The sequence below is a fragment of the Loxodonta africana genome, chromosome 3 (assembly GCF_030014295.1).
Source record: "Loxodonta africana isolate mLoxAfr1 chromosome 3, mLoxAfr1.hap2, whole genome shotgun sequence".
NCBI lineage: Eukaryota > Metazoa > Chordata > Mammalia > Proboscidea > Elephantidae > Loxodonta > Loxodonta africana.
Genome location: NC_087344.1, coordinates 42386527 through 42530705, shown reverse-complemented (window position 1 = coordinate 42530705; position 144179 = coordinate 42386527). Strand labels below are relative to the sequence as shown.

General features: G+C 41.4%; 3 protein-coding genes and 1 pseudogene across 10 annotated transcripts in view; 3 read left to right on the top strand and 1 right to left on the bottom strand.

Annotated features, from left to right (window-relative positions):
• The window catches only part of ERRFI1 (ERBB receptor feedback inhibitor 1), a 14613-nt gene extending 10869 nt beyond the window's left edge, over positions 1 to 3744 (top strand). Inside the window, exons 2-4 of the mRNA XM_064281193.1 lie at positions 123 to 316; positions 426 to 502; positions 1595 to 3744. Coding sequence (XP_064137263.1) covers positions 195 to 316; positions 426 to 502; positions 1595 to 2772 — 1377 coding nt within the window. The 5' untranslated portion in view covers positions 123 to 194 and the 3' untranslated portion in view covers positions 2773 to 3744. The remainder of the gene's footprint in view (positions 1 to 122; positions 317 to 425; positions 503 to 1594) is intronic.
• Positions 3745 to 41761: 38017 nt separating this feature from the next.
• On the top strand, positions 41762 to 42886 carry LOC111751515 (ras-related protein Rap-1b-like; annotated as a pseudogene).
• A 15204-nt stretch (positions 42887 to 58090) lies between these two features.
• PARK7 (Parkinsonism associated deglycase) lies at positions 58091 to 82710 on the bottom strand. Of its 4 annotated transcripts, none has more exons than XM_023552095.1 (7): positions 82583 to 82709; positions 81248 to 81404; positions 79478 to 79579; positions 76119 to 76178; positions 74456 to 74525; positions 65696 to 65782; positions 58091 to 58475 (listed from the first exon to the last, which is right to left on the bottom strand). In XM_023552095.1, the coding sequence occupies exons 2-7, from the start codon at positions 81335 to 81337 to the stop codon at positions 58315 to 58317; spliced, it is 570 nt and encodes a 189-aa protein (XP_023407863.1). In that variant the 5' UTR covers positions 81338 to 81404; positions 82583 to 82709; the 3' UTR covers positions 58091 to 58314. The 4 variants fall into 4 exon arrangements, with proteins under 4 accessions (XP_023407863.1, XP_003413532.1, XP_023407864.1 ...); XM_003413484.3 differs by having other exon boundaries at positions 82578 to 82677; XM_023552096.2 differs by lacking the exon at positions 82583 to 82709 and adding an exon at positions 82275 to 82540.
• A 26188-nt stretch (positions 82711 to 108898) lies between these two features.
• TNFRSF9 (TNF receptor superfamily member 9) lies at positions 108899 to 140448 on the top strand. Of its 5 annotated transcripts, none has more exons than XM_023552100.2 (8): positions 108899 to 109021; positions 110090 to 110276; positions 110945 to 111103; positions 111715 to 111852; positions 112411 to 112477; positions 114993 to 115123; positions 116011 to 116145; positions 131634 to 140353. In XM_023552100.2, exons 2-8 carry the CDS (start codon positions 110162 to 110164, stop codon positions 131720 to 131722), a joined length of 834 nt encoding a protein of 277 aa, XP_023407868.1. In that variant the 5' UTR covers positions 108899 to 109021; positions 110090 to 110161; the 3' UTR covers positions 131723 to 140353. The 5 variants fall into 5 exon arrangements, with proteins under 5 accessions (XP_023407868.1, XP_003413533.2, XP_023407866.1 ...); XM_003413485.4 differs by having other exon boundaries at positions 110996 to 111103; positions 131634 to 140347; XM_023552098.2 differs by lacking the exon at positions 131634 to 140353 and adding an exon at positions 117114 to 118375.
• The last annotated feature ends 3731 nt before the right edge of the window (positions 140449 to 144179 follow it).

Here is a 144179-nt window from a genome sequence, read left to right as displayed (position 1 = left end):
TTTACGAAATTTTTCTATCCAACCCCTTCTAATTCTCTAGAGTTAGGTATTTATGCTGTGATTTAAGAGGTATTTATAAATTGTTTCCTTGATTCATCTCTTCTTCTCCCTACCCCTTCTAGGGAATGAAAGCTACTGGTTGACTAAAAATCCTTGGGCTTCACAACTTTGGAGTCATCCCAGAATAAGGCACAATGTCAACAGCAGGAGTTGCTGCTCAGGAGATTAGAGCCCCATTAAAAACTGGATTTCTACCGAATGGCCAAGCCTTGGGGACTATGAAGACCTGCTGGGGCAGTCGCAGTGCTTTGGAAAAGTAAGTCAAGAATATAATGGCACTCTAATCTGTATAAATTTTTGCTGTTCAAATGAGATGGATAATATGATTGCTACTTGTTTATGACCAAGATGTTTTTTCCTTTTAGTAATTTTTTAAGTATTGATCCAATAACCATGGCCTACAGTCTGAACTCGACTGCCCAGGAGCACCTAACATCTATTGGTATGTATTCTGAACATCTGAGCAAACCTAAGCATTTGAAAAGGAAGTTGGCAGTCTGGATTAGTATTAGTGTGTCCTCCAGCATTATTTTTTAAAGGAGGAAACAACCTGACCTATTTCCAACAATAGTCTGACCCCTAGTGGCAAAAGATTCAGAAGATACCACGTTTTTCACAAATTATTGTACCCCACTACCTTTTTTTTTTACCTTTAGCCAGAGTCATTGATTCCTAACTAGAATTATTTGTGGAAGTATGATCTTTTAAAATCAAGAATTCAGTTCTAATCCCAGACTTCACTTTTAGAAATCTCGGACAAAAATCTCAAATCTTTCTTATTAGTATCAAATGCATGTTTGAAAGCGGTAGATGAAAGTAGTATAAATGGTTATAAAAACTTAAAGTGTGTATAGGAGCCCTGGTGGTGCGGTGGTTAAAAGTGTAGCTGCTAACCAAGAGGCTGACAGTTTGAAGCCACCAGCTGCTCCTTGGAAGCCCTCTGGGGCAGTTCTACTCTGTGCCGTAGGGTCGTTATGAGTCAGAATCGACTCGATGGCAATGGATTTGGTTTTAAAGTATGTGTGTAACACTTTTAATGTGAACATTATGTTAAGAGCTACTTACCGGTTGTACACATTGCAAATGAGTCTGTTCACTTGCAGCATTGTGATGGTGCTGGCAGTTAAGGACCTTGTCTTATCTCATTCCTGTCCTGCATGCCTGGTATTGTCACATCTCTTAAACGGCACAGCAGGCGTAGTATGGCATTCATGTAAATTATATGCTGTTCACCTTCTGTGAATTTTTCACACGTCACAAAACTTGCCCAAGATGTGTGGGTGTGCACCGTGCACATGTCCAAGGGAGACAGAAGAGATCATTTGTCCTTTGAACCAGATCATGTGCATTAGCAGCCTTCTGGGCCCTAATTACACCTATGGTTGTTACCTGAGTGTTCTCAGGGACACGTCAGTCAAGTATTTCACTAGTAGTTTAGGCAGAAAGCAAAAGAAGCACAGGTAACTGAGGCTGTACCTCACACAAGTGAGGAGCAGAATATTGATCTTTTATGAAAATCTTCTGTTCATTCCAGGGCATACTTCAAAATCTGCTCCGATGAATGGGCACTGCTTTGCAGAAAATGGTCCATCTCAGAAATCCAGCTTGCCTCCTCTTATTATTCCAAGTGAAAACTTGGGACAACTCGAAGAGGATCCAGTTACGTGTAGTTTCAAGAAACTTTCAGTAAATGGGGTTTGCGCTTCTACTCCTCCACTTACCCCCATAAAAAACTCACCTTCCCTTTTCCCCTGTGGAGCTCTTTGTGAACGGGGTTCTAGGCCCCTTCCGCCACTGCCAATCTCTGAAGACCTCTCTCTGGATGAGACAGACTGTGAGGTAGAATTCCTAACTAGCTCTGACACAGACTTCCTTTTAGAAGACTGTACACTTTCTGACTTCAAATATGGTGTTCCAGGCAGGCGAAGCTTCCGTGGATGTGGACAGATCAATTATGCGTACTTTGATACCCCTGCCGTTTCAACAACTGAAGATCTCAACCATGCATCTGACCAAAATGGATGCATCCAAAATTCAAATCCTCCTCCATCTCAAAGCCACCGAAGACTGAGAAGATCTCATTCAGGACCAGCAGGATCTTTTAACAAGCCGGCCATAAGGATATCCAGTTATTTACACAGAGCTTCTCCTAACTCTGATGAAGACAAACCTGAGGTTCCCCCCAGGGTTCCCATACCTCCAAGGCCAGTAAAGCCAGATTATAGAAGATGGTCAGCAGAAGTTACTTCTAGTACCTACAGTGATGAAGACAGGCCTCCCAAAGTACCGCCAAGAGAACCTTTGTCACGGAGTAACTCCCGCACACCAAGTCCTAAAAGCCTTCCATCTTACCTCAATGGGGTCATGCCCCCTACCCAGAGCTTTGCCCCTGATCCCAAGTACGTCAGTAGCAAAGCTCTACAAAGACAGAACAGTGAAGGATCTGCCAATAAGGTTCCTTGCATTCTGCCCATTATCGAAAATGGAAAGAAGATTAGTTCGACACATTATTACCTACTACCTGAGAGACCACCATACCTGGACAAATATGAAAAATTTTTTAGAGAAGCAGAAGAAGCAAACACTCAAATCCAGCCCTTATCTGCTGACTGCAGTATCATTTCGGCCACAGAAAAGCTGGACTCCAAAACAAAAATGGATATAGGGGGCCACGTGAAGCGCAAACATTTATCCTATGTGGTTTCTCCTTAGACTTTGGGGTCCTGACTCAGCAGAGGTTACACAGGAACAGATGGTTCTCGAGCAATATTCCAAGCTGATTGAGGTTCACGGGAAAATCTTTTATATTGCAGAATAGTTGAACTCTCTGTCTTAAAGAGAAAGGTTTAGAGCAGGTGTGAGGTGCTGTTATGTTGAGAATCCCTGATTTTGTTAGTGTTGGAGAAAACTCTATTCAAGTCTATAATTTAAAGATGTGATGGCGGGGAGGGAGGGATGGGAAAACTTTTATATATGCATACATTATATACCTTTATATAAACTTGTGGTATAACCATAGACGATAGTTGCAGGTTAACCAGTTAGTTACTATCTTAGAGTAATATATATTCAGAATAATAAAAACTCAAGCTGGAGAAATGACTCTTGATAGACTGAAAATTGAGCAAAATGGAAGAAAATACAGTATTGTTTAGAATCAGATTCATAAAAAAATTATTTTTGTTTAGTAAGTTTGAAGATTTCTGGCTTTTAGGCCTGTTATATTTTTCGTTTCACTTATTTTTGCAAACACTCTTTTCCATGGATGGCAGGGTGTCCGTTCTTGACCAGGACTGTACCTACCAAATTTAAAAATCACCCCAAGGTCTAAAACTTCAGGTTTTGTGTTTTGTTGATGGGTGGGGGTAACAGTTTATTTGGCAAACCATGTTATCACCTGTACATCTCACATTTTGAAAAATGAAAATAGAATTAGTAAATCATTTTTCCTTACAGTTCCTGCTTTATCGCACGCAGTAAAATGGCACGTTGCAGTTGTGCCTGACAGAGACAGTGGGGTACGCTAGACTCAAGTGGAAAGGCAGACTAGTTGCCAGTGTGGAGGGGATCAGTTTTAAGCAATAGTGAAGCAATTAGCTCTGTGACTGAGAGTTTTTGTGTGGGGGTGTGTGTTGTGGAGTTTTTTTGTTTTTGTTTTTTTTTAGACTGTATTAATAAACAAATACAACACAAGCTGGCCTTGTGTTGCTGGTTCCTATTCAGTATTCCCTGGGGATTGTTTGCTTTTTTAAGTAAAACACTTCTTCTGACCAATAGCACAGTATGTCTTAATATCAGAGGTCACATCAGCATCTTCCTGCTTTTAAAACTCTCCCAGGCAGCTGCTTCACTGCTTCCCTTAGATTCAGTGAGACACCTTGCTGGTGTTCATATTTTCATATGCTTTAATGTATTTATCTTGTATAGATAAGCACAAAAGAGAGGTGCTCACTAATGGAGGTACATTACTACAATGTTCTCTTTAACAGTTCAACAAGCTGTTTACAGTTTAAACTGCTGAATGATAATTTGAGCTATTTAAAGCTTATTATTTTATATTTTAGTATGAACTAAATGAAGGTTAAAACATGCTTTAGAAAATGCACTGATTTCTGCATTGTGTGTACAGTATTGGACAAAGGATTTTATTCGTTTTGTTGCATTATTTTGAATATTGTCTTTTCATTTTAATAAAGTTACAATACTTATTTATGACACCGTTAATAATGTTTCTTGACTAAACTCTTATAAAATGTCTCAAGTCATTTGACATATTGCCATTTCAGAATCCAAGGGTAGAGTCTTCATAGTTTAATATACACTTGAAATTCATGGTCATTCCCTAAAATGACAAATAATTTGAGTACTTTATATTTAGTTTAAAGCAGTGTACAGTGGAAATGGGCTTGTTTTTACCTTTAACGATTAAGAAAGAGAGCTTGAATTGTTTCTGGTAGGTTACTATCAAAACAATTATAATCTGGGAAGGAGGGTCTGCTACAAGGAGAATATAATGGAAGAAACTTACTTGATGTGTAGATTTGACTTAATCTGAGTTTTAGGGCAAAGTCTGGGTTATTATGGGCCCTTTGGGAGACTGTTTCTTTTGATGGAAGACCACCAAGGAATGCCTTAACCTCTTCCAGAGGCCACGGCAAACCAGATATGCTTCCAGCAGCCCTCAGATGGAAGAGGAAGCTGGGGTGCTGATCATGAGGGCACTTTATCCTGTTCTCTTCACTTCCCTCTGTCCTGTTGCTGAAGCCCTGCTGCCTACCCTAGTGCTCTGGACTGACCTCTCTGGGTTCCAGTGCTTCACAGTGATGATACTAGTAGCTCTACGCAACCTTAACTGGGGACCTGCCCTGCCCTGCACTGTGCCCGACACACTAGAATTAAGAGGGAAGGCCTCCAAAATCAGACTGACCTGGGTTGAAATGCCAAATCTACCTCTTTAATTATGTGTTGAGCAGATTACTTAAGATCTCTACCTCAGTTTTCACTTTGGTAAAGGGGGCCTTAGTTACCTAGTGCTGCTATAACAGAAATACCACAAGTGGATGGTTTTAACAAACAAATTTATTTTCTCACAGCTCAGGAGGCTAGAAGTCTGAATTCAGAGCACTGGTTTTAGGGGAAGGCTTTCTGTCTGTCAGTTCTGTAGGAAGGTCCTTGTCCAGTTTCTGCTTCCTGGTTCCTTGGAGATCACCATGTGGCTTGGCATCAATCTTCCCCTACCTGTACGTGCTTAATGTGCTCATTTTATATCTTGTAAGAGATTGACTCTGCAAACCCTGCACTACTAATCCCGCTTCGTTAACAGACAACCTCTTCCCAAATGGAATTAAAACCACAGGCATAGAGGTTAGGATTTACAACACGTATTTTGGGGGTACACAATTCAATCCATAATATTCCACCCTTTGCCCCCCCATTCATGTCCTTCCACCATGCAAAACACATTCAACCCATCATATCATCCCCAAAGCTTTAAATCAACTCCAAGTCTAAAATCTCATCTTCTCAATCCTCTTAAGACTTATATGGTAAGACTTTAGGTATATTCCACCCTGGGGCAAAATTCCTCTTCATCTGTGAACCTGTGAAATCTAGAACATAGTTGATCTGTTTCCAAAGTACGGTGGTAGAACTGGCCCAAGGTAGAAATTTCCATTACAAATGGGAGAAATTAGAGGGAAAGAAGGTAACAGGCACCAAGGAAGTCCAAAACCCAACATAATGAATTACATTAGTTCTCAAAAACTGAAAATAATCCCCTCTTTGAGACCATCAGACTCTGGGTTTTGGCCATGCTTTCTGGATTCTGGGTGGAGGCCCCTTAGCCCTCACTTCAGTTCTGCCCTTCAAGCCCTCTGGAATAGCAACTCTGCTCCCTCAGCTTTAGGTGGTTCCATTTTCCTAGTCCGTCTGAGTGGCGATCCTACCCCTTCAGCCCTGGTAGTCCCGTTCTTCTACCCCTCGGGCGTGGCAGCCGCATCCCCCTGGCACACCTTAAAGACAACCCTGCATTCTGGAACTGAGTTGGTGAAGATCCAACTCTTTGATACTTAGGAGGCTGTGGCCCCACTCTTTGAAACCAAGAAGGCCCTTCTTCCGGCACTCCTTTAAACAGTTCTGTTGATCTCCAAGGCACTCCAGGGATGGTCCTTTTCTTTTCTTGAAGAACAGGTATAGCCCCTTTGGCCTGTTTCTTGACTGTTTCCTGCCTGTAGAATTCCAAGAGGCAGTGTTCTTTCCTTCCATATTTCTCTGTCCCCTTCAGACGAAGCTGATGGGTTTTCGGACATGGTAGTTGGTTAGGTCCATCAGTCACAGGCTCAGTCTCTTTAACAAAAGATCATATTGCAATGTTCTTGGTGAACATTCTAGGACATGTGTTCTTAGTTTATACAGTGGAATTTTCCAAATCTTTTAAGTTCTGTTACCATTTTGCCCAGTACATTTTTTAGTCCATCTCTTTCCTCTTGTATTTTACTATAAGCAGAAAGGAAAAACCAGGCAGCCCCTTTAAGACCTTGCTTAGAAATCTCATGAGCCAAATATCCAGGTTCATCACTTACAAGTTCTACCTTCCACCAAACATTTGAACATAATTCAAGTTCTTTGCCACTGCATAAAAAGCATCACCCTTCCTTCATTATCCAGTCACATGTTCATCATTTCCTTTTAAAGCCTCACGAGAAGCACATCTAATGTCCACGTTTCTAGCAATGTTCTATTGCGGACACCATATGTATTCTCTAAGACAATATTTTTAGCTCTCTTCACTCTGTGCCGTCACCAGAATTCCTTTGATGTCAACAACAATCTCTTCCAGGAAATCTAAGCTTTTACGACTAAGAAGCCCTTAAAACTCTTCCAGCCTCTACCCATCACCCAATTCCAAAATTACTTCCACATTTTAAGTGTCTGTTACAGCAGCACCCCCACTTCTCGGTACTTAACGTTAGAGTGGCTGAATTACAAAGCCAGTTGAATTCTCAACCTCAATTGGTGTCTGAAGTTAAAGTGACAGTACTGATTGGGAAGAAACAGGATTCTGAAACTTGGGATGGGGACATATGGGCACATAATCAGTGTGACCCAGGACAAGGTGCACTACACTACACTGCAAAAGAGATGGTTGATTTTTCTAATATATACAGACACCTGGGGAATATGTGTAGAAATGGTTATTAATGATGCAAAGAACACAAAATTGGATCAGTCTGAGTTTATTGATATGGGCCCACTAAGCACAGATCCTCTATTCAATGTTTCAGCCCAAGAGGTTAGAAAAGGATCTGATTATTTGGCTGGTTTACTGAAGCGTGGATTAAGCTACACTAAATCAAGTTAAATGCCAGACCTGCCTCAGTATACTGTAGAAGAAGGTATCCAAAGGCTTAGGGAAACTGGCATGCTAGAGTGAATTTATCAGGTAAGACACACAGACTTCCTTATGGAGTGCCCAGAGGACACACCTTTTACCACAACAGTGAGGGACAAATTTGTGGAGGGAGCCCAAGTACCCTTGAAGACTGCTGTGATTGCTATCTCATGTAAGTCAGATTTGACAGAGGGAACTGCCCTAACTGAATTAAGACAGCTTTAATGGGGCTGATGATTGACCCCGTGGCGGTAAGGGGCCAAGTTGGCAGCACTTAATCAACAAAGACAAGGTTGGCATGGTTCCTGAAATGGACAGCATAGTCAAAGGAGTAATCAGAATAGTCTGGCTCATATGGACTTGTGACATTGCCTACTTAGTTGTGGTGTCCCTAGGAGTGAAATAGACAGGAAATCTACTAAATATTTACTTGATCTCTATAAGTGGGAGAATTCTAGGTCAAGTGAATGGCAGTCTAACTTGAATCTCCAGAATAGAGAGCCATGGCCCCTCAGTCAATTCCCAGACTTGAGCCACTTTACAGACCCACAACCCCTTGAATGAAGGGCAGAGTGGGGTCGCCTTGAGGAAGTACCCCATTGCACTGCCAAAAATTTATCCTGTTAATCTTTGTCCCAGCTTTCCCCAAAGGGATCTATGGCCTTTTACAAGAGTGACTATTCACTGGGGAAAAGGAAATAATCAGCCTTTTGGGGGATTACTGGGCACTGGCTCTAAATTGACACTAATTCCAGGAGACCCAAAACATCACTGTGGCCCACCAGTCACAGTAGGTGTATGCAGAGGTCAGGTTATTAAGGAGTCTTAGCACAGGTCTGGAGCCCTGGTGGTGCAGTGATTAAGAACTCAGCTTCTAACCAAAAGGTCAGTAGGTCAAATCCACCAGCTGTTCACTATGGGGAAGCTCTACTCTTTCCTGCAGGGTTGCTATGAGTTGGAAGCGACTCAATGGCAATGCGTTAACAGTTAAGCTCAGTGGGTGCAGTGGGTCCCCAAACCTATCCTGTAATGGTTTCCCCAGTTCCAGAATGCATAATTGAAATAGACATACCCAGCAACTGGCAGAACCCCCACACTAGATTTCTGACATGTGGAGTAAGGGCTACTATGGTAGGAGAAGCCAAGTGGAAGCCATTAAAACTGTCCCTACCTAGGAAATAGTAAACTAAAAGTAATACTATATTCCTGGAGGGATTGCAGAGATTAGTGCCACCATCAAGGACTTGAAGGATGCAAGGGTGGTGATTCTCACCACGTCCCTTGTCTTAGTCATCCAGTGCTGCTAAATAGAAATACCAGAAGTGAATGGCTTTAACAAAGAGAAATTTATTTTCTCACAGTCTAGTAGGTTACAAGTCCAAATTCAGGGTGTTGGCTCCAGGGGAAGTCTTTGTCTCTCCGTCAGCTCTGGAGGAAGGACCTTGTCCGCAATCTTCCCATGATTGAGGAGCTTCTCAGGCACAGGAACCCCAGGTCCAAAGGATGTGCTCCACTCCTGGTGCTGCTTTCTTGGTGGTATTGAGGTCCCCAACTTTCTGCTTGCTTCCCTTTCATCTCTTTAGAGATAAAAGGTGGTGCAGGCAGGGAAAATCCTTTATATATATATAATTTTTTATTGTGCTTTAAGTGAAAGTTTACAAATCAAGTCAGTCTGTCAGGGAAAATCCTTTTACATTGGATCAGGAATGTGGCCTGAACAAGGGTGTTACATCCCACACTAATCCTCTTTAACCACAGGCAGAGATCATGATTTATAATACCTAGGAAAATCATGAAATGGAGGACAAGCACACGTGGCCTAACTAAATTGACACATATTTTTTAGGGGGACACAATTCCATCCATGCCATCCCCATTCAACTCGCCTATTTGGCCTATGCAAAAACCAGATGAAACTTGGAGAATGATAGTGGATTATTGAAAATTTAACCAGGTTGTGACTCTCCTTGCAGCTGCTGTTCCAGATATGGTTTCACTTCTTGAGCAAATTAATACATCTCTTGGTACTTGGTTTGCAGCTATTGATCTGGCCAGTGCCTTTTTCTCAATTCCAGTATTGAAGCAAAACTAGAAGTAGTTTGCCTTCAGCTGGCAAGGCCAGCAATACACCTTCAGTGTCCTACCTCAGAGGTATATCAGCTCTTCAGCCCTATGTCATAATTTAGACCACAGGGACCTTGATCGACTCTCCCTTCCACAAGATGTCACACTGGTCCATTACATTGATGCCATTATGATGACTGGACCTAGTAAGGAAGAAGTATCAATGTTTCTAGACTTATTGTTAAGACATTTGTGTGTTAGAGGATGGAAAATTAACACAACAAAAATTCAGGTGCCTTCTACCTCAGTGAAATTTCCACGGGTCCAGTGGCGTGGGACATGTTGAGCTATTCCTTCTAAAGTAAAGGGTAAGTTGTTGTACCTGGCCCCTCCTACAACTCAAAAGGAGGCACAATGCCTGGTGGGCCTCTTTGGATTTTGAAGGCAACATATCCCTCATTTGGGTGTGCTACTCCAGCCTATTTATCAAGTGACTCGAAAAGCTGCTAGTTTTCAGTGGGGTCCAGAACAAGAGAAGGCTCTGCCACAGGCTCAGACTGCCATGCAAGCCACTCTGCCACTTGAGCCATATGATCTGGCTGATATGATAGTGCTTGAAGTGTCATAGGCAGATAGAGATGCTGTTTGCAGTCTTTAGCAGGCCCCTATTGGTGACTCATCATGAAGACCCTTAGGATGTTGGAGCAAAGCCCTGCCATCCTCTGCAGATAACTACTCTCCTTTTCAGAAACAGCTCTTGGCTTGTTACGGGGCCTTAATAGAGACTGAACAGTAAACCACAGGCCACCAAGTCACCATGCAGCCTGAGCTGCCCATCATGAACTGTATTCTCTGACCCACAGAGTCACAAAGTCAAATGTGCACAGCAGCACTCCATGATTAAATGGAAGGGGTATATACAAGATTGATCTCGAGCAAGACCTGAAGGCAAAAGTGAGTTGCATGAGGAAGTGGCCCAAATACTCATGGGCTCCACTCCAGTCACATTACATTCCCTCTCCCAGTCTGCACTTACGGCCTCATGGGGAGTTCCTTGTGATCACCTGACAGACGAAGAAAAAACTTGTGCCTGGTTTACAAATGTTTCTGCGTATGTCCACCACTCAAAAGCGGACAGTGGCAGCACTGAAGCCCCTTTCTGGTACCTCCCTGAAGGCCAGTGATGAAGGGAAATCCTTCCAGTAGGCAGAACTTCGAGCAGTGCACCTGGTTGTTCATTTTGCTCGGAAAAAGAGATGGCCAGATGTGCAATTGTATACTGATTCATGGGCTGTGGCCAGTGGTTTGGCTGGATGGTCAGAGACTTGGAAAGAACATGATTTGAAAACTGGTGACAAGGTGGTATAGGGAAGAGGCATATGGATAGACCTCACTGAATGGGCCAAAGAAATGAAGATATTTGCATCTCATGTGAATGCTCATCAGAGGGTGACTTCAGCAGCAGAGGAGTTTAACAATCAAGTGGATAGGATGACACGTTCTGTGGAAATCAGTCATCCTCTTTCCCCAGCCACTCCTATCATTGCCCAAGGAGCTCGTGAACAAAGTGGCCATGGTGGCAGTGTTGGAGATTATGCATGGGCTCAGCAACATGGACTTCCACTCACCAAGGCCACCTTGGTTACAGCCACTGCCGAGTACCCAATCTGCCAGCAGCAGAGGCCAACACTAAGTCCCCAATATGGCACTATTCCTAGGGATGATCAGCCAACAACCTGGTGGCAGGTTGATTACATTGGACTACTTTCTTCATGGAAAGGGCAGTGTTTTGTTCTTACTGGGATAGACATTTACTCTGGATATGGACTTGCCTTCCTAGCACACAATGCTTCTGCCAAAAATATCACCCATGGACTTACAAAACGCCTTATCCACTATCATAGTATCCTACACAGCATTGCCTTGGATCACATAACTCATTTCACAGCAAATGAAGTGCAGAAATGGGCCCATCCTCACGGAATTCACTGGTCTTACCATGTTCCCCATTATCCTGAAGCAGCTGTGCCAGCTAGGTGCTAACACTTTGCAGCATTGGGGCAATGTTCTCCAGGAGGATATATATGCTCTAAACTAGCATCCAGTATATATTGCTGTTTCTCTCATAGTCAGGATTTGTGGGTGCAGGAGTCAAGGAGTTGAAATGAGATTGGTACCAGTCACTATTACCCCTAGTGACCCACTCACAAAATTTTTGCTTCCTGTCCCTGCAACCCTTTGCTCTGTGGGTCTAGTGGTCTTAGTTCCAAAGGGAGGAATACTCTCACCAGGAGACAAACAATGATTCCATTGAACTGGAAGTTAAGGATGCCACCCAGCCACTTTGGGCTCCTCATGCCTCTGGATCAACAGGCAAAGAAGTGAGTTACTGTACTGGCTGATGTGATTGATCCTGACTACCAAGGGGAAATCAGACTGATGTCATATAATGGAGGTAAAGAAGTGTATACCTGGAATACAGGAGACCTTTTAGGCCGTTTCTTAGTACTACCATGCCCTGTGATTAAAGTCAATGGAAAACTACAGCAACTCAATTCCAACATGACAACTAATGGCCGAGATCCTTCAGGAATGAAGGTTTGGATCACCCTGCCAAGGCATAGAACCATGAGCAGCTGAGGTGCTTGCTGAGGGCAAATGGAACATGGAATGTGTAGTGGAAGAAGGTAGTTCTATATGCCAGCTATGACATGACCAATTGCAGAAATGAGGACTGTAATTGTTTTCAGTATTTTTTCCTTGTTCTGTTATACATGTATATGTTCACACATATATATATGTATACTTACATATATATGTAAGTATGTATACAGCAAATATCTTTGTTTTCTTCCCTCCTTTATTCCGTTACTTATTATAAAACATAAGATGTAAACAGGGCTAGTGCATTTTCGGTTGTACGTATGTTAGTTGTATCATGTTAGGTACAAGTATGACTTTATCATATCTTTATTTAGAGATTCTGTATGGTTTAAGGAGCTATGTACAGGTTCCAGGTTGACAAGGGGTGGACTATGAGGGTTAACGTTACGTGTCAACTTGGCTAGGCCATGATTCTCAGTGATTTGGCAGACATTATGTAATCACCCTCCATTTTGTTATTTGATGTGAGCAGCCAAGCATTGAAAGGGGAGTTCCCTTGGGCGTGTTGCCTGCATACAATATATATGGATGTTCTTGCAAAGCTTGCCTTCTCTCGATCCTCCATCCAAATCATCATCCTCTAACCTCCAGTTCTCGGAGTGTGAGCCAGCAGCCTGCCATCTAACCTGCAAATTGTGGGGTTCACCAGCTCCCGCAGCCCCATGAGCCATCTGCCTGCCATCTGACCTGCTGATTTTGGATTTGTCAGCCGTTGCAATCACGTGAGTCAGGAGAAGCCTCTAGCCTGATACTTGACTCATGGATTTGGGAGTTGCCAGCCTCCACATCTGCATGAGCCATTTCCTTGAAATAAATCTCTCTCTCTCTTTACACATTTCACTGGTTTTGTTCGTCTAGAGAACCCATCCTAAGACAGGGGGTGATACCTTTTGCTATCGAGTCTGTTCTGACTCATAACAGCCCTATAGGACAGAGTAGAACTGCCCTATAGAGTTTTCAGGGCTGTAATCTTTACAGAAGCAGACTGCCACATCTTTCTCTCACAGACTAGCTGGTGCGTTTGAACTGCCAACATTTTGGTTAGCAGCTGAGCACTTAACCACTGCACCACTGGCACTCCTTGCAGGGTGAGGCGGTGATAATACATACCTATGATGTGGAATTATTTTGTGACATCTGCATATAAATCACAGAACTGGCTAATAGTAAGGGTCAAATATATATTAATTGTTTTGTGATCACGTTATTCACAATCACCCTGAAAACTGGTTATTATTTCTGGCATTTTACAGATTAAGAAATAGTCTTGGGGAATTTATTGAACAGACATTTGGATATCAACCACATACTAGATCTCGGACAAACAGACCCAGCCCTTGCCCTTATGGAATTTGGCAGTACATAATTACAATTCATGATGACTGCTACAAAGGCCATGAACAGCGGCAGTGACAGAATAACAAAGGGTCCTCACCTCTCTGACGTAGTATTAATAAGATCTGAAGGGTTAGAAAATAACCGAAGGGGGGCAGGGGAATGGAAAGGGAGGAGCATTACCAGGTACAGAAAAGAGTATGTGTGAAGAGACCCTAATGCAGGAAAATGTTGGGCATTGTCTAGAGGCTGAAAGCCACTGTGGAGCAGGACTGGCAATGGATGAGGGTGGTGGAAGCTATCAGAGGTGTTCAGCAGGCGTGTGATATGATCAGATGGTTTGGAAAATATGACTGGCTCTTGTGTGGAGAATAGATCGGAGAGAAGAAAAGGAATTGGGGAGACTGAAGGATGGAGGCTATTGTAGTCCAGAGCAGAGATCCGAGTGCTTGGCAGTGGAGATGGAGAGAGGTGGATGGTTTTTTGAGGATACTCAGGATGTAGAAACAGCAGTGGAATTCAGACCAATAGTACTCTAAAGCCAGTGTACACTCTCCAACCTTTTGAAAGAGCAAAGCCCAAGGAGCCCAGGAACAGGCTCCCATCCCCTGATCCTTAGTGCCTGGCATTGCCTGGCACAGGGGTGCTCTAAAAACCATGTCAATTGAAGGTCTGAATGCGGGACTTTCTCCTCTTCCTTTACCTACAGCTCATATTTTTTGCCTCTTTTTTCCCTTCACTGCCTTTTCTTTGTATTGTGGTCAAGAATATCTTTCACTTGGTGCCTATTTCCTTCCCTCTTGCCTTCATAAAATTGATTCAGTAAAAATATACTTTTTAAAACATTTTTCCTGGCCAAGCAAATATGCCCAGCTGTCACACTAATGCCACACTGCTAGAACACGCCTGTAACACTATTTCCCAACTCTCCTCTGAACCAACACAGCAAATGGCGTTCTAAACAGTTCTCCTGGTGGAGGTCAGCCCAGGTCTTTGTGACACTCTTAGCTGTTGCTCAGACAGGTGCCAATGGGAAAACAGCTGTCTGTTAGCTGCCACTTCATAGCTAATGAGTTCCCTGTATCCTAAAGACTGAGGTAGCACCGAGTAGCAAATTCAGGCCTAGAAGTCAGGAAATTGAGGCTCCAGTCTCAGCCTCCCACTCACATTCTACAAGAAGGACTCAACCTCCCTGAGCCTCACTTACCTCGTCAAAATAAATGAGGCCATACCAGAACACTTCACAATAGTAAACATATCCAACATTTGCTATCACTGTTTCACTGCAGGAAGCAGAAGCTGGAGTCAAAAGAGCTCATTTGTACATCAGTTCAAAATTGGGATAATATTTTACATGTAAGTCAAGTCTTATGATGTGGCAATGATCAAGTAGGTGTTGCCTACCCTCCTATTTTAATAAATTCCAAAAATGTGAAGTCTACTAATGCAGTGTAATAATGCTTATATGTTGCTTACTTCTCTAGATCTCAAGGGGTAGTTTATATTAACTCTGTTATGAACTAAGAACTATCTTTAGCTAAGAGGACATTTCTTTACTGCTAGGGGCTCTATCAAGCAAAGAGGCCCATAAAGTCTTCTAGGGCAATTCATAATTGACTAGAAAACTATATTCATATGTCTACTGGTTCAAGAATACAAAATATATATAAAGCTATTCTCCATTTTAGTTCTTAATTTCATCACATAATTTATAGTTTTGGGGGTATAGAGTTTTTCTTAATAATGAGTAAGCTCCTAGCACAGTATTTCATACATAGCTTTAAAAAAATTTTTTTTTATTTTTAAATAATTACGGACTCACAATAAGTTTCAAAAATAGTGCAGAGAGGTCCCCTGTACCCATCACCCAGTTCCCCCCAATGACAGCATCTTGCATAGCTATACCCGTACGTGTTGCCTTTGAGTCGATTCCAACTCGTAGCGACCCTAGGGGACAGAGCAGAACTGCCCCACAGGGTTTCCAAAGAGCGCCTGGCAGATTCGAACTGCCAACTTTTTGGTTAGCAGCTGTAGCACTTAACCACTATGCCACCAGGGTTTCCTGCATAACTATAGTATGTTATTAAAACCAGGAAATTGACCTTGGCAATTGACCTGAAATACTCTTATATAGTATTTCACTTAGAAATCGCTACTATCAAAATGGGCTTAGTTAGCTCTTATTTTTTTAATTAATTAAAAAATTAATTTTGGCATTCTGTTAGGCATTTTGTAAAAAAATTGATAAGAATTTAAAAATGTTGCCATGTAAGTATTTGTACGTTACGGTAATGGTAGTTAAGACTGATGCATGTTCACTTTGATCTGCAAGATTAATTTGTACTAGCTCTAGTAAAGACACTAAACTTTAAGGATTCATGAATGAGGGTTCCTTAAAGGCCTTCAGACAAGCCAGGAGTAAAAGTGCAAACTCCTAACCCAGTACTAAAGGTTGGCAGTATTCTTGTTGTTGAGAAAATAAGTCTGGTTTAAGCTAAAATACACTGGAACTTGTTTTCTTTGCAGACTAGGTCATTTCACAAATTCTGGCCCTTTTTCTCTCCACATGTGAGCCATACACTTTTAAGACAGAAGATTTTGGATTTTATTTGGGGTAAATGGAGAGAGAAGAGGAGAGGAGAGATAGAAAAGGGTAGAAGGCTCAAATATGTAAAAGGGTAGAAGGCTCAAATATGTCCAAACTTGGTCAGCCTCACCTTTTGCTGCTTGTAACTAAATGAAAATATGATTTAGGCATGTCTAATGCAATTTGATTGTTGTGAGGTTGTAAGTTTTCATGATTTCTTTTCACTTGAATGTATTGAACTTCAAGATACTTCTGTCTGAGCCACTGAGAATCTATTACTGGAGCGTGTTTAAACAAGCTCATCTCTGTTTTCATGTTATCTGCCCAGAATTCAGAGTGGCAAAGGGTTTACTTAGTGTGTATGTTTCTCTATACCTGAGGAAATCACATCAGAGCAGCCATGTGACTATCATGTGCTCCTCAACGCCTATCCACACAGAGCAGTGGGTGGGTTTGGGTGTGGAGAAGGGCGTGTGGAAGGGATGGAAAGGGTTGTTCCAAATACTAGCTTTCACCTGCCTGGTAGGGGAGCTGCTATAACACTATTGGGCTTAGCATGCCTCTCTCATGCCGTCATCTCTCGCCCTGTGATTCCAGAAGCCTCCCAGGAACCCCAAGCAAGTAAACCTGTAGTTGGGAGCACAAGTTCACTACCACAGCATCTGTGAAGAAACACAAATCTGTTTCCCCCTCCCTCCCCTGGCCAAGTACAAAAGCAGGAGACCTAGTAGTGCCATGGTTAAGCACTCGGCAGCTAACCGAAAGGTCGGGAGTTCGAACCCACCAGCCACTCCTCAGGAGAAAGATGTGGCAGTCTGCTTCTGTGAAGATTTATAGCCTTGGAAACCCTATGGGGCAGTTCTTCTCTGTCCTTTAGGGTCACTATGAGTCAGAAGCAACTCACAGCAATCCGTTTGGTTTTTTGAGTAAGTAAAAAAGGAATTTACTGCTGTAATCAAGGGATCTGTCCTTAGGAATGTAATTTTATCAGTTAACTTGACATTTATGCTCTTGTGTAGAAAGGAAGCACCTCCGTTCATTGGAAACAACTTTGGAGCCACGTCAAATAAACTTAATCACATGCTTCACACGTATTTCTTCATTTTACAGTGATGAGGGTTTAGTCCGGTGCCTTCCCCTGAGACAGCATGACTGTGGACCACTCCCATCTTGTGCAAGGCGGCATGAGTCGTGTCTTCCTGGCCTGTGCCCGGAGCCTTCCTCCTAGGTGCCTCTGAGCAGCCTTAGGCACAGCACACAGGAAGCTGCATTTTGTCTGTTTTGAATTCCTGGCTGGCCTCCTGTTCTTGAATGAACCAGTGTTCCTGTACACGGTGTTTCTGTTTAGTCATTGATGGATGTTCTAGGCTGAGCAGAAGCCAGGTGACCGTTCCTTCAGTTGAGTGAGTAACCAGAGCCTCTGCTCAGCTCTGAGGGCAGCTTCTCCGGCTCCAGGCTGCAGAGGCAGCGCCATGCACCCACAGCAGCCCAGGCACATGATAAGACTTGTCTGTGCACCACATCATCCCAGCCCAGAGCCTCTAATTACATGTCTGAGTGTTTAGAAGAACGCAGGTGGCCTGTGCTCACATGGTCCAAGAACTGTGAAGATAGCGCCGATGCAATTCTCACTGCCAATGATGAGGTCGGGGGTGGGGAAGGCACCTCAAAGCTCCAGTGCGTCATTTCAGTACAAATTATAATAATCACATTCCAAAGAAAACAAGAGACCATTTAATAAGCTAGTGCTTTTTTCTTAAAGCATTGCCACTATTTTATTTTCCCATAAAAGTTCCAAGCCCAACCTTTTTTGTTTTTACATCACAGCTTCCCATTGGCCCCTCTAACTTAGTCCAGGCAGAAACCTACTTGGTGCTACCGGAGATTCGGAGATTCGGCGTGCAAAAAAGCAAAATAACAACGTATCTAAATGGTGGTGTATTATCCTTTCCACAATGTAGCTTTATCTTGCTACTTGTCTCATGGCATGGAATTCTGGTTAATTTAGCTTGTTAGCAGGTATCTTTGGTTTAATAGAATTGAAACCCATGGCCATCAAATCAATTATCAACCCTATAGGGCAGGGTAGAACTGCCCCATGGAGTTTCCAAGGCTGTAAATCTTTACAGAAGCAGGCTGCCACATCTTTCTCCTCGGAGTGGCTGGTGAGTTCAAACCACCAGCCTTTTCCACCAGCCTTTTGGTTAGCAGCTGAGCGCTTAAGCACTGTACCACCAGGGCTCCTTTAACAGTATTAACAGCTACCAATTATCAGAAACTCGCTACTTGTCAGGCACTCTGCTGGGACACACTGAAATATTTTTGTGTGATATCATTAGAACCAAGAGATCTAGTTTAAAAGAAAGGTCATTTGCACAGAGCGAAGGGGGAAAGCCACTGTCACTGGAATTGGAATTGGGACCGGCATTGACTGATCAGTGGCTTATTGATGAAAGCTGCAGTGTGGGAGCCTGTAAGCCAACAGTTGTTGATCTTGTCAGTAACATCAGCTGTGTAGGAGGGTTGTGAGGCCAGCAGCCAGAAATCTGTTTTTGTTTTTGTTTTGGAAGCTAAATTTTTTTTTTTTTTCTTCCAACCCTAGTGATGATGCTGAATCAGTTCGATTGTTCCTTTCACAAGAATCTACAGACTTTAACAATAATATATTGTCATTTGGCATCTGGTCGTTTATAAGAATCTGATAAAGAAATTGATTTACTCAATTGAAATGCTTATTTGAATTTTTTGTTCTCCCACTGAAACCTGGAATATTAGTCTATGAACAACTTCTAGCAATGTAATTTTTCTTAAGTTATATGATTTAATGATTCCATGAATTCAGTAATCACAAAAAGGCAGTTTTCTGGAAACGGAGTTTTCTCTGAACAGCCTTGGTATAGGCAAAAAAGAGGTGTTATCATTCACCCAGCATGCATTGTAAATCTGTCCTTGCTTAATCCCCGCCCAAATGCCCATTTCCATCTATACGAACTCATATTATTCTTTGTGAATCATACATAAATGCCACACCCTGAGCTGCACAGAAAGCTTTGCTGTATTATTTAGACATCAGTGTGTACTGAGACAAGTTGTGGCTGATTTAGAAGTCCATATGTGTTTTCTGGAATTGTTTATCACTTTACCTTTCCACAACTGGTTCTATGTGGGAATTTAACTGAAAGATTTTCTTCTCAAATTTGATAACCTGATTTTGAGGATATATTTTTAACTCCTTTTCTGGTAACTCCTGCTCTGATGTTGGTAGGTCTCTTTTCCTGTCAGCTTGAACTTCAACCAGAACGAAATAACACCATATTATTCCCAGGATGCAAGACTACTCTTTGATAGGCCACAGCCAGGAATGTAATGTGATAGGGCTATGGAGAGTTATGGAAATTTCCTCCACAGGCAGCCTAGCATGTGTGCCTCCTGCCACTCCTGCTAAAAAAAAGTCTCCAGAAATCACACGCACACAGACACATGATATATATATATAAGTGTGTGTGTGCCTGTGTATAGATATATGTGAAATAGGGCATTATGTGACTTGGACATTGTATGAACACCATATTATATACAGGCAGTCCCCAGATTACAAACAAGTTCCATTTCTAATTCTGTCTTCTTTAAGTCGAATTTGTACGTAAGTCAGGACAGGTACGGTTCATATCTAACGTCAGTTATCCAAATGTCTGTCTTAGTGTACAGTATATAGTGTACCTTTCTATGCATGAAAAACATTAAATACTTTCAGATACACTGAAACATCTTTAACATAATCATACAGTAATAATAATATTTTGATGTGTGTCACAAAGTGGCACCCATTTGTTATAATAAACCATTTATATATCTTGAATTTTTAATATAATAGGCTTTACGGGGGTTGGGACCACAGATATATACGCGGTCAGGCATCGTCCAAATGGGCATTGCGGGTATGTGGCAGATGACTGTAAATTTTTTTTTTTTTTAATAAAACCTACTGACATATCGAAGCACTGGAGGTGCAGTGGTTAAGAACTACAGCTACTAACCAAAAGGTCAAAAGATTGGCAGCTCAAATCAACCAGCCACTCATTGGAAACCCTATAGGGCATTTCTGCTCTATCCTATACAGTCATTATGGCTTGATGGTAACAGGTTTATTGGCATATCAGGCTGTTTCAGGAATTCATGAAAGGTAGAAAGCAGATAGGTGGATTTGATAGATAAATAGGACCAAAGTGAAAGAGAAACTAAACACCCATAGCAAATGACTTCTGTGAAGGTAGTTCTGAGAGTTATGAGAAAGCTGTACATTTACGGAAATAGAACAGGAAGGAGTCCTCGGGTAATCATCAGAGTGATTATTGGGGGAATTATTTACAGAGCATCAGCCAGCCAGCTTCTGCCCCTGCCCCACCTCTCTTGTAGTAACCTGCCCAGTGTGTGCCCACAGGCTACAGCGTTGGTGCCAGAGAGGCACATCAAGGTCCCAGAACAGCAAGAAATCTCTAGGCGGCGTAGAGACCCCTCCCAATGGACAGCACCCAACCCTACCTCAAGCCCTGTCCAGAATCACGTGCCCTTCCTTTTCCACAGTCACCAGAGGCAAGCTCAGGTCATCAGAACCTGGATCCACAGTCAGGAGGACAGGGATTTTCAAACACAAATAGGAACATAAAATAAAAAAATCACCAAGCATTTGAGGAAAATTAAGAACAGCACAAAACTCAATAAACAAAGACTAACATCCACACAAACATTCATAAAACAAGCAGCTGTTAAAATAATCCTTAGAGATTAGACAGAATATTACCTCCAGGAAATAAGAACATGCTAGTGTGGGGGAAAACAAACAAACAAAAAAGGCTGAAGAAAAGCTAACACACAGGGTACATCCAGAACAAGAGGCCCTGGGTAGCACAAACGGTTAAGCGGTTCACTATTAGCCATAAAGACTGGTGATTTGAACCACCCAGAGGAGATTCAGAGACAGGCCTGGCGATCTGCTTCCAAAAGGTCACGGCCTTGAAAACCCTACAGAACACAATTCTACTCTGACACACATGGGGTCACCATGCGTTGGAATCGACTCCATAGCAACCAACAACAGCAACAGATCCAGAACATCCATATCCATCTAACAGGAATCGGAGAAGGAAGAAATGGGGAATGGCACGGAAGAAATAATTAAAACATAACGGAAGGAAATTTCCCACATCTGAAGAAAGATAACAGCTCTGCACGTGGATACGGAACTCTGAATGCCAGATGATTTCCTTGAAAATAAGACCACACTAAGACACATTTCCCAAAACTTTAGAACACCAAGGATAAAGAGGATAAACCTTCTAAAAACAAACAATAAACCTTCTCGAGAAAAACAAACAAGAAATGAGGTACTAGAAAATAAGAATCATATGAGCCCAGCAACATTGGATGCTAGAAGGAAATGGAGAAAAATCATTAAGGTTCTAAGAAAGAATTATTTTGAACCCAGGCCAGAGTCCTGTATTCAGCCAAATTAGCATTCAAGTGAAAGGTCAAAATAAAATATTTTAGGCCATACAAAACTTCAGAAGTCACTCTCAGATGTACTCTCTGAAAGAATTCTGAAGGACTGTAAACCAGCAAAATAAAAAGAATGCAAGAAAGAAGAAGTGATACCCAAAGGGCAATGGCAAACAAAGCAGTCATTATAGCTTATGGTTAAGTTTAAATAATTGTCCACCCATAACTAAGAAATTAATAACAATAAACCCACCAAACCAAGTCCACTGCCACTGAGTTGATTCCAACTGAGAAAGACCGTATAGGACAGTGTAGAAGTGTCCCATGTTTCCAAGGCTGTAAATCTTTACAGAAGCATACTGCTTTATCATCCTCCTGTGGAGTGGCTGGTAGATTTGAACCACCGACCTCCTGGTTAGCAGTTGAGTGCTTTAACCACTGCACCACCAGGGTTCCTAATAACAGTGTAGAACTAAAATCCCAGCTTAATTCAAGAGAAAGAAGAATGAGGAAGGAAGTAAAAGCAGGATAAGTTTTTGTCTTTTTGGAAGAGAGGATAGACTGATTAGTTTTGGATATTGCTGAATACTACCAAGTGTACATTAAAAATTTAGAGAATGAGTTCTATTTCAGGTAATAGCAGAGAAATTTGTACCAGATTAGTCATCCTGCCTGTAACAATTATAAACTCAGGACAACATATGTATATAATAAATATATAATAAAATATGTGAATAATAAAATATATAAACTATAAAAAACAACTATTTGAAGGTACTAGAGGCAACGAGTGCCCTCAAAAGAAGGGAAACGACCTAGGGGAGATCCACATTTAAATAGCTTTCCTCTCAAGAATGTTCCCTAATCTACTCAGTACAGAAGAAATAGATTTCAAACAAAAAGCATCAGACAGAAATCAGAATTCAGTACTGGAAGAGATCCATATTTAAGCCTATTCCAAAGAAAGGTGACCCAACCAAATGCAGAAATTATTGAACAATATCATTAATATCACATGCAATAAAATTTTGCTGAAGAGCAGTCAAAAGCAGATACAGCAGTACATTGACAGGTCACTGCTAGAAATTCAAGCCAGATTCAGAAGAGGACATAGAACCAGCGATATCACTGCTGATGTCAGACGGATCCTGGTAAAAGCAAAGAATACCAGAAAGAAGTTTACTTGTATTTTACTGACTATGCAAACACATTCGATTATGTGGACCATAACAAATTATGGATAACATTGGGAAGAATGCGAATTCCAGAACACTTAATTGTGCTCATGAGGAATCTGAACATAGATCAAGAGGCAGTCGTTCGAACTGAACAAGGGGATACTGCATGGTTTAAAATCATGAAAGGTGTGCATCAAGGTTGTATCCTCTCACCATACTTACTCAATCTGTATGCTGAGCAAATAATCCAAGAAGCTGGACAATATGAAGAAGATCGGGGCATCAGGATTGGAGGAAGACTCATTAACAATCTGCATTATGCAGAGGACACAGCCTTGCTTGCTGAAAGTAAAGAGGACATGAAGCACTTACTGATGAAGATCAAAGACTATAGCCTTCAGTATGGATTACACCTCAATATAAAGAAAATTAAAATCCTCACAACTGGACCAATAAGCAACATCACAAAAAACGGAGAAAAGACTGAAGTTGTCAAGGCTTTCATTTTACTTGGATCCATAATCAATACCTATGGAAGCAGAAGTCAAGAAATCAAACGATGCATTGCATTGGGCAAATCTGCTGCAAAAGACCTCTTTAAAGTGTTAAAAAGCAAAGATGTCACTCTGGGGACTAAGGTACCTGACCCAAGCCATGGTGTTGTCAATTGCCTCATATGCATGCGAAAGCTGCACAATGAATAAGGAGGACAGAAAAAGAACTGATGCCTTTGAATTATGGTGCTGGTGAAGGATATTGAATATACCATGGACTGCCAAAAGAATGAACAAATCTGCCTTGGAAGAAGTACAGCCAGAATGCTCCTTAGAAGCAAGGATGGTGAGACCACATCTCACATGTTATCGGGAGGAATCAGTCCCTGAAGAAGGATGTCATGCTTGGTAAAGTAGAGAGGGTCAGCAAAAAAATGGAGGACCCTCGCTGAGATGGATTGGCACAGTGGCTGCAACAATGGGCTCAAGCAATAACAATGATCGTGAGGATGGCGCAGGACTGGGCAGTGTTTCATTCTGTTGTACATAGGGTTGCTATGAGATGGAACACACTTGAAGGCACCTAACACCACCACCACCAGAATATCCAGGAATTGTGAGAAGGTAAATCTTGGGAAGGAGAGAGCCCCATAATCTGCATATAAATACCCCTGAAATCCTTAGCTGAATCCTGAGCTATGATTCAGGCTCCAAGTAGCCCAGTGAAAAGCAACAACCAGGGGGCTCAATGAAATAAGAAAGATTTCAGCAGCTGCCCAGCTGTGGAAACAGAATTTGTAATTAAATTCCAGCCAAGTTAGAGGGCCTTGGTGAACATCTTGGGCTTTCTGTTAAAACCTCAGAAGGGCTATGTTCTAGAAGTGAAAGCCATATCCCAGGACTAAGGGCAAACCTGACATAAGCTTTCCCTAACAAAGCCTAGAAAGAAGCTTCCACAGTATCAAGGTTATCTGCTAGTAACTTAACCACCTGCCAGAACAAAATTCATCATTCTTCAGAGGAAGATACCGAAACCACTGTATAACAATGTATCATCCATAATGTCCACTATATGATCAATACTTACAAGATATACAAAGAAGAAGTAAATTGTAACCCATAATCAGGAGAAAAACAATAAATAAATGCAAAACTACAGATGAGCCAGATCCTGGAATTAGCAAAGACTTTAAAATACTTATAAATATGTTAAAGAATTTATAAAAAAAGATGGATGCAATGGGTGAAGAAACAGGGAATTTCAGGCGTGACATGGAAACTCTAAAAAAGAACCAAATGGAAATCCTAAAACTGAAAGATACAACAACTGAAAAAAGATTTTTGTTTTACGGGATTCACAAGGATTGAACACTGCAAAGGAAAGGATCAGTGAATATAAAGACCAAAAAAACCCGCAGCTGCCAAGTCAATTCCAATTCACAGTGAACATAAAGACAGAAGAAGAGAAATTATCCAAACTACAGCACAAGGAGAAAAAAGACTGGAAAATTATTCCAGTTGGAACAATAGATACTGGGTGTACAACTTCTAAACCATTCGAGAAAAAAAAAATTACTTTTTAAAATGATCAATCCAACAAATTATAAGAAGGAAATTTAATATAACAACAAAACATGGTGTCATGGATTAAATTGTGTCCCCCCCAAAAATGTGTATCAACTTGGCTGGGCCATGATTTCCAGTATTGTGTGATTGTCCACCGTTTTGTCATCTGATGTGATTTTCCCGTGTTTTTTTTTTTTTTTTGTATATCCTACTCTATGATGTTAACGAGGTAGGATTAATGTCAGTTATGTTAATGAGGCAGGAATCAATCTACAAGATTAGGTTGTGTCTTAAGCCAGTCTCTTCTGAGATATATATAAAAGAGAGAAGAGAGCAGAAAGACAGTGAGACCTCACACCACCAAGAAACAAGAGTCAGAAGAATAGCATGTCCTTTGGACCTAGGGTCCCTGTGCTGAGAAACTCCTTGACCAGGGAAGATTGAGGACAAGGGCCTTCCCCCAGAGCCTACAGAGAAAGAAAGCCTTTCCCTGGAACTGGCACCCTGAATTCAGACTTCTAGCCTCCTAGATTGTGAGAGAATAAATTTCTCTTTTTTAAAGCCATCCACTTGCAGTATTTCTGTTATAGCAGCACTAGATAACCAGGACATGTGGTAATAAGCAAACATGAAATAAGATCACAGGAAGGTGAATAAAGTCAAGTCAGCAACAACAAAATTTATGTGTTATTCACAAAAGACACACCTAAAAACAAAGCTATATATTGGTTGAGACGACTTTTGAAAGCAAATAACAAACACCAACTAACAGTGGCTTAACAAAGGATGGTTATTTTTCTTGTATGTTGTTGTTGTTAGGTACCATCCAGTCGGTTCCAACTCATATTGACCGTACATACAACAGAACAAAACACTGTCCGGTCCTGTGCCATCCTCAAAATGATTGTTATGCTTGAACCCCTTGTTGCAGCCACTGTGTCAATCCATCTCATTGAGGGTCTTCCCCTTTTTCACTGACCCTCTACTTTACCAAGCATGATGTCCTTCTCCAGGCACTGATCCCTCCTGATAACATGTCCAAAGTATGTGAGACATAGTCTCGCCATCCTTGCTTCTAATGAACGCTCTGGCTGTATTTCTTCCAAGGCAGATTTGTTGGTTCTTTTGGTAGTCTATGGTATATTCAATTTTCTTTGCCAACACCATAATTCAAAAGCATCAAGCAGCAAGAGGGGGACAAAAAAAAAAAAAAAAGCAAAAGCTAAAATAGACTATTAAATTCTCAACTGCAACAATGAAGAGTCACAAGACGAATACTAGGTAAAAGAAAACACAGACCAGATTTTAAAATAGTTCAGTTACATAATGTTCACCAGAGGTGTTTCCAAAGCATAAATATAAACCAATTGTGTTTTTTAATCCGTTCTGCCACTCTCAGTCTCTTTATTTGTGCATTTAGTCCACTTACATTCAGCATAATTATGGATAGGTATGAGTTTTAGTGCTGTCATTTTGGTGTCTTTTTTTGTGTGTTGTTGACAGATTTTTTCCATTTAATTTTTTGTGCCAAGTAGTTTTTCTTTATATATCGTCTTTTCCTCTTTTTCATTGTTGTTGATTTTGTTTTTGCTGAGGCTTTATGTTTTTCTTGTATTTTATTTTGATATGTAGGATTGTTAGTCTCCTTTGTGGTTACTGTAATATTTACCCTCCATTTTCCTAAGTTTAACCCAAACTTTTATCTCTTTATGTCGCCTTGACTTCCTCCCCATATGAAAGATTTATGATTACATCGATTTAAATGTTGTCATCTTTTATATAATGACACCTCTGTTTCCCTGTTTTGAGCATTTTTTTATCTTGATTTATTTTTGTGATTTCCCTATCTGGGTTAATATCTGGTTGCTATCCTGTGTTCTAGTCTTGGGTCAATACCTGATGTTACTGATTTTCTAACCAGAGGACTTCCTTTAGTATTTCTTGTAGTTTTGGTCTGGTTATTGCAAATTCTCTAAACTTCTGTTCATCTGGAAATGTCCTAATTTTTCCTTCATACTTGAGAGACAGTTTTGCTGGATATATGATTCTTGGCTGGCAATTCTTTTTTTTCAAGGCTTTATATATCTCATGCCATTGCCTTCCTGACTGCATGGTTTCTGCCGAGTAGTCTGAGCTTATTCTTATTGACTCTCCTCTGTAGGTGATCATTCATTTATCCCTAAAAAAACCAAAAAAAACATTTATCCCTAGCTGCTCTTAAAATTCTCTCTTTATCTTTGGTTTTGCCAAGTTTGATTATAATATGTCTTGGTGACTTTCTTTTGGGATCTACCTTGTGTGGGGTTTGATGAGCATCTTGGATAGACGTCTTCTCATCTTTCACAATATCAGGGAAGTTTTCTGCAACAATTCTTTCTGTATTTTCTGTTCTCCCTCCCTGTTCTGGTACTGCAATCACTCATAGGTTATTTCTCTTGATAGAGTCCCACATGATTCTTAGGGTTTCTTCATTTTTTTTAATTCTTTTATCTGACTCTTCTTTGAATATAGTGGTGCCAAGTATTTTATCTTTAATCTCACTAATTCTGACTTCCATATCCTCAATTCTACTCCTATTTCTATTGAGTTGTCTAATTCTGAAATTTTATTGTTAATCTTCTGAATTTCTGTTTGCTGTCTCTCTGTGGATTCTTGCAACCCATTAAATTTGTTATTATGCTTTTGAATAACTTCCTTAATTTGCTCTACTGCTTTATCTGTGTGTTCCTTGACTTGTTCTGCATTTTGCTTAATCTCCTTCCTGATCTCTTGAAGAGTTCTATATATTAATCTTTTGTATTCTACCTCTGGTAATTCCAGGAATATATCTTCATCTGGAAGATTCCTTGATTCTTTGTTTTGGGAGCTTGTTGAAGCAATCATGGCCTGCTTCTTTATGTAATTTGATATTGACTGTTGTCTCCAAGCTAACTATAAGTTATTGTATTAATTTATTTTATGTTTGCTTACTGAGTCCTAGCTTCTTGCTTTGTTTTGTTTTGATATGCCCAAGTAGGCTGCTCGAGTGAGCTAACTTGATTATTGGTGCCTTTGAAGCTCTAACATCCTGTCACCAGATGGCTAGAGCTGTTAACAGGTATATGAGCTCAGGAGTCCATTCACTTTTCTCATATTGATTCAGCTCAGGTGTCCAGGTAGTTGGTCAAGTGTGTGGTGCAGGCTCTCACCTACAGTCTTAAGAAGAGCAGGAGTGATTGGTGTAGGAACAGGTATCTAACTGCAGCAGGGGGTCACACTCTGAGCAAAGCAGGGGGCTGACAACCATTTCCCAACTGTCTGTGAGGAAAGCACATCCCTGTTCCCTAGAGCACACAGGTGGGTGGGCTCTGCAGCCAGGCCATGGGCACCCAATTCTTTTGGCTGTAAGGACTGGGAGGCACTACTTATTCTTGGGCCCCTGTCGTGGGTGGCTAGGTGGCATGGGTGGAGCCACCAGTCCTCAGGCCCCTGATGTGGGTAGGTAAGGACCCTGCTTAATAGGCAGAGTGGCGTCAAACATCAAAAACCTCTCCACCACACAGCTGAACAGTTGAAGTCAGACCTCAGGCACATACACCACTGCACTGTGACAGTGAGGGCCTAAGCTGCTGAAATGGGCCCACACAGGTCCATGCAGGGGTGAAAGGCATTCAAAGTCCGTGGATGGTCCAAAGCATAAATAAGCTAAAAAACTGAAAGCCAGGGGACAGAAGAATATAAACTAGAAAATAGTAGCCAAACAAGGGTGGGAATAGCTTATGAGAATCAGATAAAATAGACATCAAAGCAAAAATCTTTGCTAGAGATAGAAGATTATGTAATGATAAAAAATTTACCGGGAAGGCATAATTATTCTAAACTGTATTCATCTAATAACATACACTCAAGATATAAAAAGCAAATAATTGCAGAGCTATAAGAAACTGATAAATTCACTGTTAGAAAATTTAACACACTTCTCTTGTTGTTGCTAGGTGCCATTGAATCAATTATGACTCACAGAGACCCCATGTGACAGAGAAGAATGCCCCATAGTGTTTTCTTGGCTGTAATCTTTACAGGAGTAGATTGCCATGTTTTTTCCCCACGGAGCTGCTGAGTGCATTCAAACTGTCAATGGTTAGCAGTCAAGGGCTTAACCGTTGCACCACCTGGACTCCTTACACTTCTCTTAGTGATTGATAAATTAAGTATATAAGAAATCAGTACGGATAGAGATTTGATCAGTACAATTAAGAAGCTTGATTTAATGAATGTATCAACACTGCACCAGCAATTAAGAATACACATTCTTTCCTTTTTTTTTTTCTTCTTTCTCCTTTTTTTTTTTTTTACTTTGCTTTAGATGAAGGTTTACAGAGCAAATTATTTTCTCATTAAACAATTAATACACATATTGTTTTGTGACATTGTTTGCCAACCCCACGACATGTCAACACTCTCCCCTTCTTGACCTTGGGTTCCCCATTACCAGCTTTCCTGTCCCCTTCTGCCTTCTCATCCTTGCCCCTGGGCTGGTGTGCTCATTTAGTCTCATTGTGTTTTATGGGCCTGTCTAATCTTTGGCTGAAGGGTGAACTTCAGGAATGACTTCAGTACTGAGTTAAAAGGGTTCTTCTTTCTTTTTTTTAGGTAAACTTTTTATTGAACTATAACATACATAGAGAACAGTACACAAATCAAAAGTATATGGCTTAACGAATTTTCACAAAGTGAACACACTATGTAACCAGGACTTGGGTCAGGAAATAAAGCATTACAGCACCCCAGAAGTCCCCCTTACCCCCCACCCCAGTCATAATCCATGGTAAAGGGAATCAACACCGTGCCTTTTAATACCATGGATTAATTTTGTCTGTTTTTAAACTTTATATAAATGGAATCATACAGTAGTACTCTTTTGTGTCTGGTTTCTTATGCTCAAATTATGTTTGCGAGATTTATGCATGCAGAAATGTGTTTTCATTCTCATTCTATTACATGAAGAAACCACAAGATATTTATCCATTCTTCTGCTGATGGACATCTACATTGTTTCCTCTTTGTAGCTAATACAAATGTTACTAACAAATGGCACTGTGATGAATATTCTCAGGCATGCCTTTGGTGGATCATATGTACTTTGTGGATCATATGGTGGTTATACTTAGTTTATGTTTAGTTTTTGCAGATATTGTCAGTTTTTCTTCTGTGGTTTTCATCTTAGCCATTCTGACAGTTGTGAAAACACTCATTCTTTTCAATCTTACATGGAGCGTGAGGCTTCAACAACTCTCAAAAGAATTAGCACCATACAGACCAAGTGCTCTAACCACATCGCAATTAAGTTAGAAATCAATAATGAAAAGCAGGTAAATAGAAAAAACACAACCATATACCTGGGAATAATCAAAACTGAATGCTAACAAAAGCTGACATAAATATATACCAAAAAGAGTAGAGATTTGAATGTTTACATTAGAAAATAAGAAAACCCCCAAATTAATGAGCCAAGTATTTAACTTCAGAAGTTAGAAATAGTTGAGGAAAAAAATAAGAGTGTAGAAGTTTCTAAAATGTGTGGCAGGGGAGGGGGAGAACCATACACTAGAAATGATTAACAAAGCCAAATGCTGATTCTTTGGAAAGACTGGTAAAATAGACAAATCTCTTGCATGATTAATCAAAGGAAAGGTAGAGGAGAAAGCACAAATCAACAATAAGAATGAAACCAAACCTGTTGCCACTGAGTGGATTCCAACTCATAGCAACCCTACAGGATAGAGTAGAACTGTCTCATAGGGTTTCCAACTAGCAGCTGGTGGATTCAAGCTCCCGACCTTTTGGTTACCAGCTGAGTTCTTAACCGCTGTGCCGCTAGGGCTCCGTAAGAATGAAAAGCGGAGGGTGGGGAATTACAGATATTGCCAAGATTAAAAACATCAAAGAGGATAGTATAAATAAGTTTATACCAATAAGCTGAAAACTTAAAGTATATAAGTTCCTGGAAAAAATACAGGAAATGCAAATTAAAACCTCAGTGAGATACCATTCACACCTACCAAATTGGCAATAATTAAAAAGTTGGACAGCTGCAAGTGCTGTCGAGGTCATGGAACAAAAACCCAATGTACCCATTGCCCACAAGTCGATTCCAACTCATAGCAGTCCTATAAGACAGAGTAGAACTCCTCCATAGGGTTTCCAAGAAGCAGCTGCTGGATCTGAACTGCCGCCTTTTTGGTTAGCAGCCGAGCTCTTAACCACCGCACCAGCAGGGCACCTATGGAACAACAGTAATTCTTACTCACTGCTGGTGAGAGAGCAAGTAGTCATAGCCACTGGGAAATGGTCTAACGTTTCCTAGTGCAGGGGTTCTTAACCTGGGGTCCACAGACAAATGCCAGGAGATGAGTGTACTTGAATAGGGAAAAAACGATGTCTATGTTTTCACTAATCTCTAACTGAAACTTGGTATTTCCTTCTATTAGGAACCAAACCAAAATAATATTAGCAGGTCCTGTGACTCTCACTGGAGCCCTGGTGGCGCAGTGGTTAGGGGCCCAGCTGCTAACCAAAAGGTTGGCAGTTCGAATCCAACAGCTGTTTCTTGGAAACCCTACAGGGCAGTTCTACTCAATCCTATAGGGTCGCTATGAATCGGAATCAACTCGATAGCAATGGGTTTGATTTCGAGTTTGGTGACTTTCACCAACAGAAAACAGATTTTTGCATATCACATTAAACTTATTGAAGATATCTCAAAATATTATTTATACTCATCACAACTTCAAAATTATGGTAGTTATTCGACGGACTGCTAAATATTACCAAGTAAGGTGGCTGGTTGGTGCAAGCCTTTAAGCACTTGACTGCTAGCAGAAACACTGGCGATTGGAACCCACCAAGAGGTGCCTCAGAAGGCAGGCCTGGAGATCTGCTTCCAAAAGGTCATAGCCTTAAAAACCCTATGGAGCAATTCTACTCTGCACATATGGAGTCACCATGAGTCACAATCAACTCAACAGCAACTAACAACAAGAATGGATGAATAAAGAAGGGCATATAGGACTTGATCACAAATTCGTATTTTTAAAACTATATTTCAATATACTTGGTTTCTCTCATAATCCTATGTACTTAATGTTACATATTTTTAAATGTTATTCTGAGAAGGGGCCCAAAGGCTTTACTAGTATGTCAAAGGGGTCCATGAAATAAATGCAATTAAAAACCCATCAGTGTAAAACTGAATGCAAAGCACATACCCTGGAGAAGGTCATGCACATACATATCAGGAGATAAGTGCAAAAAATCAGGAACAATCCAAAAGCTCATCAACAGCAGAATAGATAAACTGGGTTATTCACATGCAATGGAATACTATACAGCAGTGAAAATGAGTGAACCACAACTACACCTGTTAACATAGATAAATCTTTAAAATGTAATAGTGAGTGAAATAATACAGAGTATCCCATTTATGTAAAGCTCACATTAACAAAAGGAAACAGCTTATTGATAGAAACACAAGAGAATGATTAATACAGCTTTCATGAAAGTGGTTAGCTTTGTGTACTGGGTGGGGTTTATGACTGGGGAGAGCCATCTGAGACTTACCTGATAAAGTTCCTTTTCTTAACTCGGGTGCTGGGTAAATGGGTGCTCATTCTATTATTGTTCTTTAAAGTGTATACCTTCATTTTCTTTATATGTAAGCTATTTCACATTGTTGTTGTTAGGTGCCATTGAATTGGTTCTAATTCATAGTGGCCCTATATACAACAGAACGAAACACTGCCCGGTCCTGCATCACCCTCATAATCATTGCTATGCTTGAGCCCATTGCTGAAGCCACTGTGTCAATCCAACTCATTGAGGGTCTTTCCTCTTTTTTTAATTTCACAATAAATACTTTAAAATAAAAAGAATTGATAATAAGAATAAGAATGGTATGGTTGAAGGTAGAGAGAAACAGGAAAATCAGAGGACAATTTCTCCATTATTTATCAAAAAGATGTCACTTTGACTGACCCAAGCCATGGTATTTTCAATCACCTCATACATGCACAGGCTGGATAATGCAAAAGGAAGACCAAAGAAGAACTGATGCATTTGAATTATGGTGTTGGTGAAGAATACTGAATATACTATGGACTTCCAGAAAAATGAACAAATCTGTCTTGGAAGAAGTACAGCCAGAACTGCTCTTTAGAAGCGAGAATGGCAAGACTTTGTCTTGCTTATCTTGGACATGTTATTAGGAGGGACCAATCCCTGGAGAAGGACATCACGCTTGGTAAAGTAGGTCAGTGAAAAAGAGGAATACCCTCAATGAGATGGATTGACACAGTGGCTGCAACAATGGGCTCAAAGAAACATCCCTATTATTGTAAGGATGGCATAGGGCTAGGAAACATTTTGTTCTGTTATACACGGACTTGCTATGAGTCGATGGCACCTAACAAAAACAGCAACATTCTTACTATATGACATTCTGGAAAACGCAAAGCTACAGAGACGATGAAAAGATCAGTGGTTGCCAGATACTTGCTGTGGGGAAGTGGGAAGGATGAATAGGTGGAGCACAGGTATTTTTAGACCAGTGGAACTATTCTGTACGATACTGTAATAGCAGGTACATGACATTATGCATTTGTCAAAACCTATAGGACTGTACAACACAAAGACTGAACCCTAATGTAAACGTTAATGTGTCAAAATTGGCTCATTAATTGTAAAAAATGAACCACAGGAATGCAAGGTGTTAATAATAGGAGAAGCGGTATGCAAATGGGAACTGTCTGTATTTTTGCACAATTTTTCTGTAAACCTAAAATAACTCTAAAAAATATAGTCTATTAAAAAAAATATTGAATTACTGTTAAAAAAACTAAAAATCCATTAATAGAGGAATATTTAATAAGTTACAATACAGCTATCCTGTAGAATACTCAACTGTTAGATAAATGAGATTGACAGACATGACCAGATCTCCAAGACATGAAATTTAAAAAATCCAACTTGCAAACTAATGCACACAATAGGATTTATTTATTTAATGTATGTATCTATATAAAAATAATTAATATATATACATTATATCACACAGAGAGAGAGAGAAAGCCCTAGTGGTGCAACGGTTAAGCACTTGGCTTCTATCTGAAAGGTTGGAGATTCAAGTCCACCCAGAGGTATATCGGAAGAAAAGCCTGGTGATCTTCTTCTGAAAAATCAGTCTTTGAAAACCCTGTGGAGCACAGTTCCACTCTGACACAGACGGGGTCATCAAGTCAGAGCTGGCCTGACAGCAGCTGGTATACTGGCATCTATACATATGGCGTGTGGGCGTGGGCGTGTAGGATTACACCTACGTAGTTCATAGGGTCGCTATGAGTCGGAATCGACTCCACGGCAACGGGTTTGGTTTTTTTTGGTTTAAGTTCAGAGACTGGAAAAGAAATTCCAAAGTGGGGCTTTTGGGAAAAGAAAGGGGACTAGGGAGAGAGCATGAAAGAAAACTTTCAAGTCTTACTTTATGTATTCACGTATCATTTGAATCTTTTCTGTAGGAGTGTGATACTATATATATATATATATATTTTTTTTTTAAATAGATAAATTAAAAAAATAAGGAAGCAGGTACTGATATATTCATTGTACAATTAAATATTTTTTAAAATGCTTTAAGACTCATGTGGCACTCAGCTGGATGTCTCATGGCCTGATGACATTGAAATTACCACAATCTGGAGATATTTACTCTGTCGTAAACACGCTGAGTGGGTGTCATTCTTGGATAAGGGATGTAGGGACATTAACAAGTATTAGAAAAGAGGGCAATTTCATTCTTGCCTGTGAAGTCTGTACATTTGTACATTTTATTCTTGCATTAGGCGTCCTTGGGTGGCACAAATGTTTATGTGCAGCTGGCAGTTCGAACCCACCCAGAGGCGCTTTGAAAGAAAGCCCTGGTGATCTGCTTCCAAAATGTTACAGCCTCACAAACCTATAGAGCAGTTCTACTTTGAAACACATGGTGTCGCTGTCTTAGTTATCCAGTGCTGCTATAGCAGAAATACCACAAGTGGATGGCTTTATCAAAGGAAATTTATTCTCTCACAGTCTAGGAGGCTAGAAGTCCAAATTCAGGGTGTCAGCACCAGGGCAAGATTTTGTTTCTCTGTCGGCTCTGGGGGAAGGTCCCTGTCATTGATCTTTCCCTGGTCTAGGAGCTTCTCGTTGCAGGGACCCAGGGTCCAAAGGACAAGCTCCCCTACTGTTCTTCATTCTTGGTGGCATGAGGTCCCTACCCTCTCTGCTCACTTCTCAGTTTTATATCTGTAGATTGCTTCTTGCCTCATTAACATAACTGCCTTTAATCCTGCCTCATTAATATCATAGAGGTTAGGATTTAAAACATGTAGGATAAATACATCAGATCACAAAATGGAGGAAAACGACACAATACTGGGAATCATGGCCTAGCCAACTTGGCACATATTTTGGGGGGACACAATTCAATCCATGACAATAGTCCTGAGTCAAAGTCAACTCAAAGGCAACTGGTTTACTGGTTATTATTCTCATATGGATTTACTGCTGGAGGTTGAACTCAAGAGGCCTACATAAGATATGACAAACTACCTTGAAGCCTATTTATCACCATCTTTTTACCTGCCTTTCACAGTGACGAGTTTAACAGAAGAAGGTCTCCTAGGTGTCACCATACATCCACACAGCTAGTCATTCAGTTTCTGGGTGGCGCGAAAGGTTGAGCGTTCAACTCCTAGCCAAAAGGCTGTGAGTTCAAACCTATCAGGAGGTGCCTCAGGAGACAGGCCTGAAGGTCTCCTTTTGAAGGGTCACATCCTTGAAAACCCTATGGAGCAGTTCTACTCTGCACAAGTCAGAATCCACTTGACCGCAAGTAACAACACCAAGAAGTCATTCAGCCATGTCAACGGAAAGAATTCTACATTTCATAAGCACTGACCACATAGGGGAGATTTGGGCCTCCTGGAAGTGAAAAAACCCTAAGGACTCCGTGAAGACAGAACTGGAATCGACCACATTCCATCTGGGCTTACAAAACAAAACACAGCCTTCTCTTTAGTAAGCTTTGTGCAATATTACTCTCCCTTTGAAAGAAAAAACCTGAGTGGAGCCCAATTTTCATGGCATGCATACTTTCGCTTGGCTTTAAAAACATTGCTCAAGCAAAGATACAGAATCTAAGGAAGCACAAAATCTTGATTCTTGTTGCTCTCTTGGAACCCAGCCCTGAGATTTTATCATCCTCCGTCCAAGGTTTGTTTTGTGTCTGAGACCTCCCTCCATGAGCCACAACCATCGTTTCTTCTTAAGACAATGAACTTCCCACTGAGCCAAGTAAAAATCTCCAGGAACAAACTGGTTTTAAAAACAGAATAATTTTTAAAAGAAAAGCCTGACAATGTAATCGCATGCAGAATTTCAAAAGAAAAATAGCGCAGTTCCGGGAAGCAGCTGAGTTGTGGAGGCACAGCAGGCCTGCGGCTAGCCCCTCAGGAAGATCCCATCAGATCTGAGGATCTATCAGAACTGGCTCAGGACTTGTCAGGGAGCCTGCAACAGCCTTGGGAGCTGCAGGAAGCAAAGATGACAGTGAACCAACTGATCGCTTCCATTGTTCCCTTAAGCGAGTGCTGAAGACATCCCTCAATACTCCCGGTGTCAGGGTGACTGGTGACCCTACACAAGACCTCTAGCTAGTGTGGGTATGGGGAGAAGGGCCAGCTCCAGAAGGACCCTACAGCAGGAGCAAAATGTGAGTCCAGCCCAGATGTGGACATGATTTCTGGGGGGCCCTTCCTGTTCACTTCACTGACTGATCTCACGTGAGTTTGAGGGAAGATTGTGGTTCATAAATGGGCAGGTGTCTGAGAGTAGCCCTGGCCCTCTGCTGCTTCTCCGTGCTGAGGGGCCCACTGTGGCCTCCCCTTCTACTAAGGGCAAAAACCAGTAAACCAGTCACTGTGGAGTTGATTCCAACTCATGGCGGCTCCATGTGTTTCAGGGCACAACTGTGCTCCATAGGGTTTTCAATGGCTGATTTTTCAGAAGCAGATCACCAGGACTTTCTTCCGAGGTGCCTCTGGGTGGGCTCAAACCACCAACCTTTTGGTTAGCAGCCAAGTGTGTTAACTGTTTGCACCACCTAGGGACTCCACTAAGGGCAAAGGCAGGGCATTTCCCAAAAAAAAAAATCTATGAGATGATTCTGCAGAATTAGCTGCAGGAGAATTTTTTTTGGCATTTTCCTCACACCTAGGGGAACCAACATCCTGAAATACATAACCAGGCTCTAGATGGCATAGCTGGCTATGCTAAAACCATACTTTGCCTTTAATGTCTCACAGTTTAAGGAACGTTCTTCTCTATTCTAGTCTTCGACCCAACCCTATGGCACAGGACAGACAGGTTCTTGACCTCTAAAAAGATGATGTTTTTCTCCTTTTTGCAATGGATGACAACAAGGATAACTTTATAATGCTGTTGGAAGGATTAAGTTGAATAATGTACACAAAGCACCTGGCAGATACATCTCCATGTGTTGGCAGAGAACAAGCACTGTCTAAGATGTATCAGAGGGCAGCAGTAGTCCAGCAGTGGAACTCTCGCCCTCTACGCGGGAGACCTAGGTCTCATTCCCAGCCAATACACCTCATGCGCAGCCACCACCCATCTGCCAGTGGAGGTGTGTGTGTTGTTATGATGCTGACCAGGTTTCAGTGGAGCTTCCAGACTAAGACAGACTACGATGAAAGGTCTGGTGATCTACTTCTGAAAATCAGCCAATGAAGACCCTAAGGATCACAATGGTCCAATTCCATTGTGCATGAGTTGGGAGCCAACTGGAAAGTGCTAAGAACAATAATACATATTAAGTGAAGAAGCCAAGGGCAGAATAGTGTGGTATAATATGATCCCTTTTGTGTAAAGCCTGAAAGAAAATATATTAAGACACTAACCACCTAGCATAATGAGGGGCACACAGCAGGGCTCCATGAGCCCTGTCCCCAACCCCATTACACAACTTAGGGGAAACAAATAGGTCTAAGGCATGAAGCTTTCAAAATAACATCTATCGGAAAGGTACAATTGTTAAATCTCCCTTCAGAAGAATGGCTCAACCATCACTTGGCTAGATCAACGCTTTTGATTCCGTCTCAGGAATTCAGTTCATGGAAGCTTGGCTGCTTTCTGCCCTCATACTAGGAAGCCTGGGCACAGAGTCAGCTGGTTAACAGATCTGAGTCCCTGTTGCTCCAAGACCATTTTCTGGTTTGAGGCCAGGGGGGTGGGGGATGGGGCACATCTGTCATGGGCTTGATTTCTAGACCTTGTTCCTCACTCACTCTCCAAGCAGCCTTGGGCAAGCCAGGTGAGCTCTCAAAGTTGCAGTTCTTGGTCTCTGAGATGAGAGAGGTGAGTACAATGATCTCAAAGTCCCAGGTTCCCGGGCTTAGGAGGAGGCACAGTCAAAAGGGAAAACTGAAGGTCTCTTTTCAAGTGTAGACAAACCCCTCCCACCTGAGTTCCCAATTTTTCTTTGCCTCCCCCTGACACACACACACATTACTTCCTAAAAGGAGGAGAACGGGTTTGCTTAGCAGAGGAAAGAAGCAGGCAGATAGAGAGGATGGGAGTTTTTAAAATGTTAAGACTGCTGATCTAAGATCAAATGGAACAAAAATTACATAGGACTGAGTGGACTGAGATTATCATGGATTTTATGTGGGGGATATTGTTCATGGTTTAATATTCTATTTTCTGAATATAAGAAATCCTTTTCTCCTTTCTCCTACCCTATCTAACTAATGGTTTATTTTCTACCTACAGATTGGACAGGTTCTGGTTTTGCTACTCCTGTGTGTCTATACATAATCAATTAACCAAAAGGGAAAATAAAAAATATGAAACGTAAAAAAAAAAAAAAATGTTAGAGACATGGTTTCACCTGTCCAGAAAAGGCCCAGGGTTTAGAAGAAGTGGGTTGCAGAGCCCAGACTCCAAATGCTTATTGTCAGGGGAAAAAACTTCACTAGCCTGGGTTCCTAGGAACTCAGACTCTCTTAGAAATCCTCTTTTACTGTTGTATCCACCTAGAATCCCCTTATCGGCAGCACTGAAGGCACACAAATTCAAAGGGCCAATCTCCTTCATTATTTTCCTTCCTGTAGATATCTTCTAAAAATTCCAGGGATGCATTCAGAGGTAGGGTGATTAATGCTATGTGTCAACTTGGCTAGGCGATGATTCTCAGTGATTTGGCAGACACTGGAATGACTGAGGAAACCCTGGTGGCGTGGTGGTTAAGAGCTACATCTGCTAACCAGAAGGTCGGCAGTACAAATCCACCAGATGCTCCCTGGAAACCCTATGGGGCAGTTCTACTCTGTCCTACAGGGTTGCTATGAGTCAGAATCCACTCAACTGCAATGGGTTTGGTTTTGACTGATTGTTCTTCCATAATGTAATATAACATAATCATCTCCATAATGAGATCTGATAGGAGCAGTCAATAGTTGAAAGTGAAGTTTCCTTGGGGATATGGCACCTGCCTCCAGTATATAAATGGATTTTCCAGCAAGGCTCACTCTCTCTCTCTGGATACTGCATCCAACTCATCATTATCTGACCTCCAGTTTATGGGCCATGAGCCAGCAGCCTGCTGCCTGAACTATAGATTTTGGGTTCATCAGCCCCTGCAACCACATAAGTCAGGAGAAGCTTCCACCCCAATACCTGACTCATGGATTTGGGACTTCTCAGGCTCCACAATCGCATGAGCCATTTCCTTGAAATAAATCTCTCTCTCTCTATATTTACATATAGACACTTCACTGGTTTTGCTCCTCTAAAGAACCCAGCCTAAGATAATTGGTACAGAGAGTGGTTCTAGAGGAACAAAATCATAAAATGAGCTCTCTGAATTAGTTCTCAAATCTAGCAAGTTTTAAAGGCACTGATGACTGCCTCCAGCAGTAAAGAGGGCACTGCTAATCCATGGCACGAGGTGGCAACAGAAACAGGCAAAACATCACCACCAACTGATCAAATATTTGTGAGAAACAAGGCTCTGGGTGATTGCATATTTTATACTTTTCTACAATTTTGTCAGAATGAGAAGTATAAGGAAGCTGGTTGGTTCGTCCTACCTTTGCTAGACAAAGTGGTAAAAGAGATAAGATTTTAGAATTCCAGCCACCATGCCCTGTCCTGTTTCCAGTCTCTGTAATTATATTCATGGCCCCAGTATGCAGAAATTTCCTCATCTCCAGGCCTCTTGGTTGGTTTCCTCTCCCTACAAAACAGTAAGATACATAGTGACAGTGTTCCCATGAAGAAAGACAGGATTCCTCACAAGGAGACTCAGGCCTATAAAATCAAACCAGAAACCAAACACAAGAAAGATATAGGGAGGCAGAGCCAAGATTGAGCCCTAGACAGACACTACATGTCATCCCTCTGTAGCAAAGACCCAAAAAACTATGGAAAATAGATACAAATGTTGATCCTGGAACCCTAAGATTAAAATGAAGGTATAAAGAAGTAGATCAATGGATCTACTGAATGGAAAAAGAAACTGAGAGAAAACAGAGAACAAGGAGAGATATGGAGTGGAGGTTCCCTGCCAACTAACACAACTGTCTTAGTTATCTAGTGCTGCTATAACAGAAACAGCACAAGCGGATGATTTACAAACAGAATTTTATTCTCTCACAGTTTAGGAGACTAGAAGTCCAAATTCAGGGTGCCAGCTCCAGGGGAAGGTTTTCTCTTTCTCTTGGCTCTGGGGAAGGTCCTTGTCATCAATCTTCCCCTTATCTAGGAGCTTTTCAGTGCACGGACCCCTCAGCCACCTCACCAAACCAGTGTACAGTGAAGTAGGCTTGCTCTGTCTGCTGTTGCCCTACTCATTTGGACAAAGTGGTGAGAGCTGTCATGCCTACAGACATGCTCTGCTTTCTTGGTGATAGGAGGTCCCCCGTCTCTGTTTGCTTCTCCATTTTTTATATCTCAAAAGAGATTGATTCAAGATTCAACCTGATCTTGTAGATTGAGTCCTGACTCATTAACATAACTACCTCTACTCCTGCCTCGTTAACATCACAGAGATAGAATTTACAACACAGGAAAATCACATCAGGTGACAAAATGGTGGGCAACCACACAATACTAGAAATCATGGCCTAGCAAAACTGATACACATTTTGGGCAGACACAATTCAATCCATAACAATGACACAGCCTTTGAGCACAACCAGCGAGGATGCTGGACATGAAGTATGGGAAGGAAACTTCACAGAGATTCCAACAGGAGACAGAGCACCCACCCTGTAGCTTCCCCTTCCCACCAGCCTTTGCCATGCCACTGCAGCTAGAGCATCCTTGGCTCAGGCCCACCACCAGGCCTGCACTGTTCCTCCCCTTCTGCCATTCATCCAGCTGCTGAATGGTGGGAAACAAGCCTGTAACACTTCTCATCTGACACCCCTGCCTATCTGGCGAGGGGCTGGGAACGCCCCCAAACTACTGGACCAACATCAGGAGGCAGACAGTGCATGTCCAGTCCGCCCTTAGCCACCCTGCCAGACCAGTGTACAATGAGGCAGACTTGCCCTGCCTGCTGTTGCCCTACCCACTCGGACAAGGTGGTGACTGCTATCACGCCTACAGATGGCAAGCAGCAAAGCATGCCTGGCATGCCCTGTCTGGCATATCAAAACAAAACAAAGAAGCAGGATGAAACAAATGAACATATAATCAATAAATAAAGAGCCAAGCAGTGGCGGCGGCAGCAGCAGGACCACTGCGGCGCCGGGAACAGAGACCAGGAGGGAGCGCAAGGCATTGGAAGACGTTGGCTTCGCGGACCCAGTGACAGCGCGAAAGGTTTTAACAACAAGTGTGCACCATGTGTGAATATAAGTTAGTCGTTATTGTTTCAGGAGGTGTTGGAAAGTCTGCTCTGAGTCAGATGGGAATGGATTTTGGTCTTTCTCCCTACCGTAGTTTGTTCAAGGAATTTTTGTTGAAAAATATGATCCTACGATAGAAGATTCTTACAGAAAGCAAGTTGAAGTAGATGCACAATGGTGTATGCTTGAAATCTTGGATACTGCAGGAATGGAACAATTCACAGCAATGAGGGATTTGTACATGAAAAATGGACAAGGCTTTGCATTAGTTTATTCCATCACAGCACAGCCCACTTTTAATGATTTGCAAGATCTGAGAGAACAAATTCTTCGAGTTAAAGACACTGACGATGTTCCAATGATTCTGGTTGGAAATAAGTGTGACTTACAAGATGAAAGAGTTGTAGGAAAGGAACAAGGCCAAAATCTAGCACGACAGTGGAACAACTGTGCATTCTTAGAATCTTCTGCAAAGTCAAAAATAAATGTTAATGAGATCTTTTATGACCTAGTGCTGTAAACTAACAGAAAAACTCCTGTACCTGGGAAGGCCCTCAAAAAGTCATCATGTCAGCTGCTTTAATATACTAAATGCATTGTAGCTTTGAGCCAGGTCTGAAAAACTGTTGCCCTATTCAACAGTGCCAGCATTCCAACTTTGTTAAACCTGCGTCTTAAATGGACTTTCCTGTGGTGGTACCCTTTAAGAGGCGGATGAAAGCTACTACATCAGTTTGTAGATTCTAATCACTTTCCAGTATCACAAGAGAGATTTTTACTTATATAATAGCCCTAGAGTATGCAAGTGGTAAATCCAGAGGCTACATCCACTATTAGTGCTAAGAGACATTCTTCATCCACCGATGTTGTACATGTATGAAAATGGTGTACTGTATACTTTAACACAACTCATACTTTGTATTGGAGAGTACAATAATGTAAATCCTAAAAGCACTACTATCTTAGCATAATAAAAGAAAGTCCAAAGAGCTCCTATATAGACTACTCCAGATAACTTTGCTCTTTTGATACTTGTAGCTTATTGTAATTTTTTTAAAGAAATTCAAGATCATTATCATTGTATTGTACAAAATAAATGCTTTGATCAACACAGCTATATAGTTTTTTTTTTTAATTTTTGAAAAACCTGTGGAGACTGTGATCTTGTCTTTAAGATATGATAGTCCTTTCAGTATAATGTCTTAAAGACATTGCTTTTAATATCTGTTGGGAAGGAAATGTCCTGACTTTTCAAATCTCTTATTATATGTTTCCTTTTTTGTTTACATAGGGAACAGTGTTTATAGTTGTGTGTACAGTGGGGGTCTACAACAAGAAGTGTGTATTTTCAAACAATTTTTTAATGATTTAACAATTTTTGTAAATCACTTTCAGGCTTCTGCAGCTGTAGATTCTCACTGCGAATCCCTTGCTTGCTCATGTGTAAGTGTATTTGCAGTACCAAATATACAGGTTTAGTATTTTTGCCTGTTAGTGATTGTTTCAACGTGTAACGTTTTGGTTGAGATGTTAAATGGTTGACCAGTACTGTGGATGTGAATGTGGGAAGTAATTTTAATCATGTGTAATTGGTCACGAGGCCTAAGCTGCAGTAACTATTGCTATTTTATTTAACCATGCCTTGTTGCTTTGTATGCATTAACATTTGGGTGTAAAGATTGTGTGTCTATCCAACAGGGAGCCACAGTATTTAAATACCAGGTATGCAAGGATGGTTTAACATTAGAAAAATCAATCAATGTAATCCACGACATAAATAGAACAAAAGAAAGGAATTACATGATCATCTCTGTCGATGCAGAAAAGGCATTCAATAATGTCTAACACCAGTTCCTGATAAAAACTCTCAATAAAATAGGAATAGAAGGGAAGTTCCTTCACATAATAAAGGGCATCTATACAAAACGGGATACAAAACCAACAACCAACATCATTGTGAAAGGAGAGAGGCTGAAAGCATTCCCCCTGAAAACAGGAAAAAGCCAAGGATGCCCTTTAACAGCACTCCTATTTAACATTGTGCTGGAAGTCCTAGCTAGGGCAGTAAGGCAAAAAAAGAAAGAGCAACCAAATTGAAAAGGAAGAGGTAAAACTATTCCTATTTGCAGATGATATGATCCTGTACATAGAGCACCCCAAAGATTCCACAAGAAAACTACTGGAACTAACAGAAGAAGGTTAAGGAGAGTAGCAAGATACAAGATGAATATACAAAAATCAGATTCATGTACAATAAAGGGAATTTTGAAAAGGAAATCAGGAAAACAATACCACTTATAATAGCCCCTAAAAAGATAAAATACTTAGGAATAAATTTAACCAGGGATGTAAAAGATCTAAACACAGAAATCTACAAAAATACTCTTGCAAGGAACGAAAAGAGAGCTACATAAATGGAAAAATATGCTATGCTCATGAATAGGAAGACAACATCGTGAAAACATCAATCCTACTGTTATGGATTGAATTACGTCCCCCCAAAAATGTGTGCATCAATTTGGCTGGGCCATGATTCTCAGCATTGTGTGATTTTCCTATATGTTGTAAATCCTGCCTCTATGATGTTAACGAGGGGGGAATGGGCGGTAGTTGTTTTAATGAGGCAGGACTCAATCTACAAGGTTGGATTGTGTCTTGAGGCAATCTCTTCTGAGATGTAAAAGACAGAAGTGAGCAGAAAGACAGGAGGACTTCATACCACCAAGAAAGCAGTGCCGGGAGCAGAGCACATCCTTTGGATCCAGGCGTCCCTGTGCAGAGAAGCTCCTAGTCTGGGGGAAGATTGATGAGAAGGCCAACAGAGAGAGAAAGCTTTCCCCTGGAGCTGACACCATGAATTTGGCCTTTTAACCTACTTTAAAAAAAAAAAAAAAAAAAGCCATCCACTTGTGGTATTTCTGTTATAGCAGCACTAGATAACTAAGACACTCACTCAAAGTGATCTACAGATATATTGCAATCCCGATCCAAATACCAACAGCATTTTTTAGCCAGATGGAAAAATTAATCACCAACTTTACATGGAAAGAAAAGAGACCCCAGATAAGCAAAGCATTATTGAAGAAAAAGAACAAAGTAGGAGGCTTCACACCACCTGATCTCAGAACCTACTATACAGCCACAGTACTCAAAACAGCCTGGTACAACGACAGACAATGGACCAGTGGAACAGAATCAAGAACACAGATGTAAATCCATCCACCTATGGCCAACTGATCTTTGACAAAGGACCAAACTGCATCAAATGGGGAAAAGACAGTCTTTTTAACAAATGGTGCTGGCAAAACTGGATGCCCATCTGTAAAAAAATGAAACAGGGCCCACACCTCATACCATACACAAAAACTAATTCAAAATGTACCTAAGACCTAAATATATAAACCTAAAATGATAAAGATCACGGAAGAAAAAACAGTGACAATGCTAGAGGCCCTAATACATGGCACAAATTCAATACAAACCATAACTAACAATTCACAAATGCCAAAAGATACACTAGATAACTGGGAGCACCTAAAAATGAAACAGTTATGCTCATCAAAAGACTTCACTGAAAGAGTAAAAAGACAATGTACAGGCTGGGAAAAAATTTTGGCTATGATGTATCTGACAAGGGCCTAATCTCTAATCTCTAAAATCTATAGAATACTTCAACACTTCAATAACAAAAAGAAAATAATCCAAAAAAAAAAAATGGGCAAAGGATGTGAACAGACACTTCACTAAAGAAGACATTCAGGCAGCTAATAGACACGGGAGGAAATGCTCACGACCACTAGCCATTAAAAAACTAGCCATTAGAAAAGTGCAAATCAAAACTACAGTGAGATACCATCTTACCCCGACATTACTGGCACAAGTCAAAAAAACAGAAAATAACAAGCATTTAAGAGGTTTCGGGGAGACTGGAACTCTTGTGCTGCTGGTGGGATGTAAAATGGTCAAACCACTATGGAAAATAATACAGCATCTCCTTAAAAAACTAGAAATAGAAATATTATATGATCCAGCAATCCCACTCCTAGGAATATATCAGAGAAATAAGAGCTGTCACACAAATAGATATATGCATATCCATGTTCGCTGCAGTATTATTCACAATAGCAAAAAGACTGAAACAAGTTAAGTGCCCATCAACAGACAAAAGGATAAACAAATTTTCATACATACACATAATGGAATACTATAAAACGATAAAGAACAATGATGAATCCACAAAACTTCTCACAACATGGATGAATCTGGAGGGCATTATGCTGAGTGAAATAAGTCAATCACAAAAAGAACAAATATTGTATGAAACCACTATTATAAAAACCCAAGAAGAGGTTTACACACAGAAAAAAATAATCTTTGATGGTTATGAGGGAGGGCAGGGCTAGGTAATGGAAATCACTAACCAGATAATAGACAAGTGTTAATTTTGGTGAAAGGAAAGACAACACACAATATCAGGGAAGTCAGCAGAGCTTGACCAAGGCAAAGTCATAGAAGCTTCCTAGACACATCCAAACACCTTGAGGGACCGACTTATTGGGGCTGAGGGCTGGGGACCATGGTCTCAGGGAACATCTAAATCAATTAGCATAACATAGTTCATAAAGAAAACGTTCTCTATCCTACTTTGGGGAGTAGCAGCTGGGGTCCTAAAAGCTTGCGAGCAGACATCTAAAGCACATCTATTGGTCCCAACACACTCGGAGCAAAGAAGAATGAAGAAAATCAAAGACACAAGGAAAATATTAGTCCAAAGGACTAATGGACCACATGAACCACAGCCTCCACCACCCTGAGCCCAGAAGAACTAGATGGTGCCCGGCTACCACCTCTGACCGCTCTGACAGGGATCACAATAGAGGGATGTGGACAGAGCAGGAGAAAAACATAGAACAAAATTCAAATTAAAAAAAGAAAAAAAGACCAGACTTACTTGTCTGACAGAGACTGGAGGAACCCCTGAGACTATAGTCCCCGGACACCCTGCTAACACTGAACTGAAGCCACTCCCAAAGTCCACCTTTCAGCCAAAGATAAGACAGGCCTATAAAACAAATAACAGACATGAGGAACATGCTTCTTAGTTCAATCAAGCATGTGAGACCAAATGGACAACACCTGCCCAAAAGCAAAGATGAGAAGGCAGGAAGGGACATGAAACCTGGACGAATGGACACAGGGAACCAGGATGGAAAGGGAAGGGGGGAGGGTGCTGACACATTGTGGGGACTGCAACCAATGTCACAGAACAATTTGATATATATTTTTGTATGAGAAACTAATTTGTGCTATAAACATTCACCTAAAACACAATCAAATTTTAAAAAAATAAAAGAGATGAGCTCAGGGCTTTAGAGTCACAGCTAGAGTGCCACATAAAAGACCTGAAATTTGCCACTTGTGCCCTGAAAGAAAGCCTTATTTCTTGTAGTATTAGAACTGATATTGCCGAAAACCAAACTCAGAGTCTTATAGAAAGAATGGCTGAATTATAAGCCAATTAAATTCCAAACTTCAGATTGTGTCTAAAGTGAGTGCATGGATTGGGAAGAAATGGGATCCTGAGCCTTGAGATGGGAACATATGGGCAGATAATCAGGAACCTGGGGACACTGAGCCCCTAAACTCTGTTGCATCACTCCTGCCAACAGAAAGAACCCTTACTCCCACCTGATGGTTTTACCCCAGCTGTGCCTGAAGAGTCTTTGTAGTTTCAGACATTGCCAGGGGCATTTTCTGGGGCACTGCCTGGGGCAGACGCCTTACAAGACATTGCTGAATGTCCTCAGGACCCAAGCACACCACCCATATTTGCTTCTAGACCTATAACAAAAGTCTCACCAAGATCCAAGAGGTGAAGTACAAAGTGTGATCCAGGAGGAAGTATGCTACACTCCAAAAGAACTGCCTGGTTTTTCTAATAGGTACAAAACAAATCTGGCAAATATGTGTAGGAATGGCTATTAAAAAAGTGTGTGAAAATGGTGCAAGGAACATAAAGTGGATCACTTTGAGTTTATTGTTATTAGCCCACTAAGCACACATTCTTCATTCAGTGTTTCAGCTCAAGAGGTTAGAAAAGGATCTAATAGTTTACTTGGTTAGTTTACTGAAGCATGGATTAAGTGGTGGCCTACTCTAAATTAAGTTGAAATGACAGACCTACCTTGGTATACCGTAGAAGAAGATACCCAAAGTCTTAAGAAAACCAGCACACTAGAATGGATTTATCAGGTCGGACCCACAGGCCTGCCCCATGGAGTGCCCAGAGGACACAGCTTTTACCACAATGCTGAGAAACAAATTTGCGAAGGGAGGCCTAGCATTCTTGATGACTGCTATGATTGCTATTTTATGCAAGTCAGGTTTGACAGTGGGAACTGCCCTAACTGAATTAAGACACATAACTACAATGGGGCTGACTGGACCTGGTGGTGGCAGGGGCCAAGCTGTGACACTTAACAAAGGCTAGGTGGGTGTGGCTACAGTAATGGACAGCAGAGTCAAAACAGTAATCAGAATAGTCTGACTCATATGGACTTATGGCATTGGCTACTTACTCACGGAGTCCCTAGAAGTGAAAGAGATGGGAAATTTACTAAATATTTACTTGATCTGTACAAGCGAAAGAATTCTAGGTCAAGTGAATGGCAGTCTAACTTGAATCTCCAAAATAGAGAGTTACCACCCCTCAATCAATTCCCAGACGAGCCAGTTTACAGGCCCACTTCACCTTTTCATGAGAGTGACTGTTCATTGGGAAAAAGGAAATAAACAGACTTTTCAGGGATTCTCTGGACACTGGCTCTGAACTGACACTAATTCCAGGAGATTCAAAATGTCAATGTGGTCCACTAGTCAGCGTAGGGGTGTATGGAGGCCAGGTTATTAATGGAGTCTTAGCTCAGGTCCGTCTTACAGTGGGCCCAGTGGGTCCCCAAACCCATCCTTTAGTGATTTCCCCAGTTCCAAAATGCATAATTGGAATAGACATAGTCATCAATTGGCAGAACCTCCACACTGGATCCCTGACATGTGAAGCAAAGGCTATTATGGTACAGAAAGTCAAGCAGAAGCCATTAAAACTGCCTCTACCTTTTTTTTTTTTTCTACCTGGGAAAATAGTAAACCAAAAGCAATACCACATTCCTGGAGGGATTGCAGAGATTACCGCCACCATCAAGGACTTGAAGGACGCAAGGGTGGTGATCCCCACCACATCCCCATTCAACGCACCTATTTGGCCTATGCAAAGAAACGGATCTTGGAGAATGACAGTGGATTAACGAAAACTTAAGCAGGCGGTGACTCCAATTACAGCTGCTGTTCTAGATGCGGTTTCATTGCTTGAGAAAATTAATGCATCACCTGGCAGCTGGCATGCAGCTACTGATCTGGCTAATGAGTTTTTCTCCATACTTGTTTCAAAGAACCATCAGAAGCAGTTTGCCTTCAGCTAGCAAGGCTAGCAATACACATTCAGTGTCCTACCTCAGAGGTATCAACTCTCCAGCCCTATGTCATAATTTAGTCAGCAGGGAACTTGATCACCTTTCCTTTTCACAAGATGGCACATTGGTCCATTACATTGATGCCATTATGCTGACCAGACCTAGTAAGGAAGAAGTACCAATGTTTCTAGGCTTATTGTTAAGACATTTGTGTGCTAGAGATGGAAAATTAACCTGACAAAAACTCACATGCCTTCCGCCTCAGTGAAATTTCTATGGGCCCAGTGGTGTGGGACATGTTGAGCTACTCCTTCTAAAGTAAAGGGTAAATTGTTGCACCTAGCCCCTCCTACAACTGAAAAGGAGGCACAACGCCTGGTAGGTCTCTTTGGTTTTTGGAGGCAACATATCCCTCATTTGGGTGTGCTACCCCAGCCTATTTATCAAGTGACACAAAAAGCTACTGGTTTTGAGTGGGGCCCAGAACAAGAAAAAGCTCTGCAACAGGCCCAGACTGCCGTGCGTACCACTGTGCCACTTGGGCCACATGATCCAGCTGATCCCACGGTGCTTGAAGTGTCAGTGGCAGAAAGAGATGCTACTTGGAGATGCTGCACTGGTGAATCACAGTGCAAATCCATAGGATGTTGGAGCAAAGCCCGGACATCCTCTACAGGTAACTGCTCTTCTTTTGAGAAAGCTTTTGTCTTGTTACTGGGCCTTAAAAACCAAAAACCAAACTCACTGCCATTGAATCAATTCCAACTCATAGCAACCCTATAGGACAGAGAACTGCCCCGTAGCGTTTCCAAGGAGCAGTTCATGGATTTCAACTGCCGACCTTTTGGTTGGCAGCTGAATGCTTAACCACTGTGCCACTGGGCCTTATTGTTGTTAGGTGCTGTTGCATCAGTTCTGATTCATAGCGACCCCACGTACAACAGAACAAAACACTGCCCAGTCCTGCACCATTCTCATAATCGTTATGCTTGAGCCCATACCAGCAAATGAAGGTTCCGAAAACTTGACTCCATCCACATCATTAAGGTCAACTCCACTTTGAGGAGGCAGCTCTTCTCCAATCACCTGTTGAGTGCCTTCCAACCTGAGGGGTTCATCTTCCAGCACTGTATCAGACAATGTTTCACTGATATTCGTAAGGTTTTCACCAGCTAATTCTTTTCAGAAGTAGACCGCCGGGTCCTTCTTCCTATTCTGTCTTAGTTTGGAAGCTCACCTGAAAACTGTCCCCCATAGGTGACCCTGCTGGTATTTGAATACTGGTGGCATAGCTTCCAGTATCACAGCAAATTGCAAGCCCCCATAGTACGACAAACTGACAAATGCGTGGGGGCCACTGGGCCTTAGTAGAGCCTAAACATGTAACCATGGGCAACCAAGTCACTATGCAGCCTGAACTGCCCGTCATGAACTGGGTGTTGTCTGACCCACCAAGTCCTAAAGTCAAACATGCACAGTAGCACTTCATCGTTAAATGAAAGTGTTATATATGACATCAGCCTCAAGCAGAATCTGAAGGCACAAGTTACATGAGGAAGTGGCTCGAATGCCCATGATCTCCACTCCTGTCACATTACCTCCCCGCGTCCAGTCTGCACCTGTGGTCTCATAGGGAATTCCTTATGATGAGTTCACTAAGAGAAAATGCATGCCTGGTCTACAAACAGTTCTGTGTGATATGCAGGCACCACTCGGAAGTGGACAGCGGCAACACCGCGGCCTCTTTCTGGGACTTCCCTGAGGATGGTGGTGACAAGAAATACTCACAATGGACAGAACTTTGAGCAGTGCACCTGGTTGTTCACTTTGTTTGAAAGGAGAAATGGCCACATATGCGACTGCATACTGATTCATGGGCTGTGGGAAGTGGTTTGGCTGAATGATCGAGGACTTGGGAGGAACATAACTGAAAAACCGGTGACAAAGTAAGGGGAAGAGGTACATGGATTTTAACAATCAAGTGAGTAGAATGACGCATTCTGTGGAAACCAGTCATTCTCCTTCCTAGCTACTCCTGTCATTGCCCAAATGGACTCAGGAGCAAAGAGGCTTTGGTGGCAGGGATGGAGGTTATGCATGGGCTCAGCAACATGGACTTCCACTCGCCAAGGCCAACCTGGCAATAGTCACTGCTGAATGCCCAATAGGCCAGCAGGCAATATGAGTCCCCAATATGGCACTATTCCTTGAGGTGATCAGCCAGCTACCTGGTGGCAAGTCGATTACACTGTACCACTTTCATCATGGAAAAGGCGGCATTTTGTTCTTCTGGGGAAGACACTTAGTAGGGATATGGATTTGCCTTCCCTGCACACAGTGCTTCTGACAAAACTACCAATCATGGACCTACAGAATGCCTTATCCACTGTGATAATACCTGCACAGCATTGCCCAGCAATGAGCAAATGAAGTGCAGCAATGAGCCATGCTCATGGAATTCATTTGTCTTAGCATGTTCCCCATCATCCTGAAGCAGCTGGCTTGATAGAAGGATGGAATGGCCTTCTAGACACAATTACAGTGCCAGCTAGGTGGCAATACCTTGCAGGGATGTTGGCAATATTATCTAGGAGGATGTATATGCTCTAAACCAGCATCTAATATATGGTGCTGTTTCTCCCATAGCCAGGATTCATGAGTCCAGGAATAAAGGGGTGGAAATAGGACTGGTACCACTCACTATAACCCCTAGTGATCCATCTCCAAATTTTTGCTTCCTGTCCCCACAACCCCTTGTTCTGCAGGTCTAGAGGCCTCACTTCCAAAGGGAGAAATGCCCTCACCATACCTTTTTAACCACCTTGCAGAAATCCCATTAACCCTGACTCCTTATCGATACATGCTGTCAAGTCGATTCCGACTCATAGAAACCCACAGAACAGAAAAGAACTGCCCCACAGGGTCTCCTTGGTTGTAATCATTACAGGAGCAAATCACCAGGTCTTTCTCCTGTGGAGCCACTGGGTGGGTTCAAACCATCAACCTTTCAGTTGACAGGTGAACACCTAACCACTGCACAACCAACACTCCTTTTGCCTCCTTAGTTTTCTTCATGGGATATACCTATCCGACATAGATCTTCTTAAATTTATGTTTTTCTTTCCCTTCTCCAGGATATAGGCTCTACGAGGACAAAGACTTTGTGTGTTTTCAATGGCTTATCCCCAGCCCAACCCCTGTTCTTACTTCAGGTCTCAGCGTAAATGTCACTTCTCAGAAGGCTACCCTACCGTACCCCCATGTGAATAAATAAGGTCTCTCCTATTCTCTCCCATAGCGTTCTCTTTATATTCTTCAAAGTGCTTACCAAAATGTGGAATTGCATACATTTGCATTAAAAAAAAATTTAACATCTCATATCAAAAAAATAATTCACCATGACCAAGTGGGATTCATACCAGGTATGCAGGGATGGTTCAACATTAGAAAAACAATTAATGAACTCCATCATATAAACAAAAGACAAGAACCACATGATCTTATCTATTGATACAGAAAAGGTATTTGACAAAGTTCAACATCCATCCATGATAAAAACTCTCAGAAAAATAGTAATAGAAGGAAAATTCCTCAACATGACAAAGGGCATTTATATAAAGCCAACAGCCAACATCACCCTAAATGGAGAGAGCCTGAAAACATTCCCATTGAGATCGGGAACCAGACAAGGATGCCCTTTATCAACACTCTTATTTAACATTGTGCTGGAGGTCCTAGCCAGAGCAATTAGGCTAGATAAAGAAATAAAGGGCATCCAGATTGGCGAGGAAGAAGTAAAAACATCTCTGTTTGCAGACAACATGATCTTATACACAGAAAACCAAGGAATCCTCAAGAAAACTACTGAAATTGAGAGAAGATTTCAGCAGAGTACTGGGATACAAGGTAAACATACAAAAATCAGTTGGATTCCTCTACACCAACAAAAAGAACATTGAAGAGGAAATACCAAATCAATACCATTTACAGGAGCCCCCAAGAAGATAAAATACTTAGGAATAAATCCTACCAGAGATGTAAAAGACCTATACAAAGAAAACTACAAGACACTACTGCAAGAAACCAAAAGAGGCCTACATAAGTGGAAAAGCATACCTTGCTCATGGATAGGAAGACTTAACATTGTAAAAATGTCTATTCTACCAAAAGCCATCTATATACAATGCAGTTCCGATCCAAATTCCAATGACATTTTTTAATAAGATGGAGAAACAAATTACCAACTTCATATGGAAGGGAAAGGCACCCCGGATAAGTAAAGCATTACTGAAAAAAGAAGAACAAAGTGGGAGGCCTCACTCTACCTGATTTGAGAATCTATTATACTGCCACAGTAGTTAAAACAGCCTGGTACTGGTACAACAATAGATACATAGACCAATGGAACAGAATTGAGAACCCAGACATAAATCCATCCACATATGAGCAGCTGATATTTGACAAAGGCCCAAAGTCAGCTAAATGGGGAAAAGGTAGTCTCTTTAACAAATGGTGCTGGCATAACTGGATATCCATCTGCAAAAAAATGAAACAAGACCCATACCTCACACCATGCACAAAAAGTAACTCAAAATGGATCAAAGACTTAATTATAAAATCTAAAATGATAAAGATCATGGAAGAAAAAATAGGGACAATGCTAGGAGCCCTAATACATAGCATAAACAGTATACAAAACATTACTAACAATGCAGAAGAAAAACTAGATACCTGGGAGCTCCTAAAAATCAAATACCTATGCTCATCCAAAGACTTCACCAAAAGAGTAAAAAGATTACCTACAGACTGGGAAAAAGTTTTTAGCTATGTCACTTCCCATCAGCGTCAGATCTCTAAAATCTAAACAATACTGCAAAAACTACAAAAAGACAACCCAAATAAAAAACAGGCAAAGGATATGAACAGGCACTTCACTAAAGAAGACATTCAGATAGCTAACAGATACATGAGGAAATGCTCATGATCATTAGCCATTAGAGAAATGCAAATCAAAACTACAATGAGATTCCATCTCATTCCAACAAGGCTGACATTAATCCAAAAATCACAAAATTATAAATTCTGGAGAGGCTGTGGAGAGACTGAACACTTATACACTGCTGGTGGGAATGTAAAATGGTATAACCACTTTGGAAATCCACTTGGCACTTCCTTAAAAAGCTAGAAATAGAACTATCATACAGCAATCCTACTCCTTGGAATATACCCTAGAGAAATAAGAGTCTTTACACGAACAGATATATGCACACCCATGTTCACTGCAGCACTGTTTATAATAGCAAAAAGACGGAAGCAACCAAGGTGCCCATCAACGAATGAATGGATCAATAAATTATGGTATATTCATACATGGATTACTACACATTGATAAAGAACAATGATGAATTCATGAAACACTGCATAACATGGAGGAATCTGGAAGGCATTATGCTGATTGAAATTAGTCAGTTGCAAAAGGACAAATATTGTATGAGACCACTATTGTAAGAACTTGAAAAACGGTTGAAATAGAAAATATTCTTTGATGGTTATGAGAGTGGGGAGGGAGGGAGAGGGGTTTCACTAATTAGATAGTAGATAAGAACTATTTTAGTGTTGAAGGGAAAGACAACACATAATACAGGAGAGGTCAGCACAACTGGACTAAACCAAAAGCAAGTAAGTTTCCTGAATAAACTGAATGCTTCGAAGGCCAGTGTAGCAGCGGCAGGGGTTTGGGGATCATGGTTTCAGGGAACATCTAAGTCAATTAGCATAATATAATCTATTAAGAAAACATCCTGCATCCCACTTCGAAGAGTAACTTCTGCCGTCTTAAACACTAGCAAGTGGCTATCTAAGATGCATCAATTGGTCTCGACCCACCTGGAGCAAAGGAGAATGAAGAACACCAAAGATACAAGGTAATTATGAACCCAAGAGACAGAAAGGGCCACAGAAGCCAGAGACTCCATCAGCCTGAGGCCAGGAGAACTAGATGGTGCCCAGCAACAACCGATGACTGCCCTGACTTGGAACACAACAGAGAACCCCAGAGGGAGCAGAAGAGCAGTGGGGTGCAGTCCCCAGATACTGGTAAAAAGACCAGACTTAATGGTCTGCAGCTAGAAGGACCCCAGAGGTCATGGTCCCCAGATCTTCTGTTAGCCCAAGACAGGAACCATTCCCAAAGTCAACTTTTCAGGCAGGGATTGGACTGGACTATGAAATAGAAAATGATACTGGTGAAGAGTGAGCTTCTGGGATCAACTATGTGGGCAGCTCCTGTCTGAAGAGATGGGAGGGCAGAGGGGGTCAGCAGCTGGCCGAATGGACATGAAAATAAGAGTGGCGGGAAGGAGTGTGCTGTCTCATTAGAGGGAGAGCAACTATGAGTATATAGCAAGGTGTATGTAAGTTTTTGTATGAGAGACTGACTTGGGTTGTAAACTTTCACTTAAAGCACACACACACACACACACAAATTAACATTTGTCTTGTCTTCTAGGCCAGCGGTCAACAAATCATAGCCTAAGTGTCAAATACCCACTGCCACCTGTTTTTTCAATGAAGTTTTACTGGAACCCAGCCATGCTCATTCCTCAATGTATGGTCAATGGCTACTTTCACTGTACAAGGAGAGTTCAGTTGAGTCCTTGCGACAGAGTGTAATCACAAGCCTAAAATATTTCCTATCTGGCTGGTCCTTTAAGAAAATGTTTACTGACCCCTAGCACTGTGTCACAGCAAGAAAGAGGGAAAGGAACAGAAGGAATGAAAGGATTCCAATGATCAGGAACATACAGCAAAACGTCACTCTGAACATTAAAAAGATCCATTTTTATAATGCCTGACCACTACTGAATTCCTCCCTCCTGTATTATTCAGTCTCTTAAAAGTGACAAACACAAATAAAAAGTGAAAGTAACTCACTGCCTTCTGCTACTAAATCGAGTTGTTCTTGCTCAGGTGATTCAGGGTCTTCGGGTCAAGCACTATCACAGCACTCCGTCTCCATCCCTGTGCTGGTGCCATTTTCAGCAGTTCGTCCTCACAGTGACAAGATGGCTGCCAGCAGCTGCACACTTAAAACATATCCTCTCAGTCACCCTGGCAGAGAGAACACCAGGTGCTCTGTCGGAGGTCTCAGAACTGAAGCTCACATGCTGTCATGGACTGAACTGTGTCCACCCAAAGTATCTGTCAACTTGGCTAGGTCATGACTTCATTGTATGTATGATTGTCTACCATTTTATCTTCTGATGCGATTTCCCTAAATGTTGTAAATCCTATCACTATGATGGGTTAGCAGCGGTTATATTGATGAGGTCTACAAGATTAGATAGTGTCTTAAGCCAATCTCTTTTGAGATATAAAAGAGAGAAGTGAACAGAGAGACATTGGGACCTCATACCATCAAGAGGGCAGCACCAGGAGCGGAGTGCGTCCTTTGGACCTGAGGTTCCTGTGCTGAGATGCTGCCAGACCAAGGGAAGGCTGATGAATGACAAGGACCTTCCTTCAGAGCCGAGAAAGAAAGCGTTCCCCTGGAGCCTAAGTCCTGAACTTGGACTTCTAGCCTACTGGACTGTGAGAGAATAAACTTCTCTTTGTTAAAGCCATCCACTTGTGGTATTTCTGTTATAGCAGCACTAGTTGACTAAGACAGCAGCTAACTGATCTCACCTGGGTCATGTGGTCAGGGGCATACACCCACTCCTCACTTACTGACATGGCTAGGTTCCAAAAACTAGGTCGTTATGCAAAAGTCAGTGTTGTGCAACCAAATACTCCTCAGGCTCCAGGGGGCCTTTAGGAAGCAGCGCCCCCACGGGGCTGCTCCCTCCCCTGCAGCCACCCTTGGCAGCAGCTCACCTTTGTGACTTCCATACTTCGGGCTTGTGAGTCCGCTTGTGCCATTTCAAAGCACAGGCAGAAGTGACTGCGTTAGGATTTGCAGCTGGGGGGTACCCACCCTACCCCGACCCACACAGAGTTCTTCTCTCCACGTAAATACCCAACTACCTGGGACTACCACCAGCTGGCCCTGGTGCCCTCAAGCACATAAACGGTGGATCATAGGGTCAGCGGCAGCTCTGCACCTACAGTGGGCAGCCACCAGCCTGTAGGCTGGCTGAGGAGAACCTGTGCAGGTTAATGGCCCAAGGCCCCAGCACTCAGCCTTTTATGTTTTCTCTTTTAACTTTATTTGCATTCAAGACTGGGGAGAGAGGTGGGATAAAGGAATTGGGGCTCAGGAAGGAGGCGCTCTCTCACTCAAACACATGGGTCCTTACTTAGCTTTAAAGGGATTTAATTAGATATTTTACTATTGTCTAAACATAAAATGTCAGATAACGAGACAGTGGTTAAGCGAGGAGTAGGTGAACAAGGCTCTAGTTGGCTGGGCCTTGTCACATGCCTACTCGGAGCATGCTTTACCCAAGCACACCACAGTGGGTGTGGGGGGTTTCACAAGGAAACTGGTGCTGTTACCTGTGGATGGGAAAACAGGCGCAGCCAGCCTGGAAGAGCTTTCAATTCCATCTGAGGGCTCTTTCCATCATGGGAAAAAGGAATTGGTTTACAAAAATTCACCACTGCAGCCATCTTCATTGGCATTCTTTAACAGCACATGAAAAACACAGTTAATGAAAGGGAGAAAAATCACAAGCCTCTTAAGTCTCTGCTTTTATGCTTTTCCTCCTTCACATACAAGATGCATTCACTGTTCTCTTATTTCAGTATCTGTGTCAACGGCTAAGAGCTGCAAATGGGGCCGATAATGAATGTGGATTCACAAAAGAAATAGGAGACAAAAGACAAAAGAAGCAACAATCATTAGTTTGCTAAATGTCCTGTTTATTCTGCAGACAAGTTTCTGAAATGTAAGGGCACAGAGTTTGTAGGCTGAGAAATAAATCTCTGTGTAGTTACTTCACAGCTACATGCCACAAGGACAGTAATGTTGTCTTCCCTGCACAGTAAGCAGCCATTTTTCTCTAAAGTGAACACAGTGACACTAGTTTGCCTATTTCTCTAACCCATCATCACATACTTCTGCTCTAGTCTTTCAGAACCAGTGGAGCCTTCACCTGATCAGCTACCTCCTTGCCATTCAGGGCCTCAACAATAGCAAGAGCAAACTCGAAGCTGGTTCCGGGACCGCGGCTTGTGAGGATAAGGCCATCCTTTTCCACGCGATTCTCTGAGTAGCTGTAATGATCTTCAAAGTAAGAATAAAAAGGGTTACATCCTAATGGGTTTAAGCTGGATAGCAGTATCACTTAGCAATTCAATTCACTGTTACGGCCTATTATTGGCTTCACATAAACCAACGAAAAGCAAACACTTCAGCTAGCCATTCATAAACATTTATTAGGCACTCTAAGCCCTTCAAAGCCCTGTATGAAGATATTAAAGAAACTGTGTATAGAAAAGGATAAGAGAAACAAACAACAGTTAAAAGGACACAAACGAATACATGTTAAGTTAAAGGCAGGGAAATAAGACTTTAAGTCAGTCAGTGTCGAGGGAGGGGTCAGAGGGAGTGCTATCACTCACATTTCTATGATACCGAAAATGTTCCACTGTCAATTCTGTAAATACTGGGGAAGGTACAACGCTGAAGGTGGAATCTACCTGAATTAACAGAATGGCATGCACGCACACACACTCTCTGCTGCCTCAGAGATAAAAAAAATGTACAGCAGAACGTTAGGAGGTGGTGGTGAGGTGTGTGGAGGCAGAAACCACATTCGCTTTCTCAAAGACTGCTTTCCTTCTGTGTTCCCTAACTGGCTATTTTTGGCAGATAATGTTCTTGTTGGGTGCTGTCCAGTCAATTTCAATTCATAGCGAGCAATGAGGGGTGTAACAGCCCTGTAAGGTTTCCTAGGCTATAATCTTCATGAGAGCGGATCACCGGGTCTTTCTCCCGTGGAGCTACTGGTGGGTTTGAACCACCAATCTTTCCATTAGCAGCGACTGCTTAACCGTTGTGCCACCAACGCAAATATGTTATTGTTGTTGTGTTAGTTTCCTTCGAGTCGGCTCTGACTGACAGGGACCCTGTGTACAACAGAACAAAACACTGCCTGGTCCTGTGCCATCCTCACAATCGTTGTTATGCTTGAACGCATTGCTGCAGCCACTGTGTCAATTCATCACCTTGAGGGTCTTCCTCTTTTCCACTGACCCTCTACTTTACTAAGCATGATGTTATTCTTCAGGGACTTGTCCCTCCTAACAACATGTCCAAAGTACATGAGACAAAGTCTCACCATCCTCATTTCTAAGGAGCGTTCTGGCTGCACTTCTTTCAAGACAGATTTGTTCATTCTTCTGGCAGTCCATGGTATATTTGATATTCTTCACCAACACCATAATTCAAGGGCATCAATTCTTCGGTCTTCCTTATTCATTGTCCAGCTCTGGCATGCATATGAGGTGACTGAAAATATCATGGCTTGAGTCAGGCTCACCTTAGTCCTCAAAGTGACATCTTTGCTTTTTAACACTTTAAAGAGGTCTTTTGTGGCAGGTTTACCCAATGCAATATGTACTTTGATTTCCTGACTGCTGCTTCTATGGATATTGATTGTGGATCCAAATAAAATGAAATCCTTGACAACGTCAATCTTTACTCCGTTTATCATGTTGCTCATTGGTCCAGTTATGAGGATTTTTGTTTTCTTTATGTTGAGGTCTTATCCATACTGAAGGCTGTGGTCTTTGATCTTCATCAGTAAGTGTCTCAAGTCTTCTTCACTTTCAGCAGCAAGGCTGTGTCATCTGCATAAGGCAGGCTGTTCCTGAGTCTTCCTCCAATCCTGATGCCGCACTATGATCATACAGTCCAGCTTCTCAGATTACTTGCTCAGCATACAGACTGAGAAAGTATGGTAAAGGCATACAACCCTGACACACATCTTTCCTGATTCTAAGGCAAGCAGTATCCCCGTGTTCTGTTTGAACGACTGCCTCTATGTACAGGTTCTGCATGAACACAGCTAAAGCGTTCTGGAATTCCCAGTCTTCACAATGTCATCCATTTGTTATGATCCACACAGTGGAAGGCCTTTGCACAGTCAATAAAACAGAGGTAAACATCTTTCTGGTATTCTCTGCTTTCAGCCAAGACCCATCTGAGATCAGCAAGACGAAAGTCATCTTTCCACGTATCGACATCATTACAAGTCTCCTTTCTGGGTTTCCAACCCTCCAAGCTAAAATGGTTAACCTTTCTAAAGTGCAAATCAGAGTAGATTCCGCTCTCTTCCCCATGAAGGCCTTTGCCAACATTCTCCAGCACCTAAAGATGAGTCTGAACTCCATTTCATGGTGCTCAAGGCCCTTTGGAGCCCGGCCTCCTGCGGAGAATAGGTTGGAAGGAACCAGAAGGGATCCGTAAGAGCCTGCTGTCCAGGGAGAGAGAAAGGGGGCCTCCTGGCCTAGAGTGGGTTGGAGGTGGCAATGGAGAGGAAATGAAGACTGGAGATGTATTTTAGAGATAAAATGCCCAGAACCCAGTGAAGGGTGCAGCATGGGAAGGCTCCAAGGGGGCTTGCAGGTATCTGTCCTGGGCAGCTGCACAGATGGTCACATCACTCACTGATATGGGACACCAAAGGACCAGGAGACTTAGAGAAACGGTTAAAGTGAAAATGGAGCCTCTGTGGCACCTTGCCAGACCCTGACCCACCAGTCACCACAAGTAAAGCTCAACACGCAGCTGTGTGCCCCATCTCTGATCATCTCCCTCCTCAGCCCCCAAATTCACTGCATCCTGAGGTGTCTCTGCCTCTCTCACCAAGCTAGGAACACCCACAGGCGGGTTTATCTTGTTCCTTTTTCTGTTCTTCCGGCACTAGGAAGAGCGCAGCAAATGCTCCATCACTGAATGTATACAGAAAGGTTCCCCCAAGAACCTCCCTTTAAGTGGACGCAATGCGCTTCGGCTGTATTAAGGAACTTTAGAAACAGCGCATCGATGTCCAAGTCCTTTCAAAGTCAGTTAAATATACCTATAATTCATGGAGCCCTGGTGGTGCAGTGGAATCCCTGGTGGCGTAGTGGTTAAGTGCTACGGCTGCTAACCAAAGGGTTGGCAGTTCGAATCCACCAGGCGCTCCTTGGAAACTCTGCGGGGCAGTTCTACTCTGTCCTATAGGGTCGCTATGAGTTGGAATCAACTCGACGGCACTGAGTTTAGTGTTTTTTTTTTTGTTTTGGTGGTGCAGTGGTTAAAAACTCGATTGCTAACCAAAAGGTCGGCAGTTCAAATCCACCAGCCACTCCTTGGAAACTCTAAAGGGCAGTTCTACTCTGTCCTATAAGGTCATTATGAGTTGGAGCTAACTTGATAGCAATGGGTTGTAATAATTTATGCCTTATCATCTATATTAAAAATCAAGTCATTCCCCAAAATAAATGAAGAAAGGACGTTAAAAACTTCATACAGACACTACTATAGAGAAAAGGAGGATCCCCAGTTTGCAGGGAGGAGTTTTCATAATCTAACCTCATTTCCATTGTTGCTAGGTGCTATTTAGCTGCCTTCGACTCACAGCGACTCCATGTACAACAGAACGAAACAGCCAGGTCCTGCATCAACCTCACAATCTCATGTACTGATGGTTCAACCAGGCCAAGATAATTTTAAATGCAAAACCACGAAACTTGCTGGGCTGGTCCTCCAGTGTGAGATGAACAGCCCAGACTCGGGGAACGTGAGCCATGTCATAAATAGCTCACTTAGAAGTATCCTAGTGGCTAAAATGCTAGTCATTACGAATGGAGCTTAAAGCTGGTAAAGATGTTTAAGGGTTCCAAGGTTTTTTCCGAAAATTTCAAGCAGGAAAAGCAAAAGGTTTACACCTATCAACTACCTCCAACTAGTGCAAGTGGCAAAAAAAAGCCATGTAACCTACACTTGGTACACCAACATTGTGAGTGTTCACGTGCAAAATCACCTGATCTGTATTTGTGAACTTAGGATAAACTTATTTTATAATTCATACTCAAACCTGCATGAGGCATCCATTTCTTTTTAATTTCAGTCAAAACCCCCAAAACCAGGAAATCTCAGAGAAAAAGCAACCAGGAAAGCTACAGACATAAGGGTCAGCGAAGGGTCAAACTCAGCCCACTGTCTGCTTTTTCAAATAAAGTTTTATTGGCACATAGGCATGCCTATCTGTTTACATATTATCTGTGGCTACTTTTGAGCTACAACTGTTGAGTAGCTGTGGCCTACTCTAAGTCCCGCGAAGCCTAAACTATTTACTATCTGGCCCTTTAAGAAAAACTCTACTGACCCCTGAGCACAGCCACTTTAGGTTCAAATTTCAGATATGCCATGTAGTAGCTGTCCCACTCTGAGCCTCACTTCTCTGTAAAACGGGGATATTACCCTAGTATTGAGAGAATTAAACCAGACCTAAGGATGGTACAAAGTGATGGGGTTACTACAACAGCTCAATGAGGGCAGCCTTTCTGTTGCTGTGTCTAGCCAGGTAAGTGCGTGTTAAACAAAGTCATCATTTTTTTATTTTAAAAACTGAGAAATTAAAAGACTTTGCCCTTCAGATTGGACTACTTATCTGAGGAAAAAAATTCATAGTGATCTATTAAATTTTTGATCAGGACAAGAAAGGCCTCACCCAGAAAATGATTACAGCTCTGCTTTTCAGAATATTTCGAAGAGGTAGAAGTTTCCAATAATTTTTTCTTATAATAAGGACTTACTAAATTCAATGCCTGGTAACTTAAACACACATGGGAGCCCCGTTACGATTTGCAGAGAAATTGTTGTTAGGTACCGTCAAGTTGATTCTGACTCACAGTGACCCTATGTACAATGGAACAAAACACTGCCTGGTCCTGTGCCCTCCTCACAATCCTTGTCATGCTTGAGCCCATTGTTGCAGCCATGGTGTCAGTCCCTCTCACTGAGGGTCTTCCTCTTTCTTCCTGACCCTCTACTTTAGCAAGCATGATATCCTTTGTCAGGGACTGGTCCCTCCTGATGACACGTCCAAAGTACATGAGTAGAAGTCTCACCATCCTCGCTTCCAAGGAGCATTTTGGCTGTACTTCTTCCAAGAAAGGTTTGTTTGTTCTTCTGGCAGTCCAGGCTATATTCAATTTTCTTCACCAACACCATAATTGAAATGCATCAATTCTTCTTCAGTCCAGCTTTCACCTGCATATGAGGCCACTAAAAATAGCACAGCTTGGGTCAGGCTCACCTTTGTCTTCAAAGTGACATCTTTGCTTTTCAACACTTTAAAGGTATCTTTTGCAGCAGATCTGCCCAATGCAATACGTATTCTGATTTCTTGACTGCTGCTTCCATGGGCGTTGATTGGGGATCCAAGTAAAATGAAATCCTTGACAACTTCAATCTTTTCTCCATTTATTATGATGCTGCTTACTGGTCTAGTTAAGGGTATTTCTGTTTTATGCTGAGGTATAATCCATACTAAAGGCTGTAGTCTTTGATCTTTATCAGTAAGTGCTTCAAGTCCTCTTCACTTTCAGCAAGCGAAGGTTGTGTCATCTGCATATTGCAGGTTGAGTCTTCCTCCAATCCTGGTGCTGCATTTTTCTTCATATAGTCCAGCTTCTAGGATTATTTGCTCAGCATACAGACTAAGTATGGTGAATGGATATCACCCGGATGCACACCTTTCCTGATTTTAAACCATGCAGTATCCCCTTGTTCTGTTTGAACAACTGCCTCTTGGTCTATATATAGGTTCTGAACGAGCACAATTAAGTGTTCTGGAATTCCTGTTCTTCACAATATTATCCGTAAGTTGTTATGATCCATAGAATCGAATGCCTTTACACAGACAATAAAACACAGGTAAACATCTTTCAGGTATTCTCTGCTTTCAGCCCAAGATCCTTTTGACATCAGCAATGTGAGGAGAAGGAGCTGGTGTGAGTTCTAGCCTTACTCTGGGCAAGTCATTCTACCTCTGAGCCTTGTTTTCCTCATCTGTGAAGTCAAGATGATAGTATCTGCCTTGCTGGGTTCCGGGGACTGTGAAGCTCCACCAAGATAAGGCATGTGAATTTGCTTTGAAAGCTCTGGTTCATGAGAGTTAACAATCTAACCTGTTTCTCTTCCTGATCAACCTCAACGTTTCTGAGGGATTACAAGAAAACAGAGACAACAGATACACCTTCAGATAATGCAGGAACGTGTTCTTCCTGAGTCTTCCTTCTAAATGTATCATAACTACTAAAGGAAGTCAGTTTCTGTTTTTTTATTTCTTTCGGATCCCCCAAAAGCTCTCCATTAGGTCCAAGTAAATTAAATTCCTGCCTTTTTTTTAAAATCAATTCTCAAGCAGACAGTAGTATTAACAACTTAGTATCATTCTAATAACTAAGATAAAGTTCTAATTTTCAAGAAAATACTACTTTAAAGTTTCTTAACATGCAATAAAATGAAATATGCATCACTTTATACCACCTTAAAAAGAGAGCTTCAGATATACTCACAAAGACATTCAAGGATATTCATTATAGCAGGGCTTATATGAGCAAAAAATCAAAAACAACCTACGTGTCCATCCCTAGGGGAATAATTAAATATAACATGACATTTAAACACATGCAAGAGTTAAGAGGATGAGGCAAATCCACACGTGCTGTGAAAAGGTATCATTAAGATACACCATGACGTGAAAAAAAGCAAGCTGCAGAACAACATACTTAGTATGATCTCACTTGAATAAATAAAACTAAAAAAGATAATCAATACAGGCAAAGAAAATTTTGGAGAGCTACACAAGAAACTTGTAACAGAAGGTGCCACTGAGAAGCAGAAGGCGGGTGGGGGGAGACAGGGAAGAGGAGGGTTTAGCTTCACTCTTTCCTCTTCTGTACTGTTTGCATTTTTCACCATGAAGAGAAACTGCTCTTACAATATTAAGTTAATTAAGAAATATTAAATGTCTGGCTGACAATTATAAAAGAAACATGTCACAGAGGAAACACACCTACCACTCAGGTATTCTATGAACGGAGAAAGCAATGCTTGTTTTATTTTGGACTGTGGGTAAAACGTACTTTCTACAATTGCTGTCGAGGTTTAAAATTTACCCTGAGGCTACTGGCAAAGTATTTAGTCAAAATACTTGTTAAACTGGCATTTCATAATCATTTTCCATCTGTGACAATCAGTAATCCAGCCAGTCGCTGGTTGGGACTGTGCACCCTTCAATCAGGGCAACACCTGGGCAGGCACCTTTTCTCCAGCCCATGGTTACTTCCGCCTCTCTGGTTAAAACACTCAAGGAGAAAGTGACGAACTCACCCCGCCTCCACCGCAGAGAATCTCCCCGTATTAGGTTATACTGGTTAGGAAACAATGTTAAATTCGAACTTTTTGAGGTCTTTTTGTACATTAAAATCTAAGCATATACTTACTTCCGTTCATCATCTTGTCTTTAGCAAGTGGGTGTGTTGTAACTTTGCTTCCGAACCCTATTTCGTGAGCCAGCAGAGCCGTGGGACCTAAAAATAAAATGAATAGACAGACCTGACTGAACGCAGATGTAGAAAAATCCACATTTTAGAAATTGCACTGTGAGAGTGTTCTTCAAAATCAGGAGACTCCTCCCTAAAATACAGTCATGATTCTAAAATTAAACGCTTCTTAGTATGAGAAGGAAAGCATGGTTATAAGAAAATGTTTGCTGGGCACATTTGGCAAGCGTATAGAGATGCAAACTCCAAATACCTCGATAACCATTTAATCAAAGATTTACCTCGATGTCTAGGGAGCATACACAGAATAAAGCGAGCTCCCTCACCTCAAGGAAGTGGAAAGTGAGTGTAGGAGGAGAACAAAAAGGAAGAGACCACAACGGTCTAACTTCATTTTACCAAAACGAAGATTTAGTTATACGTTAAGGGCAATCTGTGCTCTCTGAACTTCTGGACTCTACTGCTATTTTATACACTAATTTTATTTTTCCTCTGGAAAATGGAAAATTAACACTCATTTATCCACCTAGCCATCCAAATATACCAGGTGCAAATGCTTAACATGCTGGACCGCTAACTGAAATGTTGCAGGTTCAAGTCCAGCCAGAGGTGCCTGAGAAGAAAGGCTTGGCAATCTACTTCTGAAAAATTAGTCACTGAAAACCCTATGGAGCATGGTTCTGTTCTGACACACATGCAGTCACTACGGGTTGGCGTCAACTTGATTGGAACTGGTTACTGGTTGTTGTTGTTGTTGTTAGGTGTCATCATGTTGATTTCAACTCACAGGGACCCCATGTGACAGAGCAGAGATGCCCCATAGGGTTTTCTAGGTTCAATCTTTTTAGGAGCAGATCACCAGGTCTTTTCTCCTGTGAAGCCACCGAGTGGGTTTGAACCAGCCTTTCTATTAGCAGCCAAGCACTTAACCGTTGCACCACCAGGGCTCCTTGGTTACTGGCTGTTATGTTAGGTGCTGTCGAGCCATTCCGACTCATAGCAATCCTATGTACAACACAATGAAACACTGCCCAGTCCTGCACCATCCTCACAAATGTTGTTATGCATAAGCCCACTGTTGCAGCCACTGTGTCAATCTATCTCGTTGAGGATCTTCTTCTTTTTTGATGACTCTCTGCTTTACCAAGCATGATGTCCTTCTCCAGGGACTGATCCCTCCTGATGACACGGCCAAAGTATGCGAGACAAAGTCTCGCCATCCTCACTTCTAAGGAGCATTCTGATTGTACTTCTTCCATGACAGATGTTTGTTCTTTTGGCAGTCCATGGTATATTCAGTATTTTTCACCAACATCACAATTCCAAGGCGTCAGTTCTTCTTCGGTCTTCCTTATTCACTGTCCAGCTTTCACACGCATATAATGCTGTTGAAAATACCATAGCTTGGGTCAGGTGCACCTTAGTCTTCAAGGTGACATTTTTTGCTTTTCAACACTTTAAAGAGGTCCTTCGCAGCAGATTTACCCAGTGCAATGCATCTTTTGATTTCTTGACTACTGCTTCCATGGGTGTTGTTTGCAGATCCAAGTAAAACGAAATCCTTGACTTCAATCTTTTCTCCATTTATCATGATGTTGCTTACTGGCCCAGTTGTGAGGATTTTTGTTTTCTTTATGTTGAGATATAATCCATACTGAAGACTGTGGTCTTTGATCTTCGTTAATTAGTGAGTGCTTCAAGTCCTCTTCACTTTCAGCAGGCAAGGTTATGTCATCTGTGTAACACAGGTCGTTGAAGAGTTTTCCTCCAATCCTGATGCCCTGTTCTTCATGTAGCCCAGCTTCTAGGATCATTTGCTCAGCATAAAGATTGAATAGGTATGGTAAAATGATACAACTCTGACGCACACCTTTCCTGACGTTAAACCACATAGTATCCCCTTGTTCCGTTCCAACAATTGCCTCTTGGTCTATGTACAGGTTCCTCACGAGCACAGGGAGGTGTTCTGGAATTCCTTCCCATTCTTCGCAATGTTATCCATAAATTGTTATGATCCACACAGTGGAATAAAACACAGGTAAATACAGGTTACTGATTAGGATTATTAAAATTAATAGAACATCATCTCTGCCATGAAAGAGGTAGTTTTGAAATGTCTAGAAGTCTGAGATGAAAAGACACTAGCTTTGCCTTACTAAAACTACTTGAGAGAAGAACCACACACAAATGTGGCTGTGGTACTCTATGCTTTACCTCTGCTTAAAATGAAGCTTTTAAAAACACGCAGGTGTCAACTTGAGATTTTTATCTAAATGTATATACCAAGAGCAGTCAACTTCAACTGTAATCACAAGTATACTTTCCCTGTAATGTTCCTCAAATAAGGGCTAAAACCAAAAAGTGTTTACATCTTTGTTACCTTATTATCTTGAAGTTTTCTCTAAAGTAGTTATTTTACTTTTTATCTCTAAGTCACCAAAAAATATCTTCTAAGGCCTCATCTCACGTCCAGTAAAACAAGCTTTAGAACAGCATCCTCACTTTTTAAATGCAGGGGGTACTGTGGCTAAGATCCTGTGATCCAGTCTGCACACTTAGCTTCAGCAAACCTCAACAACCGCTCTTACCAAAAAAAAAAAAAAAGCCCAAACCCAGTGCCGTTGAGTCGATTCCAACTCATAGCGACCCTATGAGTCTTAAAGAGCCTTCATTTTTCAACCTGAATCTTAGGAAAAAATTGTTACATACCTACAGACTACTCAGGTCATACCTGTTAGAAACACGAGCCTCACAGGAAGATCAAATAATACCTAATTACGTAAGCTTCCCACCTGGTTTATATCTCTTAAATCAAAGCCCTCAGGTATGTCTCTCCACCTTACTTTGTGTGTGGGGGGTGGGGGGGTAAAAATATATATAACAAAATATTTGCCATTTCAACATTTTTTACGAGTATAATTCAGTGACATTAATTACGATTACGTTGTACAAGCATCACCACTATCCGTTTCTAAATCTTCCACCACCCTTTATAGAAACTCAGTACCCTCTAAGCCTTGACTCCCCCACCCCAAAAACCTGGTAAACCGAAACCAAACCCAGTGACAGAGCAGAACTGCCCCCACAGGGTTTCCAAGGCTGTAAATCCTTATGGAAACTGACTGTTGCATCTTTCTCCCACAGAGCAGCTGATGGATTCAAACTGCTGGCCTTTCAGTTGGCAGCCAAGACTGCCCTTGGTAACCACAAATAAACTTTGGTCTCGAAACATTTGTCTGTTCTAGATATTTCATGTAAATAGGATCATACAATATTTGTCCTTCTGTTTCTGGGTGTCTGACTTTATTCAGCATAACATTTTGAACGTTCATCCATTTTGTAGCAGGTATCAAAACTTTTCTCTTTATGGCTGAGTAATATTCCATCACATGTATATAACACATTTCATTTACCCATTCATCTACTCATAAGACATTTAGGTTGTTTCTCCCTTCTGGCTATTGTAAATAATGCTGCAATGAACGCGAGTGTACAAAGATCTGTTTGCATTCTGGCTTTCAATTCTTTGGGGTATATACCTAGGAGTGGAATTGCTGGGTCAAATGGTAACTCTGTTTAACCTTTTGAGGAACTGCCAAACTGTTTTGCACAGTGGTTGTAACATTTTACAATCCTGCCAGCAATGAATGAGGGTTCTGATTTGTCCACTTTGCCAACACTTGTTGCTTTCTGTTTTTTTTTTTTTGGATCACAACCACCCTAGTGGATGTGAAGTGGTACCTCACTGTGGTTTTGATTTACATTTATCTAATGAATAATGACGTTGGGCATCTTTTTATGTGCTTGTTGGCCATATGTATATCTTCTTTGGTAAAATGTCTTTTCAAGTCCTTTATCCATTTTTCTACTGGGTTGTCTTTTTGTTGTTAAGTTGTAGGAATTCTTTATGTTGTTGTTAGGTGTCATTGAGTTGATTTTGACTCATAGGGACCCTACACAGAACAGAGCAAAACACTGTCTGGTCCTCTTGTGCCATCCTCACCATTGTTGCTATATTTGAGCCCACTGTTGCAGCCACCATGTCAAACTCTCTCATTGAGGGTCTGTCTTCCTCTTTCTCAATGACCCTCTGCTTTACTAAGCATGATGTCCTTCTCCAGGGACTGGCCCTTCATGATAACATGTCCAAAGTATGTGAGACGAACACTCATCATTCTCGCTTCCATGGAGCTTTTTGGCTGTACTTCTTCCAAGACAGATTCGTTTGTTCTTCTGGCAGTCCATGGTGATACTCTTCATCAACACCATAATTTAAAGGCATCAATTTTTCTTCAGTCTTTCCTATTCATTGTCCAGCTTTCGCATGCACATGAGGCAACTGAAAACATCATGGCTTAGATCAGGTGCACCTTAGTCCTCAAAGTGACATCTTTGCTTTAAAGAAGTTTTTCAAAGCAGATTTGCCCAATGCAATACGTCATCTGATTTCTTGACTGCTGCTTCCATGGGCATAAGCTGTGGATCCAAGTAAAATGAAATCCTTGACAACTTCGATCTTTTCTCCATTTAATTATGATGTTGGTTATTGGTCCAGTTTTGAGAGTTGTTACTTTATGTTGAGGTGTAATTCATACTGAAGACTGTAGTCTTTATATACATGTATATTAAACCCTTATCCAATATACTGTTCCCCCAAATTTTCTCTTAATCAGTAGGTCTCCACTTTGTTGATAAAGTCCTTTGATGCACAAAAGTTTTTCATTTTGATAAAATCCAATTTATCTATCTTGTCTTTCGTTGTTTATGCTTCTGTCATAGACAAGAATCCAATGTGAAAAAACTAGATCTGAAGCAATACCCCTAACATTTTTTCCTAAGAGTTTTATGGTTTTAATTCTTACATTTAGTTCCTTTCCACCTCACTTTACACTACATACAAGTCGGTTATACTACATGCCAGATAGCATTTTTTTAAAAGGCTGTAAAAATCAGATAAATTGTCAATTTTTACTGGAATGAATACATGAATTACCTTTCTTTAAATCTTATTTTGTTAAGATTTTAAGAAATAAGAAACAAATACCTACATTATCTTGTATTTTTAAAAGTGAAGTTCAATAGATGATCAGACAGTGAGGAGTCAATAAAATTAAGAATTTTCAAGTTGCTACTTCCAGGTAATGAAGGAGTTTTGGTGCTGCAGTGGTTAAAGTGCTTGGCTGCTAATCCAAAGGTCGGCAATTCCAACCCACCAGCCGCTCCACAGGTGAAAGATGTGGCAGTCTGTTTCTGTAAAGATTTATAACCTTGGAAATTCCCTGGGGCAGTTCTACTCTGTCCTATAGGGTTGCTATGAGTTGGAATCGACTTAATGGCAACGGGTTACCTCCAGGTAATAAAACTGCTGCCTGAAGTAATGTTAATAAATTTACGCTATTGTTGGATTTAGGAATTTGCTGATGCCTTCCTTACTCACCATTGTAAGCTCATAATTATTGCTTTCTGGGGCTTAGGAATTCGATTTGAAAAATTAGAAAAGACATATTTAAATACTCCCACTATCTGAGGAGCCCTGGTGGCACAGTGGTGAAGAGTTACGGTGAGCTGAATTTGCTAATCAAAAGGTCGGTGGTTTGAACCACCAGCCACTTCTTGGAAACCCTATGGGCCAGTTCTACTGTCCTACGGAGTTGCTATGAGTCAGAATCAACTCAACAACAACAGGTTTGGTTTTTCGGTGGCACAAGGATTAAGCGCTCAGCTGCTAACTGAAAGGTTGGTGGTTTGAACTCACCCACCAGCTCCACAGCAGGAAGACCCAGCAATATGCTCCCATAAAGATTACAGCCTAGGAAACCCTATAGAGCAGCTCTACTCTGGCACATGCGGTTGCCATGAGCTGAGAATCGACTCAAAGGCATCCAACAACGCTATTTGAAATTCTGACTGATAAAAATGTTGCCGAGTCTGCTCTCCAGAGCCACCTCTGCACAGAGAACAGAGATCCGGCTCTGCAGAAGCAAAGCAGCTCTTCTTTTCTCTGAGGTTTTTAGTAAAGTTGACTGAATCCCTTCCCGCAGTTAAGAGGCTAAAGTCAACAGCGCCACCGTGTGGTGACTCAGAAAAGGGAGGCAGAGCACCTCGGTAGACTTCTTCCTCCTACCCCAGTGCATCAGGCAGCTCTTTACTCTTTCACCTGGAAGCATCCTCTCCCTCCCCAGGCCTAAGTCAGTCTCATTTTGTTTTGTTAGCAAGACAGTCTCCCTTCCAATTTCTGTCCTTCTCATGCACTTAATATTAGGGGCTAAACTAAACCTACTGATTCTTTCAGTTCAATAAAAAGTTCCCTGCTCCTAACAACCTTTAAGAATCATCATCTTAGTTCTCATTTGCCAGTTTAAAACATCGGAGCCTCATCCATCAACCCTGTTCCATTCCTATCACTCTTATCTAACACCTGCATTGCTATAATTTATTCAACTTATTAGGAGACTTTCTCCTATTTTTTGTTAGTCCCAGAACAGTGGTGCATACATGCAGGATAGTCAACAGTGCATACACACTGTTAGAATGTTGCTGTATTTTCAAATGCAGATTTGAAATACTGTATGGTCTAAGCTCCTCAGAATGACATTCAAGCTTTCATCAACACAGTGAATCAGATGTGAATGGTAATTCTACTGCCTAAGTGACACAGAAACCCTACGAGGTAGTTCCACTCTGTCCTATAAAAACCCAAACCCATTGCCATCGAGTCGATTTCGACTCATAGCGACCATATAGGGTAGAGCAGAACTGCCCCAGTTTTCAAGGAGTGCCTGTGGATTCGAACTGCCAACCTTTTGGTTAGCAGCCGTAGCACTTAACCACTACGCCGCTAGGGTTTTCCCTCTGTCCTATAGTGTCACTACAATTGAAATCAACTCGACAGCAATGAGTTTTGTTTTGTTTTTATTAAGTGACACAGAAGGACCAACTGGGTGTTTTCACTTTCCAGCAATCATAAGGGAACAAACCCAACATATCCTATATTGTGGACTGAATTGTATCCCCCCCAAAATGTGTTGTAAATCCTAATCCCTATACTTTCGGATCCAACCCATTTGGGAATAGGGATTATTTCTTTTGTCAACAAGGCTGTATCAGTGTAGGATGTGCCTTAAGCCAATCACTTCTGAGATGGGAAAGGAGCAGCTTAAGCACAGAAGCAGATGCACAGGGGAAGATACACGTATATGAAGATCACCAAGAAACAGAGGAAGAGAAAGTGAAAAGAGATCCCCCAGAACCAATAGACAGAGGGGGAAAACCTTCCCCTAGAGTCGGTGCCCTGAATTGAGACTTGTAGCCTCCTAACTGTGAGAAAATACATCTGCTTGTTAAAGCCATCCACTTGCGGTGTATCTGCTACAGCTGCACTCAGAAACTAAGGTGCCTAACTTTCTTCGTTTGGTCAAAGAACCTAAGAATGAGGCTGGGAGCGGGGTGGGAGGCTATCCGACAAAGTCTCTACACAGCTAACAGGAACCATGACTCTGTCCCCAGCGAGGGCTGCAGTGACTGTGGTGCCCTTTAGCGCAGACAAACCCTGTGTCTGAGGCCTGCTGGGAGGCTAGTGTCAACTGGAACCCAAGGACAGGGCCTGCAAGGGTGGTCTCTAACGCAGCTGTGCCAAACACTTAGGTCTCAGGATCCCTTTAACTTTTATGTGGGCTGTATCCAGCAATAGCTACCATGTTAGAAACTAAAACTGAGAAAGTTTTAAAACATAAGAATACACAAGCACACAGGCCAAGCCCAAATGATGGCATCATTACACTCCGGTGTGCACTGCCGAAAGACGAGGAGTGAAAAGGGCAAATAACATCTCAGCATTATTGGATTTGACCTTACCGGATGCTTTGAAAGAAGTCAGAGAACCACTGCTCTAATGCACAATCCCTAGGATCCCCAGACTTTAACTTCTTCTTAAAAAAAGTCTTTCGAGTTGAACAAAACACTAATATATCATTCTGTCAAACTGTTCGTTCATTTACTGTCTCTTTTGACAAACATTTAATAAAGACACATAACGATGAAGGCACTGGAACAAATTACAGTATGGAAAAAATGAAGATGGCAGATCGTCATCTGATACAAAGCCAGCAAAATGGATTTCAAAACGTTATCAGAAAACAAACTATTAAGAGTCAAAGATGTGGGGACATCAATGAAGCACCAAACGATATCATATTCGTATGAGTAACAACGTTAGTGATGTGGCAGCTAAAAGAGTGCCCAAATGTAGCATTCGACACTGAGAATCAGAACCTGTTCCGGAAGGCAGGAGGAAAGCACCCTTATGCTTCTGCATCTCTGGGGCAGGCCCAGGGCAGAGCTGTTATGTTTATGTCTGACAGATTCTTGCTGACTGTGTGTTGGCAGACATCCCTTCTGGCACAGAGATGTGCTGTAACAAGCTGTTTACTGAATACCAGAGGGCCTTATTTTCCTTCGAGGTCAACCAAACACGGAAAATGCTAAGTATCACAGAATGTAGGCGAAAGGCATGGAGAGGCAGAAAACAGAACAACTGTGCTTGTTTCCAAAACGGCACCTACTTCATGCCTCTCAAACTAAATACGCCAAAACAGATGCAGATCACTCTTTAAAACAAAATCTTGTAATAAACGCCACCCCATCACATGTGTTTGAAGAAAACCAACAACACGTTGTAACACAGGATGGTCCTGATCTTACCTGCACAGATGGCGGCGATGAGTCCTTTCCTCTTCTCTTGTTCCTTCAGTATCTCTTTCACAGCAGCAGACTGTTAAAAGAAAAACAAAACCACGTCGAGTTGTCATTAAGCCATAAGCAAGTCTCTCGCTAGACAGCTTTGGCAGAATCTGATTTTGGCTTAAACCAAAAGATCTCTGATCTGACTATCTTGTCAATAATACTCCTAAATCGTTAATTTAAAAATTATCAAATTCATAGCATTTCTACATTCTCCAACCCAATAAAGGCACTGATTAAGAGGACAAGGCATTCTTTCACATTTAAAGACAAGAAGAAAAAAGCAGGTTCCCTTGGACACATTTGACCCTTGCCATTGTGTACTGCAGGGAGAAGAACTAGAAGGGAAGGAATGTGGTGGTCTGGGTATTTTCAAATGGTGGAGTCAGGATCATAACCTAGCAGGAAACAATCCCAAATATCTGATGCGATCAGCTTCTGAGTTTTTTCTGCTGCCCCGTCCCCCTTACTCTATTCCTGCAGGCAGTACCAGTACCAGTCACCGTCGACTCTGACTCACGGCAACCCCAGGTGTGTCAGAGTAGAACTGTGTTCCAAAGGGTCTTCAATCGCTGATTTTTCAGAAGTAGTTTGCCAGGCCTTTCTTCTGAGGTGCCTTCAGGTAGATTCAACCTCCAACTTTTTGGTTAGCAGCTGAGTGTGTTAATTATTCGTACCACCTAGGGAGTCCCCTTTTAGGAAGACTCTTAAGACTTAAAATCAAGAAGCAGCGGCCTCTTCTGATGCCATTTTTAGTTCAAGCTGGCAGCTCTAACACTCGCTTCTCCCCGGCTGCCATGGATTGAATTACGTGCCCCCAAAAAATACATGTATCAACTTGGTTAGGCCATGATTCCAGTCTTGTGTGGTTGTCCTCCATTTTGTGATCGTAATTTTATGTTGAGAGGATTAGTGTGGGATTGTAATACCACCCTTACTGAGGTCACATCCCTGATCCAATGTAAAAGGAGTTTCCCTGGGGTGTGGCCTGCACCACCTTTTATCTCTCAATAGATAAAAGGAGAGGGGAGCAGGCAGAGAGTTGGGGACCTCATACCACTAAGAAAGCAGCACCAGGAGCAGAGCGAGCCCTTTGGACACTCGGTCCCTGCGCCTGAGAAGCTCCTCAACCAGGGGCAACCTTCCTCCAGAGCCGACAGAGAAAGAAAGCCTTCCCCTGGAGCCGACACCCTGAATTTGGACATGTAACCTACTAGGCTGTGAGAAATTTCTCTTTGTTAAAGCCATATACTTATGGTATTTCTGTTATGGCGGCACTAGATAACTAAGACACCAGCTCTTGATGAATGAGCAGAGAGTTGATCCCTCACCTTTCTATACTTAACCCTTAGCAAAACACAGATTAGATCATTCTCTGCTGGAGGAAAAATTGGTAGTCTTAGATTTGGACTGTATTCACTGATTCTGTTCGTAAATAACCATCAATTCAGCTTGCTTCTATAATAAAGGTAAACACTTTTTAAATAAAATTAAGACTAGAACACCATTTTGTTAATTTCATTTCTTCCCATTTCATTCACAGCCTCCTCCCTGAAATATCTGAGTAATGCCGAAATCAACAGGACACAAGCAAATGTTGAAACACATTCTTTACACCTTTTACCTCGGATAAATTCTGTGCACCCAGATTACCTCCTGGCAGAACCACCACATCATATGGTCCCTGTAACAATGTAGAAAGTGAAAACATTTCATTTTAAATGTGCATTAAAGACAGCCCAGGAACGCTTTCGTATTTTAAATTTGGGGACACAAGCGAAATATAGGAGATCATCTAAACATATGTCAACAGACCAAACCAAAATCAAACCCATCGCCATTGAGTCCATTCCAACTCACAGCAACCCTATATGACAGAGTAGAACTACCCCATAGGGTTTTCCAAGGAGCAGCTGGTGGATCTGAACTGCCGAACTTTTGGTTAGCAGCCCAGCTCTTAACCACTGCACCGCTGGGGGTCCAAGAGAAGAACAGCTAAATAAATGAAGGTGTGTCCGTATGATGGAATGCTATTATAACTAAAAACCCGTTAAAAAAAAAACTGTTGCCGTCGAGTTGATTCCAATTCATGGCGACCCTGTAGGACACAGCAGAACTGCCCCACAGGGTTTCCAAGGAGCGCCAGGTAGATTCAAACTGCCAACCTTTTGATTAGCAGCCATAGCTCTTAACCTCTACACCACCCGGGCTGTAACTTAACAAAAACTGATGCAGCAAATCTGTATAAGCTAACATGACAGGACCTCTATGCTGCAAAACAGCAGGCCTAGTAAGATCTCACTTTAGTTAAAAAAAAGTGTGTGTGTAGATGGATATATGCACAGATGGGTGTATGTGCGCATGTACATGATACATGCACCACTCCCACATATGTACGTGTATAACCAGTTACCGTCAAGCCGATTCCAACTCATAATGACCCTACAGGACAGAACAGAACTGCCTCATAGGGCTTCTAAGAAGCAGCTGGTAGATTCAAACTGTTGACCTTCTGGTTAACAGATGAGCTCTTAACCACTGTGCCACCAGAGCTCCATATATGTATATACAGACACTCAAAGACGACACACCAACTGCTAATGGGGAGTAGGGTGGCAGGGAGCACGGCCGAGGGCTGGAGGAAGAAGAATAAGAAATAAAAAAGGGACAGAACACTTTGACTTTATATATGTCTATATAAATTACTCGAATTAATTTTTAAACAAGCATGTATACAGTAATAAAAAATAATTAAAAGAAACACTAATTTTAAGTAAAAAGCACCAAATTTAAATTTTATGAGAAATGGAACTTGGGGAGAAAATGGTGCAATATTTTAACATCTCAAAAAAATCCTAGAAATCTTAATTATTTCAAACTTGCTGAAATTACAAAATGGAAATTGGTTTAACAACAGTTTGAGAAGATAAAAAACTTTTAGTCATTCAGCAAATTGCAAAATGAGTATTTTGTACCTATTTAGCACAATATATACTTTTCAGACTCCTTACTGTTGTTTAAAGCCAAGCAAAACTGAAAACATGTAAAGGACAGAATTTCTTTCACTCCATTTAGCATCTGAAGCGAGCAACACACACAAAAGTTAAGCACTGTTCTAAAATACCCAGACACCTAGCACAAAAAAGAACAGAGAAGTATGTCTTCCTACTTCTCACTTTTAACAGACAATTGTGGAAAGTTCCAACAATTAATATATAAATACCAATATTCCAATTCTCCACAATCCATCACTGAAATATTTGACTTCATTAAAAAGAACTACGCTTTTTTTCTATGCATTTTAAAAGGACAGGTTAAGCACAGTGACTCGTGCTCCCAGGGACCAGGCTCCTTAGCAGTGAGCTGGCTGTCCCTCCTTTCCGGCCACATCTCCATCGCAGCAGGAGGATCCATTCACACAACTGTCACACTGGTTGGCTACACCTGAACCCCATGAAAGGGTATGCAGAAGTGTCTGTGCATGCATGGGGCAGGTAGGCTTTTGGGGAAAGGGACCCAGCTCTTCACAGAGTCCCAAAGGTGTCTGTCGCCCTCAAAGGTTAAGAATCATAATTCCAGACACTGAAAAAATTACGCAATTTAATTAGAACTCTGACTCCTCTCTGAAACCAACCACTAATACAGTTTGAGTTGTTCCATGTAAATGAGTCACATAACCATGTCTGTATCACTGAAAAGGCATATGAAAAAAACTAGCTTTAGAATAAAGAGTAAGAAATTAATGGCAAATGTAGTTTATTTTCTTATATAAAATAACTAAGTTATAATAGGAGACAAGGCTGCCTGTATTGGCAAGAAAAATGATGATGAAAGAACAGTGCTCCCAACCACCCATCATCCATCCATCCAACCAACCACCCATCCAATGCTTACAAAGCACAAGGTATGTCAGGCATTCGCCAAGCACTACGGGTACAGGTTGAGAAAAGACAAAGTCCTAACCCTCCCAGGATTTAGTTTAGTGGGGAAGACAGCTAAGCAAAATACTTTTCTTAAAATAAGTCTGCACTACAACTAGACTAAACCAAAAGCAAAGGAGTTTCCTGAATAAACCGAATGCTTCGAAGCTCAGACTAACAGAAGCAGAGGTCTAGGGGCCGTGGCTTCAGGGGACATCTAAGTCATCGGCATAATAAAATCTATAAAGAAAACATTCTGCATCCCACTTTGGTGAGTGGCATCTTAAACGCTAGCAAGTGGCCATCTAAAATGCATCAATTGGTCTTAACCCACCTGGAGCAAAGGAGAATGAAGAGCACCAAAGACACAAGGTAATTATGAGCCCAAAAGACAGAAAGGGCCGCATAAATCAGGGATTACATCAGCCTGAGACCAGAACTAGACGGTGCCCAGCTACAACTGATGACTGCCCTGACAGGGAACACAGGAGAGAATCCCTGATGGAGCAGGAGAGCAGGGTGATGAAGACCTCAAATTCTCATAAAAAGACCAGACTTAATGGTCTGACTGAGACTAGAAGGATCCTGGAGGTCATGGTCCCCAGGCTGTCTGTTAGCCCAAGACTGGAACCATTCCCAAAGCCAACTCTTCAGACAGGGATTGGACTGGCCTATAACATAGAAAATGAGACTGGTGAGGAGTGAGCCTCTTGGCTCAAGTAGACATATGAGACCATGTGGGCAGCTCCTGTCTGGAGGGGAGATGAGAAGGCAGAGGGAGACAGAAGCTGGCTAAATGGACACGGGGAATACAGGGTGGAGAGGAGTATGCTGTCTCGTTAGGGGGAGAGCAACTAGGAGTGCACTGCAAGGTGTATATAAATTTTTATATGAGAGACTGACTTGATCTGTAAACTTTCACTTAAAGCACAATTAAAAAAAAAAAGAAGAAAAAAAAAGCCTGCAATAGCAATAGTCTTAGATGTAGTCTAAAGACATTTCAAGAAATTAGTACTAATAAAGAAGCCATATTAAGGAATAATTTCAAGTAAGGATAACAAACCTCTTTTTTTGCATCTTCGAGACTGGCATCAGGACAAATGACAACATCTCGGCTACACTGTACTGGGTCGTTTCCAGCCAGACCCGCAACGGTGACCTTAATCTAAGAGAAAGATGTCACTGTGACATTTTAGAACACTGAAACATAAATTTACAATAACATTTTACAGTTCCCATATGCTTTAAAAATAATCTTGCAGGAAATACTGTAACACAGCAATTCTGAATTCAAGCTGGTTAGTTGGCTTAATATATTTAATAACCAGGTCTGTCCTGGTTTGCCTAGTAGAGTCCCAATTATAGCTGCTGTCCCAGCATCCTATCCAGTTAGTGTTCTTTCTCCCTGAAGTGTTCTGTTCGGGCGGCAATTTATGTGATCATCCTGTTAATAACCCATCTTGCAAGGTTGTTGTGGCCATTTAAACCTCACAGTGTTTTCATAAGGTAGAAATGCAAATTAGAACAATGAAATACTACTGTATCTGGCAAAAAATTAAAAAGCAGACAATACCAAGAGCTGGTATTTAGAAAATGGGAAGTGACAAATTGTACACTGAAGAGCACTTGACACAATCTAGTAATGCTGACTGTATCTTTGGTCTAGCAATTCTACTATTCCACTTTTAGATATATACTACCTGCAAGAGAATACTTATGACAGTATTGTAATACTATATGTAGAAGCACTGTAACATTGTGGAGTATTCATATAGGACAACACTAAGCAACAATTTTAAATGAATAAACTGGATTAACATGTATCTACACTTGTGAGAGGCAAAAAAGTATACTGGGGGTGGGGGTGGCCACACTGCCCGGGTCTGAATGCTGGCTCTTCTACTTACTGTGACCACAAGAATGTTATTTTGTGTGTTTGTTCCTCGATCTCAACTGTAAAATGAGGGTAACCTGTTGCCGTAGGGTCGATTCCAACTGATAGCAACCCTACGGGACAGAGTGGAATTGCCCCATAGGGTTTTCAAGGAGCGGCTGGTAGATTTGGGCTGTCAACCTCTTGGTTAGCAACAGAGCTCTTAACCACTGTGCCATCAGATGGCAATACCTAATTCAGGGTTGTTGGAAAGTTTAAACAAGTTTATATAAGTGCTCAGAATGACACCGGGCACATAGAACTATTTAAGTGTTCTCTATTCTTATGTAACAATATGGATAAACACAGAGAATGATAGCTATCAGTCTAGTGCTACTTTAAAGACATGCATGGGACAGATGCAAACTAACTTGAGGATAGCAGTCGTTTACCTCTGGGGACAAAGAAGGAGAACAGGATTGGGAAAAGAACAAAGGGGCTTCAAGTTCATTGCTTTAAAGCATTTGTTCCTTAAGAAATGGGTCTGAAATAGGGCATGATGTCAACAAATATTAAACATAGGCAGTGGGTAAAAGTGGGTTTTTGGTGAAAACATACACAACAAAACATACACCGCTTCAACAATTCCTACATGTACAATTCAGTGACACTGGTTACATTCTTCAAGTTGTGCCATCTTTCTCAACAACATTTTCCAAACTATTTCACCACTGTTAACACAAACTCATTGCCCTCCTAAGCTTCTCATCTATCCTTTTGAGTTGCTGCTGTAAATTTGATCACATATAGTTTGATAAATGGGTATTTATTATGTATTTCTGTGTAGGTGTAAAATATTTCAAAAAGGACTTTGCATACTACATTACTCAAAATGTCTTTTAAAATTCCAACCATTTTTAAAAAAGGGAGGTGAGGATTAGACCACAGTGGGGGACTTACTCCGGCACGTCTCATGACATCCACAGGGATGACTGTCTCCATCTCCTCTGCTCCCTTGGCCAGGATGACCAGAGCTCTTTTTGAAGCCATTTTTAGGTTGTATTTTTTAAAGACTTAATACAAAAATAGATTTCCCAAAAAAACTTTCACTGCACCCCTGGAATAGCCAAAAAGTTTAAGCTTAGAAATATTTTCAAACAGTAAATAAGTACCTCCTAGGGTAAAGGGTCTAACAAACACATCTAAAATCGAGCATTTTAGGATAATATTGGTTTATATAGTAGTGTCCAACTGTTGATTTCTAAGACAAAAACACAGTGGAGCTGCTAATTCTCTTAGAGGGTGTCACAAAATACACGTTTGGATTGTTTAGATATTCTTTTACCACTATCTTTTTACCATAATTTCTTAAATCCAATTTCTAATAATACATCGCAAGTGAGGTTTTCTAAAACGCAAGTACATGAGTCTTGCATGTCACACAATGCCAGTGATAAAAAGAAATCTGCTTTTTGTAGTGCTTTTTCATAGAGAAACAAATAACCTTAATTTTATGGGCATAAGATTAAATTCTCAGTGTTTAGTAATGAGCCTGGAAGATTTTTGGAGGGGATTTTTTTTTTTTTTTAGTTCCAATAACTGCACTAAAAACTTTGGGGGGGATTTAATCATGTTAAACGCAGTATTTTTTATGACTGAGAAAGATGGAAATTCCCCTCACTTAAACTTAATCCAGCTATATTATCTCTCTTTGCACATTAAAAAAAAAAAAAAAAAAACCCTTGCCATTGAGTCGACTCCGACTCATAGCGACCCTATAGGACAAAGTAGACCTACGCCATAGGGTTTCTAAGGAGCGGCTGGAGGATATGACCTGCCCACCTCGTGGTTAGCAGCCGAGCTCTTAACCACTGCACCACCAGGACTCCTCTTTGCACATAGTTCTGCGTAATTTTTAGCCTAACCTTTTTCTGGAGAGTTTGCTGTCCAAGCAAAACAGATTTTTAATAAAACGATTTCAACATACAGTGTTAACTCGGTCCAAGCCAGAAATGTGTTACAGCATTTTGGAAGCTCTCTTCTTTAGCGATGCTACTACGGTTGGCACTCAAAAATAACGGAATCTCCTTAGACTAAACTGCCATGTTTATCAAACGCAACCAAACCTACGCCCGGGGTCCGCACGGTTCAGTGACCTCATCCGAGTGCACAGGCCTGGCCGTTTACCTTCCGAAGCCCCCGCACCAGAGCCGTGTAACCCAGCTAAGGCTCGACACACCCAGGGCCCCCGCGACCCGTGCGCACGCGCCTCGCTCTTCCCCAGCCCGACCTGACCTCGCGCCTCGCCTACAGACAAGGATCCTCGGCCCACTCGGCTGCGTCGCCTGCAGTGCACCCAGGAGGACCTAACCGGAACCGGGCCGCCCGGCCCCGCCCCCTTCGCACTGCGCAGACTCGCCTCTCCCGGCCTCCCCACAAATGCGCATACCGGCGCCGTGTCGCGTCATGTTACGTCACGTCCGGCGAGCCCGCCTCCGAGGGATGCGGGGAACGGATTGGGGGTGCGTCAGTCCTTTTCTGCTTCGGAATTGTGTGTCTAGGGGTAATTTCAGTTCCTTCAAGTGGAACTCCCAGCACCCCTGAAGTGCTACAGATTCACGCATCCACACGAAACCCCTCCCACGAATGGCACAGTCCGCCGGCTCCCGCGGTTTAACCCGCTTTTTGCTGAAGCCGAAAAGGCACAACGCAGAGCTCTTAGAGCCGCTGCAGCTTAAACATGGGTATTGATAGATTTGTTCCTGGCGTTTCTTGTGTTCGTTTCTATCCCCTTTTGCGTCATTCCTGTTTCCTGAAACGTCTTCGCCTTTCACCTCCGATCTAGTAGGACTCGTTCTTCAAGGTCTTTCCGGTGACTTAGGAAATAATACTGAAGTTATTCCATGTCTTTGGGCATACAAGAATATGACCCAGCTGGAGGTGGACTCAGGGACTCACAAGGACACTTCAACTGGGCCCTGAGGTATAAAGACAACATAATCTTGGAAAATATCTTTTAGGGAAACTTTCACATAAGCGATCAACACAAAAAACTTTCCACTCTTTTTCTATTACCATTTAAAAAAAAAGATTACCATTTAGTGAATAGAAAATCTGTTGGACCAATGAAGACCCTGACTGTCATTACTGAAACCTGTACCAATGACTGTTAAGAGGATTCAAAATCTAGGATCACATTTTCTAGCCAATCTGTGAAAAGGTGAAGCTTTCAATAGTTCTGCCCATTCGTACTGTTAATATATACTGATGATTCTGTAATGTTCCTTGGACTCGGGCAGACATGGCGCTAGCAGCATGCTTGTCCGTTTTCCCACTTTTGTCTATTGTATAATATTTCCTCAGATTCGGGCAGACATTAACTATGGCAGGTTCTCTGCTTCCCACTTTTGCCTTTTTTAATACATGCTGAATCACACTTCCTTTATGTATTACTAAGTTTTGCGATGTTTTTCCTTGCAACACCAGGCCTTGTTCAACCCAGGCACTTAGGCTGAGTGATCCCAGGTGACTGTTCAGAATTTATTTACACACGGCAATTTTGTGTGTATTTGCTTATCTCCTTAAGTTGTTCACATAAGCTAATGCTGCTTTTGCATCCACAGGTTAGAAGCAATGCTGCACATGTAAGTCTAACAAGTACTTGATTGGTTAAATTTAAATTATCTCAAATTTTATTCTTGTAAAGTTTCTGAATATTAGTACTTCAGCAGTTTCAAAAGATAAGGGTTACACTGAAAAGACACACTCCCATCCATGTCCCATCCAGTCCCAACCCCACCTCCCACCCAGTAACCAACTTTATTACTTCACTGAGAAGCCTTCCAGCGTTTATATAAGCACAAGCAATACAAATAAAGACTATTCTTTTTCACATAAAATGTAGCAGATTATGTACACTGTCTTGCACTTATTTTTTCACTTAATGTTTCTTGAAAATCTACATGAAAACAAAAAGAATCCCCCCCCCCCTTTTTTTTTTCCCAGATGGATAATACGCCATTGTGGGGATGTTCCATAGTTTACTTACTGATGAACATTTAGGTTATTTCCAGTCGTTATCTGTAGGGACAATGCAGCATTGAATAACCTTACACATAGATCCTACTCATGCAGGTATAAGTGGAGGGTAAATTCCCAGAAATGGGAAATGCATTTGAGCAACTCCACAGAAGTTGAAACACTTAACATTCCCACCAGCAATCTATGAGATCAAACAAAATTTTAAATATGTCAGTGTTTTCTAAGTTTCAATTTAGATTTTTAAAAATGTTTATTTTCAAGAAATAACTTTCTTTCCTTTGTTACTTTACAAAGCACTTTCATATATTTCATGTGATCCTTATAATCGTGGGGAGGGCTTTTTTATTTAAATTAAATGTAAATCGATTCATTTATGCAGCACTCTGCACTGCAAAAAAATTTGAATGTCTTTAAATCATTATTTGACATTTTAAGAAAATATTGTTTCGGGAGTTCTGGAATGACTTCATATTTGGCAAAGGAAGCAGGCAAAAGCCACCCTCTTTCAGCTTTGAAGGAGCTTCTAAAATAGAGACAGAGAGGGAGGGGAGGCAAGTGGTCAGATGCGTGCTTGAAGAACCAAGGAGGGAGTTCAGTAGGTGGAAGGAAAACCAAAGAAAACAGACTGTTTGATCCTGTCCTCATAGTGAAGTCTGGCAAGGAGACAACCATGCTCATGGCATGCTGCAGCAGGAGACAGCCATGACAGAGTAAAAATGGCAAAACAGATGGATTGGCAGAGACAGAGTTAACACTGCTGAAGCATCTGCATCACCATCAAGATCTAAAATGGACCTGTTTGTTGTTGTTAGGTGCTTTCAAATCAGCTCTGACTGACAGTGACCCCATGTAGAGCAGAATGACCACTGCCCGGTCTGAGCCCTCCTCACAGTCATTGCTATGTTTAAGCCCATTGTTGCAGCCACTGTGTCAATCCATCTCACTGAGGTTCTTCCTCTTTTTCACTGACCCTCTACCAAGCATGATGTCTTTCTCCAGGGACTGGGCTCTCCTGATAACATGTCCAAAGTATTTGAGACAAAGTCTCACCATCCTCACTTTTAATGAGCATTCCTGCTGTACTTCTTCCAAAACAGATTTGTTCGTTCTTCTAGCAGTTCATGGTATATGCAATATCTTTGTCAACACCATAATTCAAAGGCATCAATTCTTCTTCGGTCTTCCTTGTTCACCGTCCAACTCTCAATGCATATGAGGCAATTGAAAATACCATGGCTTGAGTCCGGCACACTTTAGTCCTCCAAATGACATTTTTGCCCTTTTTTTTTTAATAAAGAGGTCCTTTGCAGCAGATTTGCTCAATGCAATACGTCATTTGATTTCTTGACTGCTGCTTCCATGGGCATTTACTGTGGATCCAAGTAAAATGAAATCATTGAGAACTTCAGTCTCTTCTCCATTTATCATGATGTTGCTTACTGGCCCAATTGTGAGGATTTTTGTTTTCTTTATGTTCAGGTGTAATCCATATTGAAAACTGTAGTCTCTGATCTTCATTAGTAAGTGCTTCAAGTCCTTTTCACTTTGAGCAAGCAAGGTTGTATCATCTGCATATTGCAGGCTGTACATAAGTCTTCCTCCAATCCTGATGCCGTGTTCTTCTTCATATAGTCCAGCTTCTCAGATTATTTGCTCAGCATACAGACTGAATAAGTATGGTGAGAGGAGACCACCCTGACACATACCTTTCCTGATTTTAAACCACAAAGGGTCCTTTGTTCTGTTCTAAAGATTGCCTCTTGATCCATGTACAGGTTCCTCATGAGCACAATTAAGTGTTCTGGAATTCCCATTCTTCTCAGTGTTATCCATAATTTGTTATGGTCCACACAGTCAAATGCCTTTGCATAGTCAATAAAACACAGGTAAACATCTTTCTGGTATTCTTTGCTTTCAGCCAAGATCCATCTGAATCCAGTTTGAATTTCTGGCAGTTCCTTGTCGATATACTGCCACAACTCTTTCTGAATTATTGTCAGCAAAATCTTACTTGTGTGTAATATTAATGATATTGTTCAATAATTTCCACATTCTGTTGGATCATCATTCTTTGGAATCGGCACCAGTATGGATCTCTTCCAGTTAGCTGGCCAGGGGGGCTGGACCTGAATCAGCATTAATTTTTATCAAATTAATACAATGCACATAGTTTTAAAAACTCAGATACTACCTATGGTAGATTGGATTATTTTACAGAAATAGTCGCTTTTTCCCCTTCCACCTGCATGGGTCCAGTGTACTTCCTGCCCCTTGACTTTGGGTTTGGCCTTGCTTTGGCCAATGGAACGTTAACAGATATGACCTGAACAAAGGCTTGAAAATTACTGACCCGACCTGATAATTAGGCTTGCTGTCTTGCACTTTTGTATTGCCATAGGAAGAGCTTCCCCCCAGGGAAGTTGCTGCTCACCTCTCAAACTGGGTTTCAGAGTGAACTCACGTGGAACAGAGCTGGCCCAGCCAACAGTACAAGACAAACCTGAAGACTGTACACTCAGGTTTTGTTACACAGCAATAGCTAACCAATACAGTATTAAAAGCCTTATATTTAAAAACAGTATTCCTCTGACTCAGACCTTCCTACCCCTCAGCTCTGCTGCTCAGAAGTAAATACTTTCAGCTATTTCTTCTGGTAATTATGTCATCATCCTTAACAATATGCTAATAATATTATTTCTCATTTACCAGATTTAGACATTGTATATTGGCTTCCTGGCAGATGTTATCACAGTTTTAATTTCACAGATGCAGACTGAGGTCCAGAGGAGAGAAATGATTATATACGATCCTGCCGAGCTTGGGCAAATGCAGGTATTCTGATGTCAACTTCCACATGGTACCCCCCATATACTCCGAGGGGACTACTTAATGAGTCATCAACACTCATGACACTCTCAACTTTATAGTTCATGCAGGTTTCTCGTCAAATTGTTACAGAACAAAGCCAAAAAAGTAAACCATTTACCAAAAAATAAGAGCTGGAGATTGAAACCCAAAAGGGAAGAACACGCTCTGCATTTCTCAAGCTGAAAGAACTGAAGAAAAAATTCAAGGCTAGAGTTGCAATAGTGAAGGATTCTATGGGGAAAATATTAAATGACACAGGAAGCATCAAAAGAAGATGGAAGGAATAGAGTCATTATACCAAAAAGAATTAGTCAATATTCAACCATTCCAAGAGGTAGCATATGATCAGGAACCAATGGTACTGAAGGAATAAGTCCAAGCTGCACTGAAGGCACTGGCAAAAAAGAAGGTACCAGGAATAGAACGAATATCAATTGAGACTTTTCAACAAACAGATGCAGAGCTGGAAGCACTCACTTGTCTATGCCAAGAAATTTTGAAGACAGCTGCCTGGCTAACCGACTAGAAGAGATCCATATTTATGCCTATTCCCAAGAAAGGTGAGCCAACCAAATATGGAAATTATCGAACGATATCATTAATATCATGTGTAAGCAAAATTTTGCTGAAGATCATTCAAAAGCAGTTGCAGCAGTATATTGACAGGGAACTGCCAGAAATTCAGGCCAGATTCAGAAGAGGACATGGAACCAGGGATATCATTGCTGATGTCAGGTGGATCTTGGCTGAAAGCAGAGGATACCAGAAAAATGTTTATCTGTGTTTTATTGACTCTGCAAAGGTCATAACAAATTATGGATAACATTGCGAAGGACAGGAATTCCAGAACACCTAATTATGCTTATGAGGAACCTGTACATAGATCAAGAGGCAGTTGTTCCGACAGAACAAGGGGATACTTTGTGGTTTAAAGTCAGGAAAGGTGTGTGTCAGGGTTGTATCCTTTCACCATACCTATTCAATCTGTATGCTGAGCAAATGATCTGAGAAGCTGGACTATATGAAGAGGAACGGAGCATCAGGATTAGTGGAGGACTCATTAACAACCTATGAAATGCAAATGACACAACCTTGCTGAAAGTGAAGAGGACTTGAAGCACTTACTGATGAAGATCAAAGACCACAGCCTTCAGTATGGATTACACCTCAACACAAAGAAAACAAAAATCCTCACAACTGGACCAAAAAAGCAACATTGTGATAAATAGAGGAGAGACTGAAGTCATAGGGGATTTTACTTTACTTGGATTCATAATCAACACCCATGGAAGCGGAAGTCAAGAAATCAAAAGATGCATTGCACTGGGCAAATCTGCTGCAAAAGACCTCTTTGAAGTGTTGGAAAGCAAAGATGTCACCTTGAAGACTAAGGTGTGCCTGACCCAAGGCATGGTATTTTCAATCGCATCATAAGCACGTGAAAGCTGGACAATGAATAAGGAAGACAGAATTGACACCTCTGAATTGTGGCGCTGGTGAAGAATATTGAATATACCTTGGACTGCCAAAAGAATGAGCAAATCTGTCTTGAAAGAAGTACAACCAGAATGCTCCTTAGAAGCAAAGATGGCGAGACTACGTCTTATAATACTTTGGACATGTTATCAGGAGAGAGCAGTCCCTGGAGAAGGACATCATGCTTGGTAAAGTATAGGGTCAACGAAAAAGAGGAAGACCCTCAACAAGATGTACTGATGCAGTGGCTGCAACAAAGAGCTCAAGCGTAACAACTACTGTGGGCATGGCGCAGGACCTGGCAATGTTTACTTTTGTTGTGCATAGGGTCGCTGTGACTCGGAATGGAATTAACTGCATCTAATAAAAAAAAAAAAAAAAAACTTTTTTTTTTTTTTAACAGCAGCAGCAACTGGCAATGCTGACACCTCCTAGTTCAGTTCCCTATTTCCAAGCAGGACGACCCCATCCTATCCACTACCTTTTTTTATTAAACATTTCATATGTCTTCATGCATCCCATTTTCAACCCACTAAAAAAAAAAAACCCACTGCCGTCGAGTCGATTTCAAGGAGTTTAAAATTATCACTTTCCTGCAACAGTTGCATCATTTAATTAAGAGATATAGTTCTGCCTAGGGGAGCTTGTTGTTGCTGTTAGGTGTTATGGAGTCGTTCTGACTCATAGCGACCCTATATACAACAGAATGAAACACTGCCTGGTCCTGCCCCATCCTCACAATTGTTATGCTTGAGCCCATTGTTGCAGCCACTGTGTCAATCCACCTCATTGAGGGTCTTCCTCTTTTTTGCTGACCCTCTACTCTACTAAGAAGAGCTTACAATTCAATAATGGAGAAATGGCATTGACAATATTAGCAACAGCCACCCATAGGGGTTCTAAATCCTGGTTCTGAAAAGCAATTCCCCTTAGAATTACCCTGATCACAATAAATAGCAAAGAAACTGTTGCCAGGTTATATATTATTTTTTCATGGGTCACTTGCACCTAGAACCTCATCTTACTCTACAAATACTTTGAAAGAAATCATTATCTACATCTGTATCCTTTTATTTTATTCAAAGCACATCACTCTGGCAATTTCTTGTCATTTATTTATTTATTGTCTATCTGTTCCCAGTCCTGTGAACTCCATGGGAGAGGTTCCCTGTCATGTTCACTGCTGAATCTAGCATTTATTAGAGCCCCTGGCACACAGCAGGTGCTTAATAAGTACTTGCTAAATAGTATCTTAATTTCACCCAATGTTACTTGACAGTTTCCTTTGATTCTCGCTATAGATTAATATTTGTTTGCAGAACATCCATTTACAAAGTGATTCAACCAATTTCTTGTTTCTCTCTGAATCTTATTTCCCAAGTCAAATTCACCTCAACAGTGAATGTGACATTTTATGTTCTATTGGGAAGTTAACATTATTGTTTCCAGGCAGCACTAAACAGCAGGGCTTTGAGCTGGTTCATCCCAGTCAGAATGCCTGCTGAGCCTGCATTTTCACCCCAGGTATACTGATTCAGGATCTACATTTTAACAAGCTCCCAGGTGATTCTTATGTACGATATATTTTAAAAACCACTGTTCTACTAGTGGAAACGCTGGTGGTGTAGTGGTTAAGTGCTATGGCTGTGAACCACAAAGGCCGGCATTTCGAATCCACCAGGTGCTCCTTGGAAACTCTTAAACTTAGAACTAACTTAACCTGTTGCCGTAGTGTCCATTCTAATAGTGACCCTACAGGACAGAGTAGAACTGCCCCATATGGCTTCCAAGGAGCACCTGGTGGAATCCAGTTGCCAACCTTTTGGTTAGCAGCCATAGCTTAGTCACTATGCCACCAGAGTTTCCTGCAAACTCTATGGGGCAGCTCTACTCTGCCCTATAATGGGCTCATGAGTCGGGAAGACGGCACAGCAGCGAGCTTTTTTTTTTTGGGCTCTACTAGTAGTTCTCAGAATTGGTCCCTGATCAGCAGTATTAGCATCGCCTGGGAACTTGTTAGAAATGCAAATTCTCAGCAGTGGTTTGAACCGGAACAAACCGGTTCAAAGCCCTGCTAAAGAGAGGGAATTTTAAACTACAGTTATTGGACCTAAGGAAGACATGTGAGACATTACCTAAATGTACTTCTCAACACCCCATGACGGTTGGGCTGAGAGCACGCTCCAGACAAGTGAGGTCCAGCAGAAACGGCAAATTTCCCCTCCAGAGCCCCCGAAAGGTTAGGTCGTCGAGACCCGAGAAGAGTGGGCGAGCCCTGACATTTGAGGCAGCGCTGGCTCCAGGGGGAAATTCTGACACCGAAGACTGTGAAAGGCCCCGCGAACTGCTTCGCCTCTGCTCCGACCCCGTGTGAAGAGCCCCCGGAGCGCAGCCCACTCAGGGTAACTCCCCCGGCGACCCCGCTGGGCTGACCCGCAGTGACGTAACATCCACTTTCGTCGGCCGCGTTGCGCGACCCCCGCGTCCCCGAAGTCGCCCGGGATTGGTCAAGCGGGCCCGCAGTGGGCGTGGCGGGGGCGTGGCGCACAAGGGGGCGTGGAGGGCGCGTTCCCAGCCGCCCGCGCGGTCGCGGTGGCCCCTGCGGCACAGGCTCTGCAGCTTCTCCTGATCTGGGAGTGGCCAGTGGGAAACAGGTCGGAAAGGTTACAGCTTTTGAGCGTATCTGGGTGACCCGGCCAATGGGTGACCGGGCCAATTGGTTTAGGTAAACACACACACCCCGCCGCCCTGGGGTCACCGTACGTCGGTGACCCCGCGGACTTTCGGGGCGAGACTGCGGCGCGCCGAGGGCGAGACAGGAAAATCGACGTCTTCCGCCTCCCCATCCCAGATTTCCCTGGTGATCGAAGCCTCTGCGTTCACAAAAGACCACTACCATCTAACCAGTTTCCAATCCTGGGACCCTTGGTGTTTTGAAGAATCTAAATCCAATCCCTGTTGCGTTCAACGTGTTAATCACCTCCTTGGTGGTTTATTGGAAAGCAATCTCTCAGATTGTTTCCGGAAAAGTTTAACCCATGCTCTGCTGATCTTGACATCTTATTTCTCTAAGCGAGAGTGAGACTTGATTATTTGGTTTTCAGTAATGTGTTATCAAACAGCTTTTAAATTACTTTTCATTTGCAAAATGTGAATAATATCAGCCCATGGGTTCTGGAGGACCTAGTGATACCTTAAGTAGAACACCAAGCTCCAGGGAATTGCTCAGTAAATGATGGCTCCCTTCTTATAATTTCCTTTTGTAGTTCTTTATTGTAATTCTGCTTCAGTGGTATCTCCAGATTCCGATTATCTTGGAAACATAATGATGATCCAGGAGCCACGCCAGTATTTCTCTCAATGGGCAAAGTAATCAATATTTTACTCAGCTATATACATTTGAGTCTAGCAAGACTTAGTCCTGACTCCCTGCCCTCTGCCCTAGCCTGTAGATCCCTTTATTTTCTCCAGGCCCACTTACTCCGAGGGTTGTTAAGCAGTGGCTGCGCCCAAGATGAAAGCAAAATATTTTGGTGACCTTTTGCATCTTTACATTGTTTTGTGGAAGTGCTGACGTCACACACCTATGTAGGGCATTAAAATCGATACAGTGGTTATGTCTGCGTTCAAAGCCCTCTACAATGTCTTTGCAGTGGCAACCCTGGTGGTGTAGTGGTTAAGAGCTAACCAAAAGGTCAGCATTTGGAATCCACCAGGTGCTCCCTGGAAACTCTATGGAGCAGTTCTACTCTGTCCTATAGGGTCACTATGAACCGGAATCGACTCAAGGGCAATGGGTCAATTTTAACTCTTCCTTCACTCATTTTCTCTGTTGCTTGAACATAGCCTGCACTTTGCCACCTTCATGCTTTGGTATCACCAATTCCTGTATCTGGAATGCCTCCACTTCCATATCAACCTTTCAACATATTATCTATCCTCCAGGATCTTACTACGGTGCCAATCCCTCCAGGAACCTTTATATCCCCATAATAATTTGTCCAGCTAGTAGTGGAATCTTTAAGACTAGTCTCACATACTTTTGACATGTTATCTGGAGGGATCAGTCCCTGGAGAAGGACATCATGCTTGGTAAAATAGAAGGTCATCAAAAAAGAGGAAGTCCCTCAATAAGATGGATTTACACAGTTGCTGCAATGATGGGCTTAAGGATAGCAACTATTGTGAGGACGGTGCAGGACTGGGCAGTATTTTGTTCTGTTGTACGTAGGGTCACTATGAGTCAGAACTGACTCGAAGTCACCTAACAACAATGTAAGACTGTGTGGCCTTGTCTTAGCTATTTGTATAAAATTCTTCCTTCCTCTCCAGGCTGTGAAGGCTGTTGGGATGGTACCTTTTCTTTAAATGTGTTACAAAACAGCAAAGTTCATTCCAGAAGTATTTATTGAGCACCTGTCATGTGCCCTGGGTCACTGCTCTGGGTGCCAGAGATACAATACTGAAAACACAATGTCCCAACTCATGGAGTGTACATTATAGTGGGGGAAGATGGACAAATAAACAAATACACAAACAAATATATGTGCCAGGTGGTATATACTAGGAAGAAAGTAAAGGAAGGAAAGGAGATAGAAAGTAACAAGGAAAGGGACTTTTTTTTTTTTTTTTTTTTTTTACCGGTGACTTCATTTTCTTATAACAGTTTTTTTTAATTTATTTTCTTTTTTTTAAAATAATTTTTATTGTGCTTTAAGTGAAAGTTAACAAATCAAGTCAGTCTCTCACACAAAAACCCATATACACCTTCCTACACACTCCCAGTTATTCTCCGCCAACGAGACAGCCCGCTTTCTCCCTCCACTCTCTCTTTTCATGTCCATTTCGCCAGCTTCTAACGCCCTCCACCCTCTCATCTCCCCTCCAGGCAGGAGATGCCAACAGAGCCTCAAGCATCCACCTGATCCAAGAAGCTCACACCTCCCCAGCATCCCCCTCCAACCCATTGTCCAGTCCAATTCATGTCTGAAGAGTTGGCTTTGGGAATGGTTCCTGTCCTGGGCCAACAGAAGGTCTGGGGGCCATGACCACCGGGGTCCTTCTAGTCTCAGACCATTAAGTCTGGTCTTATGAGAATTTGGGGTCTGCATCCCACTGCTCTCCTGTTCCCTCAGGGGTTCTCTGTTGTGTTCCCTGTCAGGGCAGCCATCGGTTGTAGTTGGGCACCATCTAGTTCTTCTGGTCTCAGGATGATGTAGTCTCTGGTTCATGCGGCCCTTTCTGTCTCTTGGGCTCGTAATCACCTTGTGTCCTTGGTGTTCTTCATTCTCCTTTGATCCAGGTGGGTTGAGACCAATTGATGCATCTTAGATGGCTGCTTGCTAGCATTTAAGACCCCAGATGCCACTCTTCCAAGTGGGATGCAGAATGTTTTCTTAATAGATTTTATTATGCCAATTGACTTAGATATCCCCTGAAACCATGGTCCCCAGACCCCTGCCCCTGCTACACTGGCCTTTGAAGCATTCAGTTTATTCAGGAAACTTCTTTGCTTTTGGTTTAGTACAATTGTGCTGACCTCCCCTGTATTGTGTGCTGTCTTCCCAGGAAGGGTACTTTTTTAGAGAAGGGTCTAGGAAGGCTTTTTTCAGAGGAGGAGACATGAACAAGGTGAAGGTGCAAGCCATGTAGGTAATGGGAGGAAGAGCATTTTTAGACAAGAGAACAGAAAATGTGAAGTCCCAGAAGTGGGCATGTGTTTGGCATATAAAAGAACAGCAAGGAAGCCAGGCCTATAAGACCACCAGTTGTCATTAAGCTGTCTCTGACTCGTGGTGACCCCACATATGTCAGAGTAGACCTGTGCTCCACAGGGTTTTCAATGGCTGATTTTTTGGAAGAAGACTGCCAGGCCATCCTTTGGAGGCACCTCTGGGTGGATTCAAAGGAGAGTAGTAAGCTGCAAAGTAGAAAAAGTAAGCAAGGATTAGATCATGTATAGCCTTGCATTATATATTCAATAAATGCTTCTTGAATTTATTGAGTTGATATGAGAGAAAAATTTAATGATAGTAATAATAAAACATGGAACTTGCTTGAGATTGAGTGTAACAGACCCTGTAGGCATACATAAAAAAAATTCACAGTTTACTCAAGTGCATTAACCAAAACCAAACCAAACCCACTGCCATGAAGTTGATTCCAACTCATAGTGACCCTATAGGACAGAGTAGAACTGCACCATAGAGTTTCCAAGGAGCACCTGGTGGATTCGAACTACCAACCTCTTGTTTAGCAGCCATAGCACGTAACCTGTATGCCACCAGGGTTTCTTAAGTACATTAGAACTCTTTTATTTAGTGTAGCAACATTTAACTGAATTAAAAAAAAAATCTTAATAGAAAACAGTGGCTTATGCGATGATCTTCCATTATAACAGAAAGCCAGAAGAAGAAGAGTCAGATTTGTGGAGTTAAAAATGGATTGGCTTGAGAATGGAATTATTTGGCACATAATACTGGTCACCATTAAAAAAATTCAGAAGGAAACAATCTAATTATTGATGTTCATCTTGCTTTTTATTTGGAGGAAAAAAAATGTTAGTTGACAAAACTTGAATTCATGAAATGATCAGGTAAATTTACGTATTTATTAATTTTAATAGTCTTTTCCCTCCCAAAGGCTAAAGTGGATGCTAGGGGTGAGGAGCCAGTAACTCACAGTCAGAAGCTGGCCTTTAGCACAACATAATAAGCTTCAGAGTAACGTTGCTTGTTGGGGCGATACTACTTTGATTACAGTCATCATTTGTACCCTTACTGGAAGGTGGCAACTGTCTCTCTTCCTCAGAATTTAAAGATACAGAACACTCATTTATTTAATAGCTTTTGGTTACATGCTCTTCAAAATACTTAAAAAAAAAAAAATTAGTTTAACCTAGCTCCCCCCAGAAAGTGGCTAATATGAAGCTATGGGATTCTGCTCTTCATCTCATTTCTTAAAGTTTAAGTTGACTGTTAGTTTCTTCGCAATCATTCACGTAGATGAGATCAGCTGTGGTTTCCGATTTAGCTCTCATACCACTGAATTGAGTATGTCACTCTTGGTTGCTGAGTCAACACATCTTTTTATTCATTCACAGGAACAAACCATTACGAGTATCTCCTGAGTTGGCAGAGGCATCTGACCTCCTCTAACTTCACAAGGGGGAGAGAGGATCACCATCAGCATCAGCTCAAGGCTGAGTCCCTCTCTCCAACGTTTTTACCAGTTCTGACACCAGCCATCCCTCCCGCAGCACTCTTGACTTCTCTGGTGGGTTCGATAATTCGTTGCAACGACCACAGAGAACTGACAGGCAATATTCATGATTATAGCATTTATTAGGGAGATAACAGGTTGCAAATCAGGATCAGGAATGACTCAGGATACAGTTCTTTGGTCAGGCCAGCTTCACAGGCAGTTCTCTCCCTTGCCCTCACCTCCTCAGCCCTCAGCCCTTGGCACCTCGGGTCTCTTAGGCGCAGCCTCTGCTCTGTTCCAGCAAGTGTTACAAAGCTCTTTAACTCCATTGATAAGTGCCCAAAGGTACCTCACTCTACCAGTAAGCCTCAGCCCCAAAGGCACTCAACTTTCTCCCTCTGGGGGCTGAGAAACCCATTGCACCATCTCCTGCTAGTCTCCTGTTTCTGCTGCCTCTGCTGTTGCTGCTTCTCTGCCTCTCCTTCTCGCCATCTCTTGCTATCTCCAGAGTTACAGCTCTGTCTCCTGGGTCTAGGAGGTTCTCAGCACAGGGATCCCATGTCCAAAGGACATGCTCTACTCCTAGCTTTTCTTTCTCATGGTAGTCAGGTCCCCCCTCTGCTCTGGGATTGGCACTCTTAAATCTAGTGGGATGGCAAAACTGACCAATCCCTTCACTAGGGTTCCATACACCTTATTTGCATGGTTCTACCCCACAGGGGTTCCATGCACCTTATTTGCATTATTAACAAGCTGTCCAATCTCCATGATGGGCCACAAGTAACTTATTTGCATAGTTCCAGCCAATCATTTGGTGGGAGTCAAAAGACCATGGTGAGAAAGTCCATATAAAACCAATCCATTGCACCATGGTTAGTCATAACTCTTGGCAAAATGTTGAGGTAGCTTTGGAATGGGAAGACCTATACTCCATCCCTGGCTTCTCTGTTCCTTAAAGTGTGGCAGTATGGCGTGGTGGGAAACTGTGTGCACTCTAATGCTTGCCTGTCTGGGTTCAAGCCCAGCCCTGCCCCATGCTAGCTGAGTGATCTCCAGCAAGTTACTTGCCCTTGTGCCCCAGATTCCCCACGTACAAAACAGGAATAACAGAACCTACATACTTCAAAGGGTTATTGTGAAGATTAAATGAGTTAAGAGAGTTAAAGCTAGAACATTACTCAGTATAATAAGCACTAGATTCTGCCATTAATACTTGGGAGTTACTTGAGCTCCCTTAGCTTTCATTTCTTTAATATCAGGGTAGTAACAATAGTTCTTACCTCACAGGGCTGGTAAGTGGCTAAATGAAATATTTAATGTGCTTAGGGTTACATCTGGAATACAGGAAGCAACCTGTAAGTATTAAGTATTAGAAAATGCTTATCCATGGAGCATCTAGCTCAATGGACATAACATAGTTTATAAAGAAAATGTTCAACATTCTACTTTGGTGAATAGCACCTGGGGTCTTAAAAGCCTGTGAGCAGCCACCTAGGATACTCCACTTGTTTCACTCCTTGGGGAGCAAGCAAGAATGAAGAAAACTAAAGATGCAAGGGGAAGATTCGTCCAAAGGACTAATGGGCCACATCTACCACAGCCTCCACCAGACTGAGTCCAATACAACTAGATGGTGCCTGGCTACCACCACTGACTGCTCTGACAGGGATCACAATAAAGGGTCCCAGAGAGAGCTGGAAAAAAATGTAGAACAAAATTCTAACTCCAAAAGAAAGACCAGACTTACTGGCCTGACAGAGACTGGCCCCTGGACATCCTTTCAGCTCAGTAATGAGGTCACCCCTGAGTTTCACCTTTCAGCCAAAGATTGGACAGGCCCGTAAAACAAAACAAGACTAAAGGTGCATACCAGCCCAGGGGCAAGGACCAAAGGGCAGGAGGGGACAGGAAAGCTGGTAATAGGGAACCCAAGATTGAGAAGGGAGGGTGTTGACATGTTGTAGGGTTGTTAACCAATGTCATAAAACAATGTGTGTACTCTTTAATGAGAAACTAGTTTGTTCTGTAAACCGTCATCTAAAGTACAATGGTAATAATAATAAAAGACAGACAGTACCAATTGTTGGAGAGGAAGTAGAGAAATTGGAACCCTCATTTATTGCTGGTGGGAATGTAAAATGTTACAGTCACTTAGGAAAACATTTTGGCAGTTCCTAAAAGGTTAAATAGTGTTATTGTGTGACCCAGCCATTCCATTTCTGGGAAATAACCAAGAAAAGTGAAAACGTGTCCATATTATTATTCATAATAGCCAAAAAGTGGAAACAATTTAAATGTCCATCAACTGATGAATAGATAAACGAACCATGGTATATCCATACAATGGAACATTGGTCACCCATAAGAAGAATGAACTACTAACTGATGCCACAGCATGGATGAATCTTGAAAATATGCTAAGTGAAAGAAACCAGTCACAAAAGACTATAATTGTATGATTTCATTTATACGAAATCTACACAATAGGCAAATCTTAGAGGCACAGAACAGATTATTGCTTGCTTGGGGAAGGAGTGGATGGAGGAGAGTATGAAGTGACTGCTAAAATGGATGTGGAATTTTTTTGTAGGGTGATGAAAATATTCTAAGCTTTATGGTGATGGCTGTGCAACTCTTGGATATACTAAAAACCATTGAACTGTACACTTTAAATGGATGAATTTTATGATACTGGAATTATATCTCAATAACGCTGTTTTTAAAAAGTAGTAAATAAATAAAATAGTTATCAATACTCACAATCTGTTTAAATTCCATGGTGAAGGATTCATAGGTGAGGAGTACGGAAAGTGATACACCATTTAAAAAAGTGCCATCCTGAGGAAAACGGTAAGGGATAGAAAATGTACAGGTAGGGGGAGTTTTTGTCTTAAGATATAGTGACAGAATCTTGATGTAAGGAGTCTAAATAATAAACAACCAAAGTGAGAATAGATTTAAGAGCATAGAATTAAGAGCAAGAGAATAGAATTAAGAGCAAGTTTCCAAAACTGAAACGAAGTATTGAGTATCTGTATCAAAACAAGGCATTTATGTTAGCATGAAAGACAAGGAAGGGATACAGTATAGGGGTTGTAATCCTGGGGTCCACAGATCCCTAAGTTGTTGTTGTTCAGTGCCGTCAAGTCAGTTCCCACTCATAGCGACTCTATGTACAACAGAATGAAACATAGCTCGGTCCTGCACCATGCCCACAATCGTTGTTATGCTTGAACCCATTGTTGCAGCCACTGTGTCAATCCACCTCATTGAGGGTCTTCCTCTTTTTCACTGACTTTCTACTCTACCAAGCATGATGTCCTTCTCCAGGGACTGATCTCCCCCGGCAACATGTCCAAAGTATGTAAGAGGTAGTCTCGCCATCCTTGCCTCTAAGGAGCTTTTTTGTTGTACTTCTTTCTTCTTTCAAGACAGATTTGTTCGTTCTTTTGGCAGTCCATGGTATATTCAATATTGTTCGCCAACACCACAGTTCAAAGGAATCAATTCTTCCTTAAGGGGCACAGATGAAATTCAGGGGGTCTGTGAAGTTGGACTGGGAAAATTAACATCTGTACTTTCACTAACCTTAAATAGAAATTTAGCATTCCCTTTGGAAGAGAAACATTTGGAATAGAAAAACTCACGAAGCACATTTGAAGGTGTAGTTCCTGTAGCTTTGCACCAATAGAAATCAAAATTGTTTTCATAGCTTGTCACAGTTCTTGCAGTTATCAGGAAAGGCCATTTACGTTCATGAGAAATTTGAAATTAATGTAGGTGTGTGTTCATAAAGAAGCCAGTATATTACCACATCATAAATTTGCTTTTTAAATGTTTGATAGCTGTATTTCAATACAATTTGTTTCCTTGATAAGCCTTTGTATTACATTTGATGCCCTTAAGAACATTACTGGGAGAGCTCTCCACCAGCTTAGGCTGATAAGATGGTTCTGGGCACAGAAAGAGTCCTGGGTAGGAGGAGCATCGACTCTGGAGCCAGACAGTACATTGGAACCGTCCCTCTGCTCCTCAGCAACCAGGTGGCATTGGGCATCCGGCTACCTGGCTTCTCTGTGCCCAGTTCCCTCAAGTGTAAAACAGGGACAAAGACTGATATGAGGTACAAATGAGGAAATGCATGTGGGCTCACAGAATGCTACCAGTCAAACAGGCATGTAGTAATCGCTCAGTAATGTTAGCCATTGCTAGAAGAACATTTTATCGGAGACCTGGAAAAGGAGAGCTCACTGTACACCTTAGGTGGACATATGATTTCCTGAGGAAGGAGAAGAGAAATAATACGTTGGGTCACGAAGACGTAGGCAGACTGCAGCACCAAAATTAACAAATTCATCAATGCACCCATTTATCCATTCAATAAAGTTTTACAGAGTGCCCACTGTCTGCCTCTCAAGTGTACGTCTAACATTTGTGGGGCCGAGAGCTAGTATATAAGTGGAGTCCATGCACACCATATGTCTCAATATCTAAACCTGGCAAATCAAGCTAAAGAAGTGCTAAATGTGGAAAACCCCAAAGCAACAAAATCAAAAAAGTATGGCTTTTATGTGACAAATTCGGCAAAAACATCAAAGATGACTGAATTTAATTATTATTGCAGATGTCCTTTGATGGTTCTGGCAATGTTTGAATGGGCGGTAAATAAAGACACAGATAGCTCATAGTTATTGTATATTTGTTCCATAAAATCTATTTTTCTTGCTTTCATTTCAGTTGTTATAATCGAGCACTCCACAGAATTTATGTTTCATTGACAGTAATAACTTGAAGGATTAAAAACATAATTGTGTTCAAAGTGTATAAAATTTGAATGTATTTTCAACAAAAATATAAATTTAAGTATGTAGAATTTTTTAATTAAAGTTATTTTTTCATGTTTGTTTTTAAAAATTACCTTTCTCCTGAATGCTTCCAAATCATCGATTAAAATGAAAAAATATAAATTGCAATTGCTAAATATAAAATATTTAAATAAAAGTTAGTTAAATAGATCTGAAATTTTTGTTTTCGGAATTTTATTAAATGTGTTTATGAAAAAGAAAAATGTTTGCAATTCTAGGGCTCAATGTTCTGGTTAATTCTAGTAAAGAGTCAGTATCGCGGTTCTTATGCTACATACAGCCACATTTAAGAGTAATATCATTTACAAAGAGTCCCTCAGACTGCTTGTATAATTGTTGTGAATCCCAGCTAATTTCTAGAACCACAACTTGGAACATAAATAGAATCAAGAAAATGCACCCCTGGAGCTGTTGAGAAACAATATTCCTTGTGCAGAGTCTACTATAGTCTTGGTAGCAAAGAAGAATTTGACAAATTAATCTCTTCTCTGACCTAGAAGCTGCTGTGACTCATATCCTCCCTGTGCTCTGAGACTCCTGGTCTCCTCATTGGACTGAGCCCAACCTCAAAGCATGGAGATCCAGTCACCTTTTGTTTCAAGGACAGAAAAAGAGAATCAGAGAAATCTTTACCTGGGGCCCAACGATGAAAGTCCCAAGACCAGATGGAGCCAGTGTTTTGAGTTATGTGTCCTCTGTGACAGTGTGAAGAGCCAGGTCCCCAGCACAAAGGCACCCATGTGTTAACTGTGTATGTGGTGGAGGGTGGAGGGTGGGGAGGGGAGCACAGTGAGAGAGATTTGTGATTTGTGGGGCTCTGTCCTGGATAGGGGACTCTGGTGGCACAGTGGTTAAGAACTCAGCTGCTAACCAAAAGGTCGGTGGTTCGAATCCTCCAGCCACTTCTAGGAAACTCAATGGGGCAATTCTACTCTGTCCTATAGGGTCACTATGACTCAGAATCAACTTGATGGCAACGGGTTTTTTTTTAATGAGTCCTAGATAGAACATGTTTTATTTAACAGTTTATTAGCTTGATTTATAACTTCTAAATAATTGGACATATGGTATGTGTTCCCTCACTGTATTCTTGCCCTGGACCCTGCACAGTGTTTGGGTATTCTAAAGTTGGAGATAAATATTCATAACTCATTAACATATAAGTGCATACCATAGAGAGAAAGTACAGAACAGGCAGGAGAAGAGAGCAAATTGGATGACTGCTGGCATCCCATTTTTCCTTACAATTGCTGTTGTCAGCTGCCATGGCGTCAGCCCCTGATTCTTGGCAACCCCACACACAATGGAATGAAACACTGCCCAATACCGCACCATCCCCATGATAAGTTGCAGATCAGGGCATTGTGATCCATAGGGTTTTCACTGGCAGATTTTTGGAAGTAGATTCCCAGTCTACCTTCGTCTGGAAGCTCCTCTAAAGCCTGTCCAGCATCATAGCAACCAGCAAGCCTCCACTGAAGACAGGTGGTGGCTGTGCATGAGGTACACTGGCCGGCACTCAAACCTGGGTCTCTGCAGGGAGGGTGAGAGTTCTGTCACTGAACTACTAGTGCCTTCATTCCTTGTAATAAGTACTTCTTATTCCTTCTCTACTCTACCTTCTTCTTTTTCTCTGATTTTTTACTCATTTTCTTTTTTCTCCTTCCTTTTTATTTTATTCCCGCCTATTTTTTATTCTTCAGAATACCTATTGACGTCACAGTACATGTGTTCGTGATTTGTAGCTACCACCTGAAATGAGTGGATGGTTGAGGTTGAGGACACTGGATCTACTAGTTCCTTTGGGAAGTTTACAAGTATAAGCTGTGAATATTCCATGGATTAGATTGCTTCTAAGATGTGCCCTGGTAGACATAGACAGGGGCATATTGTATACTTTGAGAGCCTGTTTCTCTTTCTAAATATCTTGTTTATTTTATTTAGAATTGATAAGCCTTCATGCTATTTAGCCTCAAAGCACAATCACTTGATATATATATTAAATATCAGAGCCACAATCAACTACAACAAAACAAAATCTATTCACTGTCTTAGTGTAGAATGTGATGAAACAAATATTACTGTTAATGCTGTTAAAATGTATGTTTTGTTGTTTATCTCTGATTTAGTTTGGGAAGGCTTTGCAGAAGAGATAAATTTTTGTTGACGTTGTTGCATTTGAAAGATTAAAAAATCAAAAAACCAAACCCAGTGCCATCGAGTCGATTCCGACTCATAGCAACCCTATGGGAGAGAGTAGAAATGTCCCAGAGTTTCCAAGGAGCGCCTGGCGGATTTGAACTGCTGACCCTTTGGTTAGCAGCCGTAGCACTTAACCACTATGCCACCAGGGTTTCCTTTGAAAGATTAGAAGGCTAAAATGGGTAAAGTGATGTGAGACACATTTTAAAGCAAATGAAAATCACTAAAACAGTATTATACCTTTTGCTAGCTTAGAGAGTACGGCCATCTGGCTATCTAATTTGCCTTAGCTTATTAAGATGATTTTACCAAACAAGACTACAGTAACATGAATACGATAGAACTCTTTAAAAGTCTCAATAAATCTGAACATAACCTTCATTAGAATAATTCTAAAGTAGTTGGTTTTGCTTAATTGCCTGAAACAAAAAACCAAGCCTGTTGCTGCGGAGTCGATTCTATCTCATAACGACCCTACAGCACAGAGTAGAGCTGCCCCAGAAGGTTTCCAAGGCTGTAAATCTTTACGGAAGCAGACTGCCACATCTTTCTCCCACAGAGCCACTGGTGGGTTCAAACTGTTCACCTTCCGGTAGCAGCTGAGTGCTTTAACCACTGCACCACAAAGGCTCCTTTTGCTTAACTGCAGGGTGGCAAAACTAATCTTGAGAATCTTTCAGCAAAGTAAAAGCTTTTATGTCACTGCTCAGCTTGAGAGAGTGAACTAATTACTGTGCTGGGAAACTTGATACGTCACTTTCTGAGGAGGTAATTATCTGTGCCCACAGAATATCCAAATTGTAGATTGGTAAGCAGCATTTAGTTAAATGAAAGTACAGTCCAGTTAAATGTCATTGCTACAACGTTGAGCGCATAGTACCACATGTAAATGAGGAGGTCACCTGGGTTAGGTGGTGACTTTGAAAGTGTAGGAGACAGCCAACAGTGTAATACTCCCACATTCAGCCAGCTCTGCTGAAGTGTGTGCGTGTGGGTGTGTGTGTGCGTGCGCTTGCGCACTTGTGTGTGGGGAGGGAGTGGGGAGGCGGATTCCCACAATTAGCTCAGGTAAGATGCCTCTCAGAATTTGGGAATAAACTTCGTAGACAGTCCAGACATTTTTCTCCTTTTCTGTTGCTATGTGCTTTATTGATGATCAGTGCTTCTTCCATGAGGGCAAGGGAGGCAAGGGAAGAAAAATTTCAAAATGGCAAGTCTCATAATAACAGTTACTGTTTTTTGTGTTTTTTTTGAGAACTATGTGCCAGGCATTGAGCTAAGTACTTCAAGCTCATTATTCCATTTAATCCTCACTAAATGAGGAGGCGGTACTGTTACCTCTGTTTTACAGATGTTACTGTATCTGGAAGTTAAGGTTGAAAAAAATTGAGGCTTTTAGAGAATTTAAGAAATTTGCCCAAGGTTATACAATCGTAAATAGCAGAGCCTAGATTTGATCCAGGTAAGTCTAACAGCAAAGCTTGAGGTGAGGGTGGGGGGTGGGGAGTCAGAGGTTTTAACCACTGGGCTGTATTCTGTCACTCCTATTGCATGGGGCGGTGTGATGAAATTAGGGAAGAGTAACGAAATTCAGAAATTCAGGCAGGTTTCGGAAGAGGACGTGGAACCAGAGATGTCATTGCTGATGTCAGATGGATCCTGGCTGAAAGCAGAGAATACCAGAAGAATGTTTACCTGTGTTTTATTGACTATGCAAAGGCATTTGACTGTGTCGATCATAACAAATTATGGATAACATTGCGAAGAATGGGAATTCCGGAACACTTAATTGTGCTCATAAGGAACCTGTACATAGACCAAGAGGCAGTTGTTTGAACAGAACAAGGGGATACTGCATGGTTTAAAGTCAGGAAAGGTGTGCGTCAGGGTTGTATTCCTTCACCATACCTATTCAATCTGTATGCTGAGCAAATAATATGAGAAGCTGGACTATATGAAGAAGAACTGGACATCAGGATTGGAGGAAGACTCATTAACAACCTGTGTTATGCAGATGACACAACCTTGCTTGCTGAAAGTGAAGAGGACTTGAAGCACTTGCTAATGAAGATCAAAGACCACAGCCTTCGGTATGGATTGCACCTCAACATAAAGAAAACAAAAATCCTCACAACTGGACCGACGAGCAACATCATGATAAACGGAGAAAAGATTGAAGTTGTCAAGGATTTCATTTGACTTGGATCCACAATCAACAGCCATGGAAGCAGCAGTCAAGAATCAAAATATGTACTGCATTGGGTAAATCTGCTGCAAAGGACCTCTTTAAAGTGTTGAAGAATAAAGATGTCACCTTGAAGACTAAGGTGCGCCTGACCCAAACGATGGTATTTTCAATCGCATCATATGCACATGAAAGCTGGACATTGAATAAGGAAGACCAAAGAAGAATTGATGCCTTTGAATTGTGGTGTTGGCGAAGAATATTGAATATACCACGGACTGCCAAAAGAACGAACAAGTCTGTCTTAGAAGAAGTACAACCAGAATGCTCCTTAGAGGCAAGGATGGCGAGACTGCGTCTTACATACTTTGGACATGTTGTCAGGAGGGATCAGTCCCTCGAGAAGGACATCATGCCTGGCAGAGTACAGGGTCAGCGGAAAAGAGGAAGACCCTTGAGAAGGTGGATTGACACGGTAGCTGCAACAATGAGCTCAAGCATAACAACGATTTTAAGGATGGCTCAGGACTGGGCAGTGTTTTGTTCTGTTGTGCATGGGGTTGCCATGATTCGGAACTGACTCCATGACACCTAACAACAACAACAACAAGCGAATCAAAACCACAATGAGATACCACTTTACAGCCACAAAGATAGGTATTAAAAAAAAAAAAAAAAGGAAGGAAAATAACAAGCATTAGTGAGGGCGTGGAGAAATTGGAACCCCCATACATTGATGGTGGGAATGTAAAATGGTGCAGCTGCTGTGGAAAACAGTTTGACAGTTCCTCAAAAAGTTACAGATAGAATTATTTTATGATCCAGAAATTCCGCTCCTAGGTAAATACCCAAGAGAACTGAGAACTAATGTCCAGACTAAAACGTGTATGTGAATGTTCATAGCAGCAGTATTCACAACAGCCAAAAGGTGGAAACAATCCAAATGTCCATCAACTAATGAGTGGGTAAGCCAAATGTACTATATCCATACAACGGAATATTGTTTAGCCATAAAAAGGAATGGAGTTGTGATACGTGCTATGACATGGACGAACCTTGAAAACATTACGCTAAGCAAAGAAGTTAGACACAAAAGGCCACATATTGTATAATTGCATTTATAAGAAATGTTCAGAACAGGCAAATCCATAGAGAGACAAAGTAGATTAACAGTTGCCAAGGGATGTGGGCGGGGGGATTGGAACTGACTGCTAATGGGTATGAAGTTTCTTTTCGGGGGAGATGGAAATGTTCTGGAATTAGATAGTGGTGATGGTTGCACGACACAACGAATATCTAAAAATCACTGAATTGTGCATTTTAAAATGGTAAACTTATGTGAATTATATCTCAATTTTTGAAAAAGCAACTTCAAGTCCAGATCTTGGAGGTCCTTGAATAATGGACTATAGAGTCCAGGTTTTATTTTGTGGGCAACGAGCAACTACTGGAAGTTTGTAAGGAGGATAGTGACAGGATAAGGCCTTCTTTAGAAAGACTGAGTCTATGATGGTGGGTGTGAGAATGGAGAAGAGAGGGCAGCTATAGGGATGAAAAGGGCCCAGGGAACTGATTTGATGTTGGTTGAGTGCCTATGATGTCAATATAGTAGTTCACTTAATCTTCACAAACCTATAAGGATTGTATAGGAGGAAATGGAAAGCAGAGAGGTCAATTAGCTTGCCCAAGGAGGGTCTGGTGGTGCAGTGGTTAAATGCTCAGTTGCTAACAGAAAGGTTGGTGGTTCAAACCCACCAACCCCTCCGAGGGAGAAAAGACCTGGTGATCTGCTCCCATAAAGATTACAGCTAAGGAAGTTCTATGGGGGCAGTTCTGCTCTGTCCTATAGGGTGGCTATCGGTCAGAATTGACTCAAAGGAAACGAGTCTTTAAGGTCACACAGCTATCAAGACAGAGTGCCAGGATTAGCCAGCACAGCCCTCAGACCTGCGTCTTCCTGCTTCTACAGTTGAAGTGGATGATGGGGATACAGGAGGGTATGAGTGGCTGAGGAGGGAGAGGCCAGTTCTCCTAACAGTTCATGTCATTAATGCTCTGATAAACTTACCAACAAAGAATTCGATGAGATCCAAAATTATGGAGGCTCCATTCCACGGCTGAGGGTGAGCCTTTTGGAGACAGAGCACGCCTTGAATTTTAGCCTCACCACCTAATAGTAGGGTTTCACAAAACCTTTGAACAAATCTCCCTTTTTTTGTCTGTAAAATGATGATAATGATGATGCTAATGGAAACCCTGGTGGCGTGGTGGTGAAGTGCTACGGCTGCTAACCAAAGGGTTGGCAGTTCAAATCCGCCAGGCGTTCCTTGGAAACCCTATGGGGCAGAGTTCTACTCTGTCCTACACGGTTGCTATGAGTCGGAATCAACTCAACGGCACTGGGTTTGGTTTTGGTTTTTGGTTTAATGAAATGGGGATAATAATAACCATCTTGCACAACTAGTGCTGGAAGGATTAAATAATATAACATGTAAAGTGCTTAGTGTGTAGAAGTGTTTAATAAATATTAACTTCCTCCTTTCTCCTCAAGGAGCCCTGGTGATGCAGTGGTTAAGCTTAAGTGCTCACTGCTAACCAAAATGTCAGCAGTTCGAACCCACCCTCCTCTTCTTTTTTCTTCTCTTTTTTCTCTATGTCCTTTTCCTAATCTTCTTCCTTCTCCTCTTCCTTAAAAAAAAAAAATTGAAATCATGGTTTTCTAAAAAGTTCTCATAAATCTCAACTTTACGCAATAATGTCACCGCCACAAATTTTTACGCTACGCTTTGTTCACCACCACCACCCCCTCTTTGCTTCTCTCTGCCCTCTGCTTCGTCATATGTAATCCTTATGCAGAAAGGAGCACAGTAGAAAGCAGCCGGCAGTTCTGAGTCCTACTCCCAGCTCCCCTTCCTGCTGCTAATACGACTGGATTCATAGCCTCAGTTTTCTCATTTGCATACTCCTGCCCCAATAATGATAATGTCAACTTAGAATTTTTTCAAAGATTGCATCAGTTGAAGTACTCGTTTGGTGTCTGGTACATCAGCAGCAAAGGAGCCCCTGGTGGTGCAATGGTTAAGCACTCAGCTGCTAACGGAAAGGTTGGTGGTTCGAACCCACCCAGCAGCTCTACTGGGTGATCTGCTTCCGTAAAGATTACAGCCAAGAAAATCCTATGGAGCAGTTCTACTCTGTAACATATGGGGTCACCATGTGTTAAAATCAACTTGACAGCAACCAACAACATCAGCAGCACTCAACAAACGATAGTTAGGAGCCGCTGGATTTTGCAAGTAGTTAGCCGCTTGGCTACTAACCAAAAGGTTGGAGTTGGAATCCACCCAGCAGTACCACAGATGAAAAGTCCTAGTGATCTACTTCCAAAAGGTCACAGCCCTTGAAACCACCATGGAGCGCAGTTCTACTCTGAAACACACGGGGTCGCCATGAGTTGGAATCAACTCTATGACGACTGGTTTGGCTTTTTCATAGTGTCACTATTGTTATGGGGTTAAGAGATACAGTGTGACAAGAATGTTAATCGTTATTTAGAAGATTTCGTACCTCATGTCTCAAATATTTTAAGGATATGATGTGGGGAACTATTTTAAGTGACAATATCCTTTTCCCAATATCATCTGGGAAATATCCTAACAGTGGAGAGCTGCTTCCAAGAAATGGGCTTTAGTACCATTAACGAGTGTGGAAGGGGGTCTGGGGGATTTTGGGTCAGCAAATACCAAATGAGGGAATTTCCCATGGGGCCCCGCCCCCGGCTGAGTCACCAAAGCTGACTGTGTCTAGCCTGCAGCCCTCCCGGAGCTGCAGAACCCTCTCGCAGCTCTGAAGATCAAGGAGTGGAAAGTTCTCCACCAGCCCTGAGACCTCAAGGTTTGTCTAATTGGGAAGGGGGGTAGGGGGTAGGGGGGGAAGAGGGATTGGAATTGAGGTGAGGTGTGGATAGAAATTTTGTTCCCTTTCCGAATTTCTAGACTTCCCCCCTTCTAGTTTGTAATAACTTGTGTTCAATAGCCTATTCAATGAAGATCAAGAAGTTGACCTTGAAATATTCTTTAATCCTCAGTTTTGTTACCATATGAGCTTCAAATCTCAAAATGAGCAAATATATGTCGGTGTTTAAGAAACTATGATGATGATTTGGGCAGAGTGGTGTTTCAACATTTAGGCAATTGGGTGTTGAAACTTTTCACATGCTGCTCAGTCTAAGAAGGAGTAGTAATGATGAGATGTCTTATGGAGCTGAGCTGTCAGATGCCGCTGAGATTCTCTTTCTTGGGACAATATTTCAGGGGCAGCAAGCAACTGGTATTGTTGGAAGCTGGATGCTAATCTGTCTATGAAAGTATCTATGAAAGTCCCCAAAAGTTCCTGCCATTGTTATTTCTGGATTTGGGCAGAACATTTTGGAAAGTCTTAGTTATCTAGTGCTTCTAGATAGAGGAATTTCTATGATAAGATAAGCATGACTAAACACATAGCTTTGGGCAGGTTTGCCAAAGTTGAAGAGTATGCTTTCTATTATGGATTGAATTGTGTCTCCCCAAATATGTGTTGTAAATTCTAACCCCTATACCTGTTATAATCCCATTTGGGAATGAGTTTTCCTTGTTACGTTAATGAGGCAGTATTAGTGTAGAATGTGTCTTGAGTCAATCTCTTTTGAGATATGAAAGAAGCAGATTAAAGAAGCAGAGATGGGGAAAGATAGATGCCATGCCACATGAAGATCACCAGGAAACCGAGGAACAGAAGATGAAGAGACAAGGACTTTCCTCCAGAGCCAACAGAGAGAGAAGGCCTTTTCCATCATATCTTATTATTAATTGGTCCTGAAATACCCTGAGTTCATGTCTTGTAGAATCAGATAGGTCATGGTTGGAATGAAAAAGTTCTGGAAGGAGACATCATCTCATTATTTGAAATTCTTGCCTTTTGTAGAGTGACATACGTGAAATCAGCTAATTTGATTATTAAAACTCATTGGGAATCTGCTTTGCTAGTATCATATCCATGCAAGATTTCATCATGGGGAATGGCTATTACAACATGGTGGCAACAGTACTCTTGGTCATGAACTTTGAGAGGACAGGAGCAGTGCAGGATTCCTGCAGAGACTGTCTAGCCGGTAAGAGCCAAATTCATGCGTTCATTTGATCTGTCCTGTTGAAAATACAGTTCAGTCAGTCTGCTCGTCAGGGCTAATGAGCTCCTTTTTAATTACCTTTTATTTGCTCATTTACAAATATTTATTGGATGATACATACTTATTGTGTGAGTAGAACCAAGTCACTTAACTTCACCTGGGGATAATAAAGAACGTATCTCTTAAGGTTGCTGGAAGGATCCTATAAAGGGTTTAGATGAGCGTGTGGCCCATGGCAAGACCTCACTACACCTTAACATTGTCTGTAGGTCTTGTACTTAAACTGGAGGCACAGCAGGGAATAAGCCAGAGCCAGAGGACTTAACAGAGTGGGGAGAGGTGGACAAATTTAAATCTTAGTGCACCAATGACGGGCATTGGTCTCCTCCTGGATCCAATCAGCATTCCCCATGAATCATTCTGTACCATTCAATAGATAAGGGAAATTTTATTTCCCCCACTGATTTATTCATTGCAATACCTGTGTTTTGTTATTATAATTGTGTGATTATGCTGAAGGCAATCTTGTTAACGTGCAATTTCAAAAAGTCAACCAACAAAATAATGCCTAGCATTGTGGCATCTAGAAAGTTAATAATTCTTTTATATTCTAATTTTCTTATTTCTTGTAAACTTTCATAATGCTTTAGGAGGTGCGTATGTGCTGTTAAACATGTGCAGCTATCGTCTACCTTTCTTAGGTACTTACTGTGTGAAGAACGAGAGTCAGATTTGCAGTCCTTGTCCTCTAAATAGTTTCTCCAGCACAGGTGGACAGATGAACTGTGACATGTGCAGAAAATGTGAAGGTATGATTTCCCACATGTATTCTTCATCTACTGGGGAGACAAGCATTGATTCCCTGTGGTCATTACCACTGGAGTACTGGGTGGTGCAAATGGGTAATGCACTCAGCTGCTAACTGAAAGGTTGGAGATTCAAGTCCAGCCAGAGGTGCCTTGAAAGAAAGGCCCGGTGATTTACTTCCAAAAAATCAGGCACTGAAACCCTATGGAGCACAGTTCTACTTTGACACACGTGGGGTCACCATAAGTTGGAATCAGTTCAGTGGCAGCTGGGCAACTGGTGGTCCTGACCTCTATTAGAAGGCATACGTGCCAAAGGTGCTGGTTTCGCTATCAACAGGCAGGACCAGTAAAGTAATTTATTACAGTGGTGATTATTTGGGGATTGAGCTTTTTAAATACTAGAAGAAACATATGTTTGACAAGGGAGAATTTTTTAATTAGCAAAATATAAACATGTTTTTTCCGGAGATTGTAAAGTAAACTTTATACTCTAAGGTCATTAATAACGTTATAATAGAGTAAGCATGGATTTTATTGCAGAATTTTTCTTCAAAAATTTGCTTCCTGAATGTGGAGGTCAAGCGTAATGTAACATTGCGGGGACTTTGCAGGTGTTTTCAAGACCAAGAGGGCGTGCTCCCCGACCAGGGATGCAGAGTGTGAGTGTGTCTCAGGATTCCACTGCTTGGGGGCAGGGTGCACCATGTGTCAACAGGATTGTAAACAAGGTCAAGAATTAACAAAAGAAGGTAGGTTTGTTTTTGTCTAATCTATTATAAGTTGGCTATCTAGACCTGGAGCTCTGGTGGAGCAGTGGTTAAGAGCTCGGCTACCAACCAAAAGCTTGGCAGTTCAAATTTACCGGCTGCTCCTTGGAAACCCTATGAAGCGGTTCTACTCTGTCCTGATGGGTGATTATGAGTCAGAATTAACTCCACAGTAATGGATTATCTAGTCCTAACTCATTAGCTTTGGTTTTGATCCTTTGAATATACAGTTAAAAAAATTTTTTTTTGTTTAAACTTAAAATTAAGTAATGAACCACAGAGCCACCAAGTATGTGACATTTTCAAAATTATTTTTCAATAAATGGAAATAATTTGAAATCAGAACGTCTGTCATTCACCAGGACCATGCATTTTCATACATTTTATACATGTTTAATACTCGGTGTGCAATTAGAATGAAAACTTTAGTACATTTGTGTACATTGTATTAAGTTAATGATCTACTATGTTCATCAGATGTAAAGTTATGAAACAATGAAAGTGCTTCCTTTTTAATTATTGCTTCAATTTTTATGCAAGGTTGTAAAGACTGTTGCCTTGGGACATTTAATGATCAGAAAAATGGCATCTGTCGGCCCTGGACAAAGTATGTATAACATTAATTTCCTTTGGCTTAGAGAAAAATATGGTTTAAGCTTTTTTAAAGACAAGGAATGCTACCTTTGAAGTTTTTTTTTATGTCTATGAAGTGTAGACATAGCGTTGTTGTTGTTAGTTGTTGTCTGACTTATTGCAGCCTTATGTACAGCAGATGGTCCAACACCATCTTCAGCACTGTATTGGACAATATTCTTTTATAATTCATAAGGTTTTCAATGGCTAATTTTCGAAAGTAGATCACCAGGTCTTTCTTCCTGCTCTGTCTTAGTCTAGAAGCACTGCTCAAACCTGTCCACCTTGGGTGAACCTGCTGGTATTTGAAATACTGTAGCATAGCTTCCAGCGTCACAAGCCACCACAGTATGACAAAATGACAAACAGGTAGAGGCATATAAGATACTAATAGGCAGCATGGGAACAGTGTGAGGTGATGCAAAGTGGGTATTTCCATGTTGCTGTTGTTGTTGTTGTTAGGTGGTGTCGAGTTGAGTTTGACTCATGGTGACCCCATGTGACCGAGTAGAACTGCCCCATAGAATTTTCTAGGCTGTAATATTTACGGAAGCAGATCGTCAGGTTTTTGGAGCCTCTGTGTGGGTTTGAATTACCAACATTTCAGTTAGCAGCCAAGTGTTTAACCATTGTGCCACCAGGGCTCCTTTTGCTGCCTCTTACCTTCCCTCTTTAACCAATCCCTATCCTCATGAGTCGAATGCCAGCAATGAGAATGTTATGTGTATTTCCCACCCTCAAAAAATAACACATACTTGGGCAAACGAGACCACCACACATACTTAAACATCAACAACATAAGAGAGAACATGCTGTTGACTTGTGTGATCCCACCAGGGCTACTCAGTACGTGTTTTGCAGACAGGGCTGGCTCACGAATGCTGTATGTTCATGGCAAGAGAGCGAGCTTTTAGATATCTTTATGGCAGTTGACAGAGTCATTTTTTGTCTGTTGACTCTAATAATAAAGCATTGGGCCTTGCATTTTGTCTACTTTTGTTCTCTTTTCATTTGATTTTCCAGTAATTCATTTTTATTATATTTTATTAAAGGATAGGCTCATAACATTGGAATTTTTTTTTTTAAGGGTCTTTCAATACAAATAGTTCAGAGTAGTCAAGTGAGTCTGCATGAAAAAGTGGGATTTGAACTGGGCTTTGGACGATGGGTAGGTTTTGAGTAGATAAAAGGGTAAAGAGCAACAACAACAAAAAAACACCCAAACCTGTTGTCGTCAAGTCAATTCCAACTCATAGCAACCCTGTAGGACAGAGCAGAGCTGCCCCATAGAGTTTTCAAGAAGCATCTGGTAGATTTGAACTGCCGACCTCTTGGTTAGCAGCTCTTCACCACTACACCACCGGGGTTTCCAAAGGGGTAAAGGGAAAGAGATAGTAACAACAACATTAAAAATAATAATGGTGATGTCATTTCTGTTAGAAGGTCCCTGGGTGGTACAGTTTACTCTCAGCTACTAACCTTAAGGTTGCAGTTCAAACCCACCCAGCAGCATCACGAAGGAAAGCCTTGGCCATCTGCTTCCACAAAGACTGTAGCCAAGAAAGCCTTACGGAACACAGTTCTACTCTGTAACATATGGGGTTGCCATGAGTCAGAATAGACTCGATGACAATGCATCTGGTTTTTTGATTTTGGTTGTTGTTAGTTGCTGTCTAGTCAGATAAAACTAAAAACCCACTGCCATTGAGTCGATTCCAACTCATAGTGACCCTATAGGACAGAGTAGAACTACCCCATAAAGTTTCCAAGCCTGTAAATCTTTACTGAAGCAGATCGCCACGTCTTTCTCTCGTGGAATGGCCGGTGGGTTTGAACCACTAACTTTGGTTAGCAGCCGAGCACTTTAACCATTTTACCACCAGGTCTCCTGTTGATTTGAATAGCTACCATTTATTGAGACTGTCACTAGGACTCATTCATTTGCTCCTCATGACAGTCCAGGGAGCATGTACAGTCCTTGTTTTGCAGATGAGGAAACTGAGTCTTAGATTTCATAACTTGCTGAAAGTCATTCTGCAAAGAGGGTAAGCTAAGGCTCAAACCCTGTCTGTCTGTCTGTCTGAAACTCCTAACCCTGTGCTAAGTTGTCTGTCCTTTATATATGCCAGAGATGTCCAAATATGATTAAGAAGCTGGGGGCAAGAGACAACCCAGGTAGAACAGCCTGTCCTAAGCTGTCATGGAACAAGAAGGAGCCCAGCATGGCTCCGTGCCTGGGAAGGAAGACGAATCCAGTTAGGTGGGTAGAGTAGGGAGGACTATGGAGAGACTAGAAATCTATGTGAAAGCTAGAGGAAGCCAGATGGTGGAGAGGAAATCTATCAAAACATTTTCACATTGCCTGTGGGCCCAGCCCACACATCTTTATCACTAGTCAGCTTCATTGGGTAAAAAATGTCAATGTTCTTAAATTAGAATGATCTGTTTCTGAATTACTTATTTGAACTCTTTTCATTGGACTATCCCAGCTGTTCTTTGGAAGGAAAATCTGTACTTGCAAATGGGACTAAGAAAAGGGATGTGGTGTGTGGACCACCTGCAGCAGACTCCTTTCCGGATACATCCTCGGTCACTGTTCCTGCTCCCGAGAGAAAGCCAGGTAGCTGGTTTGTTGCTGTTACATCCAAGGGAATGTGTGATGGCTATTCCGGTTGGTGTCTAAACCACCTGGCTATCTCTATGCCTCATATCTTTCTGCCTACAGAGGCACCTCCGATACCCCTTCCTACTTTTACCCTGGCTTCACGGGAGCCACCAGCTCTTTCTCAGGTGTTTGCTGTTCTCTCAGTCACAGGTTCACATTAGAAAGCAGGGCAAGTAAGACTTGACCCAAACTGTTACTATACCTTTGTCAACAACAAGTAAAGGGGGTGGAAGGACCTCTGATGGAATCTGGTGGCTACCCCCTGACCTCCAGCAGAGCAGCCCCCATGGCCTCCATTCCTGTGGGCAAATATTCTTAAATATTTCCATGCAAGAAGAGACTTTTATTTCCTGTGATAATATTTTCTATATGTTAGACCAAACCAGTTGCTGCCAACTCCTATTCACAGCAACCACAAGTGTGTCAGAGTAGAACTGTGCTCCGTAGGGTTTTCAGTGGCTGATTTTTCAGAAGTATATTGTCAGGACTTTCTTCTGAGGCACATCTGGGTAGATTCAAACCTCCAGCCTTTAGGTTAACAGCCAGTTGTGTTAACCATTTGCACCACCCCAAGTCCTATAGAGCACAGTTCTACTCTAACACACATGGGGTTGCCATCAGTTGGAACGGACTCGATGGCAATTGGTTCCATATGTTAGAAAGGCCAAACCAATCTGAGAAAATTACTAAGGATTTTTTTTTTTTAAGTTTTCTTAACATGCAGACAAGTTTGCTAGATTGGCAGGTTGGAGATGCCACTTCCCATCATGCTCAGGGTAAACATACGCATATTTGCATATATATACATTTCTGCATGCATTTCTTCTGTTCTTGTTTTCAAGATCACCACCCACAGATCATCACCTTCTTTCTTGCGCTAATATCGGCTGCCCTGCTATTCCTGGTGTTCTTCCTCGTGGTCCGTTTCTCCGTTGCGAAATGGGGCAGAAAGAAACTCCTGTATATATTCAAGCAACGTAAGACTAATATAAAAGTATTAGATATGCGCTCTTATGAGGCAAAGCTTTTTACAGTAGAAAGGCCAATTTTTATTTTAAGTTACTGAAACTCCTTATCCAGCAGATGTGATTTGGCCATGTCTGGAGACATCTTTGGTTGTCATGACAGGGTGGGCGCTACTGACATCCAGTGGGTGGAGACCAGCGATGCTCCTAAATTCTTCAGCCCCAAAATGTCAATAGTGCCAAGGTTGAGAAACTCTGGCTACATCCAAGGTTCTAGGAAAATGACAACTTAAGTATGCGGCCGTCTTGGGTGCGTGGGTGGGTGCATGTGTGCGTGCCTGCGTGTGTGTGCGTTTTAAACCAGTTGGACGTGCATACTGGCAAAAGGTAATCACTGAATAATCTTTCCACCAGCTAGCACAGCTCCTCTGGCTAAAATGATCATTAACCTGAGCTTAGACCCACAACCTGAGGAAGGGCTAGAGAACTAGGAGGGAATTTGTTTAATGGAATGGATTATTATGACACCAATCTGGATTCAATGAAAACTTTTAATAATGGAATTCATTCATTAATTTATTAATCAAGATACTATTTCTATAAGGAAGCCAGCAAGTGTGTGGTGGGAATCAGCATTCATAAAATAAGTTTATTGATGGGTCAACCTATTCTTTGTCTTTGTGGAGGACAGATAACAAGCTAGACTTAATAAATTGAGTTCATATACAGAAGATTTCCAAGGGTAAAAGTGTAACCTGAAATATCAGAATAAGTCAGATGAGTGTCTATTTGGAGGTTGTTAAAAATACATGTAGGACAGCACTAATAAAATCTTACCTGAAGATATTTAAAGGTCCTTTTAAAGCAATATAAAACATTTTGTGTACTATGGGGAAATATATACAAAAGCACATAAATGTAAAGCTTAACAAAATTGTTGTATAATGAATGCCCACATGACCCTACCGTGTTGTTGCTAGTTGCTGTCGCATCAAGAAACAGGACTCTCTCTGCTCCCTGGAAGCGCCGGTGTGTCTGTTCCAGCTTACGACCCTTCCCTCCCACTAGGACTAAGCACACCCAGATTTTTGTGGTTTTCACTTCCTTGCTCTTTATAGGTTTGCTACTTAATAACACAGTTTAATGTCTGGTTTTGAACATCAGACAAGTGAAATCACACTGCATGCATTCTTCTGTATCTTGCTTCTTTTGCTCAATATTGCATCTTTAAGATTCATCTGTGAATTTTTTAATATCTTTAGTTGATTTTCATTGCAGTATGCTATTCTATTGTATATCATAGTTTGTTTATCCATTCTAATATTGATAGACAATTGGGTTGTTTCCAGTTTGTGGCTATTACAGACAATGATGGATGAATATTTTTGTCCATGTATTTCAGCACATATAAGCACATGTTTCTGTTCTTTGTTTTTTTTTTTTCCTAACTAGAAATAAAATTGCTGGGACATGAGGAATGTGTATTTTGGTCCTTGGTAGATATACCAAACTGGTTTCCAAAAATGGTTGGACTCCTTTATACTTACCTGGTAGTAAATAAGAGTTACTTTTGTTCCACATCCCTGTTAACATCTGATATTATCAGACTTTTGATTTTTTATCTGTCTGGTGGGTGGATAGTGGTATCTCCTTGTGGTTTAATTTGCATCTCTCTGATCACTAGTGAGGTTGAACACATTTTTATGTTATGTTGGCCATCTGGATTTCCTTTCCTGTGAAGTGTCTGATAGGTCTTTTGAGCATTTTTCTATGAGGTTGTTTGTCCTTTTCGTGTTGATTTATAGGAATATTTTAGTCTCTTGCTCATGTGCCGCAAATATCTTTTTTCCGCTCTGTGGCTTGCTCTTTCATTCCCTTTTTGAAGTCTAACCCTCTAAATAATCTAATTTAAACCTCTAAATTTCTTATCGGAGCCCTGGTGGCACAGTGATTAAGTGCTTGGCTGCTAACTGAAAGGTCAGTGGTTAAAACCCACCAGCAGATCTGATGCAGATTACAGCCTTGGAAACCCTATGGGGCAGTTCTATTTTGTCCTATAAGGTCGCTAGGAACCAGAATCAACTTGATGGCGTGGGTGTGTAAATTTCTTATCTAATTTAAACATCCCTGATTTAAAGGACTCTCCATCCCATCCCCACCCTAAACTATAACAAAGTTGTTTATAAAATGCTTTTCCCGAAAAGCATTGATGAGTAATTCGTGAGTTGTGATGGAACGGTAATCCGTTTTTTAATTTTTAGGTTTTTTTTTTTTAACCTTGAAATAATTATAGATTCACAGTAAGTAGTAAAGGCAGTGCAGAGAAGTCCCGTGTACCCTTCATGGGGTTATATCGTATGTAACTGTAGTATAATACCAAAACCAAGAAATTGACATTGACACATTGTGTGTGTATAGCGCTGTGTCATTTTATCACACATGTGGATTTGCATGACCATCAGCGCAACCATAATACAAGACTGCTAGCTCCCTCCGGCTACCCTTTATAACCACGCCCACCTCCTTTTCCCCCCACCATCCCTAATCTCTGGCAATCACTAGTCTATTTTCCATTTCTATAATTTTGTTATTTCCAGAATTTTATATACATGGAGTCATGCAGCATGTGACCCTTGGAGATTTTTTTTTTTTTACTCAGCATACTGCCCTTGAGAGCCATCCAAGTCATTGCGTGTGTCAATAACTTGTCCCGTCTTATTGATAAAGATTATTTCATGGTATGATTGTATTGCACTTTGTTTTACCATTCATGTACTTAGAGGCATTTTGATTGTTCCTAGTTTCAGGCTATTACATGTGAAGCTGCTATGAATAATTGTGTACAGGCTTTGTGTAGACATGAGTTTTCATATTTCTAGGATAAATGGCCAGTGGTGCAACTATAGTTTTTAAGAAGCTGCAAAACTATTTCCCAGAGTAGTTGTACCATTTTATGTCCCCACCAGCAATGTAGGAGAGATCCAGTTTCTCTGCATCCTTGCCATCATTTGGTACTGTCACAATTTCATATTTTAGCAGTTCTAATAGGTGTCTAGTGATATCTCATTGTGATCTTAATTTGCATTTCCCTAATGGTTGAAGGTCTTTTCATGTGCTTTTTTGTTATCTGTATTTCTTCTTTGGTGAAATGTTCCTTCATGTTTTTTGCCTGTTTGACTAATTCGATTGTTTTTGTTTTTGCTTTTTACTGTTGAGTTTTGAGAGTTTTTCGTATGTTCTGTAAGAAGCCCTGGTGGAGCAGTTGTTAAGAGCTTGGCTGCTAACCAAAAGACTGACAGTTTGAATCTACAAGGTGCACTTTGGAAACCTGATGGGGGCAGTTTCTACTCTGTCCGTAAGTTCTCTATGAGTCGGAATTGACTATACGGCAATGGGTTTATATATTCTAGATGAGTTCTCTGTTATATAGTTTATAAACATTTTCTCATGTTGTTGTTGTTGGTTGCCTATGAATCAGTTTTGACTCACGGTGATCCCGTGTGTGCTGAACGGAACTGCTCCACAGGGTTTTCAAGGCTGTGACCTTTCGGAAGCAGGTCACTAGGCCTGTCTTCTGAAGCACCTCTGGGTGTGTTTGAACTGCCAATCTTTTGGCTAGCAGTTGAGCACTTAATCACTTTTGCCACCCAGGGACAAGTTCACCCTCTTAACAGGGTCTTCCACATAGAAAAAATTTTTAGTTTTGGGACAGTCTAGCTTATCATTTTTATTTCATTGATTTTCTTTATCGTTTTATGTTTTCAATTCCATTGGTTTCTGCTTTTATCTTTATTATTTCCTTCCTTTTGGTTTATTTTGCCTTTATTTTTCTACTGAGGTAAAAGTTTAGAATATTGTTTTGAGACTTTTCCTCTATCCTAATGTAAGCATTTAATATTATAGGTTTCCTCCTCAGCACTGCATTAGCTACATTCTCCAAATTTTGATTAAAAAAAAAATTTTATTCAGTTCAATTTTTAAATTTTAATTTCCCTTGAGACTTTCTTTAATCCATGGATCATTTTTAAGTGTGTGGTTTCCAAGTGTTTAGAGATTTTCCTGTTTTCTTTCTGTTATTGATTTCTAGTTTAATTTCATTATATCCAGAGAATACACTCTGTATGATTTCAGTTCTTTTTAAATTTGTTTGTTTTTGTTTTTATGGTCTAGGATATGGTTTATCTTTGTATATGTCCTGTGGGTGCTTGAGAGGAGTGTGCATTCTGCTGTTGCTGGGTGGAGTGTTGTACAAATATTGATTAGTTCTAGTTGGTTGATGATGTTGTTGAGTTCTTCTATATCCTTGCTCATTTTCTGTCTGGTTGGCCTATCAACTGTGGGATAGGAATGTTGAAATCTCTAAATACAACTGTAGATTTGTCTATCTTTCAGTTTTATCAGTTTTTGCTTCACATGTTTTGTGGCTCTATTATTTGTGTATACACATTTATGATTGCTATGCCTTCTTGGTGAATTGACCCTTTTATAATTATATAAGTCCCTCCGTGTCTGGTAATTTTCTTTGCTCTAAAGTCTACTTTACCTAGTATTAATATAGTCATTTCTACTTTCTTTTCATTCATGTTTATGTGACATACCTTTTTCCAGCCTTTTATTTTCAACATACTTGAAAGTAGTTATATTTGAATCGAGTTTCTTTGTACACAACATATAGCTGCGCAACTTTTTAAAAATTCACACCACTAATCTCTGTCTTTTAGTCAATGTATTTATACCATTTATATTTAATGTAATTTTTGCCATTTTAGGGCTTAAGTCTGCCATTTCTTTTCTGTTTATTCTCTCTGTTTTTTTGTTTGTTTTGGTTTTTCCTGGCTTCCTATGAGTAACTTGAACAATTTTTAGGATTCCATCTTGATTTATCTGTAGTTTTTTTATGTGTATCTCTTTGTATAGTTCTTTTAGTCGTTGCTGCAGGTATTACATTATATATAACTTATCACAGTGTACTACTGTCAACGTTTTACCAATTTAATGAAGTATAGAAACCTCACCTCTCTTTACAGCCTTTTAACCTCTTCCAACTTGTAATATACTTTTAAATATTTCTTCTACATACATTGAGATCCGTGTTAGGCAGTGTTATCATTTTTGTTTCAATAATAAAACACAATTTAGAAAACTCAAGAGAAGAGAATTCTATTGGTTTTGTCTGTATGTTTGTTCTTTTCATTGTTCTTCCTTCCTGATGTATAAGGCTCCTTCTATTATCATTTTCTTTCTGTTTAGAGAATTTCCTTTAACATTCTTGTAGTGTGGGTCTGCTGGTGGCAGATTCTCTTAATTTTCCTTCATTGAGAATGTCCTGATTCATTTCTCAAAGATATTTTCCCTGGATATAGAATTCTAAGTTGACAGTTCTTTTCTTTCAGCACTTGAAAAATGTTGTGCCATTTCCTTCTGGCCTCCATGGTTTCTGATCAGACACCCACTGTCATTTGAACTATTTTTCCCCCGTAAGTAAGGTGTTTTTGCTCTGTCCCACTTTCAAGATTTTTTTCTTCATTTTTTGTTTTCAGAAGTTTGACTATGATGTGTCTTGCTGTGGATTTCTTTGAGTTTACCTTGTTTGGAGTTTCCTCAGTTTGTTGAATCTGATGCCTTTTTCATTTTTTCCAAATTTGAGAAAATTTTGGGCATTATGTCTTCAAATACTTTTTCACCCCTACCCTATTTTTCCTCTTCTTCTGGGACTCCAATGACACAAATATTAGATCTTTTGTTATAGTCCTGTATGTCTCTGAGGCTTCGTTCATTCTTTTTTTCTTTTTTTTTCCTTCATTCTTTTTTCTCTGATATTCAGATTAGGTAACAATTCTTCCTTCTTTCCCATTCTGCTGTTGAGCCCATTCATTGATTTAAAATTATTTGATTATTTTAATTTTCATTTCTAAAATTTCCATTTGGTTCTTCTTTATATCTCCTGTTTCTTTCAGAGACTTTCTTTTCCTTTTTTTCCACATGTGTTCCTAGTTGCTTGTTGAAGCATTTTTATCACAGATGCTTTAAAATCCTTTCCAGATAATTATAACATCTGTGTCATCTAGGTGCTAGCATCTGCTGATTGTCTTTTCTCATTCAAATTGAGGTCTTCCAGTTCTTGATATAACACATGATTTTTTTTTAAATAATTTTTATTGAGCTTTAAGTGAACATTTACAAATCAAGTCAGTCTGTCACATATAAGCTTATATACACCTTACTCCATACTCCCACTTACTCTCCCCCTAATAAGTCAGCCCTTCCAGTCTCTTCTTTCGTGACAATTTTGCCAGTTTCTAACCCTCTCTACCCTCCTATCTCCCCTCTAGACAGGAGATGCCAACACAGTCTCAAGTGTCCATCTGATACACGTAGCTCACCCTTCATCAGCATCTCTCTCCTACCCATTGTCCAGTCCCTTCCATGTCTGATGAGTTGTCTTCAGGAGTGGTTCCTGTTCTGGGCCAACAGAAGGTTTGGGGACCATGACCACAGGGATTCCTCTAGTCTCAGTCAGACCATTAAGTCTGGTCTTTTTATGAGAATTTGGGGTCTGCATCCCACTGATCTCCTGCTCCCTCAGGGGTTCTCTGTTGTGCTCCCTGTTAGGGCAGTCATCGGTTGTGGGCAGGCACCATCTAATTCTTCTGGTCTCAGGAGGATGTAAGTCTCTGGTTCATGAGGCCCTTTCTGTCTCTTGGGCTCATAGTTATCGTGTGACCTTGGTGTTCTTCATTCTCCTTTGATCCAGGTGGGTTGAGACCAATTGATGCATCTTAGATGGCCGCTTGTTAGCATTTAAGACCCCAGACGCCACATTTCAAAGTGGGATGCAGAAAGTTTTCATAATAGAATTATTTTGCCAATTGACTTAGAAGTCCCCTTAAGCCATAGTCCCCAAACCCCCACCCTTGCTCCGCTGACCTTTGAAGCATTCAGTTTATCCTGGAAACGTCTTTGCTTTTGGTTCAGTCCAGTTGAGCTGACCTTCCCTGTATTGAGTATTGTCCTTCCCTTCACCTAAAGTAGTTCTTATGTACTAACTAATCAGTAAATAACCCTCTCCCACCCTCCCTCCCTCCCCCCTCGTAACCACAAAAGTATATGTTCTTCTCAGTTTATACTATTTCTCAAGATCTTATAATAGTGGTCTTATACAATATTTGTCCTTTTGCATCTGACTAATTTCACTCAGCATAATGCCTTCCAGGTTCCTCCATGTTATGAAATGTTTCACAGATTCATCACTGTTCTTTATCGATGCATAGTATTCCATTGTGTGAATATACCACAATTTATTTAACCATTCATCCATTGATGGACACCTTGGTTGCTTCCAGCTTTTTGCTACAGTAAACAGTGCTGCAATAAACATGGGTGTGCATATATCTGTTCGTGTGAAGGCTCTTATTTCTCTAGGGTATATTCCGAGGAGTGGGATTTCTGGGTTATATGGTAGTCCTATTTCTAACTTTTTAAGAAAACGCCGGATAGATTTCCAAAGTGGTTGTACCATTTTACATTCCCACCAGCAGCATATAAGAGTTCCAATCTCTCCACAGCCTCTCCAACATTTATTATTTTGTGTTTTTTGGATTAATGCCAGCCTTGTTGGAGTGAGATGGAATCTCATCATAGTTTTAATTTGCATTTCTCTAATGGCTAATGATCGAGAACATTTTCTCATGTATCTGTTAGCTGCCTGAATATCTTCTTTAGTGAAGTGCATGTTCTTATCCTTTGCCCACTTCTTGATTGGGTTGTTTGTCTTTTTGTGGTTGAGTTTTAACAGAATCATATAGATTTTGGAGATCAGGCGCTGGTCTGAGATGTCATAGCTGAAAATTCTTTCCCAGTCTGTAGGTGGTCTTTTTACTCTTTTGGTGAAGTCTTTAGATGAGCATAGGTGTTTGATTTTTAGGAGCTCCCAGTTATCTGGTTTCTCTTCATCATTTCTGGTAATGTTTTGTATTCTGTTTATGCTTTGTATTAGGGCTTCTAAGGTTGTCCCTATTTTTTCTTCCATGATCTTTATCGTTTTAGTCTTTATGTTTAGGTCTTTGATCCACTTGGAGTTAGTTTTTGTGCATGGTGTGGTATGGGTCCTGCTTCTTTTTTTGCAAATGGATATCCAGTTATGCCAGCACCATTTGTTAAAAAGACTATCTTTTCCCCAATTAACTGACACTGGGCCTTTGTCAAATATCAGCTGCTCATATGTGGATGGATTTATATCTGGGTTCTCAATTCTGTTCCATTGGTCTATGTGCCTGTTGTTGTACCAGTACCAGGCTGTTTTGACTACTGTGGCTGTATAATAGGTTCTAAAATCAGGTAGGGTGAGGCCTCCCACCTTCTTCTTCTTTTTCAGTGATGCTTTACTTATACGAGGCTTCTTTCCCTTCCACATGAAGTTGGTGATTTGTTTCTCCATCACATTAAAAAATGACATTGGAATTTGGATCGGAAGTGCATTGTATGTATAGATGGCTTTTGGTAGAATAGACATTTTTACTATGTTAAGTCTTCCTATCCACGAGCAAGGTATGTTTTTCCACTTAAGTAGGTCCTTTTTAGTTTCTTGCAGTAGTGTCTTGTAGTTTTCTTTATATAGGTCTTTTACATCTTTGGTAAGATTTATTCCTAAGTATTTTATCTTCTTGGGGCTACTGTGAATGGTGATTGATTTGGTGATCTCCTCTTTGATGTTCTTTTTGTTGATATAGAGGAATCCAAGTGATTTTTGTATGTTTATCTTATAACCTGAGACTCTGCCAAACTCTTCTATTAGTTTCAGTAGTTTTCTGGAGGATTCCTTAGGGTTTTCTGTGTCTAAGATCATGTCATCTGCAAATAGAGATAATTTTACTTCCTCCTTGCCAGTCCAGATGCCCTTTATTTCTTTGTCTAGCCTAATTGCTCTGGCTAGGACCTCTAGCACAATGTTGAATAAGAGCGGTGTTAAAGGGCATCCTTGTCTGGTTCCCGTTCTCAAGGGAAATGCTTTCAGACTCTCTCCATTTACAGTGATGTTGGCTGTTGGCTTTGTGTAGATGCCCTTTATTATGTTGAGGAATTTTCCTTCAATTCCTATTTTGGTGAGAGTTTTTATCATAAATGGGTGTTGGACTTTGTCAAATGCCTTTTCTGCATCAATTGATAAGATCATGTGGTTTTTGTCTTTTGTTTTATTTATATGGTGGATTACATTAATGGTTTTTCTAATATTAAACCAGCCTTGCATAGAAAAAAGAGAAAAAAGCCTTGCATACCTGGTATAAATCCCACTTGGTTGTGGTGGGTTATTTTTTTTGATATGTTGTTGAATTCTATTGGCTAGAATTTTGTTAGGATTTTTGCATCTATGTTCATGAGGGATATAGGTCTGCAATTTTCTTTTTTTGTGATATCTTTACCTGGTTTTGGTATCAGGGATATGGTGGCTTCATAGAACAAGTTAGGCAGTATTCTGTCATTTTCTATGCTTTGAAATACCTTTAGTAGTAGTGGTGTTAACTCTTCTCTGAAAGTTTGGTACAATGCTGCAGTGAAGCCGTCCAGGCCAGGGCTTTTTTTTGTCGGGAGTTTTCTGATTACCGTTTCAATCTCTTTTTTTGTTATGGGTCTATTTAGTTGTTCTACTTCTGATTGTGTTAGTTTAGGTAGGTAGTGTTTTTCTAGGAATTCATCCATTTCTTCTAGGTTTTCAAATTTGTTAGAGTACAATTTTTTGTAATAATCTGATATGATTCTTTTAATTTCAGTTGGGTTTGTTGTGATGTGGCCCATCTCGTTTCTTATTCGGGTTATTTGTTTCCTTTCCTGTATTTCCTTAGTCAGTCTGGCCAATGGTTTATCAATTTTGTTAATTTTTTCAAAGAACCAGCTTTAGGCTTTGTTAATTCTTTCAATTGTTTTTCTGTTCTCTAATTCATTTAGTTCAGCTCTAATTTTTATTATTTATTTTCTTCTGGTGCCTGATGGATTCTTTTGTTGCTCACTTTCTATTTGTTCAAGTTGTAGGGACAGTTCTCTGATTTTGGCTCTTTCTTCTTTTTGTATGTGTGCATTTATCGATATAAATTGACCTCTGAGCACTGCTTTTGCTGTGTCCCAGAGGTTTTGATAGGAAATATTTTCATTCGCATTGCATTCTATGAATTTCTTTTTTCCCTCCTTAATGTCTTCTATAACCCAGTCTTTTTTCAGGAGGGTATTGTTCAGTTTCCAAGTATTTGATTTCTTTTCCCTAATTTTTCTGTTATTGATTTCCACTTTTATTGCCTTGTGGTCTGAGAAGATGCTTTGTAATATTTCGATGTTTTGGATTCTGCAAAGGTTTGTTTTATGACCTAATATGTGGTCTATTCTAGAGAATGTTCCATGTGCGCTAGAAAAAAAAGTATACTTTGCAGCAGTTGGGTGGAGTGTTCTGTATAAGTCAAAGAGGTCAAGTTGGTTGGTTGTAGCAATTAGGTCTTCCGTGTCTCTATTGAGCTTCTTACTGGATGTCCTGCCCTTCTCCGAGAGTGGTGCATTGAAGTCTCCTACCATAACTGTGGAGGTGTCTATCTCACTTTTCAGTTCTGTTAAAGTTTGTTTTATGTATCTTGCAGCCCTGTCATTGGGCGCATAAATATTTAATATGGTTATATCTTCCTGGTCAATTGTCCCTTTAATCATTATGTAGTGTCCTTCTTTATCCTTTGTGGTGGATTTAACTTTAAAGTCTATTTTGTCAGAAATTAATATTGCTACTCCTCTTCTTTTTTGCTTATTGTTTGCTTGATATATTTTTTTCCATCCTTTGAGTTTTAGTTTGTTTGTGTCTCTAAGTCTAAGGTGTGTCTCTTGTAGGCAGCATATAGACGGATCGTGTTTCTTTATCCAGTCTGAGACTCTCTGTCTCTTTATTGGTGCGTTTAGTCCATATACTTTCAGCATAATTATAGATAAGTACGTGTTTAGTGCTGTCATTTTGATGCCTTTTTATGTGTGTTGTTGACCATTTCATTTTTCCACTTACTTTTTTGTGCTGAGACGTTTTTCTTTGTAAATTGTGTGTTCCTCATTTTCATAGTATTTGACTTTATGTTTGCTGAGTCGTTATGTTTGTCTTGGTTTTTATTTTGAGTTATGGAGTTGTTTTACCTCTTTGTGGTTACCTTAATATTTACCCCTATTTTTCTAAGTAAAAACCTAACTTGTATTGTCGTATATCGCCTTGTATCCCTCTCCATATGGCAGTTCTATGCCACCTGTATTTAGTCCCTCTTTTTGATTATTGTGGTCTTTTACATATTGACTTCAATGATTCCCTGTTTTGAGCGTTTTTTTCTTTTTAAAATTAATCTTAATTTGTTTTTGTGATTTCCCTATTTGAGTTGATATCAGGATGCTCTGTTCTGTGACCTTGTGTTGTGCTGGTATCTGATATTATTGGTTTTCTGACCAAACAATTTCCTTTAGTATTTCTTGCAGCTTTGGTTTGGTTTTTGCAAAGTCTCTAAGCTTGTGTTTATCTGTAAATGTCTTAATTTCGCCTTCATATTTCAGAGAGAGTTTTGCTGGATATATGATCCTTGGCTGGCAGTTTTTCTCCTTCAGTGCTCTGTATATGTCATCCCATTGCCTTCTTGCCTCCATGGTTTCTGCTGAGTAGTCTGAACTTATTCTTATTGATTAAATTTTCTCTTTATCTTTGGTTTTGGCAAGTTTGATGATAATATGTCTTGGTGATTTTCTTTTTGGATCAATCTTAAATGGGGTTCGGTGAGCATCTTGGATAGATATCCTTTTGTCTTTCATGATGTCAGGGAAGTTTTCTGCCAACAGATCTTCAACTATTCTCTCTGTGTTTTCTGTTATGCCTCCCTGTTCTGGGACTCCAATCACACACAAGTTATTCTTCTTGATAGAGTCCCACATGATTCTTAGGGTTTCTTCATTTTTTTTGATTCTTTTATCTGATTTTTTTTTCAGCTATATTGGTGTCAATTCCCTGGTCCTCCAGATCTCCCACTCTGCATTCCAATTGCTCGAGTCTGCTCCTCTGACTTCCTATTGCATTGTCTAATTCTGTAATTTTATTGTTAATCTTTTGGATTTCTGAATGCTGTCTCTCTATGGATTCTTGCAACTTATTAATTTTTCCACTATGTTCTTGAATAATCTTTTTGAGTTCTTCAACTGCTTTATCAGTGTGTTCCTTGGCTTTTTCTGTAGATTGCCTTATTTCATTTCTGAGGTCATCCCTGATGTCTTGAAGCATTCTGTAAATTAGTTTTTTATATTCTGTATCTGGCAATTCCAGGATTGTGTCTTCATTTGGGAAAGATTTTGATTCTTTAGTTTGGGGAGTTGTAGAAGCAATCATGATCTGCTTCTTTATGTGGTTTGATACTGACTGCTGTCTCTGAGCCATCACTAAGATATTGTAGTGATTTATTCTGTATTTGCTCACTGAGTCTTATCTTGTTTTGTTTTCTTTCAGTATACATAGATGGGCTACTAGATTGCACTGTCTTGATTGTTGTAGCCCTTGACTCACTTATGTCCTATCATCAGCTGGTTTGGGCTGTTACTAGATATATACGCCTGAGTCCATTCACTATTCTTGAGTAGAATCTGATTTTGGGTCATCAAGTGTGTGGTGCAGACTGTCACCTATCCACCTAGAGAAGTAGTGGTGATAGTTGTGTGCACCAGATTCTAGTAGCAGCAGGGGTTCACACTCCAGGGGGGACAGGATGCTGACAGGCTTCCCCCAAGTGCCAGTGAGGTAGGTGTGTCTCTATTCCTAAAGCACCTTGGTGGGTGGGCTCTGCAGCTGTACCTTAGGCCCCCAATGCAAGTACCTCTACAGATTGGTAGGTGTCACCCTCCTTAGACCCCCTAAGGCAGGAGGCTAGGTGGCCTGGGGGGAGCTTCAGCCCTCACTTCCCTGTTGTGGGTCTGTTGAATACGCAGAGATATCAGACCTGGGAAACTTGTCTTTCCAGTAATGCGCTAAAACAATTACAGTCAGATCCCTATCAGAAATGCCTTTGCATTATAATAGCCACCTTGTTCCCTGTAGGGATGAAAGCCCAAGACTGTGGATCACATATGCTTGGCTGGAGCTGGTTCTGTGTTTTTAGTCCAATTAGGGAAGAATTTTTGGTCCCTCGGTTTTTTGTAGCTGCTTCTCTCAGACCAGGAGAATGGGTTAGGAAAAGACCTAAATAAATAAATAAAAGAAAAACTGCAGCGCAGTTCAGTCTCTGGCTCAGGAAATTCCAATGTTAATGAAGCCGCCTGGGAAGGGGAAGCGAGGGTTCAGATAAATAGGAGAGAGTAGCACCCCGGAATATAGACAAAGTTACTTATCTTGCTTGGGATGACTGTTTTATCTGAGATTCCCGAGGGGTGCGTCGACTGTCCCATGCTTGCGCTGTCTCAGAAGCCGTGGTTAGTTCCTCCACTCCCAATCCAAAGCCCAGCACCAAGGTTCCCTGGCTGGGAAGCCGCACTCCCGGCTCCAAAACCAGTCGCTGCCTCCCGATGACTTCTCCTCCTGTCAGCCACGTCACTGCGCTGTCTGCGTGCACTGGCTGGGCTTCCCCTGAGGTCACTTCTGGGGGTAGGGACGCGTCCCATGTTTGTGCCATCTCAGGATGCCCTGCTCAGCTTCCCTGCGCCCAGTCCAAAGCTCAGCGCCAAGGTTTCCTGACTGGGACGCTGGCTTCAGGCTCCGAAAACATTCGCTGCTTCCCCATGGTTGTTCATTCTCCGTCTCTGTCACTCAGATCAACTCTTTAGATCTGTGTTTGATGGTCAGGGTTCGTAGATTGTCATGTATGTGATCGATTCACTTGTTTTTCTGAGTCTTTGTTGCAAGAGGGATCCAAGGTAGCGTCTACCTAGTCAGCTACTTGGCCCCACCTCAACATGCGATTTTTTTAAATAAAACCTAGACACTTTGGATATTATGTTATGAGACTGGGTGTAAATCTCGTATTTTCTCAGGCTTCCTCTGACACTGCTCCAGCAGAGGAATAAGGGTGCTGTCTTGTTACTGCCAGGTGAGGGTGGAAATCTAGGTTCTACACTAGACTTCCTAGCGGTGGAGAGTAAGGGACTCCTGGGTAGTACTGAGTGTATGTGGACATTCGGGCTCCTCACTAGGCCTCTTCCAATACCACTCTGGCTGGGATAGGGATGGGCACCTTATTACCACTCCCCTGGTGGTCTCCACTGACATTGAAGGAGGTGAAGTGTGGTGGCCTCATTAATGACAAGTGATGGTGACAGTCCAGGCTTTCTACTACACCTCCTCTGATACTACCCCACTGAGGAGGGGGAGGTGTGCCTTATAGCCTGGTGAGTATAACAGTCTAGACTTTACACTTGGCTTTCGCCAGTGGGCTTAGGGAGTGAAGCTCCCATTTTTTCTGTGGTATTTGGCTGGGGTAGAGCAGTTATTGTCTAAAAGTTTTCTGTTTTGCTATTCTGCCCTTTTCCTGGTAGTGTACAACAAATAGCAAGCTTTTCTTGGGGCTCTTTTTGTCTGTGCCCATTGGCCTTTCTAGGTTGCTGGCTTCTACAGTTCTCAGCCTAAGATATATGAAGCAGAAAGGAAACCCAAGGAACTCATCTGAGGGGATCCTGAGGCCCCTAGTTGTTCTGCCTTCTTCTCTCCACTTTTTGGAGTCCTCTTCTGTTTGTTTTATATATAATGTTCATAATTTTTAGCTATACTTAGCAGGAGGAATAGAGGAAAACATGACTACTCCATCTTTCTGGAAGTAGATCTCCACTGATATTATTTCAAAAGTAAAAAGACATCTCATTGATATTTCTGAAAGTCTCTGCCAGATTTTCATAAGCTCTGGTGAAATAGTGTGGTTGTTGGGTTTTTGGTTATTTTTTATAGTAGCAAGCATGCAAAGTTGGGGTAGGGCCTTTTGCTTTGTCAGACTCTAAGGAAATACCTGCTTAGGACTGAAAAATGCTCAGCAGTAACACAAATAGTTCACACTAACCGGTAAAAGAGAACCTGAAAGATAATGCATATCTTCATAATACATAAATCGGCTCTTATTAATAGATGGAGGTAGTGGGGGATAGCTTTAAAATTTTGATGCCATAAGCATCTCATTCCAAAGGAACTACTAATGTTCAATCTAAGTAACTCTGAAGACTAAATTATGTGCTGCAGAATCAAACCTGCAGTTATGTTTGGTACATGGCTAATATTTTTATACTGTAGTGATTCACGCTCATGATTTTTTTTAGCCACTTTTAAAAAACAAAAAAAGTAGTCTTTAAGAAATCAATAAAAAGTATTTGTAAAAGGAGACAAATCTTAAATAATCTTGAGAAAAACTTGTACTTGCTATTATCTATCCTGTTGATGGCTTGTTAAAATCCAGGTTGAGAATGATTTGTGGAAAATAATTGTTAAATGGTTAACACAGACAATAAAAAAGAAGTATCTTTAAAATTTTTTTTTTTAGCATTTATAAAACCAGTACAGACTGCCCAGGAAGAAGATGGCTGTAGCTGCCGATTTCCAGAAGAAGAAGAAGGAGACTGTGAACTGTGAAGCAGAAACTCAAATCGCTGTTGGGACTCTCTTGACAAGAAGCAAAGGAGAAATCAAGTGATCCCCCTACCACGTCCTTTTAAAATGAAAACACCATCCCCGATAGTACCTAGGGCTACCCTCTGACAAGTTTTTTCCAAATGCTAATGAGTTGGCCTTTAAAAATGTACCATTTTTAACAGAACAGAAGGATGAGCAAGAGCTAGTAGTCAAAAGGCATTTTCTAGATGCTACCTAACAGACTTGGACTAGTTTTTTTTTAACCTAAAGAGAGTACATTTTCAGTTTATCATGTAGGCCCAATAGTTCTGCTAAAATTTTAATCAAAGCCAATTCCATTTTTTCTCCATGCTAATATGGCATGTGACAATAGTCCATAAAACATAGACCATTCTTAACCAAAAATTTCACTGGTTCTATCAGTTAGCACAATGACCTCCTCACTGCCAGGGGGAGATTGGTAAGAGCGCCCCAATCTGGAATCCAGGGGAAAAAAGTCCCAGACCTCAATGATGAATGTCTGAAAGTGTTCAAAGGTCTTTGTGTATCCTGTGGTCCTTCATCTTTGCCACTTTTGCCTTTGTTCCACTCCCCTCTGAGCCAGGTCTTATATTTTTTTACTCGTACAAACTTTTTATGTAATATATTTTTTTTAATAATTTTATTTATTTTGTTGCTGTTGTTGAGAACACACACAGTGAAACATACACCAACTCAACAGTTTCTACATGTACAATTTAGTGACATTGATTAAATTCTTCAAGTTGTGCAACCATCCTCACCCTCCTTTTCTAAGTTGTTCCTCCTAGTTCATTGCATAGTCCTTCAGGTCTTAAAAGCTTGCAAGCAGCCATCCAGGTCTTTACAACTGGTCTCTATTTGCCTGGAGCAACAGAGGAAGAAGGAGAGTCAGGAATAGGAGGAAGATATGGAATGTGTGGCTAATTGCCTCCATGAACAACTGCCTTCTTTGCCATGAGACCAGAACTGGATGGTGCCCAGCTACCATTACTGAACATTTTGATCAAGGATTCTATAGACGAATCCTGATCAAAAGGAGGAAAATGCAGAACAGAATTTTAAAATCGCATGGACTCCAGATTTTCTGGAGCCATGGAGGCTGAATGAACCCCCGAAACTATTGCCCTGAGATAATCTTTAAACCTTAAACCAAAAATATCCCCTGAAGTCTTCTTAAAACCAAACAATAGTTTAGATTAACTAGTAAAAAATGTCTGCCTTGAACATTACACTCTTTTAAGAACTATCTGTATGGGATCGAATTGAAGAGAGCAACTCGAAGGATTAGATAGGAATCTTAGAGGGCAATGAGTTTTTATATAATACTTAATACATTTAAACTAATATATGAAGCATGTATGAAAGTTACAGAGCACAGTAATAAAATGAACACCTGTGAGTCCAAATTTCAGCAATATTCTAAGAAAATGACTGCCTGAAAGAAATTTAATGCAATAATAAGTATTCCTTTTTTTCTTCCTTAAAGGATTATTTTCTTATGCTTTGATGTATGACATAATATATACAAGTTCAGAAAATATTTGTTGATGGGCATATATTTTTATTTAAATAGATGAAGTACTTCCATTTGGCGTTTTCTTTATTATTTTGATAAAGAGTTTGTTACTATAGTAAAAGGTGAGAGTAATATTTAGGGAAGATTTTTTTTTTTTTTAACTTTCCAAGAAATCTTACCAAACCCCATGAAAACACTTCTCTTGGTAGTAAGAAAGACACAATACATCATACAGAACAATAACATCTGAGATTCAATTTGAATACCCATGACCTACTTTGGATGACCCATACTAGATCTTTAGGAGGAGTTGATGGGTAGAGCAACTGGTTAAGTGCTTGGTTGCTAACCACAAGCTTGGCAGTTAGAACCCACCCAGGAGCACCTTGAAGAAAGGCCTGGCAATCTACTTCTGAAAGGTCCCAACCTTGAAAACCCTATGAAGTGTAGGTCTATTCTGTATACATGGGGTTTCCATGGATCAGAATCAACTCAATGGAAACTGTTTTGGTTGTTTTGTTTTGTTTTTTAGATCTGTGGGTGAAGCTGTCTGATGTTTTAGGATCCTGAGTGGCCTCAGAGTCCTGTTGACCTGATATTCTGGCAAGAATAAGAGAAGAATTATTGGTGGTGCAATTCTTTGAAAACAGAAAGTTTACAAAGCTTAGGGAGTTTACCAGTGCCATCTCAGGAACACAGCTGTCCTTCCAAACCACAAAGCTATAAATTCTAAAGTGGTTTCCCCTCTTGGCTTAGGGCACAGGGTGTTTAATTCTCTGTTGTCCATTATCCACACACAGAAAAGTAACCGGTCACATCCCATAGACTTGAGTTGGAAACATGCAGGAAAACTCAGCTAGACTCTCATTTGCCCCATATTACCCAGAGGAAATCTACGGTTGATTCTGTTTGCCTGACGGAGGTTGTTTTTATTGCACAGACTGCATGATAATCTTTATCAGTAGTATATTTGAGTGTAAACGTTATAAATGAAAAAAACACAGGAACTTGGAGGATGAGTCATCTCTCCCCTAAATGACGGTTAACAAAGGAAAAAAACTGAGACAGAATAAAATGACCCCCCCCCCCCAGCCTCAGAGTTAATTTAGGAAATCCAGTAGTTAGGTTTAATAGAAATAGCTGTAAATTTTCTCTGATAAAAATGAATTTAAGTGTTTAGAGATAGACAAGTTGCAAACAGTTTCCTAAAAAGGGTAAAAACAAAAGCTTAGGTTACTTCTGAGGCAAATTTTGGTTTTCTTCTCTAGTGGAAGAATCTGATGGAAACTTTTGATATGAGGGGCGTTTGACTACTAAAGTGGGCGTTGTGTGCCTCTGCAGAGCAGATGTTTCCATCTGTGGGTGGGATGTACACAAAGACCATGGCCAGAGTGGGTTGTGTGTGGTCTGTGCATGGTGCGGCCAGAAGAGTGATCACCACCAATGCTTTTACGAAGGACCCTAGGCTAAAATACAAATCTACCATCTTCACAGAAAAAAATCTAAGGAAAAAAATTACTTATTTTTTAACCTTTTAAGTATTTTTCAACTTGATGTTATTGTTGGTAGGTCCCATCAAGTCAATTCCAACTCATGGCATCCCTGTGTGTTACAGAATAGAACTGCCCCAGAGGGTTCTCTTGGTTCTAGTCTTTACAGAAGCAGATTGCCAGGTCTCTCCTCCTTGGAGCAGCTGGGTGGATTCAAACCACCAACCTTTCGGTTAGCAGCTGTTGTGCCATCAGGGCTTCTTAACTTTCTGTTACAACTGCAAAATCAAATCATACACAAAGTCTAAAAATAAAATCATATGCCATTCTTTGTAAACAATGGAACCCTAGACTATTTTGAGGTATGTTAAAGATTTATAGTTTGGGATTTCTTTTGCTTTCTGCATTGGACTTACTAGTCACATAAAGTGGATGCTGTCTTTATATAAATATTGATTCAGATAGATGTACTTCAAGTTAATTAAATTGTCGAAGCAGCCCCAACAATATCTCTTTTATACATTCATCAGAGAGGCTGGTTCTGAAACACTGTGACTCCTTCATTGAGCAAACATCTAGCCAGGTGTCTGCCCTGCACCAGACACCTGTTAGGACAAAAGGCTCAAAGATGAAGGACCCACCTTCCCCTTGAGGGACGGACAAGCGCAACCTGATCAGTGCTGCCGCATGGTACAAACAGAGTTCTCGAAGAGGACTCTTAGTCTGAAGCAAAGCTATGGCAGACCTGCTCTGTGCCAGACATCAGGCCAGGCATCGGAAATATGGCTCTGAAACAGAAGAGAGTAGCAGCTCTCTCTCCTGGAAGGTTCAGGCTGGTAGAGGCAGCTGTGCGCTAGGGAACCTGTGTGCTTGTAGGGAAGCTAGGTGTTGGGAACACTCGCACCAGAAGGGGGTGCTGCCTCGGATGATGAGGATCAGCAGGAGGAGTAGGAGAGCCTCAGGCAATGTGCTTCCTGGAAGCAGCAAAGGGCTCGGGCAGATGGGAGAGAGGGCTGAGGCTGGGGGCTGAGGAGGGATGAAGGAAGCAGGGGCCAGATACTCTCAGATGTTATAAGCGACATTACGATGCACAAATTTAATTCCATTGGATTTGCATTTTAGGAAGATCTCCCTGACTACAATGACAAAAACAGATTCAACTTAGAAGCTGAGTTCAGAGGCTTCCCCAGGAATCCAGGGTGGGATGCAGTCATGAGAGAGGAGAGCCGGGGAGGGGACTGAGCTGGGGGAGGTAGAGGATTGGGCCCTGCTTTCAGGCTTGGGCAGTGGTTCCCTTTTCAGAGCCAAGGAACCCTAGAGGAGCAGCTGGGGGAGACCAGGAGAGGCCAACCAATGTCGCACAGGACCCTGCAGGATGCCCAGTGGAGGGTGAGTGAGGCCAGGAGGGTGCTGAGGTCACAGGCAGAGCCTGGGGGTGGCCAGAGTAACCTGAGGCCATGAGTGGGTTTGGGGGAGTAGAATGGCATCACAGAGGGCAAGGGTCTCCAGAATCCACCAAACGAGAGAAAGTAGCCAGAGCTAAGGCCACTGAGAAGCCAGAGAGACGACAGCCAAAATATGCAATGTGTTTAGCAACAAGGCAGTCACCTTGACGAAGGCCCTTTCAGGGGGGTGTTTACCATAAGAGCCAGGCTGTGGGGGATGAGGAACAATGGGATATGACAATGGTGACTGACAGTAAGTGGACTCAAACTGTGGAGCCAAGGTTTGAGATCACCAAGAAAGACATTACTCAACAAGCACTGGTTGGAATAACACTTTACTCACTGATAAGGATTGGTTCCATGTGTGGGCATCAGTTCCCCAAGGCCAGCAGATCTCACTTCGTAGTTGACACAGTCCTGGTGGTCTACACACACCCCTCTTCTGTGCTGCAGATGAAAGGACCCTGTTCCCACTGCCAGAAACAAAAATAGGTGGGAGTTGGCCAGATGCCATATGATACGCAGGCTGAAGCAGGAAGCAGTACGAACAAGGTTTACTGTGTACTCAAAACAGGAAAAGAGTTTCTCTGAAAAGGAAGGAGAAACTGGGACAGAGGTAGGCTCAGAGACCAGTCTCCACTATCTGGGAATGTTAAGGCTCAAGGCTCTGATTAGGTGGGCCAGGTGAGAGCTGGAAACGCACAACAGAAGGGTTCCCAACACAAACCCTTCCAAAGTTTGGTAGTGAAAGAAAAAAGAACATAGAGTAAGAACTAGTGGGCTACATGGGGCCTCAAGGTAGCTGCCAGAGAAAATACAGGACATTCAGTTTTTTTTTAGTATAAGTGTGTCCCATGCAATATTTGGGACATACTTATTCTAAAGAATTATTCGTTATTTACCTGAAATTCAAATTTAACAGACAGGCATCCTGTATTTTTATTTGCTAAATCTGGCAACCCTTGTTAAGGGTCCCTGGGTGGCACAAATGGTTTGAGTTTGGCTGCTAACCACCCACCTGGTGCCATAGAAGAAAGGCCTGGCAATCTACTTCTGTAAGATGACAGTCATTGAGGATCCTATGGAGTGAAATTCTACTTTGACACACATGGGGCCTCTGTGAGTCAGAATTGACTCAATGGCAGTGGAGTTAAGGGGGGAATATTTCCCTTATAATTGGTGAAATTGGTTAAATTTAACAAGGTTAAATGCTGACATTAAAGAGAGTGTCTAGAAAGAGGGACAGGAAGAATCAGTGCCTGGGACTCGGCGGTGCTGGGGCCCAGAGCACAGAGGAAGGACTGACATTTTCATTCTAATAGGACAGGAAGGAGCCCTGGTGGTGCAATGGTTAAATGCTTGTCTGCTAACTGAAAGGTGGGCAGTTGGAATCCCCCAGCAACTCTGCAGGAGAAAAGACCTGGCAATCTGTTTCTGTAAAGATTACAGCCTACGAAACCCTGTGGGACAGTTCTACTCTGTCCTATAGGATTGCTATGAGTCGGAATCAACTCAAGGGCACACGACAGGAGGATAGGGGCAAAGACAGTGCAAATGAGCTTGTAGTTGGGTAGGTGCCTGGGCTTGGTGGAAGGAAGGAGAGAAAATGCCTTCCAGAAGGTTCTCTGCACTCCCTTGCTGGGACTGGGGGTGGGGACCAGAGGATGGGGCAATAAACAACTGTTAAGTAGGGGCTGAGAGAGCTGATTGGGGAAACCCAAAACCTTGCTCATTGGAGGCCAGAGACCTTCATCCTGCAGGGGTGCTGCTCCCTGGGAGGGCTAAGAAGAGGCAAAGAGGACGGACCCAGGCTGGGGTTTTCCAGGAGAGTGAGACGGATGATCAATGGGATGAGGAAATTGAAGACATTGGCAAGAGAATGGCAAAATGCTCCCCACTATACGTCTTACACATTAATTCCAAAAAACCCAGTGCCCTCGAGTCTATTAAAGGCCATTTTAATATACTCTTCAGTCTTTCTAAAGACATGGCTAGTCGGGTCACGAAAACCCGGGGTGATGATGAGGTCTCAGCAGAAGTGCATTATATAACAGCCTCGTTGGGTGGAGGAGTATTCTGAGGGTGAATCCACCACAAAGTTAAATTTAGCTTCTGCTGAGGACATCAGGATGGGAGAGGTTTCAGTTGAAGTACACTCCCTTCCTGCCTTCACTCCTTCCTCCATGGTCTCCTCCCACCCCTGACCCAAGTCTCATCTTCTCTCGACAGAACAAGTAGAGCACAGAGCCTCCGATCCTAGAACATGACCTTGGCACTGACAAGGATCGGGAAAGCACTGCAATATACATTACATCCCAGTGGCCCTTATCAGCACCTGACATTACATTGTATATTTGTTTATTGTCTGCCTCTAAGACTAGAATGTCACCTCCTGAGATCAGGGGCTGTCATGGGTTGAGTCATGTCTTCCATAAATATCTGTCAACTTAGCTGGGCCATGAGTCCCAGTATTGTAAGATTGTCCACCATTTTGGGTATTTTCCTATGTGTTGTAAATCCTATCACTCTGATGAAATGAGATGGATTAGTGGCAGTTATATTGATGTGATATACAAGATTAGATAATGTCTTAAGCCAATCTCTTTTGAGATATAAAACAGAGAAGTGAGCAGAGAGACAGAGGGACCTCATACCACCAAGAAAGCAGCCCTGGGAGTAAAGCGTGTCTTTGGACCTGAGGTTCCTGCACTGAGATGCTCCCAGACCAAGGGAAGACTAATGCGTCACAAGGACCTTCCTCCAGAGCAAACAGAGAAAGCCTTCCCCTGGAGCTGACACCTTGAATTTGGACTTGTAGCCTACTAGACTGTGAAAGAATAAACTTCTCTTTGTTAAAGCCACCCACTTGTGGTATTTCTGTTATAGCAGCACTAGATGACTAAGAGAGGGGCTTTGCCTGATTTCTGTTGTACCCCCGCACATGGAAAGTGCCAGTAACTATGGGCTGATGGAGTGAATGGGATCCAGAAGGCACGTTGGTAGCCATCCACTTATGGCACATGTAGCAAGAAAATACTTGTGCAACACAAACTCTTTTCACTTATAATGAGTTTTACCAACTACTCTTCTGCCCCCATTGCCCAGTGTTATGGATTGAATTATGAATACGAACAGATCCAAAAAAGAGGGTACTAACCATTATACCTGTGAAAGCGACCTTGTCTGGAAATAGGGTCTTTGAAGATGTTGTCAGTTAGGTTAACGTGACATCATGCTGGAGTGGTAGTTGTTGCGTGCCATCAAGTCCATCGAGTCGATTCTGACTGCCCTATAGGGTTTCCTAGGCTGCAATCTTGATGGAAGAAGTCCTGATGGTCCAAGGTCAGAGGACTGAACCCACCAGCCACTCCCCGGGAGAAAGACGTGGCAGTCATTCTGCTTCTTTAAAGATTTACGGGGGCAGTTTGCCACATCTTTTCTCCTGTGGAGCTTGAACTGCTGACCTTTTGGTTAGCAGCAGAGTGCATAGCCATTGTGCCACGAGGGGTCCTTATGGTGGAGTAGGGTGGGTCCTAATCCAATATGACTGACGACGTCCTTATAAAAGGGAAGAGAAACAGAGACAGGGACCCATAGGGAAGGCACTACGCGGCACCATAGCTCCTAGCCAAGGAATGCCTGCAGATTCTCCCTCAGAGCCTCAAAAGAAATCAGTAAGGCTGACATCCTGAACTCAGACTCTCAGCCTCCAGAACTGTGAGGCAATGAAATGTCTGTTGTTTAAACGCACCCTCTTTGTGGTATTTTGCTAAGGCAGCCCTAGGAAGGTAAGACACTCCAGGCAGACAAAAGTTCAAGAAGCTAGCCACTGCAGTTCCTTAGAACTTTAAGACTGATAGTGGTTGATATTTTTCTAGCTATGATAATGATTGCTTCTCACACCAGAGGGGCTGGTAAGAAGGCGAAGCACAATATAAGTTATTTTTCATTTTGGAGTTGTTTGTTGTTAGCTGCCATCGAGTCAGCCCTGACTCTGTAGAGACCCTGTGAATAACAAAATGAAATGTTGCCCAGCCCTGAAGCATCTTCATGGTCACTGGTATTTTCAAGTCCCTTGTTGAGGCCACTGTCTATTTTGAGTGCTTTCTAACCTAGGGGCTCATATTCCAGCACTATATTGGACAATACTCTGTTGTGGCCCATGGGGTTTTCATTGGCTAATTTTTAGAAGTAGATCACCTGGCCTTTCTTCCTAGTCTTTCTTAGTCTGAAAGGTCCACTGAAACCTGTCCGCCATGGGTGGCCTTGTTGGTATTTGAAATGCCGATAGCATAGCTTCCAGCATCGGAGCAACATGCAAGCCACCACAGTACAGCAAACTGGCAGATGGGTGGAGGGGTTCTTTAGGGGAAAGTTAAAGATTTTATCTGCTGTTTGGGAAGCATGAGTTCCTGCTCTGCTTCTGCTTAGCAAAGCTGAGACTTGGATGGAATTTCGGTTTTTGCTCTTGTGGGTACCGGCCATCTCCTGTGACATTTAAAAATAAAAATTACCCCAGCACGAAAGAGATAACTTCACCTGTCAAACACAGCTAGGTAGGAAGAGATCGCATTTGACTAGCACATGCTGGCATACTTAAGGCTTCCCCTGGGCAATACGTTTTCAAGACTTCTTTTCCCTACTGTTATTTATTAACAAGCTTATCCTGAGCCAGGATCCTCTGAAAACGTTTCCATCCCAATATACTTAGTTAAGCAATTTTGAGACCATACAGTGTCAAGGTTAAGTTCATGGGTTTTGGTCAGTCCAAGGTCTGACTGTAGACACAGTTTCTTCATATCCGAGCACCCTTACGCAATTTTACATAATTTTCTAAGCCTTGGTTTTTCTCCTCTGTAAAATGACACAGTGCTGTTGTGGAGATTAAATTAAAAAAAGGTGCTCAGCACGGTGCCCCACACAAACCAAGCTCCCAGGAAATGTTGTTATCTCATATTATCATTAAATAAACGTGAACAACAGGTTTAGCCAGGCTTGCTGCAAGAGCACTCACTTCTATGGAGTAATTTAAAATTTCTGGTGCAAGAAATGCGTATAACTCAGTGCGATTATAATGGCACATCGTGCAATGATGGTGTTTCCCAAACACAGACACTGAATACAGAATATCCCGACTCTAAGAGGCTCCCAAAAATCAATCCAAGCAAAACTGTCCAAAGTCAGGATGCCAGCTCACCTCCTCCTGTGCAAGCTGGTAACCATCAATGTGTTCCTGATTCCTCCTTGTTCCCTGCAAAAGTACAGGAAGCCAAAATTGGCATGGGTTTCCCCTAAAATTTAAATGTATGGGGTCACTATGAGTCAGAATGAACTTGACAACAACAGGTTTTCCCCTTAAATTAAGAACATTTCGTGAATTAAACTTTACAAATGAATTCTGCACATGTGTTTGATAGCGCGACTGTATTCTGTTACTTTTAGAAGGTAAATTCCTGGTCAGATTGTGCACTCTTAGCCTATAACTATCTGTTTATTGAATGAAATTATATTATATGATGGTTATTCCTGGGCCACAAACCTATCGTTTGAAGAACATGGTTTTAAAAAGAGAATAACAACAACCTATAGATCTTAAGTATAAGGCATTTCTAAAAATAAACTTACATGTTTATAAACTACTATGGAAAAAATAATGCTTTATTAGAATTTTTAGATATCAGTGATCAGCCTTAATAATTGTCAAGATAAAACCAAAAAAAAAAAAAAACATCGCTGTTGTGTCAGGGTAGAACTGCCCCATAGGGTTTCCAAGGAATGCCTGGTGAATTCGAACTGCTGACCTTTTGGTTAGTAGTGGTAACTCTTAAACACTATGCCACCAGGGTATAGTGAAAAGACAGAGGTTATAAATAAAGTTATGGAACAAAAGTTTAAAAACTGTTTCAAAAGATCATGCTTAAATTATTGCAGATAACTAGTAAAATCAGATTGGTTTTAAATGATACAATATTTTCATTGACAGTTTTTTTTTTGTTAGGCCATACAGCTATACGATGTACATTTTTTATTAATATAGCAATGAACTTCTCACACACTTGTGAATGTTTTTCTAGGATAAGTCCTAGAAGTAAAATTGTGAGACTACAAGGTATGTGAATTTAAAATGTTAATTTTATTGTTAGCTCTCATCGAGTTGGCTCTTGACTCATGGTGACCCCATGCACAACAGAACCAGACGCTGCCTGGTCTTAGGCCATCCGCACAATCGGTAATGGATTGATTCATCGTGATCCATAGGCTTTTCACTGGTTCATACTCATAAGTAGATCACCAGGCCTTTCTTCCTACTTCATGTTAGCCTGGAAGCATCACTGAATCCTATTTCGCGTCCTAACAACAGACAAGCCTCCACTGACAGATAAGTGGTGGCTGTTGCATGAGGTGCATTGGCCGAGAATTGAACCCAGATCTCCCAAATGAAAGACAAGTAATCTACCAGTGAAAGACTAATGCCCCTTAAAATATTGGTAAGAATTGCAAAATTGCCCTTTGGAAAGCTATACCAGTTCACTCGCCAATCAACAATGCAGAATCACAGATTTTTTAATTGAAAGGGAAATAAACACCTAGCCCTAGATGGAAGAAGTAGACCTCTCAAAGTTATGTAGCTTTTGTCCAGTTGGACCAGCACCAGGTTCTCCTGGCTTCTGGTCCATAATCTTGGCTGTCTAGCTGTAATCCTAATAGGTAGATGACAACATGGGGGATTGAGGCTTCAAAACTAGAATATTCTGGCGTGAACAACATTCATATATTTTCTTTTTTCCCTCCACTGAATTAGGAGTTGTTGAGTTAAAGGCTTAAGGGAGTCTCAGGAACATAAAAAAATCTCTGACATAGCACCAGGAACTCATTCCGTTATCTTTTTAAATGTTGTTGTTAATATTTTAAAGAAACCATATGCCAGAGGATCTTTTGCCAGCGACAGGAAGTGAGCCGGCTCTAGCATGTGGATAAAGGAGGACTGGGTGGAGTAAATTCACGACTCCCTGCAGGAGCACTCCTGGCTGAACCTTTAAGGCCAAGTCTGTCGGTCTCCCCAATGGGAACGCAAAATCTATCGAGGGCAGAGATGGTGGCTGCCATTTGGATCAGGACGTTTTACTGTCAGTGCTAGTAAGAAAAAAAAAACAGCTTCCAAATTATTTTTATTTTTTCTATGATCATCTAAGTGTTGAATTAAAAAAAAAAAAAAAAACTTCCAATCCCAACCAAAGGGAGGGAATTAAACATTTATCCTGCCTGTCCCACATCCATCATATTTCAGAGAACCAATTTTTGATTCATAAGGGAAGTAATGGCATTAGATAAAACACCATTTTACAATTATTTAATTGTAAATTAATTATTTACAATGAAATAATTAATTCAGACAAAGATCTTCAAAGGATGAAACCACTAGATGAAGGTGAATAAGAGAATCAAAAATAGATATTTGGATGGATGGATGGATGGATGGATGGATGGATGGATGGATGGATGGATGGATGGATGGATGGGTGGATGGGTGGATGGGTGGATGGGTGGATGGGTGGGTGGGTGGGTGGGAGGGAAGGTGGGAGAGTGGGTGGGTGGATGGGGGTGTGGGAGGGCGGGCGGGCAGATGGATGGATGGATGAGATAAAACTTTTAATCCAGTATTTAGCAAGAGGCTTCATATTCACCTGGATTTCAAAGTTGAATTCATTATCTTCTCCCCTAAAATCTGTTCCTCCTTAAGGGTTCTCTGTCTTGCTTGATGGGATCTCAATCCACACAATCCCCAACAAGAAACCTGGGTGTCATCCACGCTCTCTTCCTCGCCTCAACCATCCAAGCTGTCTTAGTTATCTAGTGCTGCTATAATGGAAATACCACAAGTGGATGGCTTTAACAGTCCAAATTCAGGTGTCAGCTCCAGGGGAAGGCTTTCTCTGTCGGCTTTGAAGGAACATTCCTTGTCAGCAATCTTCCTCTAGTCGAGA

Bases quoted from the DNA above. Each gene is read 5' to 3' on its own strand.
- TNFRSF9 (XM_023552098.2), top strand. From the start codon at position 110,162: ATGCAAGATTTCATCATGGGGAATGGCTATTACAACATGGTGGCAACA. The intron at 112,478-114,992 runs GTATGTATAACA...GGACTATCCCAG, and splicing joins ATCTGTCGGCCCTGGACAAA to CTGTTCTTTGGAAGGAAAAT. The intron at 116,146-117,113 runs GTAAGACTAATA...TGTTGTTGCTAG, and splicing joins CCTGTATATATTCAAGCAAC to TTGCTGTCGCATCAAGAAAC.
- PARK7 (XM_023552095.1), bottom strand. From the start codon at position 81,337: ATGGCTTCAAAAAGAGCTCTGGTCATCCTGGCCAAGGGAGCAGAGGAG. The intron at 65,783-74,455 runs GTAAGATCAGGA...TTTTATTTTTAG, and splicing joins CATCGCCGCCATCTGTGCAG to GTCCCACGGCTCTGCTGGCT. The intron at 58,476-65,695 runs GTAAGTATATGC...CTTACTTTGAAG, and splicing joins AGACAAGATGATGAACGGAA to ATCATTACAGCTACTCAGAG.